Source organism: Muntiacus reevesi, chromosome 5 (genome assembly GCF_963930625.1).
Source record: "Muntiacus reevesi chromosome 5, mMunRee1.1, whole genome shotgun sequence".
Lineage (NCBI taxonomy): Eukaryota > Metazoa > Chordata > Mammalia > Artiodactyla > Cervidae > Muntiacus > Muntiacus reevesi.
In genome coordinates, this window is record NC_089253.1 from 53,742,034 (window position 1) to 53,886,212 (window position 144,179).

A 144,179-nucleotide genomic window follows, 5' to 3' on the forward strand; every position below is an offset into this window, starting at 1 on the left:
AATATAATGTTAGTATTTTTCTGCCTCCACAGACTCTGCTTTCTCCAAGTTACTTTTTTCCCATTTGTTTTCACTTTTGTGTTTCTTTTTAAAGAATATCTTCAGATGTCTGATGATTCTTGACTATCCAAGAAATAGATTCTCATAAAATTTAAGAACCTCGCAAAAACTGACTAAATTTTGTGGTGCAGAGAGGGCTGGTTTACTGTGAAGTTTACTATACAGTGACCATGGAGGGCCATCTAATCAGAAAATCTTTGGTGTCAATACCACTAGTCTTTTTTGTTGGTGTGGTTCCTCAGAGAAGAGTTTTCCAAAATCATGCCTGAAGGGGATAATTCTAGCAGCTAGCATTCTTGGAGCCTAGTGGCAGAAGGTTGTTGGTCTCAACATTTAGATATAATAACACTGCATCATCCTCTTCATTTTAGTACAGAGACCCCGAGGGCTTCCCTGGTGGCTCAGACTGTAAAGAGTCTGCCTGCAGTGCAGACTTCCCTGGGTGGGGAAGATCCCCTGGAGGAGGGCATGGCAACCCACTCCATTATTCTTGCCTGGAAAATGCCATGGATACCATGGGGTTGCAAAGAGTCAGATACGACAGAACAACTTTGCGTTACCCCATCATCAGAGGGGATATAGCAAGCTCTTAGTCGCTCAGAGTGAAAGAGACCTGAAAGGTCTATTTTTTAACCAGATTCTCCATTTTCACGATTTCCGCCCCCACTCCTATGTCTAGCAGTATTAGCATCACCAGTTTTTGAACTGGCCGGGGGGAGGGAGCTCTATGGGAAAAATGAGGTTGCTGTCTTAATATGCAATTTTAAAAAATCTGCTACGTCAGTTTTGCTCAAAGAATGCTCAAACTACTGGACAATTGCACTCATTTCCCATGCTAGTAAGGGTGTGCTCAAAATCCTTCAAGCTAGGCTTTAACAGTACTTAAGCAGAGAACTTCCAGATGTACAAGCTAGGTTTAGAAAAGGCAGAGGAACCAGAGATCAAATTGCCAACATTCGTTGGATCATAGAGAATGCAAAGGAATTCCAGAAAAACATCTATTTCTGCTTCATTGGCTCTGCAAAAGTCTTTGACTATGTGGATCACAATGAACTGTGGAAAATTTTTAAAGAGATGGGAATGCCAGACCATCTTACCTGTCTCCTGAGAAACCTGTATACGGATCAGTCAAGAAGCTACAGTTAAAACCGAACATGGAACAACTGACTGGTTCAAAGTTGGGAAAAGAGTACAACAAGGCTGTATATTGTCACCCTGTTTATTTAACTTATGTGCAGAGTACATCATGAGAAACGCCAGGCTGGATGAGTCACATGCTGAAATCGAGATTTCTGGGAGAAGCATTGACAAGCTCAGGTGTGCAGATGATACCATTCTAATGGCAGAAAGCAAAGAGGAACTAAAGAGCCTCTTGATGAGAGTGAAAGAGGAGAGTGGAGAAGCGGTTTAAAACTTAACCTTCAAAGACTAAGATCATGTCATCCGGTCCCATCACTTCATGACAAATAGAAGGGGAAAAAGTGGAAGTGGTGACAGATTTTCTCTTCTTGGGCACCAAAATCACTGTAGATGGTGACTGCAGCCATGAAATCAGAAGACATTTGCTTCTTGACAAACCTCGATAGCATATGAAAAAGGTCCATCTACTCAAAGCTATGGTCTTTCCAGTAGTCATATACAGATGTAAAGTTGGACCATAAAGAAGGCTGAGTGCTGAAGAAATTGATGCTTTTGAACTGTGGTGCTGGAGAAGATTCTTGAGAGCCCCTTGGTCAGCAAGGAGATCAAGCCAGTTCATCCTAAAGGAAACCAACCCTGAACACTCATTGGAAGGACTGATGCTGAAGCTGAAGCTCCAATACTTTGGCCACTTGATGCAAACAGCTGACTCACTGGATAAGACCCTGATGCTGGGGAAGACTGAAGGCAAAAGGAGAAGGGGGCAGCGGAGGATGAGATGGTTGGATGGCATCACCGACTCAATGGATGTGAACTTGGGCAAACTTCAGGAGAGTGAGGGACAGGGAGGCCTGGTGTGCCGCAGTCCATGGGGTCATGGACAGTTGGACACAACTTCATGACTGAACAGCAACAGGTCAGTTATCACTTATCCAACCTCTGGCTAGTTTCCATAATTTTATTGCTAATATTTACTTCAGCATCTCTTTGTCCTTGAGAGTTTATGCCTTTTAAAACCCCATAATTATCATTTAATGCTGTTTTGTCTTCTTTGATTTCTTTCAAAAGCATCTTATAGTTTTCAGAGTACAGGTGTATTGTCTCCTTAGATAGGTTTATTCCTAGGTATTTTATTCTTTTTGATGCAATGGTTAATGGAATTGCTTATTGAATTTCTTTCTGATATTTCATTGTTAGCATGTAGAAATGCAACAGACTTCTGTGTATTAATTTTGTAACCTGCAACTTTACCAAATTCATTGATGAGTTCTAGTTTTCTGATAGCATCTTTAGAATCATTTATGTATAGTATCATGTCATCTGTAAACAGCTGATATTTTAATTTCTTTTCCAATTTGGATTCTCTTTGCTTCTTTTTCTTCTCTGATTGCTATAGTTATTACTTCCAAAACTATGTTGAATAAAAGTGGTGAGAGTAGACACCCTTGTCTTGTTCTTGATTCTAAAGGGAATGTTTTCAGCTTTTCGCCATTATGATGCTAGCTGTAGGTTTGTCATATACAGACTTTATTATATTGAGGTATATTCCCTCTATGCCCACTCTCTGGAGGGTTTTTTTAAATCATAAATGGGTGCTGATTTTGTCAAAAGCCTTTTCTGTATCTACTGAGATGATCATATGGTTTACATTCTTCAGTTTGTTGATATGGTGTATCACATTGATTGATTTGTGAATATTGAAAAATACTCCCTTATTCTCTTCATAGCACCATTCCTTTATAGCATTATGTTTCCCCTACCCCCACCTCATGTATTACCATCATCTAATGCATTTCCTAGAACAACATTAACATTAAAAAATGTTTATTGAATGAATGACTATCTTTGTAGTCCTAATATGAGTCAAAGTCACTCAGTTGTGTCTGACTCTTGTGACCCATGGATTGTAGCCCTCCAGGCTCCTCTGTCCATGGAACTTTCCAGGCAAGAATACTGGAGTGGGTTGCCATTAGGTAGTCAATATCATATCATACAAGATGTAGAGAAAATTGCTTAGCAATTTACTTTAGCTGTTTCTTGCCAAATTTAAGATCATTTTCTCAGTCTTCATTGTTTAAGAGTAAAAAAAAAAAATTGGCTGAATGTTAAAGGAATGGTCCACATTCCTTTAACATGGACCATTTTTAAAGTCTTTATTGACTTAGTTACTATATGGCTTAAAGGAATGTTAACATTCCTTTAACATCTCCTGCAATGCAGGAGATCTGGGTTCGATTCCTGAGTCAGGAAGACTCCTTGGAAAAGGGAATGGCAACCCACTCCAGTATGCTTGCCTGGAGAATCCCATGGACAGAGAAGCCTATCCCCTCTCCTCCATTGTTGATGTTAAAATTGTTATCAAATCATTTGCCTCATACATGGTATTTTCATTTCCAACATTATGTCTTTTTTTTTTTAAACAAATTTTATGGTATTTGTTTTTTGATTATTATAAAAAGATGTTGTTGAGGACCTCCATTTCCAGTGATGTTGGACTAGGGAATTCACACAAAGCCTTCTTGCTGAAGCAGTGTGAGCCAGAGATATGGTGAAGAATTTGAAGAACTGCCAGGCCTGTATCAGGATGAGGATAGAAGTCAGGTGTGATGCAATCAACACCTGGGACCACTTTTCTTCTGGAGACATTCCTCTATTCGAGAATGGGTGGTTGAGATGCTGAGGGACGCTTCTGTTCCACAGAAGCAAGGGATCAGAGACTGGAGTCGGGTTCACTAATGGTTGGGGCCAAGTGAGCCACACTCACTGCACGTTGGGACCTCAAAGTTGTATCCTGGAAGTGGGCATGAATTCTCCCAACACTGGGATGAGGACTAGCTGTGTTGAACTTACTAAGTCATGGTTATGTCTATATACTCTACGAGCCAGTTAAGAGGTTATCAGGAATAATTTTTCCTATGTCTTGTATTTAATCTCAGCATTGATTTTGAACTTGACTCCTGAGTAAGCTTCAACTTCAAATTAACAGCTTTCAGCCTACTGTAATTATTCCACAGGTTTGTTAGGGTTTTAGACCTGGCCAAGTCACTATGACACCTACTGTAATGATTAACAAGATTAAGTAATGAAGCCCTTCAATTAAATACAGAGAAATGCCATGACAGTAAGATCAGAAAACTCTTCTTGGTGTACAGAAGAAATTTTAGGAGGATAGAATGGCAGAGAAGCAGTTATAAGGGAGACAGTTACTAAAGCAAAGATAAAAGACTATTCTCAAAGCTGGTTCCTCACGGATTCTTGATTTTTTTTAAGCTCACACATATGGAAATCATGCAAGTTTCAGTGAGCTTAGGAAAAGATATTCATGATACCTTGGCACTTGATTCATCTGATAAATATCATCAAAATCTATAAACACAATGGAGACAAAGACAATCCAAGTCAGAACAAATTTTAGTGAAAAGCATTTGAGAGGCTTGCTTTTTCATTCTTGAGTCTCTCATTTTATATTTAGAGATATAATAAGCACAGTATATACGACTCCCAATTATGGAAGCCCTACTTTGTAGCCTGCATCTTATTACTGAACAAGAGCGAGAACCACTCCTTTCCAAACACTAATGGGATGGTAAAGGGAGAAAAAGAAAACACGAATGTTTTCTAGGGAAGAAGCTATTTTGCAATTCATTTCATAACTGGCATTTTCAAGATGTCATAATTTTTCAAGGAACAGAATTTTCAGGATGTCAGGGGCCTAATGACATTTTTCACTATGCAGGCGATTGCATCCCAATTCTTGACCTTAATATCGAAGCATTCCTTTCTACTTGTGTTGGGTGTTTTTTCAATTTTTTCTTTTTTTGACGTGGACCATTTTTAAAGTCTTTATTGACTTAGTTACTATATGGCTTCTGTTTTATTTTTATTTTTTGCCACGGGGCATGTGGGATCTTTGCTCCCCAACCAGGGATTGAACCCACACACCCTGCATTGGAAGGCAAAGTCTTAGCCACTGGACCACCAGGGAAGTCCCTTTGAATTAGGTTTTTAAGGTAAATTTTACATTGTCATATTCACCCCTTCCTGGTCTGAGTCAGAAAATAAGTGTACTTCATTGTTAACACAGTGCTTTCTCAGATTTGACGTTAGCCATCACATCAACCTGAGACACCTTTTCTCTTAAACAGGCAATCGTCTACAGTTCTTTCAGTTATCACAAGACAGTTGTCAAACCTTGGATTTTCATGTTTTAAAGGTAAAAGCCCTCATCAAAACTAATGCAATATGACTAAAGCAGGACACATTAATACTATTGCTTCTTTTCTAGATCTTTTAACTATTAAAATGCAACTATTTTTGCAACCAAAATCATATCACCCTGTTGGTATCAGAACAATAGTTAAGTACTATTGCTGATTTTTCATCAACTATGCCAGGTTTTACTCATGCCGGACTCACATAATGGGGTGTATTAGAACTCAAGGGCTGGACTTCCCATTTAGAGTATCCAACCTTAAGATTTTTCGGCCTGTTGAGATTTTTGAATGGTCATCTATTGCACCATTTTGCTCTCTGGATTTGTATTATTTGTAACTTTATTTGTTGCAACTGTATTAGTTGCAACTTCATCCACTGTCTTTAGTGGATGAAGATGGTCTGCATGAAGCCAAGGATGTAGGACAGGGAAGCCTGGCATGCTGCAGTCCACGGAGTTGCAGAGTCAAACATGGCTGGATGACTGAACAAAAGGACGTGATTGACAGTCATCAGAGGTCTCTGGGAGTTGACATTGATACATTATATAACCATGGTCATAGCTGTGGTTCTCAAATTTTTATCCTCATCAAAATCACTTGGAGGGCTTGTTGAAACAGACTACTCGTCTCATTTATTTCTGACTTCTGAGAATTTGCACTTCTAAAAAGCTCTCAGGCAATGTGATGAACACACTTTGAGAAACACTGCTTTATGGGTGCAGTTGTTTAACAAGCTACCACCACGTATCCTGGGAGACTTCTCACAAACCTTTTAATATGATGCTGGGCTTGTGTTATTTTAATGTTGGATTTATGCTGGCCACCAAAGATATTTTGTCCTGGTGCACAAATTGGTAAAACTGCATTATGGTTCCACTGCCATAGTTTTTATACTTTCAATAAAAAGTATAAAAATGCAAAGGATACAGAGTCCAATTTAGAGAGATGAAACTGGCCAGTTCTATTTCAAGTAAATGTTTACCTGCTGACATTATCAAAGATTAAATAAGTTCTCCCCAAGAAATGCTGCAGTTTCCACACGGATCTAAGTTCACAGAGACCTCAGTCTATTATAAATGAAAAGGAACATTCAGCCTTTCCTCTTGGACAATTTGTCAGCAACAGACATTAAATTACAACTTTGAGGAGCTGATTTATTAAGACTCCACCCACAGAATGAGATTTGGCAGATATTGGTACAGGAAGTCAAAGCAGTGATGACAAATACATAACTTGAGTGTAGCAGCTGTTCACTAGCCCTCTTTCCTCCCCCAAACATGCTCAGACAACAATATTTTCACTTCATTTATTCCTTCAAAACAAGTCATTTCATACGGCATTTAGGTATTTAAAATCATACACCTCACAAATAAAATCAATGCATCTTAATGACAATGGTAAAATCACATAAGTTACATAAAACAAAATTAGGCATCTCTCAGGTAGTAGCAATAGTGCATTAACTTGAAAAAATGCTGGCAAATGGACAAAATGTTTTTAAACCAAGGAAGCACTGTCCATCTTCATTAAGAAAAAATATTTTATGCCAAGAGAAACAGAACTTTGTTCTATTTGTCCTTCTCTATTACTTTTCAAGTCATATTTTAAAGCTCTAAATTTGACAGTTTTGTAGTTTCCTCATTGCTTCAGGAATTTCAACCTGTTGCATTAACACAGGAAATATAGGATTACTGCCATTCTCTATTCCTTTTGACAAATTATATTTATTCTTTAAACTTAATACTCTTTTAAAGGAAAAATGTTACTTTTTGCTAAGGAAATTATATTTCCTGTAAACAGTTTATGTGATAAATGGCACGGAGGTGAACTGGAAAACAGACAAGATCAAGAGCCCTGGCCCTTTAAGTAACTTATGGGCAACACCTAACTACATCTCCTATTCCAGGCAGGCTCATGGAATCCGAGAGGAAACTGTAAACCTCTCCTAGGTTAACCTGTTTGCCCACAATGTAACTAAATCATAATTTCACTATCCCCAAACTCTTTAGATGTAGGTGTGCATTTTAAAAAACAAGTATAAAAAGACATCATAGCAAAATGCTTATAGTCATGTTTCAATGCTTTACTGACAAGCCTTTCTTTCTGTTATGGCCTTGCTATAGTCTATGCCAAGAAACGTGAACGGGTTAAGATGACACAAAGGCATTGCCTGAAACATTTTCTGAAAAGCATAATTCAAGAGTAGGAATGCATTCATTTGAGAAGCTCTTCTGTTTATGTGGCACTTTATCTTCCTGCCCCTTTCTTCCTTTATTCTAAAGCAGCATGGGAGGGTTATTAATCTCCTCTAAATTCTACCAACCAAGACTTAAACCAGCACTCCACAATTCAGTATCAATGTGATTTTTTCAAATATTCAAAGCACTGTAAACAAAACGCAAGCTAAGTTTTGGAGATGGAAAATTAAAGAAACTTTTTTCTACAATCAGGGAAGTTTTATAATCTTTTTAAGTTGGGTGAAAGGTGCTAAATGCTAAATATCATAACTCCTAGTAAGAAAACATCCTTAGTTAATAAACTAGCTTATTCAAATCAAGTGTTTCACTTTAGACTTAATGATGTTGCTTATATATTACTTTTAAGGCCTCTGACTCAAAAATCAGCTCAAAATCATAAGTCTGCTTAGAAACAAATGAAGGGTTTTAAGAATCTAACATTTTCAAAGTTGCAGTAGTCATCTTTGAGCTACAAGGACAAATTTGAATACTGCATTGTACAATGAATAAAGAACAATCACATTATAGAAATAAGTAACATTTTGAATGCTAGGGCACAGAGCATGCTCCTAATAGTTACTGAAAGGAGTTTTACTGTTAGAATTACCAGAATGTTGTACCACTGGATACACTATTCACTGATGGTAACTTTTAATTAAGAAGAGCTGATTGTTGGCAGCTCAAGAACTATATTTTAATGTCTGACAAGATCATCAGAGAGGGCTAACACGTAAACTTTTATTTCATATTTTTAAAGTGCTGCAAATAATAACAGATTTGTGTTCTCAATACATGAAAAAACATGAAAATCCTAATATATGAAAGGCCACCTGACACATAAAAGAAAAAAAAATCACTGTGCTGCTAATCTTGTATATTCCCCATTCAATTTTTTCCACAAAAGACAGAAAAGTATGTCCAGCTAGAGGGGAACTTACAACTTTCCTGTTTTAATGCCTATACAAGATAGAAAGAGTAAGCTTAACATGCAAATTAGGCACGGGCATTTACAGGAATGTATAAATATATTAATTCATTCCTGATTAAGATTTCACTGGGACTTGAACTTCATGGAATAATCAAGTGGTATGTCAATATTTGTTTTTGCCAACAGGGTCAAGCTGACCAGCCCCCAAACTTGCAAGGGTATCACTTGACTGTGCCCATGATCGATTCATGAGAAACAAGAAAGCAACCATGAACTACTAATAGTAGCTGTACCACATTGATATCTTCACATGGCTATCACATCACAAAATTCCGGAGACATTAATTTTAATTTCTGAAATCACTCTATTCAGAAGTGCATTCATAGCCCTACATCTAATCTTTAAATCCAAAGAAGAGTAAGGGCAAGAAGAGTCAGGAAAGGAGGAGTAGGGGACAGGAAAGCACAACCTTGGTTCATTCTGCTACTAATATCAACTAACCTCACTTTAATAAAAAAAAATTCTTGCAAGGCAGTCAAAACCTGAATGAATAGGAAGAAAGGTTTCACTCTGCTCAAGTGCAAATGTAAGAAAAAGTTTCTTTTCATCTTGGTGCAATGTGTTAAATTTCTCAAGACTAGAATTTACGTACATTAACTAACTTCAAGTGTATAGTGTTGGGCGCTCAGTCATGTCCGACTCTGCGACCCCATGGGAGCCTGCCAGGCTCCCCTTTCCATGGGATTCTCTAGGCAAGAATACTGAAATGGGTTGCCATTCCCTTCTCCATTCAAGAGTATAAGTGCAATTTAAAAAATCTTATAGCTTCTGTGAGGCTTACAAGCTTGAATTCTGAGTAAGTACAAGTTTAGGTTTTAATCCTCCACAATTAAATTAAAAAGGTCTGCAAACAGTGCTTCATCTTGAATATCCCACGATCAGAACATTACTTAAAAAAGTCCTATTGCTAAAATTCAGCAGCTGATTAAATAAGTCGTTACTGAGAGTGACCTTTCAGTGTCCAACTGAGGAATGCACAAACTAGTTAACAGGTATAATAAAATAGAATAAGATCCCCCAAATAAATAGTTGACACTTGTTATAAGAGCATAAGCTTAAATATGCAAACAAAAACATTTAAAATAAGCTTAATTTTATAAAATATCCAGTTCTATATCTCTCCACTTGTTAAAATTAAAATCAAATGTAGATAAAAGTATACTCAACTTTAAAGCAACAAAATTTATGTTTGCAAACATCAATATACGCCTGGTATATAATAAATTACTCAATAAATATTTGTTGGATGAATAAACTTCTCTAAAATTCCAGTAAGCAAGTATCAAGTTTGGCCCTTGAAATACTTAGGAAAGGAAGGCAAGGTTTATGAATAATAATGCATAAAGCTCAACTGGATTGGTGTTACCCAGCGGTATACTCTTAACTTACAGCTTTAAATTTGTCTGGGGGAATTAAGAGATACAAAATCCTTTTAGACCAGGTGACATACAGGTACAAAGAGATTTTCAATCATATTCATTTGTACACATTATGACTGCCAAACATCGAATTTCACAAGCTCATAAGTGCTATTTTAAGGCTCAGTAAAATAGAAAATTAAACACTTTTGAGTTAAACTGGCGATAATAACTTATCGCTATTATCCTAAAAGTCCTATTCACACAAAACGTACTCAAGAAATGTCATCTAACGATTTAAAGCATATTTTGTGAATTGCTCCTTAAAGATACTTTTCTCCTAAATTGTTTACATACTCCTTAATTTTATACGATCACTTCTACCAAGTGAAAGCGCTTAAGAGGAAATCTTAATTCTGAAACATCTGCCAAGAAGACATGCTAAAAGAGATATAAGTGCTTTAAGGTATACCATTGGGTTTTTTTTTGGTCACTCCATGAAGCTTGTGGGACTTAGTTCCCCAACAAGGGACTGAACTGTGACCTTGGCAATGAAAGGGTAGAGTTCTTACCACTGGACTGCAGGGAATTTCCATACCATTGGTTTTCTAAGTAAGATAATAAAAAACGAGACCAAGATAACAAAACTTCACAACATTAAGCCTCTTTACATTATGTAAGATAATGCATAACAAGTTATAATTTAGCATCCCTGATCTTCAGAAGAATTAAGAGGTAGAACACTTATCTGGAAGATCTCATAGTGAAGCTAAGTTTTAGAGGGTATGCCTCGTGGATTAGCCCACCAAGCAAATGGCTACACATCTAATACTAGTAAGAAGCAGAATTCTGAGAAGGTTGAATAAGGCAAAGATTTAAAAACTGGCATATTTTGTAAGTGAAACAAATTCATTCAATGTTATTATCCCAGTTACTTTAAAACTCTGCAAAAGTCAACGTAAAAGATGGTGGATAAACAGTATCAAATTTCAGAAACATGAAATCATTTAAAAGAGTGGTTTGACATGGCTAGCATGAAAACAAATACTGTTTAGGTAAGCAAAAGATCTCTCAAAAACCAAATGAAAGCATGCTGTTATTATTCTAGATGAAAAGTTATTTTAGGACTTGGAGGAAGTGCTCTTAACAAAAAGCTGAGGAAATTAAATCCCTCCAAACAAATCTTAAGTTAAAAAGGCAAAAATTGAGCACTCAAGTTTCAAGGAAGTTCAATTAAAACAAAAAATCCTGCTTAATTTTAACGTTTTATCCAACGTGACAGATGAATAAATGAGTTGCATTAAAACATGAGGCCCATGGTCTTTTAAAGCTTCGGTAAGCTGCTCAGGCACCTCTTCCCTTGTACATTCTCTTTTAAATACTAGAAATTCTTAACTGGGCACTATAAGTTCTTGATTTTAGGTAATATTCTCAAGGAGTAGACTCATCTCTGTAAAAATTGCATGTTATCTACTTATAACAACTGGTGAAGTACACATTTATAAAGTCTACCAAATTGCAATATGAAATCAGTTTTAACAATTCTGAGTATCTTCATTTGAGGAATCAATTCATAACATAGAAACTATTAACCCACTCAGAGTTTTTAAAAAGACCCAATTACCGGAGACACTGTGGTTTATGTCCAGTGGCCTCACCTGAAGCCTTCTGCATTACCCCAAATAGGAAGTTGTTTTCTTCTACAAGTTAATGCTGCTGGGTGCTAGTTTATAATACTAAAACTCAATCTTCAGGTCAGTGTCAGTAGGGAGCAAGGACTACCTATGCTGTCACCCAAGCAGGAGGAGGGCTGTATCACCGCTGTAGACACACATCTGTAAACTTGCACACTAATTTTAATCTTAACAAGGAATTCAGTGTCTTAGTGGTTTAAGGTTAAAAGGATGGTTCAAGCATTGTGTTCTTTTGTTCTTAAGGGTAACAAATAGCTTATTGGAAAACCCAGAGCCTTCTGGATCTGTGAGGTAGTAGGCTTCAATCCTCATCATGCATGGATCACACTTCTCCGAAGTTGGTATGGCCTGTCTCCTTAGCATGGTCCCTTGCTTCTGCTTGTCCAGTTAATCCCTTCTGACATACCATGCATCTCAGGGTGAAGCGGTTTACATCAGTAAACTGTCTCTTCTTTCTAGCTTCATCTGCTAATTCCAGTGCTTGCACAAGAACAATATCATCATAAGAGGAGAAAATAGTCAGAGGAGGGGTGTCTGGGTCAGGGAAGACACGCTGAAGTGGATCATAGTGGATGCCATCATAAATGAGAAGGACCCTTTTGGTATATCCTGCATCTTCCCCAAAACGGTCAATTCGTACAGTCTGTGTATCCACTACACATATTTCACATTGGTAAAATTTAGACAAAATGGATATCTCAATGGCTCCGCCCCAAGTATCATCCCTTTTGATCCAGTCACAGTACTCTTCATTTGTTTTTCCCAGTATTGCCTCACTATAGAAGTCTGGATCACTTGCTACAATTTGTGCTATGAGGCGTCTCATCTCAGGGGCACAAGCTGGATTCAAGACTCCTCCTTCAACAACATAGTACACACTGGTAAAGAGACAAGAGTTGTCTGCTGGGACCGCCATCCTGGTAAGTACAGGCAAAGTTTCCCTGACGTAACTAGGAGCACCATATTTTGTAAATGTAGGCGACGTTTTGGGCCTACTTTGGTCTTCTTCAACGATCAGCATGTCACCTGTCAAAAACAATGCAAATTTAGAACTGCAGAGAAAGTATAGATGAAATTGCTACTGCTACTGCTAAGTCGCGTCAGTCATGTCTGACTCTGTGCAACCCCATAGACAGCAGCCCACCAGCCTCCCCGGTCCCTGGGATTCTCTAGGCAAGAACACTGGAGTGGGTTGCCATTTCCTTCTCCAATGCATACAAGTGAAAATTGGGTGTTCACTACACCAAGTCTGTAAATTACAAACAGGGGGAGTTAAAGTATAAACTGGGGTTACTAGAGAGAATACAACTTTGCAAACATGTGATCAGCAATAGTTCTTGTTCCCTGAATCCTCATAAAGATGAAAACGGAACAAAGAGAAAGACACTGTATCTCATTTAGTAAAGAGGCCTGAGTTATACACTTTTATACTTACCTAAAAAGATACATTTCAAGAACAAAATTTTCTTATCTTTGCTCTCTGCAGTTTAAAAGCACTTCCAAAAGGTGTTTACGAAGGACTCGGCCACTAGGGGGTGCTCTCGATCTGAAATATCATATCTACCCTGTTCAAGTGTTTACAGGATCCTTGAGGCTACAGAGGAAAGTTTTTAAATACCAATATTGCTGTTCAAGTTTTAATATTGGACAGAAATAACTGCTTTCGTCTACAACTTGAAAGCGCCTTCAGTGGATGTGTCAAAGCAAACTCTAAAATGAGTACAACGGTCAGAGAAAGTACCAATGAAGGTGACTGTAAAAATGAACCAGGAAAGCAAAAAAAAGTATCTTACATTCTTCAGACATACTGTCTTCTTTCACTGATACAGGGAAAAAGAACAATCAGGACAGAGAAAACATCGTTTTAAAAATACTTCTGTGGACGCAGACGAAAACAAAATGAATGAGATGTTTTCAAGGCAGACCAGAAAGCAGCCAGGAAAGAGGACTCCACGGTTTTTGAGCTTCTCATAGAGATCAGGCCCTCCCTGTCTCTTTCAAACTATATGTGAAGTCAGGGAGTTGCTGGACACTAGTCCTAGCCTCCGTCAGAATTCTCGGTTCTTTAATTTCTCCTATTCTCATGCCCCAAGCCGACACCTAGGGACCTGGCCCTGACAGCGTCCGTTCTTTCTGCCCCTCTAGGTCCTCCCAGGACCTTGCCTGGCCCAGCCTCGATTCCCGTACCTGACTGGATGGGCAAATCCGCCAGTATGGTATCCCCGTTGCTGAGATCCAGGCACTCGGGCGGGTATCCAACGAGGATTCGCTGACAGCCGGGCGAGATCCCGGTGATGGCGGCAATCTGGCCCTGGAGTTCCCGCACCCGAGTCCGGCTGGACAACCCCTGCAAAACATGGGTGCCCTCCTTGGCCTTGCAGCGGAGCCGCCACATCGCGTTGGTGCGGCCGCCCACAGGGCAGACACCGGTGGGGCCAGCTTTGGTCCCGGCAGCAGGCTGGCAGACGCCGCCGGGGCAACCAGGCGCCGGGTGGACTCCAAAATGGCCACCCTTTGCCGGTCTAAACATCGCGAGAAGTCGCTGGTTGTACGGTTCTCGCGATACTCTTAGGCTTCTGTTCTAGCACGCTCTTAAAGAGACAACTAACTCCTGCTACTTCCTCGTCAGGAGGCAGAGGATGAAGGTTTATCCGTATTCCCAAAGTACGACTGGTCTTGCCACCTGTAGGGCTAGTGAGGTACCCTCCGCGTCGGAAGCATATATGCTCAAGGGAAGAGGGCGGGGGAAGGAGTTTCTGATCGAAGCCATTGGAATGTAACCTTGCACTTAGTTCGGAAATTATTAAATTGGGGCTTCCAAACTATGCCGGGAGAAACAAGAATCATAGTTCGGAATGCAGACGAATGCCAAGAATGGCCTGTGAGTCAAATAACCAGTTAAAGACAAATAAGTACTCGTGACTATAGACTCGGCTGCAGCAAACATTGACTCATTGAGGTTAAGGGGCCTTTCCACCTCCAAGAGACTGTAACTTGAAAACGTCCATTGGCCACATCAGAAAGCGCAGTATGAGGTCAGCATCTGGGCAGAGGGCAATTGGTACCTTCAGGAGGTGGTGGCGGTATAAGGAGGAGGAATGAAGACCAACGTGTGTCATTCAGATTCCAGTTCAGGCCCTAGACACACACATACCAAAAGGACTCCATTCCTGCCTTCAAAATAGTAAAGTACTCACGTAATCAGGAGAGAGGGTGGGGTGTAAAGGACACATAACCACGGAATTTCATAGCAACGTGATAATGCTAGATTATGTGACCTTTTCCAAACCTATATCCCGAGAACAAAGGACGGTGCCTCGCAAATACCATAAGCTCAGTAAATACTTGCTGAATGGATGAAAGGGAGCTGTATAGGCACAGAAGGGGCAGCTGGGAGTTGTAAAAAGTTTCAGAGGAGATACTATTTGAGCTGTTTTGAAGGATGGATTTAATCCCCAGGTGAAAGAGGAATAAAAACATCTCTGAATTCACCTCTCTTCCAAGAAATACGTACGCATTGTTCTTTTCCCGTCCTGGACGCAAAGCGGCAAAGCCTACACTGCGTAGAGGGGATTTATAACTACAGCCAAGCATCGAATGGGCCCTGGGGGCAACCGTGCACTTGAAATGTGCAAACTCACTAACACTGTGAAAGTTTCTGCCTCTGAATAAATTATATGGAAACAAAGCATCTTTTCAAACCTTTCAGGACCCAATTTTCTCCTGGAGCAATTTTCCTCTTTGGTTCTTCAAGATGATTATTAACAACCGGTACAGCGTGGGTGGTAAACGGAAGAGTAAATAAGATGGTAAGTCCGCTGGAGTACGAGCACGGGTTCAGGGAAGACCCTGGTTCGGCGAGGAGAGTAGTTGATTTTCTTAGTTTACAGTGTTTGACCGAAGGGACTATGCAAACATCCTAAAATGGGATCCGCTTAAGTCCTTTGGTAGTTTAGCGCGTGTTAATCGCTCAGTCGAGTCCGACTCTCTGTGACCTGAAGCAAAGCACTTTCTAAGGTGTATGCTCCAGTGCTTGGATTTAACGAGATCCCGTCGGGATTCAGGAAGAAGAGCGTTAATCTTCACAGCAATTTTTTTCCCGTCAGCAAAAGCCACACCCCCTCAAGACGTCCACTAGTGCACTCTCGCGATAGTACGAAAAATAGTCCGGCTTTTTATTAACCCCGCCCCCAGCCGTGCTAGTTGCCAAGCAACGGTGTAGCCAACCTCCACGGCGCCGGGAGACTCGCGAGCTCGCGCTAGTTCACCTTCACAGGTCCCTCCTCCTGACCCAGCGAGCGATCGCGAGCCCCGCCCCCCGGAGCCCGCGGGCGCTCGATTGGCCGAGGAACCTCTCCAGGTGAGGGCTGAGCCGGGGTGGGCGGGACCAGGCTTGGTGGGCGGGGCCTGGCCGGGCACGTGACCCGCCGGCTGCTGGTGCCCCGGACCCCGGCCCCAGAATCGGCTCACGCCTGTTAGCCTCAACGGGTAGGTACCGGGGCCGCAGGCGGGAGGGGTCTTAGGGTGGACGGAGGCTGTGCAGCACCTTGAAGGAACTTGGCAGGCGACAGGAGGGTGGCTGCCTGGACCTTGATGAGGTGCGGGAAGATGAAGCCTCGCTGTTTGGGGCAAATCCGGGTTCCCCCCGCCCCCACCCCAGGCATTACCTGGAGTGTGTACGTTTAGGGACCTAGAGCCGCAGCTAGTGGGTGAGTTCAGAGGATGTGCGTGGTCAGTGAAAGAACTGCAGGGTCCCTGAAGCATTGGGGGTCTTTCTCACGAATCCCTTGTCTGGTATTGCGGAGTGGACTCGGGGCTCTCCCACTCCAGTTAAGAGTCAGGACTTACCTCTTATGCTGCAAGTGACCTTGGGAAAGTTATTTACCACATCTAGTTACCCGGTGATTCTTCCATCGACTGCCTCCCAGGAGATGTATGGGGAGGGGGTGCGGACCCGGGGGTTGAGAGTAAGAACACCATAAGAGAAAGTGGTGACGTCCGGGGGCTGTCCCGGGTCCAGCTGCGGTTTTTCCTTTAGGGGACATGTTTGAGATGTTCCCGATTCTCTCCTCCCCCCGCCCCCCCCAGAACTGAATCCTAGCATTGGACTGCAGTTGCTTTATGATAATGAACTTGATCTATTCACAATCCACCCCACTCCCACCTGATGCCACTACTCTCCCCAGATTCTTAACCTGGAATCTGAGGTTAGGAAGGGACTTGGATAAGCCATTTAATTTGATTAACCTCAGCTTTTCGGTCTAAAATGGGGGAGAAGTAGCAATGGTAGCAAAATCTGTTTTATTACATGATTATTGGAAGGATTGAAGGAGATAATTTATGTGAATGTAAACTCCTAAGTCAGCATTATAAATGCAAGGATCTGGTGCAACTGTTCATAGATAAGGAAACAGAGGGCTGGAGATATTCATGACTTATCCTAAGGGCATGTAGCTATTAACTGGGAGAAGGAGGGCTGGCTTTGACACTAGATCCAGGGTTCTTTCACTTGTACCTCAGTGGTCCTCTTTTGCGTGTTCTGAGGGTTCTTTTCTTCCTTCCCTTCTTTACATTCCTTTTATCCCTTCCAGACATCTCCTGAAGAGTTGCCATGTCTGGAAATCCTGCCTCTTCCTCAGAACAGAACAACAATAGCTATGAAACCAAAGCAAGTCTACGAATGTCAGAGAAGAAATGTTGTGAGTGTTGGGAAAGAGGAGGGGCTGCTCTGTCCCATGATTTTATTTTGGGAATATTGTTGTAATTCTAGACTTTGCTGCTGAGTGGGAGTGAGAAATAATTCTTTGACACGGGAATTTAAAACAAAGTATAGCAGGGAAATTTCTTTTCTGAAACAAGTAGACTCAGTGAAATGTCTGTCCTTGGCTAGACTGCTGGTGTAGCCCAGCATTTTCTTCCTGCTTTCTTTAACTGAATCTTTATCTCCTCCATCCTGGGAGTATTTGCCCAGTCAATTGATGCCAAAAGTTAGAGTAAGTATTGTACACGCAGTGAGTAAGGCAGAGTGGCAGGGTGCAGGAATTCCTTGGGGCTGATACTGTTAAGAGTTTCCCTTAATCTCTTGGGCTAAGTTTTGTGAGAGTGCTGCTCGCAGCAGAAATTGCAGGTAGGAACCAGCTGCTCATTTCTACAGGCCTAAGGGAAATTGACCATGACATTTCACTTTTTGCCATGTCTGGGACACTTTACTGCCTCACAAGTTTAGTCTTTATATTTTGCAAACTATTTTCCTCTGGGGATGGGTTTCACAGGAGCATTTCCATGCTCATCTTTTAGACAGAGGCAACAGGTGGGTTTGCAGAGAGATGAAGTGGTGTTTCCTGTCCCCGTGATCTGCATGCCTAAGCATCCTTCAGACTGCGAGACTGTATCACCCAGGTCAAAAGATCCTGGGCAGTTGGTCCCCAGATGTTTTGGGGAAACTCAAGGAAAGCTCACTCTGTCCCTGCTTCCAAGTTCCCTTGGAACCCTACCAGGCAGTCCTTCTCACTTCAGTGGTTATATTTATCAGCAGGTGGAAATAGTCAACCAGCATGAGACTTGAGATCATCTCATGTTCCAAACTTTCCCCAGAGTCTCAACCTTGATGTCACGCCCTTGTCAGTCTCATGATTAATGATGATCATCTTTTTTCACCTATCACTGATGAGGCTTGTTGGGGTTTGGCTGCAGCAGAGGCGGCTTGTTTGGGTGTGATCCTGGGGTCGGTGCACCTGTATGATTAGGGTCTTCTTTTTCTGCCAGGGCAGGAAGCCAGGTACCGAGGGCAAGAACCCTGTGGAAGAAACCTACTGTATCACGATGTTTGGGTGTAGCCTCTGGAGTCAGACTGCCTGGGTCCAAATCTTCTTGCTACTACTTCCTAGCTAGGTGCTTTTACCTAAGTTGCTTGTCTGCCCCATGCCTCAGTTTACTTTTTGATAAAATGGGGATACTAATAGTATCTCTCTGAGTGATATGAGAATTGAATGCGTATATATAGGAGAGCACTTAGAAGAATGTTAGGCATGTGGCTAAAATGTGTTATTTTTCACCGGTGACAATTTGCATGTTGTGTCTGTTCCTGAAGCATTATATATAGATTGAATTATGCAGTAAATGCTGTGCTGGAATCTCACTGTTTAAAAGAGCCCTGTGAAGAATGATATTTTCAGTAAAAAGTGTTTTCTCCTCTCGTTTGACAATATGGTAGCCCAGATTTGGGGGTATGGAATGCATATCTTAAAGAGAGGTGCCCTCATGTTGCTGGGACACTTGAGTCCAGAAAGAGCGGAGAACAGGTGGTGGTTGGGGGTGGGGAGTTGATAACTGGGGGTCACGGGCCCTGCCCAGTGCCCAGCGCCAGCCCTTCTAGCTCTGCCTTTTCTCCAAAGGACTCTCCTACCTGCCTTCCTCACTTTTTTGCAGTTTTTTTGCCTTGAGGTCTTTTGATTAGTCAAGGAAACAATAATCCCAGGTATCTTTCCATCCTCTAGACTCTAGTTCTTGATCTCTCCTTTCCAAATTCTACCCCTGTCTTCCTCGGCAGAGGCATCTGGGTTCTCCTGAAGCTGCTGCCATTCATTTACCCCACTTTGTTCTCCTTTTGTGTTTGGACTCTGAGATTTTGAAAGCCACAGTCCAAGGAGAAATACAGTTGTGAGAGTATGTGTTTATTTCCCTTTTCTCGGTTACTTGCCTGTATCTTGCAGCAGGCTTCCCAGGCTGCTGAGTGTTCATACACAGGAGTTGCTTTATTAATAGCTCGTACATTATCCCGTTACTGCTAATTACACCTGTTTGTTGGCTGACTTCGACTCTGGGAAGTGCCTGAACTGGAGGGCTGTAGAATGTCCTTAGAGAGCCAAAGCCTCCAAAAGAGCATTACTGAAATTTCAGCTGCTCCCGGGATGGGGGAGAAGGGGGGTGGTGCTGGCTGAGGTGCCCTTAAGGTGCTGAGACAGCTGGTTTCAGGGCTCAGTGAAAGCAGGAATTAGGGGTAGCCGGGGAGATCCACCTGGTTTTCTTTCTTTGTTTCTTTTATTTTTTGATATTTTGAGCAGGTCTGGAACAGACAGCTTCTCATATGGAATCTTCCCTTAATTACAACACAGAAAGAAAGTGAAAAGCAAGAAGTTTCTCACCATTTCTCCTGTCCCTGTTAAGTTTTATTCTTTCTAAAATCTTATTCTGGTGTATCCTGTTAGTGAAAATAGATTCACAGTGTACATTTTTTGTTCTGCCGCCATCTCTCCGCTGCTCCTTTTTAAAACTATATTCTGGACATTTTTTGTGTCCAGTAACCGAGAAAAGGGAAATAAACACATACTCTCACAACTTGTCAACACAAGTTCAAATTTGCTTCATTCTTCAATCAGCCTTGTGTGAATATTGCCTCTCCCTGATGGACATTTCCATTGTTTCCAGTTTTCCACCATCACCAACAACAGTGTAAGAAGCATCCTTGCATGTTTGTGCCAGCAGCTTTCCTGTATAAATACTCAGAGGAAAGGCAGACACTTTGAGACACTCATCAGCATTCCTCAAAAGCTCTGTGTTGTTAGTAGTTTTTAATATTCCAAAGTACTTGATAGAAATTGGGCATTAAACTATAGCTGCACTGGTTAACTAAAACATTAACTTTCTTAGTGTTTGGCTGCAGAACTTGGATATATTAGGCTTATCAGTAAAACGGCAGGACATAATTGGCAGTTTTATGACTTTTGATGAACACAGAGAAGGTATTACTAATGAATCACATAGGGCAATATATATTCAAAATATTTTGTTGAGAACAAAAAGTGGAAGGTGACGTTGGTCCTGAGAGAGCCAGGGACTGTGGGCCTTCTAGACTACCTTTCAGTTTAGGTTAGAGATCAGGGTTGTGCTGGCCGCTTGGTTCCCTCTGTCGGGTGCTGCCAAGAGCTAGTGACTGGGACTAATTGGACGGTCATGAAACTGGGAGTCTGGTCAGGGCCCTGACCTTGACTTTCTACTGCAGGACTGTGGGCCAAGCTCTTCCCTTTTCTGGGCCGCAGGTTTTCTGTCTACAGGAGGGAAGTTTTCACACCCTCATTTCCTCTAAGTGTGTTTGTGAAGGAAAAGAAGTCTAAGATTGAGAAAGTGAGTTCGACCTTGCGTACAGAAGGCAGAAGAGAATTTCAGCTTTGAAACAGTTTTCCAAACTTTGTCAAGGGATATGTTATAATATGGGCTTCCCTGGTAGCTGAGCTGGTAAAGAATCCACCTGTAATGCAGGCGACCCCAATTTGATTCCTGGGTCAGGAAGTTCCCCTGGAGAGGTGATAGGCTACCCAGTCCAGTATTCATGGGCTTCCCTGGTGGCTCAGATGGTAAAAAATCCACCTGCAATGCTGGAGACCTGGGTTTGATCCCTGGGTTGGGAAGATCCCCTTGAGGAGGGTATGGTAACCTACTGCAGTATTCTTGCCTGGAGAGTCCCCATGGACAGAGGGGCCTGGTGAGCTACAGTCTGTGGGGTTGAAAAGAGTTGGACATGACTCAGTGACTAAGCACAGCACGTGTTATAATATATTGTGTCTGAAATTAATCAGCATGAAGTGTCTACTATTTAGGTTAAGGTGGTGATAGTTTTGTTTTTTAACAGGCAAGACAGAGTGTTCCCAGTACTGCCGATGGGGCAATTTGAGATAGACAGTATGGTTTAGTTTTGTCCTCGGGTAAATGAGCAGCCCTGTTGCAGCAGGTATGTTTGGGCGTGTCGCGGGCCGATAGGGACCTGCGCTGGGGGCCGCCAAGTGGAGTCCTTAATGCCCCGTGCTTCCTTTTGTTCTTAGCACTCTCTGTCCTGTTTGGTAAACATGGAGCAGCTGGCTCCCTGGCTGGCTTCAGAGCATCTCCCAGGGATCATCAGTTCATTTTCAGCTTCAGGGAGGGTAAGAGGACGTTTGGGGGAAGTGCGTAATGGGCTGGAAGGTGCGGGCCGGGCAGCACTGGAGGTGCGGGTAATGAGCCAAGCCACGGGGATTGGAAAGGGAGCTGCGCTGAGCTGGAGAAAGTGAAGACTCGGGAGGATTTCACTTCTGAAACCTGAGGCAACCAATCTGCCTGTTGGCGGTCAAAAGGTCAGGGATTAACATCAGCCGAGGCTGCAGCACAGGCATTTGCTTGCCCTTGTGCTCCCCATTGGGACAGAGATGAAAATTGCTTCTGTTGCTCATCCCCTACCTTGGAGGGGCTCCTGCTCAGGCCTGGGAGTTTTCCATGTCCCCAGTGGGTGAAGGGCTAAAAGTCAACCCCTCTGACCCCAAGTCTGGGCATCCAACTCTCGCTCACTGCCAGCGCCCTGTTTGGCTACCGGGTACTTCTTGCCAAACACTCCTAGGAAACTCTCTTCCTTCCAAGGTCCGTTCTCTACCCGCGCCCCTCTGCCCACTTCTCCACTGAGACCTTTTTACCTTCCCTTCTCTAATAATGAAAGATGACATTCCCATCCAGGTACCACCAGTTTGCTGAATTGTTTATTAGCCTTCCAGGGTCGCCTTGTCCCAGGGAAGTGAAGCAGCAGCTACCTGCTGGATGCCTCTGGAAGATGAAGGTGCACGTGACTATCTCCCGTGGGGTCTGTGCACAGGGCCCCCCTCGTGGGCGACGCAGAGCCTGAGTCCCTCCTGATGACCTGTGTTTGGGTCTTGGCCCCAGGGCTGTGACTGGCAGCGGGCAGGGCCCTCTCCCACCACTCCTTGGCAGGGTGGGCAGGGAGGGGCCGTGAGTAAGCCGATCCTCATCATAGGCTCTTTTTATGGGGAAAAGCTGATTCTGTGACTCAGTGTCTATCCTCAGGCGAGTCACCTGGCCTCTGAGCATCTGGTTTGCCCCTGCCTGCCCAGTGGGAGCTGTCTGTGTAAATGAGCATTCTTGAAATCCGTTTTCTAAGGAAGGGCAGACCAGTGGCTCTTCTGCTTCAAAATTGTCTTGCTTTTGTCTGGGCCTTTCAGGCAGCCTGGCCGTAATGCCCTTGTTGGCCAGCTTTACCACAATGTTTCCTGAGGTCTGGTCAGATCCTGGGTTACACAGGCTTTGTGCTGTGCGTGCCGAGTCGCTTCAGTCATGTTTCTTTGTGACCCTGTGGACCATAGCCTGCCAGGCTTCTCTGTCCATGGGATTCTGCAGGCAGAAACACTGGAGTGGGTTGCCATTGTCTTCTCCAAAGGATCTTCCTGACCCAGGGATTGAATCTGGGACTCCTGTGTCCGCAGGCAGATTCTTTACCATCTGAGCCACCCAGGTAGGCTTTGACGCCATCTAAATATTTAGAAGTTCTGACTTAAACTCGTGGCCTGAGCACAAAGGCCCAAACAGGTTGAGGGCAGGATCTTCTTTCATTGCTCAAGGTTAAGTCTTGCCTGTGGCTCTGAAGGGGTAGATGGGACCCTCAGGACAGACAGTTTGTTGGATGAGTTCCTGGAGCCAGCTCAGCGCTGCACTGGTAGAATCTCCAGGCCCAAGGCCTTCCTTCATGGCGCCGTCACTTCCGAGTTACTGAATATTCTCAGTGCTGAGGAACGTGCTGTGGCTACTGTCTTTCTAGTCCTGGCCACTTTTTCTTTCTCTTTCACCTTGTGTACCTCTGTGAAGACCTTGGACATGTGGGAAAGGCACATCTTAGCTTGGGTACTTTGTCTTTTAGGAGGTTCACCTCGGTTTGCCTTTCCAGTCCTCTTGGACCCTGGCCTCACTGAGGTGAATGAGAATCAAACCAGGTTCTGATCATGAAGGCTTAGCCCCCTGCACACTCTTTACTTGGCCTCTCTTATATTTACTTCTGTTCCGTTCCATTTCCCTTTAGCATGGGCATCTTACATGACAAACTCTCCAACCCTCATCGTTATGATTGGCTTACCAGCCCGTGGCAAAACTTACGTGTCCAAGAAGCTTACACGCTACCTCAACTGGATTGGTGTGCCCACCAAAGGTAGGTGCGGCTGTGCGTTCTCTGGGAAAGGAAGTGATCAGCTCTGGGCCTCCCAGGCCTCTGGGAGACTTTGTGTCCCTGGCATCAAGGGTACAGGGTGCTCCTGGCAGCAGCTGTGGTTTTTCCTGGTTTACCAGCTTTATTCTCTAGCTATATACTTGTTCCACCTGGCCTTGTCTGTTTTGGCCTAATTTGGGAGGAATACCTTTGATAGGAGTATTAAGAATTAAATGAGTATAGGGCTTTACATTTCCAGAGCCCTTACGTCTGCGTTATTTAGCAGTATCCCTGTGGAACAGCCAAAGTGGCTGAGAAAATTGAAAGTCAGATAATTTAAGACTTGTCCAGAGTCTGTTAAGTCAGAGCTTGAACTTAACCTGATTCTTAGTCTTGTGTTGTTGCCAGCATACCATGGTGCTGTTTTCAGTCCCCTTGGCCACTCTGACATTAGATCAAGAAGTCTGCTTTGGGGCATTGTATTGTTTCACTGCTAAAGGTTGTGGGTGTCTTCTGCAGTGTTTAATCTTGGGGTGTATCGGCGGCAAGCAGTCAAGTCCTATAAGTCCTATGACTTCTTCCGGCATGACAACGAGGAGGCCATGAAGATTCGCAAGTGAGTCTTCTAGGCCTGACCACCAGGCCATCCCTTCCTTGGCCATTGTGAGACTGGATGTCACGGGGCTTGGTTTCCTTCTTAGTAAACACCTGGTGGGAATTTTAGGTGGAAGGTATCCACTGGGCGGATCACTGTGGACTTGGGTGGGTAGAAGAACAGGACTCAGAAAGTTGTGAGTGTTGTTGTAGGCTAAGCCTCCAGAGGGTGAGACATGTATATGGGCAGGGGAACATGGAAGATCCAGGAAGGTAGAAGAGTAACGGGGAAGTTGAAAGGTCAGATTGGAGAAAATTTTTGATCCATGGGGAAGCTGAACAGAAGGGACGCGACCCCTGCGGCTCCCCAGTGGTTCCCATCTCTGACTGTGCCTGAGCTTGGCCTTGGCTCCGTCCTCTGGCTGATTTCCTCCACTGTCTTGGCAGACAGTGTGCCCTGGTGGCGCTGGAAGATGTGAAGGCGTACCTCACAGAGGAGAGCGGGCAGATTGCAGTAAGCCTTACCTGCCTCTTCCCCATCTCTCCCCGAAGCAGCCTTGCTGCGCCGCTCCACCCTGGGCCCAGCTCGGGGGGACTGTATTTCCCGGTCCCCATTCCTCTGCCCCATGGGCTCTCTTCCTAGGTGTTTGATGCCACCAATACCACTCGGGAGAGGAGGGACTTGATTTTGAACTTTGCCGAGGAGAATTCCTTCAAGGTAGGGTCTGCCTCCAAGCTGGAGGAGGAGGAGGGTCGGTGGAGGTGGGGAGTTAGGTGGCAGTGTGGACCAGCTTGACTCTGGTGGGTAAGGTCAGGACCGGATGCCCTTCTCTCTCTCGTCTTGCTGCCTTACCCCCAAACTTGAGTGTTTTCTTTCAGGTCATTTCTCAGATCCTTAGCATGTATGTATGAGGCCCTGGGGATGTGGTAAGAGATATTTTTAAATGAAGAGCGATCGAAGGCCACTTTCATGAAGGAAAATCTCTGGGGGATGTGGTGGCTGGGGTGGGGCAAGTGTGAACGTGTGCTGTTAATGGACAGCCTGGCCATTTCTGACTCATTGATCACTGCCTTCTCCCCTGGGCAGGTGTTCTTTGTGGAGTCCGTCTGCGATGATCCTGACGTCATTGCTGCCAACATCCTGGTAGGTGAGCCCCCTGCACACACCTGTCTATGCCTTGCGTGTGTGTGTGGTGGTAGGGGTGGGTAGAGGGTCAGCTTGGTAATGAAAGCAAGAGAGACATGTTTAGCAGCACAGGGTGAGCTCTTAGATCTGCCCGGACCGCATTTTATACTTCTAGCCTCTTTCCTTGGGAGAAGAAGCAGGCTTTGAGGAATAAAGTAAGAATTAGCTGTTGAATATAGAGGCTCGTCTTAAACTGTAGGAGTCCTGGCTGTGTATGCTGGGTGTTAGCTAAGTGCTGAAGCCTAGGTATGTTCTTGGAATGGATCAGACTCTTCATGATCTGTCTGGGGCACCTTCCAGGAAGGTCGTCTGCCCAGCAGTTGTCCAACGTCCAGGTCAGCGGTCTGGGGCCCGCGCGGTGTGGTCACAGCTCACGCCTGTGCCCATTCGATGGCTGTGCCGTGCCGTGCTGGTGGACGCCCATGCATCGTGTCGTGGTGGAGGTCTCCCAGCAGTGTGGGGACTTGCCCAAGAGGTGTCTGGCCCGAGTCAGCCAGGCGTCAGATCATGCAGCTTATTCTAAGTGCCCGTGGAAGAAATTGAACCCATTCTGTTTTCCCAGGAAGGTACATGAAGGGACCGGAGCCCGAGAGCTGCTTCGGCTGTGTGGCTGCCTCTGTCCTGCAGCCAAGGGCAGGCGCCTGACTCCCGGTTGTCTGTCCCTTCTTGGCTGCCAGGCTCCCAGGACGGGGGGGCGGGCGCTGCTCAGTGAATGGGATCGCCAGCACCCGTGAAAGGCCTCTCCTCCGGCCTCCTTTGCTTTATTTAGCAGGGGCTGTTTGCAGGAGTGCTGTTGAGGGCAGACCTGTGAGCGGGCCCTGCTCTTCTGTGATTCCAGGAGGTGAAGGTGTCGAGTCCTGACTACCCTGAAAGGAACAGGGAGAATGTGATGGATGACTTCCTGAAGAGGATCGAGTGCTACAAAGTCACCTATCAGCCCCTCGACCCAGACAGCCATGACAAGTAAGGTTTGAGGCCAAGGTCTGAGGGCTGCGGCAGAGAGGAGCCTTTCTCACCCTGTCTGTAGACTTCTCTCTGACCATCCGGACCTGTGTTTACATCATTCCAGGGAGAAAAGATAAGGCTCTGTGGCCTCTGAACGGATTGAGTCTTATACTTGAACACTGCAGTGTTTTTTTTTATCATAAGTTCTTCAGTTGTGTGCTCTAGACTGTGATTTCTCAATCTCAGCATGATGGACATTTTGAACTGGATAATTTCTGCCGCGGGGAGCTGTCTTGGGCACTGTAGGAGCTTTTGCAGTATCCCCACCCTCTGCCGCTAGATACCCATAGCTGTTCCAAGCTGTGACAATCACAAAGACTCAGACACGACTGAGCAACTAAGCACTCCCCCGCCCCCCCCCCACATATGCATGTTGTTGTTGTCTAGTTGCTCAATTGTTTCCGACCCTTTGTGACCCCATGGGCTGAAGCCCGCCAGACTCCTCTCCATAGAAGTTCTCCAGGCAAGAATACTGGAGTGGGTTGCCATGCCCTCCTGCAGGGGATCTCCCCGACCCAGGGATGGAACACAGGTCTCCTGCATTGCGGGTGGTTTCTTTACCATCGCAACCACCAGGGAAGCCCAAGAACACTGGAGTGGGCAGCCTTTCCCTTCTCCAGGGGATCCTCCCGACCCGGAGTCAAAGCGGGGTCTCCTGCATTGCAGGCAGATTCTTCACCAGCTGAGCCACCAGGGAGGCTATACATATATATATATGGCTTTTATATATTACTCAGCATGGCAGTACCTATCGGCAGTGTGGCCTGGAATGCAGGTTAAGTTGATGTGTGAGAGCGATAAGACTTGTAGCAAAATGCCAAGTCCATGTTGAAGAATGATATGTGCACAGGGAGACCCATGAGAAGGTGGTCTTCATAAAAGCGTGTAGTCAGAGCAGCTCTATTCAGATGAGAATACAGCTCTGCAGCCCAGCAAATGGTGAGTGTGCATAGCCCATTGTTAAATTGCTTCAGCGGTCTGCCTCATGTTTTTAGTCTTTCAGTTCCTTCCAGTGTGTTGCCCACAATGTTACTGTTTGGAGATGTTACTTAATACAGAAATTGAAAACTACTGCTCTAGATATGGCATAATAGTATATTCTTTAGTTAGCCCAAAGTCCTACATTGAACAATATTCAAGGAGAATATGTGTGTGTGTTTATAGATGTTACCTCTGGTGGTAGGGTTATGGGTGATTTTTATTTGCATCTTTCTTTAAAAAAAATTTTTTTTGGAATAAGCAGCTACTATTTTTTAGGTAGTTTTATTTATTTTCAGCTGTGCTGGGTCTTCATTGCAGTGCATGCTTTTTTCGGGCTGTGGTGAGCGGCGGCTACTCTAGTTTCGGTGTGTGGGCTTCTCACTGTGGCGGCTTCTCTTGTTGCTGAACGCGGGCTCTGGGGGGCGCAGGCTTCAGTGGTTGTGTGAGGGCTCAGCAGCTGTGGGCTTTAAACCACGGACTCAGTGGTTGGGGCACACGGATTTAGCTGCTCTGAGGCTTGAGAGGTCTTCCCAGACCAGGGATCAAACCTGTGTCTCCTGGCCTGGCAGGTGGGTTCTTTAGCGCTGAGCCACAAGGGAAGCCCCACACTTGTTGTTTCTGTCGTGAGGAAAACTCCATGATGTGGCCCCAAAGAGGGCTATGTGAGTGCCTTTGAGAGAAGCTTGACTGACAGGTGGGCGGAGGGAGTGCGCCTGTGTGGTTTTGCTCCCTCCTCCCTGCCCCTCCCCTCAGGGGGATGCTGTACTGTGACTCTGTCTTGACCACCTGAGTTGGACGCTGTGCTTCTCAGCAAACTTCAGGGTTGCCAAAATCACCAGGTCATCTAGTCTAGCCCCAGAGGGGAGGCCTGAGTTCTGCTCAGCACACGTAGCCACAGTGCCTGGCTCTGCCCAATGAGAAGCTCAGGACATTTTGCTGCACCTTGGTTCTGAGGAGTGAGCGACCCATCTCTTTCCACTTGGCTCCTTCCACGTGGGTGGGGGTATCACGGGAGAGACAGAAGAGCCTCTGGGGCCTCACGTCACTCTGCAGTTGCCCTCCTGTTATCCTCAGATTTTCATACCCAGGGGATTTTTTTTCCCCTGCTTTGTCCCAGGGATCTTTCTTTCATCAAGGTGATAAACGTGGGCCAGCGATTTCTTGTGAACAAAGTCCAGGACTACATCCAGAGCAAGATCGTCTACTACCTCATGAATATCCACGTCCACCCTCGCACCATCTACCTCTGCCGGCACGGCGAGAGCGAGTTCAACCTCGTGGGGAAGATTGGGGGCGACTCAGGCCTCTCGGCGCGAGGGAAACAGGTGAGTAGGCAGCCTGCGGGCTGGGTGTCCCAGGCTCAGGGTGAGCGGGACGTGCTGGAGGTCATCTCTTTGATCCCCTTAACTTCTTACTGAATCCTATTAGGCTTAAGTTGCGATTTCAGTGAGGAGACGTGTTCTTGTTCATGGATTCTAGCTCAGCACTGGAGGGTGCATAACTTGGAACCATTTCTGCTGTGATCATTCAGCCATTGGACATTTATTGGGCTCAGCTTGTATGCCCTGCACAGTACAGGGTGCTCTGGTTGAAGTTCATTTCCTCCTGGGTCTATTATAACTATGAAGCACCTTTCAGAGTTTGATTGGGGTCATGCACATTGTCCTTTGTAGGCTGAATTAGCAGTCCAGTGTGTGTGTGTTTTCATTTCGACTTCACCATGGCTGGCATGCAGGATCTTAATTCCTCAACCAGGGATCAGACCTGTGCCCTGTGCAGTGGAAGCGTGGAGTCCTAACCATTGAGCCCCAGGGAAGTCCGCTTCTGTGTTTTCTTTTACATCTTTTGTTTCATGCCCCAGTTTGCCCAGGCTCTAAGGAAGTTCCTGGAGGAACAGGAGATAGCAGACCTCAAAGTGTGGACAAGCCAGTTGAAGAGGACGATCCAGACCGCTGAATCTCTGGGGGTGACCTACGAGCAGTGGAAGATTCTGAACGAGATTGATGCTGTGAGTAGGAAGCTCTGATGGCTAAAACGCCAGTTAAGGGCTCCTGTTCAAGCTGGAACTCTCAGAAGTCACCACGTGGGCTGTGTTATCTAGAAACTAGAATTGCCAAGTAGAGACGTTGAGGAAGCTGAATCTGTGGCTGGTCTGAGGAGGAAGTGAGAACAGCTGTGTCCCCAGTCGTGGCTTCCTGCCTGCCTGATGTACCTGTGCTAACACCCAAACCAATTTTTGACATGGCCTCTGGCACCTGGGAGCGTGAAGCTCCAGTTGGTTCCTTCATATATTTTCCTCCTAGGGAAAGGAAATAACTGACAACTCACATCTTGTCTGATTTCTGCTTAGGTAACTTGGTCAGCTCTTCTAGAAAAGTCCTTTCCAAATTTGTTTTTGAGTTTCTCTGTCCTTGAGGTCAGAAGTAGACACTTCCTTTTCTTTCGGTCCTCTGTATCCTTTTATGCCTCCTGTAGGAATTCCGCAGGGCCTGGAGTTTCCCTCCGTCCCCGTCTCCCCTCCTTCTTCCTGCTGACTTTTCTTGACCCCTCAGTCCCCAGCCGCAGGAGAAAGCTGCAGCTCGAGCTTGAGCCCTCGCTCTGCGCGTTGTTCAGTTACAGTGTGTGAGGGGGAGCCGGCCCCATGCCTGGCGCTGACGACTGACACTCCTCAGGGTCACCTCTTCCTCTGGGGGGCTGTGTGTCCGATCGCCTCTCCGAGCTGTGTGGTTCCTGCAGGGCGTGTGCGAGGAGATGACTTACGCAGAGATTCAGGAGCGGTACCCAGACGAGTTTGCGCTTCGAGATGAAGAGAAATATCTGTACCGATATCCTGGAGGGGAGGTGAGATCCGCTTCCCGTGGGCTGACTGTTCCATCCTTTGCTTGGGGTTTAGCTTTAATTTGGGGGAAGGATTGAATGTGAGTTTGGGGACCTTCCAGGGGTGCTTAAGGTATCACTTAGTTTTTCTTCCTATTTTTGGGTCCTACTGTGTTTAATTCAGTGCAGGCAGTTCAATTTGTTAAGATCCCCAGGTAAGGGATAACAAGATAGCCTCTGTTGTTGAGTACATTTTAGAATCAGCAGAATCTTTTTTAACTTTTTTTAAAAAAATACTTCTTTTTTATTTATTTGACGGTGTTTGGTCTCAGTCGCAGTACATGGGATCTCACAGTGCGGCAAGCGTTGTTTGCACAGCCTTCTCTCTAGTTGTGGCCGTGAGTGTAAGCTTCCCGTGGCATGTGTGATCTTATTTCACTTCAATGACCAGCGATCAAACATGCGTCCCCTACATTGCAAGGTTAATTCTTAACCATTGGACCACCAGGGAAGTCCCCATCACTTCTTTTTTATTATTCCATCCCCACCCAAGCAGGTATAGGCACCAAGTAAATATATGGCGTATGAAGGATTTTCCTGTCATCTGCGGTGTTTACAACAGCTTGCTGGTCTAAGTGGCTTCATAAGTCTAGGGATGTGTGAGGCAAAGGGAAACAAAATAAATTTACAGGGTCTAGGAAATCCCTAGGAGCCTCTGTTGCCTTATACTCTGCCTACTCTGTAGGGGGAAAAAACATTCAAAACACACTTGGCGTTCAGATTTTCCTTTCTTGAAATACAGTTTTCTTGGTCTGCATATAGCTATTGAAGGGTCTGAAGATTCTCAGGAGATACCGGGGATGGGGGTGGTTAGCAGGTGACACGAAGCTGCTGAACCTCCAGGAGGAAAGCCATCTGGGGAGAAAGAAGCGGCCTCTGAACTGTGGACATGGCCACTGACTTGGCTGCCAGCTCGCGCCTGGCCTCCGACCAGCCCGCCCTGTTTCCCCCGCAGTCGTACCAGGACCTGGTGCAGCGGTTGGAGCCGGTCATCATGGAGCTGGAGCGCCAGGGCAATGTCCTCGTCATCTCCCACCAGGCTGTCATGCGCTGCCTCCTGGCCTACTTCTTGGACAAGGGCGCAGGTGCCATGGGGGGGGTGGGGAGGCTGGACTTGGGGTGGCACTGGGATACGTGGCAACCAGACGCCCCCCCTTGCAGTCAGACTGGAGTGCATTCTTCAGTCGGCAGTGCGGGGCTCCCAGCAGCCTGGGGCCAACTCTTCCGCTGGTGCAAAAGCCCCCAGTGGAGAGGGGCTGCTGCTGGGGCTCTTGGTCCTGCTTGGCTGGAGGGGCAGCATTGAGCTCACACGCCTGGCAGCAGTAGAAAAGTGGTTGGACATTCCCGGCGTGTTACTTGAGCTCCAGGGAGGGTGGTGTCTTAGAAGAATCTTTATCCTTGGGATTCGGGGTAGACAGGTTTCTGGGGTAGCAATAAGGAAGTGCTCCTCTATCTTCTTTGGTACGCCCCTTCCTTCCCTTCCTGATCTTCCTTCACTGCTGAGAAGCCTGCACACTGGCTTCTGGTGTACCCGCCTGAGCCCCAGTCTTCCCTTCGTGGGTCCCTTGGACACAGCACTTATCCTGTTTTGCCTGCAAGGAAGGATCTGCAGTGGACTTATTTCGTTTCTGAGACACCCAGTAGTCTGGGTGGCTTTCTTGGCGGCCATGTTGATAATTCTCGGGTTTAGAGGAGGAGTTGTCCAGCTCCAGGTCAGGGTAAAGAAAACTCATGAGCCCCTTAGATGCTATCTTCTGCTAACTTGACCTTGTTTCATAACGCTGAGATTTCCTCCACCTGGACTTTCCACTTTCAGATGAGCTGCCGTACCTGAGGTGTCCTCTGCACACCATCTTCAGACTTACTCCCGTGGCCTACGGTAACCATGAGCCTAGGAACGGGCAGGAGGTGGGGCTTGGGGAAGGCCAGGATTTTAAATTTTCTGTAAGTTCGCCTAGAAGTTCTCCTCATCGCTCCTGTATGCTGGGGAGGTTCCCTCAGTCCTTCGGTTTTTGAAAGGATGTTTGTATGTATTTGGGTATATCTATGTTCTTTAATTACCAAACTGAAACATAAGGGCTTTTTCTTGAAGCTTTTTTTTTCCTGAAGTTCTCTCTGTTTTCTCAGGGTGCAAAGTGGAAACAATTAAACTCAACGTGGAGGCTGTGAACACTCACCGTGACAAGCCAACTGTAAGTATTTTTCCATGGATGACATGCAAGTTCCCTGCCACCTTGAGTCTTGAAACTTTGACATCGAGAGACGGGGGTTTCTTTTATGTCCAGAAGGAAAAACAGATCCAGAACTCATGTCCCATGTAGTCTGCTTACTTCCCAAAGGAAGAGATGTTGGAATCACTATTTTTGAAAATTAGTATCTCTTTCATGAGTCTTAACCTTGACAGTTGGCTCTTGGAAATCCAATGAAATACGGAAAGTGTTTGGCAGAAGTGAAACGCAAATATCGCCTCTTCTCCCCCAGAAAGCGCTCCTTTTGGAAAGTAGGTTCCTGGAAGGTGGGGTCAGGAAGTGTAGCTTAGTTCCTAGGTCTGCCCAGGTAATCTGAGTGATCTTAAATAAGTCCATTCCTTTCTTTGAGCCTCTCTCTTGCTTCAAAGTGTGATGCTCAAGGAACTTCTCCCCCCTGCAACCCTTTAGCTTCCCGGGGCTGGGGGATTAGGCCATGGCCCAGGTCTTACGAGAGAGCCTGTCTGCGGAGGAGCAGGAGTGGAGGAGGCTGTTTGGTTACAAGCGTTGTTTAACCTTGATGGGTGAGCTTTTGGCTTGGCTTTCATTTGTGTGGTGTCCCTCGTTTCCAATCAGAACAACTTTCCCAAGAGCCAAACCCCTGTAAGGATGAGAAGGAACAGCTTTACGCCTCTGTCCAGTTCGAATACAATCAGGCGTCCAAGAAATTACAGTGTTGGGAGCCGGCCCCTCCAGCCCCTCAGCCCGCTCCGTGCCCTGGACACGCAAGAAGGGGCCGACCAGCCGAAGACCCAAGTCAGCATTCCGGTGGTGTAACCGTGTGTCTCCCTCCCATCCTGGCCCCCTGCCCTTGTCACTAATCCCCGAGGAGTCGTGTCACCTCCAGCCCCCATACCCCCTCCCGGCCCCACACCGTGAATCTCAGCCAAGAACGCGAGGTCACGTGTTTCCAGACCAACCTTAGCTAGTCCACGGTGTGAGCCGTCTCCCTGCCCTGGGGCAAGCTGGCGAGCTGGGTTTCTCAGGACAGGTTGGGGCGGTTTGGAGGAGGAGGAGGAGGGCTCCCCTCTCCTGGGGTGACTGGCACAGCTGGGGCTGAGGCTGAGCATGCCATGCTCCTGTCCGTCCACGGTGTCTGTAAACTCAGTCACGTCCTTGTGCTGGTGGAGTTGGAGCGGGGTGGAGGGGACCCAGAAGCCCCTGTCCCCTCCGCCTTTGTCTCTCCGAGGTGTGCCCCCTCCCCGTCTGTGCCCGCCTGCTCTCTCCCCCCTCTCACGTCCCCTTTGGGCTGTCCGGTGTGGTGCGTTCCTCGTGTGTGTCTGCTGAGGACGGGAGGGGCAGTGGGTGCGAGGGGAGTTCGGCCCCTGTTGCGTTCTCTGCAGTGGGCCTCGGTGGATCTGGCCTGGGGGAGCCTTCCTTTTCCCTTCTCCCTTCCGCTGAAGTCAGGTCCGGCAGGGGTCAGCCCAGGCCTGACAGAACATCCACAGATGCTCTGAAACCTGCAGGGAGACACAGGATGAGAATTCTTGTCCCCTTTCATGGGAAACAGTCCTGAAGGCTCCAGTGCCCTGAGGGAGGCTGGCTCTCAGTCTGTGAGAAATGCCTTGGTTTGTTCTTTTCAGACGTAAGTCTCTAGGCTGCAGCGGGGTGAGGTGTGGGCGAGTAGGCTGGTCTCTAGCTCTTGTAGGGCCCTTGGAGGGCAGGCATCTCTTTTCTCCAGTGGCTCCCAGCTTCTTTGCCAACCACAGGAACGTCCCTGCCAAAGCCAGTGACCTCTGTCTGGGACTGTTCAGAAGGACAGAGTTAGATTCAGGAGTCATTGCTGAGGTTTGAATTGCTCAAGGGAAAGGCAGAGAAGGGTTCATGCTGTTTCCTAGTAACATTCAACACTATTCATTTATTTAACTTAAAAAGGAATATTCAATATTGAATATTGGTTTTTAAGTTAAAAATTTTTATATGAACAAATTTTTCCCCAAATGTTGTGAAAACCTAGTGTTAAATTTAATCTCCCTCACTAAAGGTACTGTTCTATTTCATCTTGATGTCCAGAGGATTCTTGGAATCCAGTGGGATCTAGCTCTTAACTATTTACTTGTATCATTTTATCTTCTCTGCAGAGTTAACCTGGAAATGCTTAGAGTAGTGATTCTTAGCTCCTTGGTGGCCCTCGATGGCATACCCCCCCACCAATTTTGAACACAAAATATGTGAGTACATGTATCTGCATTTTTCTGAGAGGCAAGTCTAGGTTTCTCATGAGATTTTTAAGAGAGAGAGGGCTCCCCACCTCAGAGTTATGAATCTGTCTCTTAGAGGTAAGTAGTTAGAAGAGTTAGAAGAGTTAGAAGTAGTTAGCTAGTGGTTAGTTAGTACCTAACTAACCAAATAGTTAGCCATTTGCCAGGGATGTTTTTATTTGGTAATAGGAAACCTTTGATAGCATCACCAACTCAATGGACATGAATTTGCACAAACTCCAGGACATGGTGAAGGACAGGGAAACCTATTGTGCTGAGGTCCCCGGGTTCGCAGTCGGACATGCCTGAGCGAGTGGACAGCAAGAGACCTTTTGTTGTGCTTCTCATCTCGGAGTATTTGTGAGAGTCCCTTACAGAACCCGTGAGACGCACTCCCGCCTAGATCCACTCTAGGCTTAATTCTGACTCTGTCTCAAGGTCTAGGGTCTTTAAATAGCTTCCCTGATGATTCTGAATCACACTCCAAGTCAGAACTCCATTTTATGATGTTGGTTGGAGAAACACTGGGGCCATAGTTCCTTGGACAAAGCGTCAGCCGAGGAATTCTGAATTTCTCATAGTTCTGAAAGAACAGTTCCCTGGAGTTAGCTGTGTGAGCTGATCACAGTGATAAATGAAGTCACCCCTTGATTGTTACTTCAGGCAGCAGCCTGTTCAGCTTTTACCCTTTACATCGCAGGGCGATGTGGAACAGATCTCTGCATCATATAGATGACCTGTGATAGCAGCTGAGAGCTTTAAGCACACTGGAGAGAAGCACTGAGGTGAAGCATGTGGGATGATAAGGCTTATCATCACAGGCAGCTGGCTTGTGACCTTGAGTCCTTTATTCCTACATCCTAAGTAGGTCGGACATCACAGCCAGTTTTCAAAGGTCACTTGCCTAGATTCTGCTCGAAATTGCCTTCCAGATGTAAGGTAACCTGCTCTTCCTGTTGAGGCATTATATAATGTGTGGTTGGTGTCCGTGTTTGTGGAGCTTTGGGCTGGGTGGCTGGTGGTGGAGGAAGGAGCAAACAGGAGAAAAGGTCCTTGCCCTGAAGAGGGTTGTTTTAGAGAAGGGGCATGTGATTTATAATAAACGAACAGTGGTGAAAGAGCAACACACTGCGTCTATGAACATGGGTGTCGAAGTGGAGCAAAGAGTTCCTTCTGCCTTTTCTCTTGTCCTCCGCTTGTGAGACAGAGGGTTGGGAGGTGGGACTGTCCCCCAGGATGATGTGGTCTGGGAGATGCATGTGGCACTTTTGCAAGGCTGCCTTGTCTAGCTTTGCTTGGCTGGTGGCATCTTTAGCCCAAATGGGCATTCGGCCTTGTCTGTTGCTGTGAGGTGAGAGTGATTCAGAACTAATGCGTGAGAAAGAGCATTTTGATCCCCAGCTGGCTTTGGGCTGTTTGTACTCTTAGTGAGAAGAGAACTCTCTAACTAACCAGCATCGTGTTACCCTGTTACAAACCCCTGCGTTAGACGCAGGGCACTGGGGCGTTCACTGGGGCCCTCGACCTGCTGATATTTCGCCACTCCCCCCATGTGCCAGTTTGCTTCCCCAAGAAGAGAAGCCAAAGGTGGGCTCAATCTCATAATGGACACCAGAAATTAGAACGTGACAATGGCAAGGATTTCAGCATCCTTTGTTTTTAGAGCAAGATCCCTCCAGAGAAGCTTCAGCAGGAAGTCAGGAGGGCCTAGAATGGAATAGAGCTTTTACTCCACATATTAAGAGGAACTCTGTTACCTATCTGTTCTCTCTTGTCCTCTCCCTGTCTTATCTGAGTGTGTGCTGTGCTGGGCTTAGTCGCTCAGTTGTGTCCGACTCTTTGCGACCCCATGGACTGTAGCCTCCCAGGCTGCTCTGTCCATGGGGATTCTTCAGGCAAGAATACTGCCATGCCTTCCTCCAGGAGATCTTTCCATCCCAGGGGTCGAACCCAGATCGCCCACATTGCAGGCAGATTCTTTACTGCCTGAGCCAGCAGGGAAGCCCATGTGCGCGTGTATCGGTAATATATACACGTTACTATGATTGTGTCTCCATCACAAACCCTAATAAAGGACAAACTCCAGAGCACCTTTTGTTGAGGCTTTCAGTTATACTGGGCTTCCCTTGTGGCTCCACTGGTAAAGAAGCCGCCTGCAATGCGGGAGACCTGGGGTTCAGTCCCTGGGTTGGGAAGATCCCCTGGAGAAGGGAAAGGCTCCCCACTCCAGTATTCTGGCCTGGAGAATTCCGTGGACTGTATAGTCCATGGGGTCACAAAGAGTTGGACACGACTGAGTGACTTTCACTTCAGCTATGTTACGGGAGAAATAGGTGAAGTCTTTAACATTTAATCTATTGTTAGAAAATGGGGAAAGGAAAAATCACTGTCTATTCAATTATCTTTTTTCTGCTTTAAAACTGAATGAGGGATTCTGTGACAGATTTGAAGAGGAAACTAAAACAGATTAGAGAGCTTTTTTTTTTCCCCTGTATCTTAATCCTTAAATGGAATTTAGCTCTTATTTATTATTTGTATTGTCTTTGCTTTGGTTTTGATAAGGAGATTGTTTTGCATTCAATTAGAAAGTGCAGTAAGAAAATCTTTTAAAGATACATTGTGCTAGGTGTCTGCTCAGTATCCATGTCTCTGGTTTTTGTTTTTTGTGTGTTTTTTTGTCCTCCCTCCCCGGTCGGGAAGACCCCCTGGAGAAGGAAGTGGCAACCCACTCCGGTACTCTTGCCTGGGAAATCCCAAGAACGGAGGAGCGTGGTAGGCTACAGTCCATGCGGTCGCAAAGAGTTGGATATGACTGAGCGACTCCACTTTCACTTTACATGAACCCTCAAGAAGTTAGGGTTAGGAGAACAAAATATTTGTACCCTACCTAAATGGTTGAGTGTTTCCTGTGAGGTTCTGGGTGTTCCTCATTACAACCCACATTTGATCTTCAAAGCCACTGGCAGTTTGAAGAAACAGGATGTAGCTGTTTGGAAATAAATCCACCTTGCGATGTCTCTGCGGGTAGGAGCTCTGCATACCAGAGAAACTCACTGATGCTCGGCATGGCCCAGGGACAGGGGAGCCCGTGTCTAATCACTGAGGGAGCTCTGTCTGGGTTGTGTGGTCTTGTGCACGTTCCATCATCTTTGCTAAGCCCAGAAGCCATGTTGTGTTTGTTTTCCAGAAATTTCATAACTTTACATGGGTTTTCAGTATACATTTTAAAATGTTTCAGTTTGAATTAGGTGTTTTAATTTTCTTGGAATTAAGTATTTTAGTTTTAATTTGATTTACAGTTGATTCAGATTGCAGCATTGGCAGGGTTGAGCTCTGACTTGCGATCGAGGTGACACAAATATCAGAAGTATGTCCAGGGGTTTAATTTAGACTCATCATATTCAGAACACTGTATCTAGAAGTATTTATATGCTGACTGCCTGACAGACTGTGGTAGGGTCGCTAGCTGACTGACTGGCTCTGCTAAGATCTGTAATATGACAGTCTGACTGTTTTCTAATTGTACTGGTTGACACTGTATGCATGTTACTGTAATTCTCTATTGCACATGTCCTACAAAGAAAGGAAGTTTCTTCAGGGGGAAGTTCTGTACACTATGATTTTCGGTAGACATTTTCTTTTAGAGTAGCAGCCAAACTCTAATCATTTTATAGAAAGTGAATGTTGAACATCACTTGTAAGATATTTCTTAAACTGAGCTAAGGAGGTGTGAGCTCAAAGCCTGATATCACTGCCTTTGCTGAAGTCATCCTATCCATCCCCCCATTTCTAGGCAGGATCTCACTTTCTGAAGTGTCCTCAGCCTCCTTGTGATGGGCTGTAGCATTCCATTGGATAATGCTGCTGTTTTTAGTCTGCCATCCACTTGGCTCTAAATCACAATCTAATTAATAAAAATTTAAAGGAAATTTTGGCAAAAGTATTTTTTTCAGTAAGCCTTTCACTGGGGATCCATGACTCATTGATCTTTGTACATGAATTATTTGTGTATATATGTATTTTTCTTGTGTAACAAGAAGTAACAGATCAATTCATTCTGATATGGTGGTAGTTTTCCTGTGGCAAAAGCAAAGGCGTGGTCACCAGCTGCGCCCTCTGGAGGGGCTGGGAATGGGCTGAGCACGCCTGGGTTACGATGCTCACTGGGTTATCGGCCGGGAACGGACTGAATTGGGAACCTCACCCAGTAGAGCTGCCCTCCGGGTTTCCCAGGCAGAGCTCTGTTGAAAGAAGGAATGTAAATCCTTGGCAGCATTCTAATTTAATCTGGTGACATTGATGTCAAAATATGGCACTCAGATCCTCAGGTATATAAATGTATTTGAAATGTGTTTTTTTGTGTGTGTGTGTGTGTGTGTAGAATGGGTAAATAAAATTGTTGAGTAACTTGAATCTCTCAGAAGCCTTCTGGGTTTTTTGTTTTATATTTTGGGTTGTGTTCTCCACCCACTCCCGGACCCCCAAAACTTTGCCTCAGACTGCTTGATGATTGAGCCTCAGACAAGCCAAAGCCAGGCCACAGTGACTGGAGTGCTTGGCGGAGGCGTGGCTCTCCTGCACCCCCTGCTGGCGAATATAAGAAGGACGTTATAGAAGGCACCTGGGCGTTGTGTGTACTTTTTGGCGCCTCCACCTGAATTAAGGAAAAATTACCTTTGGTTTTTTTCAAATCATAAAAGGACTCTGTGCTGTGACTCACACTAGCAACATGGAACTCATTGTTGGGGGAAAAAAAAACAAACTTTGGAGGTCACTTAGAATTTAGTGGACGGTTCCTTCTAAAATGTGAGCTTCCTGTTTAAAAGAGATTAAGATTTCTTTAAAAGAGATTACAGCCAGTGGAATTAAATGACATTTAACCACTTCTGGGATAGGAAAAACAGATGGCAGTGTGCCACTATCTCATGCTTGATTCCTTGTTATGTTAACAAGGAAATAGGGGCTCATTAGCCCTGTAGGCTCTTGGATCCCACCCCAGGCCTGTTGAATCAGAATCTTCCTGGATGACCAGGCAATTCAGATGCACATTTAACACTTGGGAAACACTGTTCTAGGAGGAGGAATTTCTCACCAGGTTGAATATTGGATCTCAGTTTATGGGAGAAACTTGGTTTCTGCTCTGATGACCGATTTCAGGATGGACCCTCCTCAGAAGCCAAGGAGCCCCTGCCTGCCGCAACATCACTGTTTTTGGCCTGGGCTTTTGGCCGCTGTAGCTCTGCGTACTTTAACCACGGGGCCCTGACCGCTTTCACCTCCTGCCTTGGGTCTGGAAGGAGTGCCTGGTCCAGCGTGGTCCCAAGGGTCAGCTTCCTCAGGGAAAGAAGCCTGGGGCGAGTCCTTGCGAGTCTGCCTGATTCCCAAGAGGAGAGAGATGTGTGCAGCCCCGTCAGCGTGTCCAGCGTGTGTGTGGGCGTGGGGGGGGTGTGAGCGCCGGGGGCACCAGCAGGGCAAGGGAGGGGTTCTGCTCGACTTCCTCGTGCCTGGGCGGTGGTGTAACGCCTGTGTCTCTCTTCCTCTCCGGCTCCTAGGCAGAGACCTCGCGGGCCGCGCACAGGCTCCCATCTCCGGCGCCCCCTGCGTCGCCCTCCTGATGGTGTGGAGGCTGAGGCCAGACGGCTCCCGGAGACTGGGGTCTGCTGAAGACCTGGGCGTGTCAGCTCCACTGGGGCTGGAGCAGGAAGCTCCGTGGGGCTTGGACATTCGGGGCCGCCCGAGTGAGCCTGGAAAAGCTGCCCCGCATTTCTTCCCTCATGCCTAATGGAAACGTCAGCCACCCTGAAAGGCTCGGCTTCCCTATGCCTGCAAACATTTCACAGCCTGAGCTGATGCGTTTTGATCATCTCTCTGCTGGGTTTGGCCCATGTTGGCCAATCCTGTTCTGTTTCAGCAATTTAACATCTGACCAGTGACTGACTGGATATTCTTTGCCTAACGTAGAGATGCAGCCCTTCAGATTTAGTTGTTTCCACGAGAGAGGGCTGACCCGCACACCTTTTCTGTGCTGTAAGAGCTGGGCTCTGCATCCACTCCAGGTACACAGGCTAGAGTGTAATAGGTCGCTTATTCTGTCACATTGGAAGCAAGAGGCAAATTCACCAGGTGGATGGAGGGTATCTGAGAAATCTAATCCCTGAAAGGTCTCTTCTGTGACGATGGAAGAGCAGCATCAGGAGCCACCTTTTCATCTAGAGAAATTGTTCTCGTTCCAGGCCCCTTGAGGGCAGGATCTGACTGCAAGACTCCCCGAAATGGGTGCCCTTCTTCTGAGTTCTGTTCTGGAGCAGCTGTGCTCTGATACTGTGTGCCTCTCGAAGTTTAAGAGGGCTGAAGTCATCTCTTTGGTGGTTGGGAATGAGGGATGGAGAGAAAAGTAGGGTGCCATTTGGATCACCTGAAGAAGAAAATGAAGTTTCCTTGGGCATCACCTCTCCCAGGGAGTTGTTTTGGTGTCGAGACAGGTACAGGGAGACCTGCCCTTTAGTGAGGTCTGCTGCCGTGATACAGTATCTAAGAAAGCTGTGGCTGTGACTTCAAGAGCATCTGGCCTTCTAATCCCTTCCTCTTGGCTAGTTGTCACCATTGTAGTCTACTGGTCTCTCATGTAGAACCTTGGTTGCCCACTTCCCCACCTCAGTGCATTAATCGTGTGGTTTCCCTTGAAGATCAACCAAGTAATTATTCCCTAGATCAGTGATTGTCAGATGTACAAATATGTCTCTGTAGATGAGATTTTAATCTGCCACTGTTCCTGAAAGAGGATACGGAAGTTCCCAAGGATACTATATCATACAAGCAAAATATATATATTTATTTTTGGTAAGAATAGTAGGTTTCTAGCTTTTAAAACTTTTCCCCCCTTTTCATTCAGATGGCCCACTTGCTGCGCAAGAGGGTGAGTAGCAAGAAAAGTAATGCAATGCAGCTTTTCCCAAATGGTTCTTTAATACTGTGGATGATACAGGGCTCTGTTATCTAAGGTGTGATGCGCTGGACTGCTGGCAGTTCAGCAACCAGCAAATAGGACCTTATTTTAATGCACAAGGCTGCCTTCAGAAAGGTCTCCTGACTCTGCTCTGTAGCAGGTAATTTTTATCTGTCTGCTCATAGCATGTTGTACTGTAATGATTTTGTTCTGTGATGCAGATTTCTTTCTGCATCTAAATATATTGTCTTTTGATGATATGATAATGTTATTTAGTTATTTATTCATCCACATAAGGTATTTTAAATCCCTATATTAATGTCTGCTTGTATGTACCGTTATTGTGTTCAGTTTTTTTTTTTGGTAGAAATTTAGGTAGTTTGAGTATTTAAGTTTAATGTCCATAGTATTACCTTAAATTAAAATTTCAGGATGTAGTATCTGTCTTCTGGAAAAGGATAATAAATATGTTAAGGCACAGTGGGTTTCTTTTGAATACTTTTTTTTCATTGATTTTTTATTATAAGTATAAACCAAGAGATGCATTTCTCTGGAGAGAAGTTTATCTCCTGGATAAATAAAATCATGCTAAAATTTTTGAGTAATATGTATTGCTTTTGTAATACGAAATATAATTTATAATGAAAAAATACAGCTAAGTTTTAAAATCACACACAGAGCAGGATAATATAGGGTACATAATACATACACAAAATAGTAACATCATGCAAAATGTATTTGAAGCTAGCTTCTTTAAAACTATTCTCAAATTATTAGACTGTGTATATATTTCCAATTGGTTTTAATTGGCAACTCATTTGTCAAGTTCCGTTAGCATTTCAAAATGATAGTAGGATGATTACTGCCATGCATTATCAACATTCTAGAGCTTTATTTATTAACTTTATATAACGATTACCTTTGAATTGCCATGCTATGTGTAAAACAAAGTCTCTGTCCTCTTTCTAGAGTTTATTATTGGAAAGGAAACAATTAACAGCAGGTCTGTAATCCATACCTTCTTGCTGGAAATGCCTTCCCCCTTATTAATGACCTTGACCAAGGCTATTTTTACATAACAGTTATATTTATGATAGCAAATATTAATGATAAAGGAACTTGGAACACTCTCTAGGGCCGTTAGCAATGATATAAATCGAAATGTTCATAATAACAGTAAAATTATAAATTCTATACACCCAAGAGCTCTGATAGCATTAAAATTGCTTACAAATTCTCCTAGTTTGAAATTGAGAGAAAGTGCTAAATATATATAGCTTTAGCAGTCTATCTGGAGGAGAAACAATGACAAGAGTGTCAAGGGTGTACTTTCCTTGGGAAACTCTCCAAGTCCTCTTGTGCTAGTGTTGGTCGCTCAGTTGTGTCCGACGCTTTGCGACCCCATGGACTGTAGCCTGCCAGTCTCCTCTGTCCACGGGATTTCCCAGGCAAGGATGCTGGAGTGGGTTGCCATTTCCTTCTCCAGCGGATCTTCCAGACCCAGGGATCGAACCCGCATCTCCTGCATTGCAGGTGGATTCTTTGAGCCAGGGAAGCTCTTTTGTAAGTGTCTCTTACTCAGCAATCAAGTCCTTGTAGAGGGCTGGCAGTGTCCGTGATCATTCTTGTTTTACAAACAGGTGAATGAACTCCCTTACTGAGTGACTCACCTCAATATTGGTGGAGTTTTTGTCAAATTACAAGATTTGTGATGGTGAGGGCCCAATAAACACATAACATACTACTCTTTAAAATAGGTAGAAATGTCAGAGATTATCAGGATAAGAAAATGACTGATTGTAGAGTACTCCAGGTGTTGGGTAATGGTCATTGTTTGCTTTATTTCTGCAGCTGTAATGATTACATGTTTTGAATCTCTCCAGGTCTTCACTGGGGACTCACCATGAGGAGGGGCAGCGTTTGGTTCACTAGCTTGTCCTTGTTGGTGACGACCCTACTGGCGCAACAACCTACAGTCGTTGTCTAGATCATTTGACAACTTGATGAAAGCTAAGGAGTCTCTCCCCAGAAAAAGGTTCACACACATAAGTTGTGCATACTGTTTGGGGGTGGTCATGACCTCCCAAAACCTATTCTTGGACCTCAGAGTAGGAAACTAGGAAGTAGATGATAATTTCCACACATACTCATAACCCCATTTTCCTTTCTTTAACATAAAAAAAAGAGACATCTATTTGATATTAACTCATTTAAGCAGAGAACGGGAATATATGAAATTCTGAAATGCTAACTTTTTAAAAAAACTGACCTTTGTGGAATTTGAATAGATTGTAATAAGATAACATTGCTGTTCATGGAAAGTAATATTTTCTTTTTCTTAAAAACTTCAAGAAACAAAGTCTTCTTTTATTTTCATTAAGCCAGTTGCATTATGGGCAGAATAACTCCCTTCAGAACTCCCTTCTGAGTTCCCAAAGACACTTAAGTACCCTGTTTGGTTGTCTCTGTGATACCTCACATTTGGAAACTAGTTTATATTCTATAGGTGAGTTTCTCCTTGCAATTAAGTGAAATAATTTCAGAAGCATAGGTACCCTTGGAAAGAGCATTCCAGATCTAATGGGCCTTGCCTCAAAAAGCCCTTCACCAAGCACCTAACCCGCTTTCAGGGAATAGCTTGTTTATCCATTTGGGTTTTCTTCATTAGTAATCCACTTATTTTGTTTTTCTTTTCTTTCTCCTTAATAGATATACTTTTATTGAAGTATAGTTGACTTACAATGTTTCAGGTGGACAGCAAGGTATTCAGCTGTACATGTATGTACACATGTATTATTTTTCAGATTATTTTCCATGATAGGTTATTACAAAATATTGACGGTAGTTCCCTGTGCTACACAGTAAATCTTTGTTGTTTGTTGTGTACTATTTTTTTTTTTAATTAGAAATCTGGCATTCTATTCATCCTAAGTCGAACAAGTAGAATCAAAATGTCATAAATTTTTTAGCTAGGCAACAATTCAAATGTTTTCTAAAATATATATATTACACATACTATTTATATAAATGTGTACAAATGTTTTTCTATTATGCTTGATAAAGGCTTGAGAAAGAAGAGATGGAGAAATTGGAAAACAAACTAAATTAAATGGGAACACTGAATATGAAAGAGAAAAAATGAAACAAACTAGGTAAAAGATCATCATATAGTCCAGTTTTTAAACATGGCTGCTCATTAGAAACACATCTGAAGCTTTGGAGAAAAAAAGCAATACCTGGGCATTTGTAGTTTTCAAAAAATTCCAACATAATTCTGATATGCATCTGGATTTTAAGAAGTGATTATAGGTTTTTCTATTAAATGATTCATTGATGATAGAATTTTATTATTTTCTGTTGCAACCATGATACAATCGTATTAAATGAATAATAATTACATAATCACAATAGTAAAAGATGTTTATCAGTTTTCACAATCAACAGCCAAACCAAAAAAAAAAAAAAAAAAAGATAATTGTAAGCCACAATGGAAACATGATTAACAATGTAAAATAATTACTTACAGTTTGGGGAGTTGAGCAGAGTGGTGTGGTAAGTGAAAGTGCACATATGTGCATGTTTTCATCCACCCCGTCAGTCTGTGTCCTGTGGTCGGTACACTTAATCCATACACATTTAAGGTAATTATTGTTACATATAGTCCTAATACTATTTTCTTAGTTGTTTTGAGTTTATTTTGTGCAGGTCTTTTCCTTCTTTTGTGCTTTCTGCCTAGAGAAGTTTCTTTAGCATTTGTTGTAAAGCTGGTTTGATGGTGCTGAAATCACCATTTTCAGCTATATCTCTTGAAATATGTTCTCGAGTCCTCTCTTTCTTCTCCTTCTGGGACACTTATAATGCAAATGGTGGTGTGTTTAATGTTATCCCAGAGGTCTCCTAGGTTGTTTTCATTATTTTCCATTCTTTTTTCCATATTCTGTTCTGCAGCTGTGATTTCCACCATTCTGTCCTCCGGGTCACTTATCTGTTCTTTTGCCTCAGTTATTCTGCTATTGATTCCTTCTAGTGTATTATTCATCTCTGTTTGTTCTTTAGTTCTTCTAGGTCTTTGGCAAACACTTCTTGCACCTTTCCATTCTGTTTCTGAGCTCCTGGGTCATCTTCAATATCATTATTCTGAATTTTTTTTGTAGAAGGTTGCATATCTGCTGTTGATTTAGTTGTTTTTCTGGGGCTTTATCTTGTGCCATCATCTAAGGGCATAACTCTCTGCTTTTTCATCCTGATTAATTTTCTGTAATGTGGTTTTTATTCCAGCCACTGTGGGATTATGGTTCTTCTTCTTTTGTCTGCTTTCTGGTGGATGAGGCTAAGAGGCTTGTGTACCTTCCTGATGGGAGAGACTGTGAGAAAAACTGGGTCTTGTTTTGGTGGGCAGGGCCTTGCTCAGTAAAGCTTTAATCCAATTACCTGCTAATGGGTGGGGTTGGGCTCCCTCCCTGTTAGTTGTTTGGCCTGGGGCGACCCAGCCCTGGGGTCTCCTGGGCCATGTGGTAGGGCTAATGGTGACCTCCAAGAGGATTTACACCAAGGGTCATCTTCCAGGACTGCTGCCGCCAGTGGCCACGTCCCTGAGGTGAGATCCCGCTTGACCCTCGGCTCCACAGGAGACCCTCCAACACTACCAGGTAGATCTTGTTCAGTCTCCTGGGTGCGGGGGGTGGTGGTGGTGGTGGTCACTGCTCCTGTCCCCTGGGTCTTAGTGTGTGCAAGATTTTGTTTGTGCCCTCCAAGAGTAAAGTCTCTGTTTCTCCCAGTCCTATGGAAGCCCTATAATCAAATCCTGCTGGCCTTCAAGGTCAGATTCCCTGGGGATTCCCAGTCCCTTTGCTGGAGCCCCAGGCTGAAAGCCTGATGTGGGGCTTAGAACCTTCACAACAGTGGGACAACTTCTTTGGTATTATTGTTCTCCAGTTTGTGGGTTGCCCACCAGTGGGTATGGGATTTGATTTTATCATGATTGCACCCCTTCTAATGATTTTTTGCGGTTTCTTCTTTGAGTTTGAGTGTGGGGTGTCTTTCTTTGGTGGGTTCTAGCATCTTCCTGTCAATGGTTGTTTAACAGCTAGTTGCAACTTTTGTTCTCTCGCAGGAGAAGATGAGCACACATCCTTCTACCCCACCATCTTGAACTGGAAGCCACTTACCTTATTGTTTACAATCAGTTTTCACTTCCTAGGTTTTTTCTTTCACCCATTGCCTTTTTAGAATTTATGCATGGGATGGAAAACAGTCCATTGTTGCCATGCATGGGAACAATTTGGTGGTAGTGATTTAGTCACTAAGTTGTGTCCAACTCTGGCAAACCCTTAGAGCCTGCCAGGCTTCTCTGTCCATGAGGTTTCCCAGGCAAGAATACTAGAGTGGATTGCCATTCCCTTCTGCAGAGGATCTTCCCAACCCAGGGATAGAACCCACATCTTTTAGCAACTCAGCTACCAGGGAAACCCTGGGCACAATTTAGTAAAGTTTATTATAGTGTTTTTTTTTTTTCCTCCAAATTTAAATTCTAGGTCATTTCACTCAAACACCAGTTGACCCTTATTTTCTTGTATTCATCAGTATTTCAGATGAATATTTCAGTTGGTTTTAACTGAAGGTGTCACCAAATCCAAAATAATAGCACCTTACATATGCAGAAGGTTACTCTCACCTCCAGTGTCCTGGATTCTATTTCATAGTACAGTATAGGTACTCAAGCTGCCAGAATCATGTCTACATTCAGATTAACAAAAAGGGAGCATAACTCCCTCTCATAGCTCATGGCTATATGTGATTGCAACTAGAGTGAACTGCATTTTTTTAAAATTTCATGTGGCCTTATGTCAGCTATAATTGGGGTCTAATTACTAAAGAAGAAAGATGGAATAGATTTTAGGAATGAATAACAATCTGCTTTGGGCTTCCTTGGTGGCTCAGTCAGTAAAGAATCTGCCTGCAATGAGGGAGACGTGGGTTCTGTGTCTGGGTTGTGAAGATCCCCTGGAAGAAGGCATGGCAACCCACTCCAGTATTCTTGCCTGGAGGATCCCCAAGGACAGAGGAGCCTGTGGTCCATGAGGTTGCAAAGAGTCGGACATGACTGAGCGACTAAGCACAGCAATCTGCTTCAGTAGGTAAGAAGGACTTTGTAGCACGCCTGAAGGGACAAAACAAGGTGAACACTAGTCTTTGAAGACTTATACTGCCATCAGTAAAGGCATGCTATTTGTCATTCATCGAGTTTGAGCCTGCCATAGTGCATATCTGTCATGGCTCACAAGCAAAGCTTTTTCAACAGTGTTTCATGAACTGTTTGATTTTTAAAAATTTATGTATTTTATTCTCATATCATTTGCATAAAGGATGCTTTACTGACCCAGGTTTTTCTTGGAGAGGCATTCAAGAAGTATCAGCTCAAACAAACAAACAAACAAAAATCCAGCTAAAACAAAAATTAATTTGAAGCAATTTAGGCATTTTCTGAATTGTCTTGACAAAGACCAAAGGGAATCCATTTATAACATAGTGTAGAAAAAAATCTTTTCCCAGTTCTATTATAATCTCTCTCACTCACGCACACCCATAGGGTGTGTTCCTCTTGTTTAGCTTCCCACAACTCTTCCCACAGCCTAGGCACTGAGGACTTTTGTTTTTCTACACCTCGACCCATACCTCCTGATCTCTTCCATTAATTATTGGCCACCGTCCCTTTGTAAAGTAATCAAACCAGTATGAGTACAACTTCTGCACCTGATTTATTACTCCAGTTCTCCAGAAAACAATCTGGATTAGATCAAATTGTTCAACAGTCTAGAAGAGTCTGTTAATGCTCATTTATTAGTTTATTCAAACTTGGACTCTCATCATAAAACATGTAATCCTTTATATGGAATTACAATATTCAATATGCTTTGACAAGTTTTTTTTTTTTAACTTATTTATCATAAAACCTTACCTGAACTTTGTGAGGATATTTATAGTCTCTACGTATCCTATTTAGTATAAATATTTTTACATTTCATGGAGGAATATTAGGAAGACAATATTATAAGCAATATAGTACCTTTCTAAAGTCTTAATCATTCTGAATCTGAAATAAGTCATTGAGATGAAGATTTATTTGCAATTATTTCCTTAATAATACTCTATATTATACCCATGCTTTTGTAGCAAAACTTCTACACTTCTGAAACTCTTTCAAAAAATTGCAGAGGAAGGAACACTTCCAAATTCATTCTACGAGGACATCATCACCCTGATACCAAAACCAGACAAAGACAACACAAAAAAGAAAACTACAGGTCAATATCACTAATGAACATAGATGCAAAAAAATCCTCAACAAAATTTTAGCAAACATAATTCAGCAACATATCAAAAAGCTCATACACCTTGATGAAGTTGGGTTTATTCCAGGGATGCAAGGATTCTTCAATATACAAAAGTCAATTGATGTGATATACCATATTAACAAATTGAAAGATAAAAACTATATGATCATCTCAATAGATGCAGATAAAGCTTTTGACAAAATTCAGTACCCATTTATGATTAAAACTCCTCAAAAAATGGGCATAGAAGGAACCTACCTCAACATAGTAAAGGCCATATATGATAAGCCTACAGCAAACATTATTCTCGATGGTGAAAAACTGAAAGCATTCCCCTAAGTCAGGAACAAGACAGGGGTGTCCACTTTCACCATTATTATTCAACAGAATTCTGGAAGTCCTAGCTACAGCAATCAGAGAAGAAAAAGAAATAAAATGAATCCAGATCAGAAAAGAAGTAAAGCTCTCACTGTTTGCAGATGACATGATACTGTACATAGAAAACCCTAAAGATAGTATCAGAAAATTACTAGAGCTAATCAGTGAATTTAGCAAAGTTGCAGGATATAAAATCAACACACAGAAATCACTTGCATTTCTGTATACTAACAATGAAAAATCAGAAAGAGCAATTAAGGAATCAATCCCATTCACCATTGCAACCAAAAGAATTAAATATCTAGGAATAAACTTACCTAAGGAGATGAAAGAAATGTACACAGAAAATTATAAGACACTAATAAAAGAAATCAAATATGACATAAACAGATATTCCATGTTCCTGGGTAGGAAGAATCAATATGGTCAAAATGACTATACTACCAAATGCAATCTACAGATTCAATGTAATCCCCCTCAAATTACCAATGGCATTTTTCACAGAACTAGGACAAAAAGATTTCACAATTCATATGGAAATACAAAAGGCCCCTATTAGCCAAAGCAGTCTTGAGAAAGAAGAATAGAACTGGAGGAATCAACCTTCCTGACTTCAGATTATACTACAAAGCTACAGAAATCAAGATGGTATGGTACTGTCACAAAAACAGAAGCAAAGACCAATGGAACAAGACAGAAAGCCCAGAAATAAACCCATACACCTATGGGTAATTTATTTTTAACAAAGGAGGCAAGAATATACAATGGGGCCAAGACAGCCTCTTCAATAAATGGTGCTGGGAAAACTGGGCAACTACATGTAAAAGAATGAAATTAGAACACTGCCTAACACCATACACAAAGATGAACTCAAAATGGATTAAAGACATAAATGTAGGACCAGAAACTATAAAACTCTTAGAGGAAAACATAGGCAGAACACTCGATGACATAAATCAAAGCAAGATCCTCTATGACCCACCTCCTAGAGTAATGGAAATAAAAACAAAAATAAACAAGTGGGACCTGATTAAACTTAAAAGCTTTTACACAGCAAAGGAAACTATAAGCAAGGTGAAGAGACAACCCTCCGAATGGGAGAAAATAATAGCAAATGAAGCAACTGACAAAGGATTAAGTTCCAAAATACAGAAGCAGCTCATACAACTCAATACCAGAAAAACAAACAACCCAATCAAAAAGTGGGAAAAAGACCTAAACAGACATTTCTCCAAAGAAGACACAAAGATGGCTAACAAACACATGAAAAGATGCTCAACACTGCTCATTATTAGAGAAATGCAAATCAAAACTACAGTGAGATATTTCACCTCACACCGGTCAGAATGGCCATCATCAAAAAGTCTACAAACCATAAATGCTTGAGAGGGTGTGGAGAAAAGGGAACACTCTTGCACTGTTGGTGGGAATGTAAATTGATACAGCCACTACGGAAGATGGTATGGAGATCCCTTAAGAAACTAGGAATAAAACCACCATATGACCCAGCAATCCCACTCCTAGGCATATGCCCTGAGGAAACCAATATTGAAAGACACGTGTATCCCATTGTTCATTTCAGCACTATTTACAATAGCTAGAACATGGAAGCAACCTAGATGAATCGACAGATGAATGGATAAATAAGTTGTAGTACATGTACACAATGGAATATTACTCAGCCATAAAAAGAAACACATTTGAGTCGTTCTAACACACTTTGAGCAGTTTCAAAAGAAACACATTTGAGTCAGGTGGATGAACCTAGAACCTATTATACAGAGTGAAGTTTGTAAGAAAGAGAAAGATAAATTCTAACACATATATACGGAATATAGAAAAATGGTACTGAAGAATTTATTTGCAGGGCAGCAATGGAGAAACAGACATAGAGGATAGACTTATGGACATGGGGAGAGGGGAGGAGAGGGTGAGATGTATGGAGAGAGTAACATGGAAACTTACATTACCATATGTACAACAGATAGCCAATGGGAATTTGCTGTATGTCTCAGGAAACTCAAACAGGGGTTCTGTGTCAACCTAGAGGGGTAAGATGGGGAGGGAGATGGGAGGGAGTTTCAAAAGGGAGGGGATATATGTATACCTATGGCTGATTTATGTTGAGGTTTCACAAAATAGCAAAATTCTGTAAAGCAATTATCCTTCAATAAAAAATTAATTAAAAAAATTACTGAAAACTTGGAACTAGGGAAAAAGAAATCAGTGGAGACATTTTCTAATGGCTTACTGAGTATTCTCTAGCAGACACTCTCTAGCAATTATTGATTCCATAGTGTGTGTAATTTTGATTGCCTTTAAAAAAAATTATGCTTTTTTACAACTCTCTATAATAGAGTAGAGTTAATTTGTAGAAAATGGATGGGAGTGAAAATGATTCAGAGAACTATACAAGTGATTCCTGATCACAGAAAACAAATGAATTTTGTCCAATAGAGATTCAGCTAATTGCCATCAGTTAGAAAAGCTGATTTCAAATATTACAATTTGCTGCTCAGCATATTAACCAGTTTTACCTCTAGTAGAAAAGTCATTTTGGAATGCCTTTGACTGACTGACTATATATTTCATATCTCTGTTCCTCAAATTCTTTAAATTAGTTGTAGTATCTTAATAATTCCTTCATTAATTAATGAATCAAATAAAATCTTTGACACATGTTCATTTTATAATTACATGAATGCCATGTATTAATTTTTTGAAAATTATACTTTAAAAGATGCTTGCACTATAAGATCTCAATATATTAGTTGACCAAAGATATGGAAACACCATACGAGCTGATTATCATATAATCAATGATAAGCTGTCAGTGTGGATTCAAGGAGCTGTGGTAGAGTTTCTGGGTGACTCTTCTTTTTATTTACCCTGCGTTGCTTTTACTTCATTTAGCTGCTGATTCTACTTTGCATTAAGCAATGCAGAGGAAGGGATTGCAAACACAGATGAGGCACAACTCCTGTTCTAGAATTGTTGACAGTTGTTAAAGAGAGAAACACAGGTCCCAAATGGTGTCATCTCTGCTAATGTCGTGATGCCAAACCTAGATTTAATACTTGACCTAATTGCAATTTTGACTTTCCCCAGGAATATAATCATAATTGGACCACTCTGGAATTTTCTGGTCAGTACAATTGAGATAAACTGCAAGATTACATTCTCATCATTGCCCCCAAAAGAAGGTGACCAACCCTGAAACAATTCTTCCTTTTCTTTTGTTAATAACTTCCTTGCCCCACTCTCCTGTAATAAAACCCTGCATTTTGTACAGCTCCTCAGAGGGCCCTTCTGTTTACTAGATGGTGTGTTGCCTAATTCATGGTTTGCTGGATAAAACCAACTAGGTTTTGAAATTTACTCAGGTGAATTTTGTTTTTTAACAGTCTAGTGGGGGAGAAAAGCATTAATAAGTCATTAACAAAGTATGATAAAGGGTGGGGATGAGAATCACATTTGAGACTTTACTGTATCTTTATGCTTTATATTTATTATGATGTTTTATATTATTTTATTTAAACCTAAAATTTTGAGTAATTTTATCCCAGTTTTATAATTGGTGCACAGACAACCAGTTAATGGCTGTAATCATCATGAACAAGAAACCATGGGAAACCAAAAGCAAATTTACATGCTTTCATTCCTAAGACCAAAGCGTTCCCCTCATCTCTCAGCTCATTTGGTTGACTCTGGACTCAGGTCAAATCCTGCTCTGAAGAGCATGGAATGGGAAACCGGGGGCAGACCTGGCAAACGAGGACTCTGTCGTTGCTGCAGGACTCTGGAGCCCTCCTCAACCTTGGAATCCACCAGGACACGCTCCTTTCTGGGAAGCAATACGGTCTGGAGGCTGTCAGAGACAGGCAAGGTTAGTTGACTTCCTTGAGCTTTCGGGCTTCAGTGTTGCTTGAAGCCTTAGGATACCTGGTATTTGAGGAGGGAGGGTGGGCGGTAGCACCCAGAGTTAGGTTGTACTTGGGAAATCACCAGGAATGCACTTCTCCTCTCACTTTCCCACCTCCACCCACTATGCTGGAGAGAGCTGCACAAGGCGGACTGCAAACACTGGCAAATATTGACAGAAGTGAAGGTCACAGTAAGACCGTTTAGCCTGAATCTGTTGAGGAATGATTGGCTTGCAGTTCAAAGGGACTGGTCAACTGGATTTGCATAAACAACACAGGCCATTTCTGAAACTGAGTTTTAAAACTAGCAATTCTTTTTATCACCTCCTTGTGTCTTTGGAAAATCTCTCCTTGTACCAACTTCCTTACAGCTATTCTTATTTCCTATCATAGAATTTTTTTTTTTTTTTCCTTCCAGGATAGAAAAAATCAATACAACCCTGTCTCTAGGAAGGAGTGAACAATCTGATCTCAAGTGGTGTGAGAAGACCTATTTTGATCCAAACCAGGGTCTTAGGCTGGGTTATTTCCAACCCTGGTCCAACAATTGATCATAAGATGTTTTTTTGGCTTATGTGCTATCTTGTGGATGTGTGGCTGATTTCTGCCTCAGATGGTATGTATGCTTTTCTTAAGTTCAGACTGTAAGGCGCTTTATATCAGCATGTGGATTATGAGGCATTCTGTCTAAGATTTTAATGAAATTGAAATTTATAAAACATATTTCCTTTATTGAATAATCTCAAGTTACTTGGTATTATGCTCTGTACTCAAGAGTAAATTTCTAATGACCTGGCTCTAAGAAGTGAGTCATTTTTTGCTACTTCCCCTTTCTGTTTTGGAAATGAAAAATGTACCAATTTCAAAATCTTGAGAGGTCTTCCTTATGATGAACTCCGGTACTTCTATTTGGAAAGGGGGATTGTATTTTTAGGAGTGGATAACTAATGGCTGAATTTGAGTAAAATTCTTGTTTTTCTTTTGAAAACAAAACTTTGGCAATCCTTGGGGAGGGAAGGATGTGGATGTTCATGGACATGGGAGAATACAAGGAGTCAGAATTAATAGTCAAGCAACAAGACACTTGGATGGGGACTCCAGTAAGTGCTTCCTCAAGGCACGTGACATGTCAAGTGAATTGGTTTTTTTTTTTCCTTTTTTTCCCTTCCAACAAAGAGCTATCCAAAACTTACCCCAGTGAACAACAGCATATTCATTGCAATTGAGGGAAAAGGACAAATTCTGGGGACTTAACTTATGTAATGATTTTTAATGCCTCTAAGGGATGGAATGCCCTCACTCCTGAGTGCTGCTTTAAGTTTTATCTTCTGCTTCTTTGTTCATCTTGTCATCCCCTTGTATTCAACATCATGCCTCCAGTAGGCCATGGTAAGACTTTATAAGAAAAAAAATTCTCAACTTTTAGGAATCCATTTAACTCTAGTGGCAGCCTTTCCTTTGAAGGTATGTAGTAGCTCTGGTGTGTGTGTGCGCTCAGTCACGCCCAACTCTTTGCGATCCCATGGACTGTATCTCGCCAGACTTCTCTGTTCATAGGATTTCCCAGGCAAGAATACTGGAGTGCGTTGCCATTTCCTTCTACAGGAGACCTTCCAGAACCAGGGATCGAACCTGAGTTTCCTTCATTGGCAGGTGGATTCTTTAATGCTGCAACACCTGGGAAGCCCATTCAGCTCTTGAATGTAAAGTAGAAGTGTAAGTCGCTCCAGTCTTGCCCTACTGTTTGTGATCTCATGGACTGTAGCCCGCCAGACTCCTTTGTCCATGGAATTCTCCAGGCAAGAATACTGGAATGGGTTGCCATTCCCTTCTCCAGAGGATCTTCCTGACCCAGGGATCAAACCTGGGTCTCCTGCATTGCAGGCAGATTCTTTACTGTATAAACCATCAGCTTGTACTCAGAATTAACGTAGCTGAATTAGTAGACCCAGTCACCCCTACAAGAAGGAAAGGATTTCTATGTACTTTTTTGGGGGAACTTTAATTTATTTAATATCACACTGCTTTAAAATTTTTATATGACGAAAAAATTTAAACACATACAAAAGACGTAAGTATAAAAGGAACTCATTTGTGGGACTTTTGAGGTCATCCAGTGTCTAAGACTCCATGCTTCCAATGCAAGGGGCCTGGATTTGATCGCTGGTGAGGGAGCTAGATCCCCCAGGCTACAACTAAGATCCAGTGCAGCCAAATAATTAATTAAATATTAGAAAAATGAACTCATATGTATTATCAACACATGACTTTTTTCATCTACAATTCTGCTTTGCATTATTATTTTGTAGTAAATATATCATACTATTTTATTTTATCCATCATTTAATTTTTGAGTTGGAAAAATTTATGTTCTCAATTTACAAATGTGACACCTGAAATCTAAGTGATTTGTTTAGGTTCATAAAGCTCACTTGGGATGTCTATGATAATGGAGAATAACTAGTCCATATTCTCTTCATTAATACTGTTTTTAGGAATGGCTAGATTAGTTTTGCTTTATACCTGGAGTGTAAAGTTCTCCTTTATACCTAGAGTAAAGCACACCTGTATATTTATCCTTTAGTCACATTACCAAATTCACATCCCTCTGTATTCTCCTGTTTTTTCCACCTGGGGAGAACAACAACAACAACAACAAAAAGTAAAAAAATGATGACTAATGTGTGTATGTGACAGGATGAAAGGGAAGGAAACACTTGCCTTAAACGTGGTCTCAAGAATTTTGAGCAATGCTTAACACAAGAGAATGATGAATGTGCTATTGGTAATTTCGACTTACATTCTAAATTTCAGTAAGTTCTAATGTCGGTTGTAACTCTTATGCACAATCAAGATGTATCCTCACTTAGGGCAACCCAATTTTTTCTCATCCTGCATTAATACGGTTTGGTTCCTGGTACCAGTCCATAATGGGCTTCCCCGGTGGCACTAGTGATAAAGGACCCGCCTGCCAATGCAGGAGATGTAAGAAACGTGAGTTTGATACTTGGGTAGGGAAGATCCCCTGGAGAAGGAAATGGCAACCCACTCCCGTATTCTTGCCTGGAGAATGTAATGGACAGAGGAGCCTGGGGGCTATAGTCCATGGGGTTGCAAAGAGTCAGACACGACTGAAGTGATTTAGCAGCAGCAGTAGCAGCAACCAGTCCATAATAAAAGCTGCAGTTTTGAGAATTCCCTGGTAGTCCAGTGGTTAGAATTCTGCACTCTCACTGCTGAGGGCCTGGGTTCAATCCCTGGTTGGGGAACTAAGATCCCACAAGCTGTGCTATGTAGAAAATAAATAAATAAACAAAATACGCAGTTTTACTTCTCGTTTTCACTCTTATTGGTGAAGCCTGAGGAGGTCTACCCATTGCTGTGGTGGGTTTCAGCTTCGCCCTTTCAGCTCTCTGCCTGTTTTCTTGTTCAGTGGGCCACTGTCCTGACCCCTTGCTGGTGACTGATGAGTTCAGTTCCTTGGAGCCTGTCAATGTGAATGACACTATCATGTTTAAAGGCAATGAGCATTGCATCCTCAAGGGCAGCAGTTGGAGCCAGTGCCGAGAAAACCACACCTGGGTGACTCACTTTCCTGTCTGCAAAAGCAGTAAGTATAAGAGAAAAGAGTGAAAATCCCAAAGACCCTGATCAGCAGTGAAAATCTAGACATTTGCCACAAATCCACAGCACTATTCTCTTTCTTGTATCTGGGGGGAGGGTTTTAGGATCCAGCAGGCAATCAAGAAAAGAGCCAAGCCTCAACTCAAGCAATGCGTTCTAATGAAATGATTAGCACCCAACAATAATCCCCCGAAGTAGGATTCCTGTGCTAGTAGGCCTAAAACAGGGTAGTTTGGGACATCTGACTATGTTTTTGTAAAATTTCAAGATTAAACAATAGCTTTTCTTGAAAGATACACAAAACAGGGAAAAAACCATACTTCATTGCAAAATTACATAAAATAAATTTGAGCATATTTTCTTTGTCAGTACAAGTCATAGCTCTTAGAGATAATTGGTTGGATGTGTTTAATGACTTTTTCTTCTGTTTACACAGATAGTTAAATAAATGCACACACATATGAACAGACATTTGTTGCTGTTCAGTCTCTTAGTTGTGTCTGACTCTTTGAGACCCCATGGACTGCAGAACACCAGCCTTCCCTGCCCTTCACCATCTCCCGGAGCTTGCTCAAACTCATGTCCATTGAGTCAGTGATGCCATCCAACCATCTTGTCCTCTGTCATTCCCGTCTCTTCCTGCCTTCAATCTTTCCCCACATCAAGGTCTTTTCAAATGAGTCAGCTCTTCCTATCAGGTGGCCAAAGTATTGGAGTTTCAGCTTCAGCATCAGTCCTTCCAATGAATATTCAGGACTGATTTCTTTTAGGATGGACTGGTTGGATTTCCTTGCAGTCCAAGGGACTCTCAAGAGTCTTCTCCAACACCACAGTTCAATAGCATCAATTCTTCAGTGCTCAACCTTCTTTGTGGCCCAACTCTCATGTCCATACTTGACTATTGGAAAAACCATAGCTTTGATTAGATGGACCTTTGTCTGCAGAGTAACGTCTTTGCTTTTGAACATGCTGTGTCAAGGAGCAAGCGTCTTTTAATTTCATGGCTGCAGTTACCATCTGAAGTGATTTTGGAGCCTAAGAAAATTAAGTCTGTCACTGTTTCCATTGTTTCCCCATCTATTTGCCATGAAGTGGTGGAACTGGATGCCATGATCTTTGTTTCTTGAATGTTGAGTTTTAAGCCAGCTTTTTCACTCTCCTCTTTCACTTTCATCAAGAGGCTCTTCAGTTCTTCTTCTCTTTCTGTCATAAAGGTGGTGTCATCTGCATATCTGAGGTTATTGATATTTCTCCCAGCAATCTTAATAGCCAGCTTGTGCTTCATCCAGCCCGGCATTTCTCATGATGTACTCTGCATATAAGTTAAATAAGCAGGGTGGCAGCCTTGACATACTCCTTTCCCAATTTGGAACCAGTCTGTTGTTCCATGTCTGGTTCCAACTGTTGCTTCTTGACCTACGTTGTACAGGTTTCTCAGGAGGTTGGTAAGGTGGCTTGGTATTCCCATCTGTTTAAGAATTTTCCAGTTTGTTGTGATCCACATAGTCAAAGGCTTTAGCATAGTCAATGAAGAAGAAGTAGGTGTTTTTCTGGAACTCTCTTGCTTGGAATCTATGCAATCTTGCATGGAATCTATGATTCTATGGGTGTTGACAATTTGATTCTGGTTTCTCTACCTGTTCAAAATCCAGATTGAACATTTGGAAGTTCTCTATTCATGTATTGTTGAAGCCTAGCTTGAATAATTTTGAGCATTACCTTGCTGGCATGTGAAATGAGTGCAATTGTGTGGCAGTTTGAACATTCTTTGGCATTGCCCTTCTTTGGGCTTGAAATGAAAACTGACCTTTTCCAGTCTTGTGACCACTGCTGAGTTTTCCAAATTTGCTGGCATATTGAGTGCAGCACTTTCACAGTGTCATCTTTTAGGATTTGAAATAGCTCAACTGGAATTCTTTCAACTCCGTTAGTTTTGTTCATAGTGATGCTTTCTAAGGCCCACCTGACTTCACATTCCAGGATGTCTGGATCTAGGTGATCACACCATTATGATTGTCTGAGTCATGAAGATATAGTTCATGAAGATATAGTTTTTGTATAGTTCTTCTTTGTTTTCTTGCCACCTTTTCTTAATATCTTTTGCTTCTTTTAGGTCCATACCATTTCTGTTCTTTATTTTGCTCATCTTTGCATGAAGTGTTCCCTTGGTATCTCTAATTTTCTTGAAGAGATCTCTAGTCTTTCCCATTCTGTTGTTTTCCTCTATTTCTTTGCATTGATCACTGAGGAAGGCTTTCTTATCTCTCCTTGCTGTTCTTTGGAACTCTGCATTCAGATGGGTGTGTCTTTCCTTTTTTCCTTTGCCTTTCACTTCTCTTCTTTTCTCAGCTGTTTTTGTAAGGCCTCCTCAGACAACCATTTTACCTTCTTGGATTTCTTTTTCTTGGGGATGGTTTTTATCACTGCATCTTGTACAGTGTTACAAACTACATATTTACCTACAACGATGGTATTTGGCTATATGTATTTTTGAAATAACTATTTTTTCATATAACAGTGTATGTGGGAACTTTTTCAGATCAGTATGTAAAGCTCTGTCTCCTACTTTTTAACAGTATGTTGTTATACCATTTCTCATAGTGATGAACATTTATTTTATTTCTATAGTTTTGCTTTACAGTGATGAAATGAATGTGTATATATATGTGTGTGTGTGTGTGTGTGTGTATGTGTGAGTATGTATACACGTACAACTTTATGCTATTATTTCTACAGGATAGACTCCTAGAGTGATTGGTGAGTCACATGATATCATCATTTGCTAAATATATGTAAAAAATCCAAGTAATTCTATTATTTACTAAAAACTTTATTCTTTGTTACAAAATAAACATTGAAAAATCAACAGTTTCACTTTCTGGTAATAATTATTAGATAAATATTGAAATATTTCATTATATTTAGAATAATTTAATAAATTATTCCATGTAAAAATAATTCCATTCATGAGACCTATATGAAAATTTACCAAAGAGCAGAAAAGAAGGTGTGAATGAAAGAAAAGACCCCAGACACAGAGACTCAGTATTACAATGCAATCCTAACCAGAATTTTCAATTTAAAAATAAGAAGCAAATATTAATTTAAAAATCTCATTTGGAATGGTACATATCCGACACTGCAAAATTTAATTCTTTATTTCAACACTTCATGTTTTAGAGCGGTTTTAGGTTTCTAATAAAGTTGAGAGGAAGATCCAGAGATTTCCCCTGCTGCTCCCGCACCCACACATGCACAGCTTCCCACCCATTATCAACATCACTCACAGAGTGGTGCATGTGTGGTAACTGACACATCATTGTCACTCAAAGTCCATAGTTTACCTGACAGAGTTCACTGTCGGTATTATACATTCAATGGATTTGGACCAATGTATAATAACACATGTACATCATTATAACCTCATGTGGAGTAGTCTCACCACCCTAAAAATCTGTGCTCTGCTTATTTATCACTTTACTCCCCCACCCTTCTCAACCACTGATCTTTTTGTTGTTTCTGCATTTTTGCCTTTTTCAGAATGTCCTATAGTTAGAATCATACATTTGTAGCCTTTTCAGATTGACTTCTTTCACTTAGTAACATCCATAAATTTTCCTCCATGTTTTTCATGGCTGATATCTCATTTCTTTTTAGTGCTGAGTAATATTTCTGGATGTAACACTGTTTGCTTATCCATTCACTTTCTGAAGGACATCTTGGTTTCTTCCAAGTTTGGGCAATTATGAATAAAGCTGCTAAAAATATCCATGTGAAGGTTTTTGTATGGATGTAAATTTTCACCTCCTTTGGGAGTTGGATTGTTTGATTGATCAGCATACATTTAGTTTTCTGAGAAACTGTTATAGCCACGCTTTCCAGGAACCAAACTCACTCAGAAGGACAATGCAGATAGTGGAGTGCAGTTTATTACACCAGCGGGCCCAAGGCAGAGTCTCCTCTTAGCCAAGGACCCCGACCAGCATTTGTGAAAATCTTTTATACCCCATGTGTATGAGGTGTACATGTCCAAACCCACTACCCCAATTCCCTTGAGACTTACATAAACAAAGGAAGGATAAATACAACTACAATAACCCCATCATTCACGTGTTATGTGTTCAAACAGTCAATAATCAATAAGCCCGCAGTTACATTCCAAATAGTTAATAACTGATAAGCCTGTGCTTACATTCTGATAGATAGTGTCCGGAGGCAGGGGTGATTAGTGTCTGTTTTCTCTTAGGTGATGAGTAACCTGGATATGATCTTCAAGGTTCCTCTGTCCAGAGGGGGTCTTATCCTTCCATTGTCGTTCCCACAGGCACTAAGCAGAGAGTTCAGAGTCCACTGGAGAGGTGGCAGAGCACGATCAGCACAGACAGGCCTGAGATGGAGTCCAGGCCCTATGAATTCCTTCTTCAAAACCACCAAAATATCTTCCAAAGTGACTCTACCATTTTGCATCCCTATCAGCAATGTATGAAAGATACTGTTGCTCCAAATCATTCCTAGCGTTCGGTGTTGTCAATGCTCCAGAATCTGACCATTCTAATAGATGTGCAATGGTGTCTTGTTTTAATTTCTATTTCCCTGACATATGATGTAGAGCATCTTTTCATATGCCATCTGTACATCTTTGGTGAGGTGTCCATTCAGAATACTGTAGTTCCTCAGTAAACTCATTGCAATTCTTCTTTCTTTCTTCCACATAACTTTAAAATCAGGTTTTGATCTTTTGAAAATTATGTATTAATAGCTCAAGCAGTACACCTCTGTTGTAGAAAAATATAGAAGATAAATGAAGAAAATATTTAATTACCTACAGACCTACCACTCTAGAATAACAGAGTACTTTGATATATAATTTTCAGACTTTGTTTTCTATTCATATATGTTGGTGTATTTTTTACAAAAATAGTATTATATTACACATACTGTTTTATGCTTTGGTGTTTTAGTTATCTTTATGTTTCAAAGACCTTTATTTTTCAATAAATATACCTACATAATTACTATTAACTTAGCCATTAATTTTGATCAATATGTTTAGACTCATGTAACCTCAGAAATGAAAGGGACCTTAGTGATAATATTATTTAGCCTGCTCACCTTATAGATTAAGGAGGAAGCTGAGGAAGATGAAAAGGCTTGTTTCATGCCATGTGGTTAGTGGAAGGGCCAAAAACAAAGCTCATGACATCTAGTACCTTGCCCACCTCTCTCTCCACAATTTTATAGACTCACCCGCTTTCCTCCCAGTTCTCTTCTCCTTTTTTTCTGAAGCTCTCATATGGTACAACTGTCACACAGGGGCAGTCAGTCTCCATCTGAGCTCACTGTATTTATCTACTGTTTCAAGAGTTCTTCCATCTCTACCTATAGTCTAATTTTTCTCTTCTTGTCCGCTGACAGCATCTCTACAACTTAACTTTTCTTTCCTCAAATCCTGCTAGTCAGAAAGTACTTTCAGATCGCTAATGACCCAGAGAATGAGTCAGGGTGGGGAGTCTTTCCCATGGGCAAGTATAATTTCGACCAGAACGAAATAAATGGAGAACATGTCTGAGGTCCCACATGGGCTGCTCTGAAGATGGCGGGTGCTGGCCTAGACCATTGCACTGTAGTGGCTGGTGGTGTCCTCTGAGCATTATTCCAGGAATGCTTCACAACTGTCATCCTTATAATCCTGTCTATCAGGAGACTGTGGCCCTCCTGAGACTCCAACTCATGGCTATTTTGAAGGAAGAGATTTCAAGTCAGGATCTACCATCACTTATTACTGTGAAGCAAGGTACGTGTACTGCAGAATTTTAAACATAAGACTTTGCCCATTGACTGGTAGCCTTGCTTCAGAAATGCCCCAGTCTGTCTCAACCTTGTCTGCTGATTACCAAGCACATTCTGATTTTGAGAGCTGCTTTACCCACTGCCAGGTCTCCCCAAGTTCTAGAAGACAGCCTAACTCTCCTATTTATCCTAATTTATGTATCACTTTCTTTTCTCTTAGCTAAGACAAAATGAAATGTTTAAAATGTATGTTTTTCTAAAGAATAGCAGAACAAAAAACTAAACACCCCCCCCCCCCAGAATATATGAAAGTATAGAAATAGAATTATTTAGATCCTTGCTGTTAGTGTTTAATCTCTAAGTCATGTCCAACACTTCATGACCCCATGGACTGTAGGCCACCAGGCTCCTTTCTCCACGGGACTTCCCAGGCAGGAATATTGGAGTGGGTTGCCATTTCCTGCTCCAGGGGATCTTCCTGGACCAAGGATTGAACTCATGTCTCCTGCATTGACAGGTGGATTCTTTACCGCTGAACTACCAGAGAAGCTCATAGGTCCTTAGGACATCATAATTAAAGTCTAACCTTAACTTAGACTGCCTAGCCGCGCCCTTAATGATCTCCTAGGCTTTTCTTTTTCTGGCCTCAGTCTTAACCCAGAGTCATGAGGCCTCACAGGCATTTCTATCTCCAGTGGATTTTGCCATCAACTCTCCTGTTTTTCTGGTTGAAAGCTGAGTCTCCTTTTAAGCCAGTTCACCAAGAATTTTTTGAAAGCTGTCTCTAGCTTTCTACTGCTTTTTGGAGTATAGATGACAGTTGATTTTAAAAATTACTGAATGATGAAGTTTCTTCCCTTACCCTCCCCACCCCAAACTGTGTGCTTAAAAACACGTATTTAGAATTTTTCATTTCTCCATATCTTACACGCAGATATATCTCTTGGGTCCTCTCCATCCCCAGGACAGTGGTTTTACTTTACGATTGCTGTGTAATACTGAGATAGCTTAAGAATGCATTACAGCTCTGGGGCAGGAAAGTAGATTTTAGTATTTCTATTTCACAGTGTGAAATACTATTACATAAAACCAACTTTAGTTGCCCAATTCAAGAAATGGAAGGGTAAAAGCTGTTTCCATTTCACCTTGTGTCCAGGTACCGCCTGGTGGGCACACAGCACCAACAGTGTATTGATGGGGAGTGGACCAGTACCCCTCCCATCTGTGAGTTGATCCAAGAAGCTCCCAAACCAGCCGAGTTAGAGTTGGAGAAGGCATTTGTAAGTAGTGGGCTCTTTTCTGTCTTATTCACATTGGTGCCTCCAGGGTTCATTTGCAATGCCTTTGAATGGGCTGATCTTGGCCTGTTTGTAGAGTGGGACTCATAAACTATTAACTCATGATTTTGTGTATGAGTTCCCATTCTCCACCATCACCATGAATGTCTCATGAAGCTCTGTTGGTAAGAGTTGTTGTCTCATGTGCTTTAAAGAGCAAGATACATAATTTCATATCCTAGGCTTAGAAGTATTGCTATGAAAAGTCTCTAAAATTTTTCCAGACTTTAAGAAAAATCACAAAAACACTGAAAGATCTGTTTCAATTGAGACTCCTCTCTTTCTGTTGTTGTTGGTTAGTTGCCAAGTCACATCCAACTCTTTGAGACCCCACGGACTATGTAGCCCACGGAGGTCCTCAGTCCATGGGATTTCCCAGACAGTAATACTGGAGTTGGTTGCCATTTCCTTCTCCAGGGGACCTTTTCAACCCAGGGATCAAACCAACATCTCTCATGTTTCCCATTGGCAGGTGAATTCTTTACCACTGAGCCACCAGGGAAGCCCATCTCTCTTAGTCTATATTTATTACTGGGATGATGAGTAAACTTAAATCTCTAAATTTTATTTTCTGAAAATAAAAAATGACCCTAAGGGCAGACAGTGGTACCTTCCCCCAAGGCGCACCTAATTGCAAGGTTAAGTGACACTTGGCAGCATCCTGGAAGGGGCTTAGGCAGTCCACAGCCATCCTGAAAATTTAGATGATTCAGCATATTGAAGACCCAGATTCCCACTGAAGCCTTCATTTGGGACCTAAACACCAGTCATTAGCTTCTGAGGGTAGCACTGGGTCTCAGTTCTTAAACTGTAACTTAAAAAGGTGTTTTTTTCTTCAGCTTGCCTTTCAGGAGAGTAAGGAACTTTGCAAAGCCATAGAGAAATTTACACAAAGATTAAAGAAAAGTGATTTAACAATGGAGAAAGTAAAATATTTTCTGGAAAGAAAGAAGGCCAAGTTGAAGGCAAAAATGTTGCCCTGACATTGTAGCTGAGCAGACTGGGTAATAGAAATACTCCCATGAATAAAATTTTCTCTTGGTTCTGAAATTGGTTTCAGATTTTTCTCTCTTTGGACCGAAATGCAAATTCATAATAACCAGCTGCAGTTGTATAATACACTGTGTGTGTGTATGTGTGTGTGCGCGCGCGCGCATGTATGTGTATGGAAAGTAGAATGACCAAGTGTGGTGATTGTTTAAGACCAGAATTAGCAATGTACTAATGGGATGTAAAGCCACAAGGCTTCCCTGGTGGCTCATATGGTGAAGAATCTGCCTGCAATGCAGGAGACCTGGGTTTGATCCCTGGGTCGGGAAGATCCCTTGGAGAAGGGAATGGCTACCCACTCCAGTATTTTTGCCTGGAGAATTCCATGGACAGAGAATACCATGGGCAGAGGAGCCTGGCAGGCTCAGTCCTTGGGATTGCTGAGTTGGACACGACTGAGTGACTGACACTTTCACTTCAAAGAAGAGGGAAGGGTTTAATTTTCTGTTTAAAAGAGGATGGGAAGCTTAGATCACAGCTAAGGTATAAGGTATTTATTTTTTTGGCTGCACTGCATGACTTGTGGGATCTTAGTTCCTTGAATAAGAGTTGAACCCTGGCCCTCCACAATGAAAGCGTGAAGTCCTAACTGCTGGACTGCTAGGGAATTCCCACCTCATGTTTCAATATGAAAGGCAAATGATGAGGCAAAAATTAACCTCAAATTAACCAAAACTTATGAGGCAAAAATTAAAGTCTTATTTTAGGCAAATAGATTCAGCATGGTTATATCTTATCAAAACAAAAGAATTAGAACCCAAACTCTTGCCTGGGTCTCCCCAACATCCTGTTTATAAAACCAGGCTTCCAAATCTTCTGCAGTAACATTGCTTACTGCCTTTTGGATGAAACTTAGATATATATGGTCAATTTGAGATGCTGCAAAGCATATGAAAATATTATTCTTTTTTCAGAGGGTGGAAGAAATAGGAATCCTAAGGTTTTCTTGCCAACATTTTATACTGATCTGATATGACTAGCTTTTTCCATCTCTCACTCTGATCTCTGTAGGAAACATGTAGGAACTCTGGGTAGGATACAAACAAAATACAGAAAAGAGTTGGTAACCACTAGTTTGTTCTCTATAACTGTGAATTTATTTCTGTTTTATTGTCTTCATTCATTTGTTTTAGTTTTTAGATTCCATATACAAGTAATAAGACAGAGCATTTGTCTTTCTCTGCCTGACTAATTTCACTAAAGCATAATACCCTATAGGTCCATCCACATTGTTGCAAATAAAAGTAATAAACTTTTTAACCAAGTAAATCCACAACTAGGATTAATATAACTTGACCAAAATTATTTTAAATTTTAAGTTGTTCATTATATTATTGCCTATATTGTCTATGTAGCAGCTAGTAAGACCTTGTGACCTTTAGAAATGTCCAATCTAAGGAAAATTTTTAGTGAATTAGGATACATCAAATGTAATGCAGTCTTTTGCAGTGATAATTATGGACAGAAAATTTTTAAAATATAATCTTATAAAATAAAATAAAAATAAAATACAGAAGAGCAAGTACTTATAATTGCATTTATATAAAACCTTTATTCTTACAGAAAAGGACCAAGCAATAATAAGTGCAGATGAAAACAGTTGTCTTAGAATGGTGAAATTCTCTTCAAGTTCTTTAATGTTTTATATTTAATTTTAATATTAATTTTTAAAAAAGGTGGTGCAATGAGGCAAGAAGGGTGGAGCATGTAAGGGTAATCTCCATAGCCTCGATAAAGTGTGAGAGGTAATGAGAGAGAGGGAAAGACACATTAAAGCCAGTTTATGGAGAATTTTAAAGGTCAAGTTAGAAAATTTGAACTTTATTTTGTAGATAGTGAGTAGAGATGGAAAACTGTCAAGTGCTAAGGACAGAACATAGATTTCTCTCCCAACAGTATGTTGTGGAGGTACAGCAGGAAAAGGATTGAGACAGAGAAGCCAAAGAAAAGGCCACAGCAGTAGTCCACCGAAGAGGCAGTGAAAACCCAAGCCAGTTTTGGCATTAGAAATAGAAAAGAAACAGCAGATTTGAGAGACATTGTGAAATCAAAACAACTTGTCAACTCATGAACATTGGAGGATGAGGGGAGGAAGGGTTTAAAGGTGAGTCTGAAATTCCATTCCGGGAAGCCTGAATTAATCTTGTGGTCAGAAGGTGAAGTTTCTGGGCAGGAAATGAGAAGTTCTTCCTTGTTGAGTATAAAGGTGCTTATAAGATTTCAAATGGGCAATAAAAAATATCAGTTTGAGTTTCAAAGAGAAATGAAAGATAAAGGTGTATTTTGCGATAGTCCCTACAGGGAACAGTTAAAGCCATGAGAACAGGAAAGATAAAAAGATGTAAAGAGTCCAAAAGTCTGTTCCATACATCTATGTCTAAAGAGAAACATTTTTAAAAAGAAGAACTTGGGATGTATCTGCATTTGAGGGTGAAAAGTAGGAAGAGGAGGTAATAACAAACAGGAAAGGACAGTTAATAAGATAGGGAAATCAGGAAAGTTTAGGGTAATGGCAGGCGAAGGAGAAGGTTCAGAGGTGATCCACAGTGTTAGAGGCTGCTGAGAAGCCAAAGTGGATGAGTTAAAGAAATTTTGGATTTGGAGACAAGGGCACATGTCACAGAGGTGTGTCGGTAGAGTGGGTGGAAGGAAGCCATATTGGAGACCACAATGGGGGGGATGAAAGGGGATTGTAGAGAAAAAGTGGGCTTGAAAATAGGAGATTCTTTTGAGAAGTTCAATATCTCACAACAGAAAAAAACTTGAATTTGACGCTTGGTAAGACTGAGGGAACATTTCAGGATGACACACAGTGAAAATAAGGAAGGAAAGAAAATAAATCTCTTCTGACACAAGAGTAAATAGGGAAGACAATTTGAGGAAGAGAGAAGCTAACATGCAATGATTTCTTAGTAAAGTAGGAGGCAAGATTATCTGCTGAGGGTTAGACAATTTGGTGAACTGGAGAGAAAAATTTGAAACAGTCATAGTGGAAAGTAAAGAAAAGGACTCAGATTGAGAAATGGAATTTGATGACCCAGTTTTAAAGGTTATATTTTCTCTAACTTCATTGTCAAGACTGCATAATTTTGGATCCTTTTTTCATTTGTTTTTATTAGTTGGAGGGTAATTACTTTATAATATTGTAGTGGTTTTTGTCATACATTGACATGAATCAGCCATGGATTTACATGTATTCCCCATCCTGATCCCCCCATCCTGATCCCCCCTCCCACCTCCCTCCCCACCCCATCCCTCTGGGTCTTCCTAGTGTACCACTTTTATTCTCAGTTCAGATCAGTCGCTCAGTTGGGTCTGACTCTTTGCGATCCCATGGACTACAGTACACCAGGCTCATTTTTGTTAAATCAGCAAATCAGCTTCACTTTTGTGACTTGGCCCGTGTTCTCTCTCTCTCTTTCTCTTTTTGGCCCCACCAGGATGGCTTGCGGGATCTTAGTTCTCTGACCAAGGATTGAACCTGGGCCCTGGCAGTCAAAGTGCTGAGTCCTAACCTCTGGTTGCTGTTATTCAGTCACCCAGTTGTGTCTGACTCTTTGCAACCCCGTGGACTGCAACCTCCCTACCCCTCAGGCCTCCCTGTCCCTCTCTGGGAGTTTGCCCAAGTTCACGTTCATTGCATCGGTGATGCTGCCCAGCCATTTCATCCTCTGATGCCCTCTTTTCCTTCTGCCCTCAATCTTTCCCAGCATCACAGACTTTTCCAATGAGTCATCTATTCACATCCAATGACCAAAATACTGGGGCTTCAGCTTCAGCATTAGTCTTTCCAGTGAATATTCAGGGTTGATCTTCCATAACATTGACTGATTCAATTTCCTTGCTGTCCAGGAGACTTTCAGAAATCTTCTCCAGCACCATAGTTCAAAGGCATCAATTCTTTGGCACTCTACCTTCTTTATGGTCCAACTCTCACAACCATACATGACCACTGGAAAGACCATAGCCTTGACTACATGGACCTTTGTCAGCAATGTCTCTGCTTTTCAACACACTGTCTAGGTTTATCATCATTTTCCTTCCAAGAAGCGTTTATCTTCTGATTTCATGGCTGCAGTCACCATCCACAGTGATTTTGGAGACCAGGAAGAGGAAATCTGTGACTACTTCCAACTTTCCCCTTCTATATGCCATGCAGTAATGGGGCTGGATGCTATGATCTTAGGTTTTTTTTTTTTTTTTAAATATTTAGTCTTAAGCCAGCTCTTTCACTCTCCTTCTTCACCCTCATCAGGAGGTTCTTTGGTTCCTCTTTGCTTTCTGCTGTTACAGTGATAACATCTGCATATCTGAGGTTATTTATGATTCTCCCGCCTATCTTAATTCTGGCTTGTAACTCACCCAGTGCGAATTTCTCCTGATGTGCTCAGTGTATAAATTAAACAAACAGGGTGACAGCAGACAGCCCTGTCATACTCCTTTCTTGATCTTAAATCAATCAGTTGTTCCATACTAACTGTTGCTTCTTGGACCACAAACAGGTTTCTCAGGAGACAGGTAAGATGGTCTGGTATTCCCATCTCTCTAAGAGCTTTCCGCAGTTTGTCATGATCCACACAGTCAAAGGATTTGGCATAGTTGACGAAACAGAGATAGATGTTTTTCTGAAATTTCCTTGTTTTCTCTATAATCCAGCAAATGTTGGCAATTTGGTCTCTGGTTCCTCTTCCTTTTCTAAACCCAGCTTGGACATCTGGAAGTTCTTGATTCACATAATGCTGAGCCTAGCATGCAAGATTTTAAGCATGACCCTATTAGCATGGGAGATGAGTGCAACTGTCCGATGGCTAGCACATTCTTTAGTACTTCCCTTCTTGGGAACTGGGATGAGGATTGACCTTTTCCAGTCCTGCTGCCACTGCTGCTAAGCTCTGGACCACCGGGGAATTCCTCATTTATGTTCTCTTTACTTCTAGTATCTTTCTTATTTTCATCTAATAATTTCCACTTTTCATTCAATGCCTTGCTCAGATTTCCTATATTTTGCCAAAACCTCTTCTGTGGTTCAACTCCTTTTCTGAAAATTTTATGAGATTTTGGGCACTAGTGGTAAAGAACCTGCCTGCCAATGCAGGAGGCCTAAGAGACCCAGGTTCAGATCCCTGTGTTTGGAAGCTCCCCTGGAGGAGAAAACGGCAACTCACTCCAGTATTGTTGCCTGGTGAATCCCACGGACAGAAGAGCACGGTGGGCTATAGTCCACAGGGTTGCAAAGAGTCATAACTGAAGTGGCTTAGCATGCATGCATGCACAGAAAAAGTGAAATGGTCACGAGAAATTTCCCTTAAGTAGCAGTCCCCTGAGCACACAAACCTTAATCCTGAGGATTAAGGCTTAACTGGATAAGGTCGGAGTGCATTCTTAGGACCACACGTGATAACAAACATGGCTGACCCTTCATTGCATCCTTCTGAGCAGTGCTCAATGGTAGACCAACTTCTGGAGGTTATGCAATTTTGAAGTACTAATTAGGTTCCAAGCAACTCTGCACATTGCCGGGAACTCAGTAAGTGCGTTAAGCGCCTCACCTTCTGTACTTTTCTTGGAGTGGGTTGGAGACCATTACAGGGGAAGGCCAGCCATCCTATGAACCCCAGCCATCCTATGAACCCCAGCCATCCTATGAACCCCAGGGCCTGCTGGACCTAGAATCTTGGAAAGTGTATTATTTTTGTGGACCTAGTCTGAACCCTGCACTACCCAAAGTTTCCAGGATAACTAGTTTGCATATTGTATAACCCTCTTTTGTTTATGGGAAAAAAAAAAGAATTCTGGCATCAAATTTATATTACCCTTCTACTTAGGGGAAATGGTTGGCAGAGAAGAAAATAAACAATTGCAACATATTATCAAGAAAGGGCTAGTGAAGAAGAAGGAGATTAGATAAACACTACTGCTTTAGTTATGCTGTTAATCATTCACTGGGTCACTAGAGATTGTCTGCCCATCCATTTCTATCTAGCCATCCCTGAACAGTCAACCACATGGCTGGAAGTGAGGGAATTTTTGGTGGGGCCAACTCCAGGGTGTTCTTGTAAACTCTTATCTGGGGAGGAACTAATGCTTTTTCAGATCAAAGCAGTCTTCTGCCTTAAGAAACTACCCAAGGAACAATGATAGAGTCTTCTTCCTCGGCTGTCTGCAGGTCAGTGGATTATTTGGGGTACCTTGGGGAAAGGCTGGTGGTTTGGCCCTTTAAAGAGAGCATGATTATATGACACAAAGACAAAATTTGGAGTGTTTTCAACAGAAATGTTTTTAGGGATACTGCATTAGGAGACAATGTGACTTGAGAAGTACTTGTAATCCCTACTGAACTTTGATTTTCTATTATAAGTGGGGGAATAATAATGCATACTAATAAACTGAAGCAAGAAAGAAGTAAAAAGTTATTCTTATTATTGCACCTAAAAGTTGAGAGTGTTGGTTGATAAATCCTTTACCACCTCTCCACATTGGGGTGTTGAGACAGGAGATAAGTCAGATGTCCCAAAGAGAGACACAGGAGACTGGTTTCCAAAGTCTACATTCTGAAAATTGGTGCAATTTCCTTTAAAGATTTTATGAACCTCTTATCTCCTCCACCGCTGACAGCAAAGACCTTTAGATTTACTCAGAAGGAGGATATTGGTCAGCGTCTAGTTAGTATCTGAAGCTAGAGGTCTGAATTGTCCCGATTTCTTTTCTCTCCCTCAGTTCTTGAATCTGGTTGTTGATTAGCTTTCCTTCTTGAAATTCCCTTCTCTTTTCACTGGGCAAGACATAGTACTCCTCTGGTTTGAGTTTTAATTCTTCAACCACCCTTCTCTTTGCTGACTCTTGTTCTGTCCCTAAATGTAGTAGTAAAGGAGAATACAAAGTAGAGTGCCCAAAAGGGAAAGAAACATCGAAGAAGTTTTATGTTAAGTTTAGAGATATGTTATAATATAGTGCAGAAGGAAGGAGCTGATGAGATTTAAAGAAATTATAGGAAAGAAGAGAAAATTGTGGAAGCAAGTTCTTTCTGGAGTCTGCAAGGAATGTGATTGAGAGTGCAGGTGTGAGCCAGGAGACACTCACTTGAGACTGGAGAAAAAAAGTTTTCTTTTTCCAGAGGTATCTGAATTTTTAAAAAGGGAATTTTAAATAACTAAATTTTAATATTTAATAATTAAATAAATTAATAATTAATACTTAAATAAATAAGCTAATTTTAAAAAGTCATCTCTAATGAGAGGGGAAATTTGGAGGCTGAGGATTTTCCCGGAGCCTCTCAAATTGTACTGCCTTGGCAAATGCCAATGGTGTTTTTCACAAGAGACCCTCCACGGTGACTATAGTTCTTGAGTTGGTTTCATTTCTATAGGAATTTAAAAGGTGATAGTGAAGTATCAGGGCATTTGTTAAGGAAGTCTTAGCTTTTCAGTGGGCAATTGCATAATTCTAGGGTTTGTAGGGAATAGAAGGATAATCTAATGTCATCATTTTAAGGATGAGAAACTGAGATTGGGGAGCTGATATAGCTTCTTCAAGATCCCAGAAATTGACTGGCATTGCTGGGAGTCAAATCAGGTCTCCTCAGCTCGTAAGTCCGCGCCTCCACCTCCAGACTCTGTGGTTTGCTGAGTCCTGAGCAGGCTCTGCTGAGGGTCCACAGTGAGTCATGGTGATGAACTGGGGATGCTCCACCCGGCCCAATGAGCCACCACACACCCTGGGAACCAGTAAGGGGAGATGAATCTCAGAATCATCTCTTCAAAATTTGCAAAGCACTTCCCACAGATTGTTTCACTTGGTCCTCAGTAGGTGACTAGTCATTCTCACTCTGAGGATAAAACTAATCTGCACTTCATTTGTTTCACATTTATTGGATAACTATTATTATGCCAGTTAATATTAGGTTAGAAACTGGAAGGTTGAATAAACACCTTCTTTGCCTTCAAGGGTCCTACAATCTATCACAAGGGGCAAAAGCGAATAGATAGTTACAATACAATGTGGTGTTACAATTAAGATGTCAGTCAGGTAATTAGGGAAGCATAGCAAAGATTGATATTTCTTGGGTGTAGGGGTTGGGTAATTCTTCACCGATGAGGTGGCATTTGATCTGGGTAAGTGCATCATGCAGAGGCTGGGAGTTAAGAACGTTCATACACTAGAGACATCACAGGAAAATGCTTGCAGGTGTTTAGAAAGTTCTAGGATGCATTTTGGGAAAGATAAGCACATGCGTGTGGCTGAAGCACAGTGTTTTTTTTTTTTTAAATATTATTTTATTAGTTGGAGGCCAATCACTTCACAACATTTCAGTGGGTTTTGTCATACATTGACATGAATCAGCCATAGAGTTACACGTATTCCCCATCCCGATCCCCCCTCCCACCTCCCTCTCCACCCGACTCCTCTGGGTCCTCCCAGTGCACCAGGCCCGAGCACTTGACTCATGCATCCCACCTGGGCTGGTGGTCCGTTTCACCATAGATAATATACATGCTGTTCTTTCAAAACATCCCACCCTCACGTTCTCCCCCAGAGTTCAAAAGCCTGTTCTGTACTTCTGTGTTTCTTTTTCTGTTTTGCATATAGGGTTATCGCTACCATCTATCTAAATTCCATATGTATGTGTTAGTATACTGTAATGTTCTTTATCTTTCTGCTGAAGCACAGTGTTTTAAGTGAGCAGTAGAGGGAGAGTTGGGAGACTTATGGGACCCTAGAGAACCGGGGACTGTGGGTGTTTTTAAATTGCTAACAGTTTAGCAATTTCTAAATTGATTTTTAGAAATATAACAGCAGCAATGTGAAAGCTGGCTTGCAGTTGTTTGGAGGCTTTAGCTGTGGTGTAGTGTGGGTGGTGTAAGGCTTCCCAGGTGGCGCTAGTGGTAAAGAATCTGCCTGCCAATGCAGGAGACCTGAGAGACTTGGGTTTGATCCCTGGGTCAGGAAGATCCCCTGGAGGATGGCCTGGCACCCCACTCCAGTATTCTTGCCTAGAGAATCCCATGGACAGAGGAGCATGGAGGGCTACCGTCCATAGAGTCGCAAAGCATCAGACACGACTGAAGCAACTTAGCACTCACACAGGGTAGAGTGAAGGAAACGCTGAGAACATAAACCCTGACCACGGAAGTGGGTAGAAGAGAGAATGACAGATTCTTAGTGTTTCTGCAGCCAGCGTGACAAGACTTGGTGACTTTGCATATGGAAAGGTGACAAGAGAGAGGAAGCTAGGCTTCCCAGGTTTCTAGTCTGGAAGACTGAGTGGTGATTATTGCCTTAGTTGAGACAGAAAGCAAAGGTCAAGCAGTGTTGGGAGGAAGATGCTATGTTTAGTTTTGGATATGTTAGACTCAAGGTATCTGGTAGACACGAATAAAGCAGCAGGAAATACTGAGCTGAACCTTGAGATTTATTACAACAAATTGTAAAAGCATTTTTGTTCTCAAGTAAGAAATCTAAGAAGTGGTTGCCAGGGGCTGGGGGATGGGAGAAACAAGGAGAGGTTGGTAAAAGGGTATAAATTTTCAGCTATAAGATGAATATTTAAGGGTTTAATGTAAAACGGGGTGATAATACTATAATGTACAATTGAAACTTGCCAAGACAATATAGAACTTAAATGTCATTTCCAAAAAGAAAAGGTATACTTCTATGTGGAATCTAAAACAAAACAAAAAACCAAACCCCTCCAAAACAAATTTATAGAAAAGGAGATTAGACTTGTGGTTACCAGAGGTGGAGGGCATGAGTTGGGTTGGGGGAAGTTGGAAGAATGTGGTTAAAAGGTACGAACTTCTATTTATGAGATAAATAAGTGCTAGGCATGTAATGTACAGCACAATGACCATGACTAACTGCTTCATGATATATTGGAAAGTTTTTGAGGATTCATCATGAGTTCTCACCATTAGGAAAAATTTTGTCTTTTTTTCTTTGTTTTCTATTTATCGTATCTATATGAGAAGAATGAATGCTGCCTGGATCTATTATGGTAATTATTTCACAATTTATGTAAATCAAATCATCATACTATATACCTTAAACTTATGTAATGATGTATGTCAATTATTTTTTAATTACACTGTGGGGAAAAGTCAAATATGTGATATAATGGATATGTTAATTAATTAGAAGGGGGGCAGGGAGAAATCCTTTCATAATGTATACCTTTGTCAAATCACTATGATGTACACTTTAAGTATCTAACAATTTAATCACCTATGCCTCAATAAAGCTGAAATTTAAAGAAAAGAAATCCAACAGTCAAAAGTTTTAATTTATGTTCAGGATTGCAAGTGAAGAAAGTGTAACAATTTATTTTTGGACTTGCTAAGAAGTTCACAAGTATTTATAACTTTCAAAAGCAGAATGATTAATTTAAATATTATCTAAGACAAAAAATAATTTTCTAAGATAACCAGTTAGAATTATAGACTTTTCAAAGGTTAAAAGTTATGTTCAAGTGTTGGAAACAATCCCTTTGTTACATATAACATTTGCAGGTCAATTTATGATGTAGGTATCTGCTATTCTGTAATTTCAAGGGAAGAGAAAATAATTCCTCCTTATTTTGCAGAGATTTCTTTCACAGACTTTTATAAAAATTCATTCATAAGGCTCAACACAGGAATTTTCTAGTTAGCAACAAGAGTAAAGGTGCCTGACCTGAAAGGCTCAGAATTGACATGTGGTAAGTAATAGTGCAGAGTAAGATTTTTTTAAATTAATAATTGAATTTATGGCACATATAAATGTTTGTACCCATAGGAGAATATTGGGCCCAGAGGTCTGTGAGTGATTCATAGGTGATGGTCATAGAATGAATGAGTTCCTTCCAAGAGACAGTTAAGATGAGGGAAGCAGAAGTCCAGGAGGGACCCCTGGGGGTGCCATTGATATTGCTCTGGGTGTGGTCCTGGGTCTCATTTCCCAGGTGGCTCTAGTGGTAAAGAACCCGCTGGCCAGTGCAGGAAATGTAAGAGACAAAAGTTCGATTCCTGGGTGGAAAGATTCCCTGGAGAAGGAAATGCCAACCCACTCCAGTATTCTTGCCTGGAGAATCCCATGGACAGAGAAGCCTGGTGGGCTATGGTCCACAGCATTGCAGAGTCGGGCAGGACTGAAGCGACTTAACATGTAGCATGTAGCATGCACTGGGCCTCACTATTACCATGGGCCACAGCGAAAACCTGTCCAAGACTTCTGACCCAAGTCCAGAGTCTTTTCCTCTTTATCAGGGCTTAGCCAAAGTCTCCTGGAATTGTAGCCATTATGATTTTATGTCATTATCGTGATGATGTTTTGACTCTAGGAGTTCTGGTTCTGTTAGAATCACATTCCAACACCAATGCTGTTATGCTCTCCCTTAACATTTCTCATGAATATTTAGTATGTGCTGTCCAGGCACCAAACCAAACCCTCTCAGCAATTTTGGGAGACATGTATAGTTATTCTCAGTTTATAAGTACGGAGATTGAGAGCTTAGAGAGCTGGCTCTCCTGTGCACGGGCACCCAGTTCCCACGTGGGGGAGCCAGGACTGCATCCCCATGGCCTAGGCCTGTCTTCAGCGCTCATGCCCCAGGGTCTGGTCACATGCTGTGCCGCTGTGCCCCCAGCACTGTGTCTGTGGCCACGATGTTAATCTCTTACCACAGCACGGGGTCTGTACGTGTGTGTGTGTGGCTGTCTTTTAGCTCCTGTCATGGACTGTGGTATTTGTTTATTCTTTCCTTTACCACTATCCTATGTTTTATGGTTGATGGTATGGTATCTTTGGGTTAAGGATGGGGAACAGCCTAGAGTAAAATCACTAGGATCTGTTCTCATTAAGATAGCAGATGTGCCTTGTTTTAAAATCAGCTAAAATCTGACCTTGACAAAGCAAGCAGTTTAAGAGTAGACATGGAATGGTATTATTGTTCTTGAAAACATGCTTTTAGCATTTTAGCACTAGGTACTTTTGAATGTAAATTCAACCAACATTTCTTGAGCACACTGAGTGAGGCACAGTGCTAGGTATCTTGGAGGGCAAAGATGACTAACAGGCCACCTTCTGACTTCAAGGAACTTGTGGTCCAAAGGGGAAGGCAGACCTCAGCTGTCAGTTAAGCCAAGTCAGAATCAGAATTTTAAACACTCAGTTCTAATTGGAAATTGGAGACTGGTCTGGAGGATAGGAGGGGACTCTGGAGAAGGGACTGCTGGAATGAGTAGGAGCTAAGGATGAAATGGTGAGAGGGAAGATGATATGGGCAGGGGTAGAAGGTAAGAACATGTTTAGAAATGTCAGGGATCTGGGTTGTCCAGATCAGCTGGATTATGACTAAAAAGTTAGTCATCAGAAACCAGTTTGATGAATGCCCATTCCTGAAGGATCAATTCACTGAAATCAATTTGCTGCACTTCTCACATTATCAGTTTAGTTAATATCATTCTAAGAAGTATTCATTTTGAATGTATTCAATGGTTATAAATATTCTTTTTGAATGTAACTAATGAATATTATCTTTGAAATAGTATTTTAAGTATTGTTCAATTTCCTGAAACTAAGGATTCAATCTATGGCTGTATCTTTATAAATATACTCACAAATATTTTTCTCATTATGTCCTATGTATACAATTTTCTTGTGAATATTGTAACAACTGCAGAAATTCATGGGGAAAAGTTTTACTCTATACTGTTATCCTCTTGATTACAGTCAAATTCCATTTTGCCAACACACTGATATTTTTAAATCTTTTTAATTTCACTGAAATTCAATAAACATGACACATTTACTGACATCAAAAATGAAAGAAACTGATTCTTATGGTTTTTATAGCTTATAACAGCTTTAATTGGGTGGGAGATATTTGTTATATTTTGTAAATTTTGTAGATGATTTAGCAGACTGGTTTTCATCATGTGGACCCTGCTGTACCCGCAACTGTCTCCGGTCTCATCAGATTGCTAGGAGTAGAGACTAGAGATCAGGAGGGAGGTATTGAGAAAACAGAAGGGAAAACAAGAAAAAAAGGGGCTCAGAACTCTGGTCCTGACCCTTTTCAATTTTTCCAGTACAAATTCTGCAAGCACATTGTAAATAACTAAAGATATTTGATAAATTCTTCAACAGATTTTTTTTTTTTTTTTTGCAGAATTTTCCTAGTGGCCAAGTCTGGAGCTCATGGGGTGGGGGTGGAGTTACCCACAGCTGACAGCAGGTCTGACAGAGGCCTGAGTGTCAGAACTTAGTTTTGCAAAGATAAGATTAGATGAGTCTTTGCTCAGTGAAGAAGTTGAAGCCCTCTGGGTTGCGAGAAGGGCCACTATGAACCTTTTCCCCCTAAATGTGGGACAGAAACATCTTTGAGGCAAATATTGAGGGGACCCCCTTTATCTAAATGGATATTCAATTAATATGAATTATGGACACATGGGAAGAGTTAGAATCATGTGGATCTAACAGACATATCAGAATAAAAGGTGAAATTCAGTATTTCATTGGGGCTTAACTTCGTGTGTTCCTTTGAAGACAAAGACTAATTCTAACATAAATTTAAGATACACTGTTTCCCCCCCCCCCCCCAATGGGAACAGGAGCATGGTGAAGAGAAAATGTTCTTCACGATTTAGCTTTAAATAAGTCTTTAAATAGTCTTATTAAATAATGAAAGTACATTTGTCACATGTATTTTTATTTATATACCTATATACATATATCTACATTTATCTGTGGTGTTATCGTTTAGTTGCTAAGTCATGTCCAACTCTTTGCGACGCCATGGACTGTAGCCTGCCAGGCTTCTCTACTCATGCGATCTCCTAGGCACGAGTCCTGGAGTGGGTTACGAGTTCCTTCTCCAGGCGATCTTCCCGACCCAGAGACAGAACTGTGTTTCCTGCTTGGCATGTGGATTCTTTATCGCTGAGCCACCTGAAATCCCCTACACGTATCTATAGATAGAACCATCTTTCCCCCCAAAACTGCAAATTGCTTGGTTTATTGTTTCAGCTGATAGTTGTCATGAGGAACTGCCAATGTTTTACGTGATGATCCAACTCTTTTTTCCCCCCATCTTATAATTTTCCTGCTTTTTGTTTTATTTTAAATTTATTTCATTTTGTCTAACACCTTTGCCATTTCCTTGGTCTAATCATCTCTGTGGCTCACCTGGTCACCTTCAATAGTCTTCTTAATCAATCTCCCTGTTTCTCCTCTGTTCATTTCAATCTGTCATGTATATTTAATACATCCACTCTAGTGATATTAAGGTACAATAATGTATCACTCTAAAGGATGTATTAAAAACAAACACACCAAAAACAAAACCAAATCAGAACAAAACCGAAAGACAATGGCTCTTTACTCTCTAAAGAGTAACATCTGTAAATTCCTAACCTTGGCTCTTAGGTTCCATTCAGACACACCTGAGAGCTGCCTCCTGCTTGACAACCATCTGCAACACCTTACTTTCCAGCCGCACTGTAGTCCTATGTTCTGTTCCCCAATATGCCCTGCCTCCCTTTTCTAACTTTTACAGAATACCTAACTCAGATTAAGCTACCTCCCATCTCTCCACTTGGAATGAATCTCTTTCATGAGCAGAGTGCTTCTTCAGAGGCTAACACCTACTGTTTCATGATGCAACATTTGTGCACCTGTCTTTTCTTCCAACTCTAGGCTGTAATTTCTTCAAGACATGGATCCCATAGCATGATCCTAGTGCTGTATGACAAGTAGGAATTCAATGATTCTTTTTTAAATTGAGTTCTTTTCAGCAGAAAGGTGTCAATGAAGCATCATAGAGTTCCAGTTGTGATCCTTCATAGCAAGGGGACAATGGCATCCTGGCCCTTCTCTAGGCTGTGGAGTATCTCTGACCCAATTCTGTTCCAAGTGACCTTGGTTGCTACTCTGTTGGCCACTGTTCTTGGTGAGTAATAGGGAGAGAAGTTCAAATTGTCAGCAAAGTTTCAAGATCATTTGCTTCTTCACTTTCAAGACTAACAAAGAGCTGATTAAGCTTTTAACAGAAATTCAGCTTTAGCAACAAAGGGTTTATTTGACGGAGTTTGGAATTTATGCAGAATTTGGAACTTAAGGGGATTTGGTATAATTTGGAATGTAGGGGTCATTTGCTATACACATAGTCAGTTTTGTAGACATTTCCTCCTAGAATTTCTTCAGGGATTTCCAAAACTATCCCCAACCATGACTTGAAACAAATCTGTCTTATCTATTAGCCTGACTAAACAATCTTCACTTCCTGTGGGTTTATCCAGAATGGACAGGAATAGTATAAACTTCTAGTGTGGCTCCTAAAAGGTAAATCAGCCTTATATTTTGTTCTTGCAAGTAAAGCAGGATTAAGACTGTTATGCTTCCAGGGCTCCATGTTTCTTCCTTCAGACCACACTAAACACAGGATGCAAAAAGGACAGATTAGAAATGCTATAGTCATCCTTCTCCTAGCCACCAAGTTTCTGTTCTCTGGAACAACCAATGCTATGTAATGTTACTATTAATTAAATGGTAAGTTTCTGTTATTATTAATGAAATGATATACTTCTGTTGAAGAAACTTTTGGACTTCTGGATTTGCATGGATGCATATGAGTCAGCAGATATGGGCAATCTGATAGGCTGATGAAATCTTGTCTGCCATCCTTTTAAGATAAATCATTTATAGGAGAAAAGAAATGAAAAATTTATGCCTTTTATCTTTTTCATTGTCGTTAATCAACAAGCATGTATTACTAATTACTCTCTGGATTCATCAAACAGTGGGGATAATAGGAGTTATTATTTTTCTTGATTAGAGGAGAAAAGAATGGTTCCTGCCCTAAAGTAATGCCACTGAAACTTTAGGATGCTGTGTCTCAAGCTCTAACTTGAGTGTTTTCTCATTTTGGTATTCAGGCAGTTGTGGTATTCCACCCTATTTAGACTTTGCTTATCCAATAAATGAGTTGAATGAGACAACGTTTGAAACTGGAACTACTCTGAGATACAACTGTCGTCTTGGCTACAGGATAAGTTCAAAAAGTTACTCTCTTACCTGTGAAGCAACAGGCAATTGGAAATACAGGGAGTTTTGTGTCAGTAAGTATGAACATTCATTTCTCTTATTTGTGCTTTGTCTTTCTTCTCAAAGTTGCCTCAGGAACTAAGCTTTATAAATGCAAATGAGTATCTCTGATCACTAAGGAACAATCCAGTTTGTCAGTTACTGATTTCAATGTACACATGTGTGCCATTTTTTGAAAAAAATAGCAAATGAATAAAACAAAAAAAATTAGGAGACACCTAGTTGCAGTGAAAAATAAATCTATCACTTACAATCTTCATTTTAATACACTGAAAACTAGATTCACTGTATAAAATTATGAAAATTATGTGTCTGGAAAATGACAATACAGTTTTCAAAGAAACCTCATCCCAAATACTGTTTTTGGAAGATGCTGTTATTCACTCTTAATTGAGAATAAATTCTGTGATGCTTTTCTAGTAGTATGGGTATACACATGCAATCTATACTTTTTTTTTGTACCTTTTGTGATCAAGGACATGTATTTTGAGCGGCTTAAGTTCAAAGTACACACTGGCGATGTAGAATGGAGCTTAGCTCCCTGGTCAGTATGTTAAATTCCAGACCATAGACTTCGTTACCACAGTGATCCATCAGTTCTCTTTTCTAATGCCATATCCTTGAGTACATGGAATCACTAATCATCATTTTAATTTTTCTCACAGAAAAACGATGTGGAAACCCAGGAGAATTACTTAATGGGCAAGTGATAGTTAAGACAGATTACTCTTTTGGATCAGAAATAGAATTCAGCTGTTCAGAAGGGTGAGTGTGAGGCAATCTAGAGATACTTTTCTTTTAAATTAAAATTTTAAGATAGTTAATGTATAATATATATTTCAAAACTAAATATGATATAAAAGGTATCCACTGAGAATTCTCACTTTCATTCTATTGTCATCACCACATTCCTTTCTATCTTTAAACAGGGATACACTTATATTGGTTTCTCATGTATTTTTCTAGTGTTTACTTTTACAAATACAAGTTAAGAAATTAGTATGTACTCTTATTTGACAACTTTCCAATAGGAAAATTAGTCTTAAATCTTTTAAATCTTGCTTTATATTTTATTTATCAATATAAACAGAAGGTGTCTCTATGTTTGTGCATAGAGAGGTTTCTCATTAATTCCCTTTTATGCCTGCCCAGGATTTTATTGTGTGATGTATTGTGGACTGATAATCTCTTTGATGGATCCATGGATTTTCCTTCCAATCTTTTTCTGTTCTTGTATATATAGATTATATCTGTAGGGTAAATTTCCATGGTAGGAATCCTGGGTCAAAGAGTACATATATTTGAAAATTTTTAAATTATTTCCAAATTGCTCTCTATAGGAGTTACATGGTTTTGCAGACTATACAAATGTCTATCTCACCATAAACTTTTCAACTAAGTTTGCTGTCAAACCTTCAATGCTTGTAAAAATTTTGAAAATTTTCCAATTTAAGAGGTAAAAATGAAACCTTACTATAGTTTAACTGTATATTTCTCTTATTCTGAGTAAAATTCAGCATGTTTTAATAAGAAGTGTTTGTGTTTTTTCAATATTTGTGAGTTATTTGGCATATCCTTTGCCTATTTTTGCTATTGACTAGTTGGGCATTTTCTTCTTAATTTTTAAGGTATATGGATACACATATTCACATGGATTTGTGTCTATTAGGGTTCACACCTTGTTTCTGATGTGAGCTGCAACTTTGTCTGCAAAGTTTTTCTTTTGACTTGGCTTTGGTGCATGCATGCATGCGTGCTAAGTTGCTTCAATCTTGTCTGACTCTTTTTGACCCTCTGGACTGTAGCTTGCCAGGTTCTTCTGTCCATGAGATTCTCCAGGCAAGAATACTGACTGGATCTCCTCTTCCAGGGGATCTTCCCGCATGTCTTGTGTCTCCTGCATTGCAGTCAAATTCTTTACCCACTGAACCAACTGGGAAGCCCTTGGCTTTGGTATATGTTGTCAAATTTATCAGTCTTCCTTTTAAAATGGCTTCTGAATTTTAAGTCTTAATTTGAAAGGCCTTCCCAAATACAAGGTTTTGAACTATTTACCTAGCTTTCTTCTACACTTTTATGTTTTCATATTTTTTAGTGTTAAAAGCTTTGATCCATTTGGAGTCAATATATACTATACAGTATGAGGTACATATCCCAGTCTATATTTTCCCATATGACTTTCCTGTTATCACATCATTTATTAAAAAGTCCATCTTCAACTTACTGATTTGAGATTGTTTTTGGTACTATATGAAATTCTCATATATATCTGGGTCTATTTCTAGACTTTCTATTCAATCATTGTTTTGTCTATATATTTATATACACATTGGACAATCATCTAATTATTGATGTTTTATAATATGTTTTAATAGTAATATGGGTGGTTCTATGTAATTAGTTTTCTTTTCTAGAATTTTCCTAACAAAACTTGTTTATCTTTCTATATGAACTTTAAAGTTAGGCATATTTTAAAATCATGTTGAATTAGCTTTTAACTTTATTTTAGGAGAATGGATTTTAAAAAAAATTCCGAGTCTCTCTAGACAAGAATATGTTACTGTAGGGAAGGCAAAACTTTACCTTTACCCTCTTAGGGTCTCTGACTGGGCTTGAAAATTAAGTTGACATAACACAGATTAATAGGAGAAAAGTATACCAATCTAATTTTTACATGTACATGGGAACCTGCACAGGAAAATAAAGACCTCCAAAATGATTAGGCCTATGTGCTTATATGTTAATTTTTTTTTTTTTTACTGGAATATAATTGCTTTCCTATGGCTTCCCTGGTGGCTTAGATGATAAAGAATCTACTTGCAATGCAGGAGACCCAAGTTTGATCCCTGGGTGGGGAAGATCCTCTGGAGAAGGAAATGGCAACCCACTCCAGTATTCTTGCCTGGAGAATCCCATGGAAAAAGGAGCCTGGTAAGCTAATATCCATGGGGTCGCAAAGAGTCAGATGTGACTGAGCAACTAACACATGTGTTAGTTTCTGCTGTACAAAAAGTGAATCAGTTATATGTATACACATATCGCCTCCTTTTTAGATCTCTCCCTACCATCCCACCCATCTAGGTTATCACAGAGTATTGAGCTGAGCCCCCTGTGCTTTACTATAGGCTCCCACTAGCTATCTATCTTACACATGGCAGTGTATATATGTCAACCTAATCTCTTAACCATTCCACTCTCCTTTTCCCGCTGTGTCATATGCCCATTCTGTATGTCTGTGTCTCTATTTCTGCCCTGAAACTAGGTTCATCTGTACCATTTTTCTAGATTCCACATTCATGCATTAATATACCATGCTCGTTTTTTTCTGTCTGACTTACTTCACTCTGTATGACAGATGATAGGTCCATCCACATGGACCAATTTTGTTCCCTTTTATGGTGAAAAATATTCCATTGTATATATGTACCACATCTTCTTTATCTATTTGTCTGTTGATGGACACAGGTTGTTTCCATGTCCTGGCCATTGTAAATAGTGCTGCAATGAACACGTGATACCTGTGTCTTTTTGAATCACAGTTTTCTCAGGATGTATGCCCAGCAGTGGGATTGCTGGGTCATAAGGTAGTTCTATGTTTACTTTTTCAAGGAACCTCCACACAGTTCACCATAGTGGCTCTATCAGTTTACATTCCCAGCAACAGTGCAAGAGGGTTCCCATTTCCCCACACCCTCTCCAGCATTTATTGCTTGTAGATTTTTGATGATGACCACTATCATCAGAGTGAGGTGATACCTCACTGTAATTTTGATTCACATTTATTTAATAATTAGTGATGTTGAGTATATTTTCATGTGCCTTTTGGTCATCTGTATGTCTTCTTTGAAGAAATGTCTATTTAGATCTTATGCCCATTTTCTGTTGGGTTTTTTCTTTGATATTGAGCTCTGTGGGCTGTTTATACAATTTGGAGATTAATCTTTTGTCTGTTGCTTTGTTTGCAAATATTTTTTCTCATTCTGAGGGTTGTTTTTTTTTTTTTTGTCTTATTTATGGTTTCCTTTGCTATGAAAAAGTTTTTTAAGTTTAATTAAATTCCAGTTGTTTATTTTTGTTTTTATTTTCATTACTCTAGGAGGTGTGTCCAAAAATATCTTGCTGTGATTTCTGTTGGAAAAAAGTGTCTTTCCTATGTTTTCCTCTAAGAATAAATGTCCAGTCTTGCAGTAGGTCTTTAATCCATTTTGAGTTCATTTTTGTGTATGGAGTTAGGTAGTGTTCTAATTTCATTCTTTAACACATATCAATAGCTGTCCAGTTCTCCCAGCACCACTTATTGAAGTGACTGTTTTTTCTCCTGTGTATGCTCTTGCCTCCTTTACCATAGATTTGGTGACTATAGATGCTTGGGTTTATCTCTGAGCTTTCTATCCTGTTCTGTTGATCTATATTTCTGTTTTTGTGCCTATACTATACTATCTTGATTACTGTAGCTTTGTAATATAGTCAGGGAACCTGATTCTTCCAGCTCTCTTTTTCAAGATTGCTTTGACTATTCAGGATAGTTTGTATTTTCATACAAATTATAAAATTTTTTGTTCTAATTGTGTGAAAAATGCCATCGTTAATTTGATAGGGATTGCATTGAATCTGTAGATTGCTTTGGGTAGCATATTCATTTTCATGATATTGATTCTTCCCATCCAAGAACATGTTATATCTCTTCAACTATTTGTGTCATCTTTGACTCCTTTCATCAGTGTTTTATAGTTTGCTGAGTACACGTCTTTTGTCTCCTTCAGTTCAGTTCAATTCAGTTCAATCGCTCAGTCGTGTCCAACTCTTTGCAGCCCCATGAATTGCAGCACACCAGGCCTCCGTCTCTACCACCAACACCTGGAGTCTACTCAAACCCATGCCCATCAAGTTGGTGATACCATCCAGCCACCTCATCCTCGTCGTCCCCTTCTCCTCCTGCCCCCAATCCCTCCCAGCATCAGGGTCTTTTCCAATGAGTCAACACTTCGCATGAGTTGGCCAAAGTACTGGAGTTTCAGCTTCAGCATCAGTCCTTCCAATGAACACCCAGGACTGATCTCCTTTAGGATGGACTGATTGGATCTCCTTGCAGTTCAAGGGACTCTCAAGAGTCTTCTCCAACACCACAGTTCAAAAGCATCAACTTTTCAGGTCTCAGCTTTCTTCACAGTCCAACTCTCACATCCATACATGACCACTGGAAAAACCATAGCCTTGACTAGACGGACCTTTGTTGGCAAAGTAATGTCTTTTCTTTTTAATATGCTATCTAGGTTGGTCATAACTTTCCTTCCAAGGAGTAAGCGTCTTTTAATTTCATGGCTGCAGTCACCATCTGCAGTGATTTTGGAGCCCAAAAAATAAGTCAGCCACTGTTTCCACTGTCTCCCCATTTATTTCCCATGAAGTGATGGGACCAGATGCCATAATCTTAGTTTTCTGAATGTTAAGCTTTAAGCCAACTTTTTCACTCTCCTCTTTCACTTTCAAGAGGCTTTTTAGTTGTCTCCTTAGGTAGGTTTATTCCTAGGTATTTTATTCTTTTTGCTGTAAATGGGATTGTTTCCTTAATTTCTCTTTCTAATCTTTTGCTGTTAGTGTATAGGAATGCAAGAGAGTTCTTTGCATTAATATTGTATCCTGAAACTTTATCAAGTTCATTGATTAACTCTAGTATTTTCCTGGCGGCATCTTTAGGATTTTCTATGTATAGTATCATGTCATCTTCAAACAATGATAACCTGGATTCCTTTTTTTTTTTTTTTTTCATTTTTCTTCTCTGGGTTCTTTTTCCAATCTGGATTCCACTTTTTTTTTTTTTTTTCTTTTCTTTTTCTTCTCTGATTGCCATGACTAGGACTTCCAAACTGGTTGAATAATAGTGGTGAGAGTAGACATCTTTGTCTTGGTCCTGATTAGAGGAAATGTTTCCAGTTTTTTTGCCACTGAGAATGATGTTTGCTGTGGGTTTGTCATATATGGCCTTTGTTATGTTGAGGTAGATTCCCTCTATGTTCACTTTCAGGAGAATTTTTTTTTTCCTTCACAAATGGGTGTTGAATTTTGTCAAAAACTTTTTCTACATCTATTGAGATGATCATACTGTTTACATTCTTCATTTTGTTAATGTAGTGTGTAATACACTATATATAAACTTATGTAAACTATATGTAAACTATATATAAACTTATGTAATATAAGTTGATTTGCATGTATAGAAGAATCCTTGTATCCTTGAGATAAATCTCACTTGACCATGGTTTATGAGCCTTTTTGCATATTATTGGATTCTATTTGCTAATACTTTGTTAAGGATTTTTGAGTCTATTTTTATCAGTGATATTGGTGTATAATCCTTTTTGTGATATCTTAGTCTGGTTTTGATATCAGGGTGATGGTAGCCTCATAGAACAAGTCTGGGAGTGTTCCTCCTTCTGCATTTTTTTTGGGGAAGTTTGAGGATAGGCATTAGATGCTTTCTAAATATTTGATAAAATTTGCCATGAAACCATCTGGTCTTGGAAGATTTTTAATTATAGTTTCCATTTGGTTACTTGTGATTGGTCTGTTTATATTTTCTAATTCCTCCTGGTTCAGTCTTGGGAAGTTGTCCTTTTCATCCACGTTGTCTAATTTGTTGGCATATAGTTGTTTCTAGCAGTCTCTTGTGGTCCTTTGATTTTCTATGGTATCAATTATCATTTCTCCTTTTTCATTTCTAATTTTATTGATTTGAGTCCTCTCCCTTTTTTTCTTGATGATTCTGGGTAAGGGTTTATATGTTTTATTTATCTTCTCCAAGAACCAACTTTTAGTTATATAGATTTTTGTTACTGTTTTATTCATTTCTATTTCATTTATTTCTGCTCTGACCTCTTCTTTCCTTCTACTAACTTTGGTTTGTTGTTGTTGTTCTTTCTTTAGTTTCTTTAGATGTAAGATTAGATTGCTTATTTGAGACTATTCTTGTTTCTTGAGTTGAGGTTGAATTGCTATAACTTCCCTTTAGAATTACTTTTGCTGCACCCCACTGGTTTTTGATTGTCCTGTTTTTGTTGTCATTCATTTCTGCGTATAAAATATTTTTCCCCTTTGATTTCTTCAATGATCTCTTGCTTATTAAGAAGGGCACTGTTCAACCTCCATATGTTTATGTTTTAGTTTTTTTCCTTGTAATTAATTTCTAATCTCATACTGCTGTGTTCAGAAAAGATCCCTGATACAATTTCAATTTTCTTAAATGTCCCAAGGCTTGGTTTGTGACCAAAGATGTGATCTATCCTGGAGAATATTCCATATGCACATGAGAAGAAATTGTATTTTGCAACTTTCAAGTGAATGTCCTATAAATATACATCAAATCTATCTAGTCTATCATGTCATTTAAAGCTGTATTTCTTTATTTATTTTCTGTCTGGATGATCTGGCTATTGGTGTAAGTGAGGTGTTAATGTCCCCCACTATTATTGTGTTACTATCAATTTGCCCTTTTATGGTGGTTAGCATTTGCCTTACATATTGAGGTGCTCCTATGCTGGCTGCATAAATACTTAAAATTGTTACATTTTCTCCTTGGATTGATTCCATGATCAATATGTAGTGTCCTCCCTTATCTCTTGTAGCTCTATTTACTTTAAAGTCTATCTTGTCTGATATGAGAATTGTTGCTGCCACTTTCTTTTTATTTCAATTTGCATGGAATATCTTTTTCCATCCTCTCACTTTATGTCTGTATATGTCCCTAAGTCTGAAGTGGGTTTCTTATAGGCAGCATATATATGGGTCTTGTTTTTGTATTCATTCAGCCAGTCTGTGCCTTTTGATTGGAACACTTAATCCATTTACTTTCAAGGTGATTATTGATATGTATGTTCCTATTACCATTTTCTTGGCTCCCTCATGGCTCAGACGGTAAAGTGTCTGCCCACAATGTGGGAGACCCGGGTTCAATCCCTGGGTTGGGAAGATCCCCTGGAGAAGGGAACGGCAACCCACTCCAGTACTCTTGCCTAGAAAACTCCATGGGTGGAGGAGCCTTGTGGGCTACAGTTCATGGCGTCGCAAAGAGTCGGACACGACTGAGTGACTTCACTTCACTATTACCATTTTCTTAATTGTTTTTGCTTGTTTTTGTTGTTATTTCTTTTCTCTTGTACTTCATACCTAGAGAATTTGTTGTAAAGCTAGTTTGGTAGTGCTGAATTCTTTTAGTTTTGCTTTTCTCCACCAAATCTGAATGAGATCCTTGCTGGGTAAATCTTGGTTGTAGGTTTTTCCCTTTCATCACTTATATCCTGCCATTCCCTTCTGGGTTGAAGAGTTTCTGCTGAAAAATCAGCTGACAACTTTATGGGGATTCCCTTGTATGTTATTTGTTACTTTTCCCTTTCTGCTTTTAACATCTTTTCTTTGAATTTACTTTTTGTTCATTTGATTGGTACATGCTTTTTTCTTGGGTTTATCCTATATGAGACTCTCTGTGCTTCCTGGACATGGGTGGATATTTACTTTCCCATGTTAGGGAAGTTTTCAACTAGAATTTCTTCTAATGTTTTCTCAAATCCTTTGTCCTTCTCTTCTCCTGGGACTCCTACAATTTGAATTGTTGGTTCATTTAATGTTGTCCCAGAGGTCTCTGAGACTGTCCTCAATTTCTTTCATTCTTTTTTGTTTATTCTTTTCCTTGGCAGTTATTTTCACTCCTCTATTTTCTAGCTCACAAATTGATTCTTCTTGTTCTGTTATTGTTATTGATTCCTTCTAATGGATTTTTCATTTCATTTATTGTATTGTTCACCACTGTTTGTTTAGTCCTTTAGGTCTTCTAGGTCCTTGTTAAATATTTGTTGTATTTTCTGGATCTATGCCTCTATTCTTTTTCCAAGGTTTTGGATCATTTCTACTATCATTACTCTGAACTCTTTTTTCAGGTAGGTTGCCTATTTCCTCTTCATTTATTTGGTCTTGTAGGTTTTTAACTTTGTAACATATGTTTTTGTGGTCTCATTTTTTTTTTTTTAATGGGTGGGACTGTATCCCTGTCTTACTTGTTGTTTGGCCTGAGGTTTCCAGCACTGGAGTTAGCAGGCAGTTGGGCAGAGTCAGGTTTTGGTGCTGAGATGAGGCCCTCCAGGATGACTCACTCTGAATTAATATTCCCTTTGGTCTGAGGTTCTCTGTCAGTCTAGTGGTTTGGATGCAACTCTCCCACTATATGGAGCTCACTCCTAACCCCAGGGCAAAGAAAAAAAAAGAAAGAAGGAAAAAGAAAAATATGAAAATAACAAAGAATAAAAGGTAAAATTAGAAAATTAAAAATAGAAAAATAAAAACATAAATGAAACAAAAATACAGCAAAACGGAAGGACAACAGCAAAAAATGAAAAAAGAAGGAAAAGGGTTCTGGAGAAGGCCTTGGCTGTAGGTGGGCAGGTCTTAGGAGAGAATGGGGCTTAGGCAGGTGTGGGGCGTAGGCTCAGGACCAGTCTTGAGAAGTGACGGAGGCAGGACTTAGGGCTCAGCAGAGCTGGAGGGTACCTCAGTGGTCCAAGGTTCAGGCAACAGGACCCCAACAGGCTCTCCAGGGTCCAAATTGGAGGGGGAAACAGTGGCCCCATTCCCTTCCAATCCAATCCCTGGAATGTTTCTCTTCATCTCTGCTGAACTCCTCACTGGATGGTCCTCACTTGAGTGTGAAAACCCTTCCCCTCCCCCAGCTGCATCTCAGGAGCACTAGGTCTGCTGGCGTCTATTTTCCTCCCTCCTTCCCTCTCTCACTCTCTTGCCCCCAGGAACCCTGCAGCTAGAGGGGGCCTCAGAGGGTGAAGGTTCAGGTCTGAGATCCCAGCAGGCCTCCTAGGGTTTGAGTGGGCAGGGGAAATGCTGGCTGTATTGCCTTTTGACCCTGTGATTCCCCCAAGGTCTTTCCACATCCCCATTGTTGGCGGCCCACTCCCAGCTTGTGAATCCCCTGTCTGCCCCCAACTGAGCCTCAGGGTGCCAGTTCCTCCCGCTTCCCTTCCCCCTGCGTCCTACCTGGTCACACAGGGGTTCCTCCCAGCCTTAGGTGTCTGAGGTCCCCCACCAGTGCCTGACAGATGCCCTAGCTATGAGGAGATGTGAACTCCATGTCCTCCTACTTTGCCACATTTACCCCACCCTTTATATATTAGACTGAGCAAAGAAGAGTATTTGTGGATCACCTGTAGAAGGAAATGGTAACCCGCTCCAGTATTCCTGCCTGGAAAATCCCATGGACAGAGGAGTCTGGTGGGCTACAGTCCATGGGGTCATAAAAGAGTTGGACACAACTTAGCGACTAAACAACAATGACAGCAATGAAAATATATATGGTGGCTAAAGAGAGATAAGCATTATTTTTAACATGATCTTACAGATTTCTCTTGGCCTCAATACTCTTATTTCAAGTGATAAAAATGTTCTTTCCTCCTGGTATAGAAAAGTCATCTTTCACATGGGAATTTGGTCTGCTTTGAGGAAGAAAACGGGAGGTCAGAAGTTTCTTGCATCTGCTAATTTTCAGGTACCTTTAGCTGAAAATAATATTGATGCCAAAGTGGCCTGTTTTGGAGTGCTATACCCTATTCATTTTAGTGTTTTTCTCTTGTTTCTTCAGAAGTGTTTCAGTATTTTTTTCCTGCACTTCTTGAAGTGATTAAACCTAGGTATTTTAGTTTTGCTATTTTATTTATTTATGTTTAATTTTTTACTTATTTTATTTAATTTTTCGCTGTGGTGGGTCTTTGTTACTGCAAGGGCTTTACTCTAGTTGTGGCGAGTAGGGCTACTCTCTAATTGTGGTGCTCGCTGGCTTCTCATTGTGGTGGCTCCTCTTGTTGCAGAGCACAGGATGTGTGGGCTTTGGTAATTGTTGTGGCCCCTGGGCTCAGAGTAAAGGCTCAATTGTTGTGGTGTACAGGCTTAGTTGCTCTTCAATATGTGGGATCTTCCTGGATCAGGGATCAAACTCATATCTCCTGCATTAGCAGGTGGATTCTTTACCCCTGAGCCACCAAGGAAGCCCTTATTTTTGCTACTTTAAATGGATCATTTCTTCCATTAAATACTGTAACATTATATGTGTATTTGTATTTAAATATGCTTGATTTCTGTATGTAAACTTGATATCTAAGCTAACTTTCTAAATTCTTTTATTATTTATATTAGTTTTTCAGTTTAATTCTCTTGGGATTACCCAGTTTGTAATCATATCCTCTGCAAAGAGTGATTATTATACCTCTTAATTTCCATTTTCATACTTTTTTTTATTGCAGTTTATTTTATTTATTTATTTATTTTTGGTCTAATCAGTTATATCAGTTGGGACTAACTCAGGTGTATATATATGGATTTGCTATAGGAATCTGACTTGATAACAGTCTGGCAGCTGGCGAAAGTGTACAGTAGGCTGTTTCTTCTACATTTGCTACTGTGACCTGAGGTCAGCAGGGCAGGCAGTCAAAAAGGGAAGGTGAATTTGAAGTGGGAGATGCAAAACCAAAAAAGGAACCACATGGCTGAGTGGAGTATAGACTGGAAGTCATAGTATGCACTAGAGTATACCCATGAGTATAGACTGGGGCTCATATTGTTCCTTCATCACCTCTCAGCCTTTGACTTCAAAGATGAGAATATTTTGTAGAAGTTGTTGCCCTTCCCTACGGTGCTGATGTACTTAGATCAGAAGTTGGACGATGTGAAGGAGGACATCCTCCAGGATCTGGGTTTGCTGTAATCCTGGCTGTGTGCTATGGCACCCAGGTGATGGAGCAGAGAAGCAACAATATGTGTTCTGTAAGCACATCTTGGGCTGTGATCTGACCTTTTAAACATATACAGAACTTGGCTATTAATTCACTTATAGACCACAATAACTTGACATTATGCATGAAAGAAAATTCTGGAAAAATTTCTCTTTAGGTTAAGTTGATGCAATTCAAACCTACCAGGGTCCACCCACCCCTTGTCAAATATGGCATTTATATGCACTTGTTTTAACCATATTTAGTTTAACTTACAGATCAAGGCAATAGCAAAATTGTGTTTCCAACTTACATAACACAACTATCTCTCATACAACTGAAAACATGCTAACTTTCTCTCCCAAAGACAATCTTCTTTAAGCAAAGTCATACCTCTCCTTTGATATCCTGTAATTTAAATACTGAGCTATATAAGATAAACTACCATATCTTGTTTAGATGGTAGAGGGATGAAAAAAGAAAAGAGAAACATTTAATTTAGACCAAATCTATTCATATGTAAAGAAGAAAGAAATATTTATAACTACTAGGATTCTTATTTCTACAACGATCATGTGGTTGTAGTTGGTGTTTGTAACTACTTGCTTCTATTACCCTTTCCATATCCTCTTTGTCCTCAGCAAACACTTCATCTGATCCTGAATCCTTGCCTAGGGGGATCACCTGAACATTTATCCTTGTATTTTAAAATTAAATTTATTTATTTTTAGTTGAAGGATAATTGCTTTACAATATTGTATTGTTTTCTGCCAAACATCAACATGAATCAGTCATAGGTATACTATATCCCTTCCCTCCTGAAACTCCCTCCCACCTCCCTCTGCATCCCACCTCACTAGATTGTTAATAGAGCCCCACTTTGAGTCCCCTGAGTCATAGAGCAAATTTCTACTGGGTATATATTTTACATATGGTAGTGTGTATGTTTCCATGTTACTCTCTCTGTACATCCCACCCTCTTCTTCCTCCCCCACCATGTTATAAGTCTGTTCTCTATGCCTGCGTCTCCCGTGCTGCCCTGCAAATAGGTCAATCAGTACTGTCTTTCCAGATTCCATATATATATTCATTAATATATGATACTTGTTTTTCTGTTTCTGATTTACTTCACTCTGTTTAATAGGCTCTACATTCATTCACTTCATCAGAACTGACTCAAACACATTCCTTTTTTATGACTGAATAATATTCCGTTGTATATACATAACATAGCTTCTTTATCCATTCATCTGCCAATGGACATTTAGGTTGCTTCCATGTCCTGGCTATTGTAAATAGTGTTGCAATGAACATGTAACTATCTCAATTTTGGTTTCCTCAGGGTATATGCCTAGGAGTGGGATTGCTGGGTTATATGGTGGTTTTAGTCCTAGTTTCTTTTTGTATTAGTTAATTTATTTTAATTGGAACATAATTACTTTATAACATCATGGTGGTTTTGGCCATACATCGACATGAATCAGCCATGGGTGCATATGTGTCCCTGGCATACTGAAACCCCCTCCCAGTTCCTTCCCAACCCCATCCCTCTGGGTTGTCCCAGAGCACTGGTTTTGAGTGCCCTGCTTCACACATCAAACTTGCACTGGTCATCTGTTTTATATATGGTAATATACATGTTTCAATGCTATTCTCTCAGATCATCCCACCTCGCCTTCTCCCACATGTTCCAAAAGTCTGTTCTTTATGTCTGTGTCTCTTTTGCTGCCTTGCATATAGGATTGCCATTACCATCTTTTTAAATTCCATATATATGTAATAATATACTGTATTGGTGCTTCTCTTTCTGACTTCACTCTGTATAATAGGCTTCAGTTTCATCTACCTCATTAGGACTGACTCAGATGTGTTCTTTTTCATAGCTGAGTAACATTCCATTGTGTATATGTACCACAACTCTTCATGTGCTTATTAGGCATCTGTATGCCTTCTTTGGAAGAATGCCTGTTTAGGTGTTTTGCCCACTTTTTTGATTGGATTGTTTGCTTTTCTGGTATTGAGTGTATGAGCTGCTTGTATATTTTTGAGATTAATCCTTTGTCAGTTGTTTCATTTACTATTATTTTCTCCCATTCTGAGGGTTGTCTTTTCACTATGTTTACAGTTTCCTTTGCTGTGCAAAAGTCCTTAAGTTTATTAGGTCCCACTTGTTTATTTTTCTTTTTCATTACTCTAGGAGCTCTAGGAGGTGGGTCATAGAGGATCTTGCTATGATTTATGTCATACAGTGTTCTGCCTATGTTTCCTCTATGAGTTTTTTAGTTTCTGGCCCTAAATTTAAATCTTTAATCCATTTTGAGTTTATCTTTGTGTATGGTGTTAGGATGTGTTCTAATTTCATTCTTTGTCCAGTTTTCCCAGCACCACTTATTGAAGAGACTATCTTTGCCCCATTGTATATTCTTGCCTCCTTTGTCAAACGTAAGTTGCCAATAGGTGTGTGGGTTTATCTCTGGCTTTCTGTTTTGTTCCATTGGTCTATATTTCTATTTTTTGTGCCAATACCATACTGTCTTGATGACTGCAATTTTGTAGTGTAGTCTGAAGTCAGGGTGGGTGATTCCTCCAGCTCCATTCTTCTTTCTCAAGATTGTTGTGGCACTTCTTGGCTTTTTGTGTTTCCATATGAATCATGAGGTTTTTTGTTCTAGTTCTGTGAAAAATGCCATTGTTCATTTGATAGGGATCACGTTGAATCTGTAGATTGCATTTGGTAGTATAGTCGTTTTCACAATATTGATTCTTCCAACCTAAGAACATGGAAAATCTCTCCATTTGATTATGTTGTCTTTGATTTCTTTCATCATTGCTTTATAGTTTTCTGTATACACTTATTATCTCCTTAGGTAGGTTTATTTCTAGGTATTTTATTCTTTGTTTTACAATGGTAAATGGAATTTATTCCTTAATTTCTCTTTCTGATTTTTCTTTGCTTTAGTGTATAGGAATGTAAGTGATTTCTGTATATTGATTTTGTGTCCTGTAACTTTACTAAATTCAACTGATTAGCTCTAGTAATTTTCTGATAGTATCCTTAGGGTTTTCTGTATATAGTATCATGTTGTCTGCAGACAGTGAGACTTTTATTTCTGCTTTGCTAATCTGTATTCCTTTTATTTCTTTTTATTCTCTGCCATAGCTAGGACTTAGAAAACTATGTCAAATAACAGTGGTGTGAATGGGCACCCTTGTCTTGTTCCTGATCTTAGAGGGAATGATTTCAGTTTTTCACCACTGAGAATGTTTGCTGTGGGTTTATCATATATGCCCTTTATTATGTTGAGGTAGATTCCTTCTATGCCCATTTTTTTGGAAGAGTATTTATCATAAATGGGTGCTGAATTTTGTCAAAAGCTTTTCCTGCATCTATTGAGATTATCATATCATTTTTATCTTTCAATTTATTAATATGGTGTATCACATTGATTGATTTGTGTATATTGAAGAATCCTTGCATCCCTGAAATAAACATGACTTGATCATGGTGTATGATCTTCTTAATGCATTGTTGAATTCTGTTAGAATTTTCTTGAGGAGTTTTACATCTATATTCACCAATGATATTAGCCTGCAATTTTCCTTTTTGTGTTTTGTCTTTGTCTGGTTTTGCTATCAGGGTGATTGTGCCCCTGTAGCATGAGTTTGGGATTGTTCCTTCAACTTCAGTGTTTTGAAAGAGTTTTAGAAGTGTAGGCATTAATTCTTCTAATGTTTGATAGAATTCACCTGTGAAGCCATCTGGCCCTGGGTTTCTGCTTTTTGGGAGTTTTCCTTTTTTTTAAATCACAGTTTTAAATTTCACTGCTTGTAATTGGCTTGTTCATATATTCTATTTCTTCCTGTTCACTCTTGGAAGTTTGAACTTTTCTAAAAATGTGCCCATTTCTTCTGGGTTGTCCATTTTATTTACATATAGTTGCTTATAATAGTCTCTTAAAATCCTTTGTGTTTTTGCATTGTCTTTTGTAACTTATCCTTTTTCATTCCTAATTTTGTTGATTTGATTCTTCTCCCTTTTTTCTTGATGAGTCTGACTAATGGTTTGTTAATATTATTTATCTTCTCAAAGAACCATCTTTTAGTTGTATTAATCTTTATTATTGTTCCATTTATTTCTTTTTCATTTATTTCTGCTCTGATCTTCATGATATCTTTGCTTTTAGTGACTTTGGGGTCTTTTTGTTCTTCTTTTTGTTATTTTAGTTGTAAAGTCAAGTTTTCTATTTGATTTTTTCTTGTTTCTTGTGGTAGGATTGTATTGCTATAAACTTCCCTTTTAGAACTGCTTTTGATGTATCCCATAGGTTTTGGGTTGTTGTGTTTTCATCATCATTTGTTTCTAAAGATTTTTTCATTTCCTTTTTTATTTCTTCAACAACCTGTTCATTACTTAGAATGTATTATTTAATCTCCATGTGTTTATATGTATATATTTTTTAGAGTTTTTTCCCCCCATAACTGATATCTAGTCTCATAGTATTGTGGGTAGAAAAGATGCTTGATATGATTTCAATTTTCTTAAGTTTACTGAGACTTGATTTCTGACCCAAGATGTGTGAACCTTTATTATTTTATGACGATTAGCAGTCCTGCATGTATTGGGTTGTTATAGTTTTCTTTGACTTTAATTAGAGGCCATGGAAGTAGTACAAGGTGATGTTCAGGAAATCTTCCTACTCTTCAGATATAAACATCATCACCACTGTTGCTTTTAAGCAATCCAATTTCCCATGGCTAATCAAGATTAATCACTTCACTCAGGAAAGTAACATTCTTCTTTGTCTGTTTATTCATTTACTTGTGCACCCAGATTTGATGAGACCAAGTTTCAAGTTTAATTTGCCAGGACAGTAATAGATTATAGAATAAAAGAACAAATTAACAGATACACATCTAATTGCAGTGATACAATTTTACAAAATGGAGTTCTCAGTGGAAAGTGTTATCTGATAAAATATTATTTCTTCATTTTTAATATAGAATAATAAGTCTATTTATTCAGACTCCTTTATTCAACTTAATTTATACTAGAAATAATTCCATTGAAATCTTCAATCCTGTCTTATTCAGGTATATCTTAATTGGCTCAGCCAATAGTTATTGTGAGATCCAAGATAAAGGAGTTGGCTGGAGTGATCCTCTCCCACAATGTATAAGTAAGCAAAGACTCTTTTTGACTTGATTATAAACTTAAACTTTATTACAAGTTAGGTAATAATAAAACTCATGTCCCTCATTGTTGCTTCTTATACACTTCATTAGAATTTGCATTATGAATGTTAGATTTGTAAGTATGCCTTCCCTCATTATTTCTTCCTCTTCACTCATCTCAGTTGCCAAGTGTGAACCTCCTCCAACCATTAGTAATGGGAGACACAATGGTGGAGATGAAGACTTCTACACATATGGCTCTTCTGTCACCTACAGCTGTGACCCTGACTTCTCAATGTTAGGCCAAGCCTCCATTTCTTGCAGAGTGGAAAATAAGACAATAGGTGTCTGGAGTCCAAGTCCTCCTTCTTGTAAAAGTAAGTCATAATGATGAATTTTGGTTTGAATTATTACTTTAAAAGAAAAAGGAACATAAAGGTATTGGGGGAGGTGAAATTTTTCAAAGAAAAACTAATTATTTCAATGATGCAGTCATTAATTTGGTAAACTGATACTTATGCTGTACCAGCCTATGGTAACAAATAGCACTGATATGATGGAATCTCATTTTACTGAAGCTTTTAAAAGTTGAAATTTGTCTTTTCTTGTGTATTTTTAGAAGTCATTTGTGTTCAACCAGTGGTTAAAGATGGAAAAATAACCTCTGGGTTTGGACCCACCTATACTTATCAACAGTCTATTGTATATGCCTGTGATAAAGGTTTTCGGCTTGAAGGCAACAGTTTAATCCGTTGTGAAGCTGATAATAGCTGGAATCCTCCTCCTCCCACTTGTGAACTCAGTAAGTACGGACCATGAAAGAGTTTCAATGTTTGGCATCTAAAAATATCCAGAAATATTATTGGGAGCATACTTACATGCCTAAGCCCATTTGAATCACACTAGAAGTTTAAATTTAAATCAATCTTTTTTTTCTTGTTGAAAAAAAGAATTACAGTATATTGTGCAAGGTCATATAACATCACAAAAAGCTGTCACACACAGTTGTAAAGGTTGTGTATACTCCACCCCTAAAGATAGAGGTTAGCATTGTAGAGGTTGCTCTACAGTAAACTGTTTATTGTATGTTTATTTCAACAATTTTCTTGCATTTGATAGAAAATTGCTTTGTTCTAACAAAGATCATATGATAAATGTTTTAAAGATAAACAGTAAAGAGTCCTGAGGGAAAAAGATCTTTTTCTAACTTATACAAAATTTTATATGGATTAACTATCAATATAATTCTCATACTCTGAAGTTATAAACTCATATGGATCCCTGAAAATTATCTTAATAGTAATAATAATAACTTGATGCTAGTATAGGTTTATAGCAAGAATTAATTCAATGAATTCTGTCCAGAATTGTGGGCACTAGTATTATCCTCATTTTACAAATCAGACATCCATTATTTGAAATGTCCAGGTTAGGCAAATCCATAGAGAGAGAAAGTCTTTTAGTGGTCTCTAGGAACTGAGAGAAGACAAGACTGGCGGGTAACTGCTAACAAGTACTGAGTTTATTTTTGGTTAGTAAAAATATACAAAAATTGGCTAGTGGTGATGGTTGGAGAACTCTGTGAATATACTGAAAACCACTGGATTGTGTACTTTAAATGGATGAATTTTATGTTACATGACTTGTCTCTCAAGAAAACTGTTTAAAAAGACCCTTACCCTTGAAGATGAAAATATAATAAATGTCCAAATTGACATGTTTGTATTATATTTCCATATTGTGAACCTGTATTATCAGGAAAGAGTGAAGATGACAAGACACATATTTAGGCTCAAAAGTCACTTGGTATTTGATTTGTTCTTGACAAATCCTTCAATGATAATATTCCTGATGTCATCTGGATAAGATGAATGGCTCTTGTTTGTTTTCTTCTATCAGTCAGGAAACAAGAAATTTCGATGTATTTGCCTGGAACATTTCTCCAGCCATACCTACCTAGCAAGCCCAATGCTTCAATTCAGAGACTAAAGTTTGTGATGTAAAATGAAGATGAAAAAGAATTCACATTTTAAAAAGTTGGCACAACACACAGAAATCACTTGTCAGTGCCCCTAGTAAGAACCTCTCCGATGCCTTGCACATTTGGATGCCTGTCCTTGTGTGTTTTCTGGTGAGGCTGACTCATCAGCCATGGTACGCTGGTTCCTGGCTGAACGAGGACTTGCCACCCTTTTATATGATAGACTCGTTGATCACTATTTCATCCCTAGTGAGAGTGAGTGTACTTTCCCCTTGTTCTTTCTTTATGAGCAGATGGTTGTGTTGGCTTACCACACATCCCTCATGCTTCGTGGGGAAGATATGGCTACCGGATACAAACAAAGCAGGAAGTGCATGATATTGGGACTGTATTGAACTACAACTGCAATTTGGGCTATAAGCCAAAGGCAGGTGGACCTACAACTGTGACTTGTCAGAGTGACTTGAAGTGGAGCCCATACATAGAATGTGAGGGTGAGTTTCTTTTTTTGTAAATCTTTTTGTATATTAAATATTCAGTATGAGCTTGATTTTTCATCTTAAATGGATGTAATTTTTTCCTCAAGATAAATTTAAAATTATATTAATTGAACTGTATATTGAACTATTATTGCCAGAAGGGACCATACATTTCTTGGAGTTTGAGCTGAGACATTATAATCTTATCCTGATTCAGAATCAAATGAGGTACAAACACAGAAGTCAAATATTGTACAGATTAAGTATTAGCTCCAGTATTGGTAAAGGTAGAATGTAGAATACAACTCAACCATTGCTTGAGTCAGACCTCCATCACAGCCCTTTCCTCCCCAGTGTAGACTCTGGGGTGCTTGGCAGAGGAAAGTCTATGAAGCAGTCATGAACTCAACCAACTGCAAAGTGACTTGTGTCTCCTGTCTCTTGAATGGTGGGACTGTGGGCTGAATGACCTGCCTCTAAAAGATAGACTCTGATCCCTGACTCAGTGTTTTTGCCTCAATAGGATAGGAAGGAGACTGTCTCTTGTCTCACTTGAGAGTAAGTGAGGGGCTGAGAGACATGGATGCAATTTTATGGGACTCTGCAATTGACAACATTCATTTTTATACCCATCTATGATGTCTATGGGGTCGCACAGAGTCGGACACGACTGAAGTGACTTAGCTTAGCTTAGCTTATGAGACTCTTGCCATTTTAGAGGTGAAGACACTGAGGTGCAGAATACAGGGAACTTTATTCTGTAGACTGGAATTGGAAAAATATGTGAAATGCACAAATAATGATAGCTCAGTTGGTAAAGAAGTCACCTGCAATGCAGGAGACCCCAGTTCGATTCCTGGGCTGGGAAGATCCGCTGGAGAAGGGATAGACTACTCACTCCAGTATTCTTGGGCTTCCCTTGTGGCTCAGTTGGTAAAGAATCTGCCTGCAATGCAGGAGGCCTGGGTTCGATCCCTGAGTTGGGGATGACCCCCTGGAGAAGGGAAAGGCTACCCGCTCCAGTATTCTGGCTTAGAGAATTCCATGGACTATATAGTCCACGGGATCGCAAAGAGTCGGACATGACTAAGTGACTTTCACTTTCATGAATAATGAAAAATGGTAGTTCACTTACTGAAAGATTATTTGTTTCACATTAGGAGTTAAAGTTTAATTGCAGTCATTCAGACTCATTTTGTGGAAATGAAATGAAAAGACCTTAATATCACTGGATTAAAATATCGTTAATAAAATCTTTTACCACCACTTAAATAAAGTATTGGAAACAAATGAGCTGGAGTGCTTTAGCAAATCAGGGGCTGGGAGAACAGATTTGGCATCCCTGTTATCCCCATCTCTCTTCAGTGATGAGACCTTCTTAGGGGGAAATGAGATTTAGCCATAGGAACCTCCTCATAGTGATTTTACTATTAGTCTTCTTTTATATTTTTTTAGAGGTATGTTGCCCAGTACCAAACCTGAATAACAATGGCAGAATCACTCTACTTGGAAGACATAGCGATAGAACTCACTGTACCTATTTCAGTGGAGATGAGATTTCATATAAATGTCATAATAAATATACGTCTTATGCTACATGCACAAAACATGGCACTTGGAGTCCTAGAACACCAGAATGCAGCCCAGGTAAGACCTTATGGAAACACATTTTTTAAAAGAAATTTTTCATATCAAATTGATGGAGATTATAATTTTTTTGCATTTTATTTACCAACTTTTTAGTGAATATATTTAAGTTTTGCTATCTATAGTAAAATTCAAATTTTGTTTTTTTGTTTTTTTTTAAAACTTTTATTTTGTTAACTGTGTAACCAATTAACAATGTGGTGATAGTTTCAGGTGAACAGCAAAGGGACTCATGTATATATATCCATGCTCCCCAAACATACTTCCCATCCAGGCTGCCACATAACATTAAGCAGAGTTCCATGTGCTATACAGTAGGTCCTTGCTGGTTATCCATTATGAATGTAGTAGTGTGTCCATGTCCATTCCAAACTCCTTAACTGTCCCTTCCCCCATGATTCCCCCTGGCAACCACAAGATCATTCTCTAAGTCTCTTGGTCTGTTTCTGCTTTGTAAGTTCGTTTGTATCATTTCCTTTTAGATTCCACATGTAGGTGATATTATGTGATATTTCTCTTTCTCTGTGTGACTTACTCCACTCAGCATGACAATCTCTAGGTTCATCCATGTTGCTGCAAATGACCTTATTTCATTCTTTATAATGGCTGAGTATTATTTCATTGTATATATGTACCACATCTTCTTTATCCATTCCTAAGTCAATAGACATTTAGATTGTTTCCATTTCTTGGCTATTGTAAACAGTGCTACAATGAACATTGGGGTGCATGTATCCTTTCAGTCCATGTATTCTCCAGATATATGCACAGGAATGGGGTAGCAGGGTCATATAGTAGTTCTATTCTTAGTTTTTTAAGGAACCTCCATACTGTTCTTCATAGTGGCTGTACTAATTTACATTCCCACGACAGTGTGGGAAAGTTCCCTTCTCTCCACATCCTCTATAGCACTCACTGTGGAGTTTTTGAAAATGGCCATTTTGATTCTGTAAGGTGATATCTTATTGTAGTTTTGATGTGCATTTCTTTAATAATTAGTGAGTCTGAGCATCTTTTCATTTGCCTTTTGTCCATCTGTATGTCTTCTTTGGAGAAATGTCAACATTTGGGACTTCTGCCCATTTTTGGTTAGGCTGTTTGTTTTGATACTGTTAAGCATCATGGGCTTTTCATAAATTTTGGAGACTAATCCCTTGTCAGTCACATAAATAGCAAATATTTTCTCCCAAGCTGTGGATTGTCTTTTTTTTATTGTTATTTTTCATTTACTTATTGTTTCTTTTGCTGTGCAAAAGCTTTTGAGTTTAAGTAGAGCTCATTTGTTTATTTTTGTTTTTCTTTCCATTATTCTGGGAGATGAATTGAAAAAGATATTGGTGCAATTTATGTCAGAGAGTGTTCTGCCTATGTTTTCCTCTTGAACTTTATAGATTCTGGTCTCACATTTAGGTCTTTAATCCATTTTGAGCTTATTTTTTGTCTATGGTGTTAAAGAAGGATCTAATTTTACTTTTTAATATGTAGCTCTATATGATTTTTCTCAGCATCATTTGAAGAGATTGTCTTTCCAACTTTGTGTAGTCTTGCTTCCTTTGTGCCTAGGTTTTATCTGGGTTTTTTATCTTGTTCCATTGATCTATATTTCTACTTTTGTATGAATATCATACTTTCTTGATGACTGTAGCTTTGCAGTGTAGTCTGAGGTCAGGGAGGCTAATTCCTCCAGCTTTGTTTTTTTTTCCTTAAGATTACTTTGGCTAATCAGGATCTTGGTGTCTCCATGACAAATTTTGAGACTTTTTGCTTAAGTTCTGTGAAAAATTCCATTGGTAGTTTGATAGGGATTGCATTGAATCTGCCTTGAGTAGTATAGCCATTTTAGCCATATTGATTCTTTTAATCTACAAACATGGTATTTTTTCATCTGTTTGTGTCTTCTTTGATTTCTGTCATCAGCATCTTATGGTTTTGGGGGTGCAGGTCTTTTGTCTCATTGTTGTTTAGTTGCTCAGTCATGTCTGGTTCTTTGCAACCCCATGGACTGCAGCATACAAGACTTCCCCGTCCTTCACTATCTCTCAGAGTTTGATCAAACTCATGTCAGTGATGCCAAGCAACCATCTCATCTTCTGTTTCCCCCTTCTCCCCCTGACCTCAATCTTTCCCAGCATCAGGGTCTTTTCCACTGAATCAACTCTTTGAATCATGTGTCCAGAGTATTGGAGTTTCACCTTCAGCATCAATCCTTCCAATGAATATTCAGGGTTGATTTCCTTTAGGTTTGACTTGTTTGATCTCCTTGCTGTCCAAAGGGCTCTCAAAAGTCTTCTCTAGCACCATAGTTTGAAAGCATCAGTTCTTCAGAACTCAGCCTTCTTCAAGGTCCAAATCTCACAGCTGTACATGACTACTGGAAAAACCATAATTTTGACTAGACAGACCTTTGTCAGCAAAGTAATGTCTCTGCTTTTTAATATGTTGTTTAGGTTGGTCATAGCTTTCCTTCCAAGGAACAAGCATCTTTTAATTTCATGGCTGCAGTCACCATCTGCAGTGATTTTGGAGCCCCCCCAAATAAAGTCTCTCACTGTTTCCATTGTTTCTCCATCTACTTGCCATGAAGGGAGGGAACCGGATGCGATGATATTCATTTTTTGAATGCAGAATTTTAAGCCAGCTTTTTCAGTCTTTTCTTTAATTTGTCAAGAGGTTCTTTAGTTCCTCTTCACTTTCTGCCATTATGGTGGTGTCATCTGTACATCTGAGGTTATTGATATATCTCCCTGCAATCTTGTTTACAGCTTGTGAGTCATCCAGCTCAGCATTTCACATGAAGCAGTCTGCATAAAAGTTAAATAATCAGGGTGACATATAAATATACAGCTTTGACATACTCCTTTCCCAATTTGGAAGCAGTCCGCTGTTCCATGTCCAGTTCTAGCTGTTGCTTCTTGACCTCCATATAGGTTTCTCAGGAGATAGGTAAGGTGGTCTGGTATTCTCATCTGTTTAAGAATTTTCCACTTTGTTGTGATCCACAGAATCAAAAGCTTTAGTGTAGCGAGTGAAGCAGAGTATAAGTTTTTCTGGAATTCCCTTCTTTTTCTATATCCAATGGATATTGGCAATTGGACCCCTGGTTCCTCTGCCTTTTCTAAATCCAGCTTGAACATCTGGAAGTTCTCAGTTCATGTACTGTTGAATCCCAGCTTGAAGGATTTTGAGCACTACCTTGCTGCCATGTGAGATGAGTGCAATTGTGCAGTAGCTTGAACATTCTTTGGCATTTCCCCTCTTTGGGATTGAAATGAAAATTGACCTTTTCCAGCCCTGTGGTCAGTGTTGAATTTTTCAAATTTGCTGACATATTGAGTCCAGCACTTTCGCCATATCATCTTTTAGGATTTGAAATAGCTCTGCTGGGATTCCATCACCTCCACTAGCTTTGTTTTATAGTAATGCTCCCTAAGCCCACTTGATTTTACACTCCAGGATGTCTTCTTAGGTAGGTTTATTCCTATATATTTTATCCTTTTTAATGCAGTGGTAATGAATTGTTACTTGAATTTCTCTTTCTGTTCTTTTGTTGTTAATGTATAGTGAAAACAGAGTGTTTGTCTTTCTCTGTTTGCCTTATTTGAGTCAGCTTACTACTCTCCAGGTTCATCCAGGTTGTTTCAAATGGCAAAACATTTTTTTTTATGGTTGAATTATATATATATATATATATATATGAAATAGTGATTATATATGTATCTATATTCTTTTTCCATTCATCCGTTGATTGACTGCTTGCTTCTGTATCTTGGCTATTGTAAATAAGACTTCCATGAACATCGAAAATGATGGTGATTATTAAGGGAAGGTTTCAAACTAGGTAAAAAGCCTTGGACTGGTTGGCCTTGAGCATATGGTAAGCCCTCACCTGGAGTCCTGGAGAAACTGGTTGCTAGGGGAATCAGCCCAGGATCGTTTCTTGTGTCAAGCAATGGGGATTCTGAGATGGTGGAGTCTGTGAGGGTCAAATATAGCTGTCTTGAGCCAAGGTCATATTCAAGGTAGAGCTAAGAGTTTTCATTCTTTTAGCCTTTCTACAGAATGGGGAAACACACACACACACAAAAACCAAAAATCCTCAGTAAATTTGCCTCTAGCCTTGGGAACAGAATGACAATTTGGGTGTGAAACCACTGTTCTAGTTCAACTTCAAGAAGATTGTTGACACACAAGTTGGAATGGTTCCAATAGCTTACGTTGCAAAAAAAAAAAAAAAAAAAAAAAAACTTCAGATTTATAGTTTCCTTTGTAAAAACAAGGGAGGTATTGGAGTTTACCTCAAGACCAATTAGGCTTTGGCAAGACACACAGGAGGCACACTGGAGCATTACCTTTAGAGGCAGGGAGAGGAGTGTAAGCCTGTGAATGCTTAGAAATGTGCAGAGATGTTTCTGATGCCCGCAAGAGGCAGAGAGCCTCTACATTACTTTGTTTAATATACATCCTCTTAGAATTCCACTGTGGCTTGTGTTCTATCCTTGACCATTTACCATCTTTTTATCTTCAGATGCAACTTTAGAGATGACAGCATGATACCTAGAGTAGAGAGAACCACAGAGAATGAAAGACCTCATTCAAGAATTTTAAGATGTATGAGTGCTTTTATTGATAGCTTAATAATCATTAAAAATGCCATACCCAGTTAGCCCAGCAGTTTCTTCAGCTCAGAGTTTTGAGCACTGATGAATGGATTGTGGAAGAACTCTGTGATTTCAATCTAACTCTCCTGAGTTTATGTAAAGATTTGCTGTTTCTATTCCAACCCACTGTGTATCAGCCATTTGTGAATTCAAGCAGAAAAATTGCCTGTTTTCTTGTACTTTTTCCCATTTTGTTATTTTGTACAGACTTTCACAAAGTAGTATTCTCAGATAATAATCAAAGTCATAGTTTCATGTTAAAAACACAAATTATTATATGTCTTATTGGTTAAAATTTTGTGGAGGTTTTATTAATTGGTAATGCAAAAAGACCAGAAGTGGCTTTTTATAGACCACTTTTAGGCTTCATGAAACCATTATGTGATAGAAATAGGACTATGGTTAAATTTTGAATGAAAATAGGACAGTTTCCCTTTTTGCTATTTGTATTTCATATCTCCACCACTCCAGATAAAGGATTTAAAACTCTGCATGATGCCAAAAGCTCAGGCTCTGTGTACTGGTGCAAATTGGATCTTGGAGATAGAGTGTTGGGTGAAGCAGAAAAGAAAAATTTCATTGCTTTGCCAGGTAAAGGGGGACACAGCAGGTTTGTGCCTCTCAAAATTGTGTGTCCCAACCTGAAAGGATTTGAGGAGGAATTTTATAACAATGGTTCAAGGGTGTGCTTGCTGATAAGATTAGAGTGAATTCAGGGCCTCTACTCCCTCATTTGGTCTTAGGTGATCCTTTTTTACTAACTTTTTATTTTATTTGTAGGTTTGGCCAATTGACAATGTTGTGATAATTTCAGGTGAAAAGCAAAGGGACTCAGCCATATATATACATGTTTGCATTCTCCCCCAAACTCCCTTCCCATCCAGGCTGCCACATAATATTGAGCAGATTTCCATGTGCTATACAGTCAGTCCTTATAGGTTATCCATTTTGAATATAGCAGTGTATACATGTCCATCCCAAACCTCCTATCTTCCCATCCCTAGTTTGATGAGCTTCTTTGGTTCCTTTAATGTAGCCTCTGGTGGTCTTTCTCTGGTAAGAAGAATGCTATCATCTTGTTCTTGTTGTTCAATAATTAAATCATGTCCAATTTTTCCTGACCCCATGGACTGCAGCATGCCAGACTTCTTCCCTGTCCTTCGGCATCTGCTGGAGTTTGGCCAAGTTTGTATCTGTTGAATTGGTGATGCCATTCAGCCATCTGTTGCCCTCTTCTCCTTCTGCCTTCAGTCTTTCCCAGCATCAGGGTCTTTTCCAATGAGTCAGCTCTTTGCATCAAATGTCCAGAGCATTGGAGTTTCAGCTTCAGTCTCTACAAAGAGTATTGAGGATTGATTTCATTTAAGATTGACTGATTTGATTTCCTTGCTGTCCAAAGGACTCTCTAGAGTCTTCTCCAGGACCACAGTGCAAAACCATCAATTCTTTAGTACTCTGTCTTCTTTACTGTCCAGCTATCACATCCATACATGACTACTGTAAAGACCATAGCCTTGACTATATGGGCCTTTCTTGGCAAAGTGATGCCTTTGCTTTTTAACACACTGTCTAGGTTTGTCATAGATTTCCTGCCAAGAAGCAATCATCTTCTAATGTCATGGCTGCAGTCCCCATCCACAGTGATTTTAGGGCCTGAGAAGGGAAATCTGTCATTGCTTCCTTATTTTCCCCTTCTATTTGCCATGAGATGATGGAACCAGGTGTCATGATCTTAGTTTTTAAATACTGAGTTTTAAGCTGACTTTTTCACTCTCCTCCTTCACCCTTATTGAAAGATTCTTTAGTTTCTCTTCTCTTTCTTCCTTTAGGGTGGTTCTTGCACATATTTGAGGTTGTTGATATTTCTCCTGGTAATCTTGATTCCAGCTTATAACTCATCCAGTCTGGCATTTCACCGGATGTGTTCTGAGTATAAGTTAATAAAGATGGTGACAGTAAACCACCTCATCATACTCCTTTCTCAATTCTGAACCAATCAGTTGTTCCATATGGAGTTCTAACTGTTGCTTCTTGACCTGCATACAGGTTTCTCAGGAGACAGATAACATGGTCTGGTATCCCATCTCTTTTAAGAGTTTTCCACAGTTTGTTATGATCCACATGGTCAAGGGTTTAGTGTAGTCAGTGAACTAGAGGTAGATATTTGCTGAAATTTCCCATGCTTTCTTTATGATCCAGCAAATGAGGGCAATTTGATCTCTGGTTCCTCTGCCTTTTCTAAACCCAACTTGAAATCTAGAAGTTCTCTGTTCACAAATGCTGAAGCCTAGCATGGAGGATTTTGAGCAAAACCTTATTAGCATGGGAGATGAGTGCAATTGTCCGGTGGTTTGAACATTCTTTAGTACTGCCCTTCTTGGGAAGTGGGATGATATTGACCTTTTCTAGTCCTGTGGCCACTGCTGGGTTTTCCAAATTTGCTGACATATTGAGTACAGTACTTTAATAGTGTCATCTTTTAAGATTTTAAATATCTGCTGGAATTCCATCACCTCTGCTAGCTTTATTGGCAGCAATGCTTCCTAAGACCCACTAGACTTCACATTCCAGGATGTCTGGTTCTAGGTGAGTGATCACACCATTGTGGTTATCTGGGTCATGAAGATCTTTTTGTATAGTTCTTCTATGTATTCTTGCCACCTCTTCTTAATATCTTCTGCTTCTATTAGATGTCAGTGGGAAGCTGACATCTTAAATAGTTTAAAGACATTGTTATGTATCCTTGAGGCAGACCAAGATTGCCTCAAGGCTCTACTGTTTCCTGGTTGCCCCTCCCTTGTCTTTTCATCTCTTCCTTTCCCAGATTAATACTTGTTAGAATCTGCCCTTTGGAGCTAGGGGAATGTCATGGAGGTTGGAGGTGTGTTCCTTACAAGAAACCAGGGACAGAAGAGCTTCTGTGCCCAGGAGCCCCACAGGATCCTGATCAATTTCATGTAGAAGAAAAAAATGCTTATAACTGTGCAATCATATGGTCAGATCTGAATCCACACTTTAAAAAAGAAAATGTTAAAAAAAAAATGTTGAATAAAGCTGGCACAAATTCTATAGCTCCTGACTTACTCTCACTAAAGCCAACTGCTGACTTCTTAAAGACAGGGAGGGGTGCAAAGCTCAGCACCCAGTAGCTTTCAGTCTCTATCTGCTAAAATGAAAGGATAGAAAATCAGATCTTGAGATAAGGGTCATTCTTCCCCTCCTTACATTTTTGCAGTTTAAGTGCTGGAACTAAAGTGTTACTAAAGAAGAACAATCTAGAGGCAGATGAAATTATTAAATTTAACTTTGATTTCTCCTCTTGGAAATCTACTTAGTTCTTCTGAAGTGTGTGTGAACTGAGAAAAGTTTCCAATACCAGAAATTTCTCTTATTCTTTGGCACTTTTATTTTATTTATTTATTTATTTATTTATTTATTTATTTAATTTATTTATTTATTTTTTTTCAGTGGGTTTTGTCATACATTGACATGAATCAGCCATATAGTTACACGTATTCCCCATCCCGATCCCCCCTCCCACCTCCCTCTCCACCCGACTCCTCAGGGTCCTCCCAATGCACCAGGCCCGAGCACTTGACTCATGCATCCCACCTGGGCTGGTGGTCTGTTTCACCATAGATAATATACATGCTGTTCTTTCAAAACATCCCACCCTCACGTTCTCCCCCAGAGTTCAAAAGTCTGTTCTGTACTTCTGTGTCTCTTTTTCTGTTTTGCATGTAGGGTTATCGCTACCATCTATCTAAATTCTGTATATATGTGTTAGTATACTGTAATGTTCTTTATCTTTCTGGCATACTTCACTCTGTATAATGGGCTCCAGTTTCATCCATCTCATTAGAACTGATTCAAATGAATTCTTTTTAATGGCTGAATAATATTCCATGGTGTATATGTACCACAGCTTCCTTATCCATTCATCTGCTGATGGGCATCTGGGTTGCTTCCATGTCCTGGCTATTATAAACAGTGCTGCGATGAACATTGGGGTGCACGTGTCTCTTTCAGATCTGGATTCCTCTTTGGCACTTTTAAACCTAGAAGTTCCCATACCCTGCTCAGTTGTGAGTATGTTGGTCTCAGGACCCCCTGGTTGAAACATGTGGGCCCCCTCCCAGGACACCTGGTACTAGGGAAATGACCTTATTATTGTGCTGTGTGTGGATCAGTCACTGGATCAGAGAACAAGCTTGACTTTTGTCCCAGTATCAAGGATGCTTCTAATATCATAGCATAATAGGGCTTTGGATATCCTCAAGGACAGATTTCCTCCTTGGATAATGGAAATTAGAACAATGAACTTCACAGGGGGATAAATATTGGTAACTGTTGTGACTTCCATCAAGAAAGAGGAAATATACCATTGTTCTTTCCCTACCATGCATGTCTTTTTCATAATTTGCTTTTACAATGTAAGTTTAGAATTTAAGAAATGTGTAATGGTGGTGATTTGTCTGATCTGATGTTTTTATGTGTTGTATTTTTTTTTTTTTACCTGCTTCATTTGTACAATTTGAACACAGGAAGCGAACTTGCAGTGAAAATCCTTTCCTGCAGCATCATTCAGTTGGAAAAATGAAAAAAAGCACACACACCCCAACAAAAAACACACTAGGTTAAAAGCTTGTATACACTGAATGTTTTTTAAGTGGATAAGTTTGTTAAAAAATACTGCTCCTTAGTCCAACTTTCTCTTTATCTCCCATTATTTAATCCCATTCTTTGACTTTGCTGGTTTCCCTCCCTTTTCTGAATCAATGAAAATGGGTCACATCTAATAGATAAGCTAGGCATTTCAATTATTACCTTTTGTTTCTTGGTATTTATCCCTTGGACTGCAAGGAGATCCAACCAGTTCATCCTAAAGGAGATCAGTCCTGGGTGTTCATTGGAAGGTCTGATGTTGAAGCTGAAACTCCAATACTTTGGCCACCTCATGTGAAGAGTTGACTCACTGGAAAAGACCCTGATGCTGGGAGGGATTGGGGGCAGGAGGAGAAGGGGATGACAGAGGATGAGATGGCTGGATGGCATCACTGACTTGATGGACATGAGTTTGAGTAAACTCTGGGAGTTGGTGATGGACAGGGAGGCCTGGCGTGCTGCGGTTCATGGGGTCGCAAAGAGTCAGACATGACTGAGAGACTGAACTGAACTGATTTATTCTTTTTTCTTCCTTTCTTTCTGGTCCATGTGCCTTCACCTACTACAGTATAAACCCGCTCAAATCTATTTGAACCTGCCTTTCAGAGTTTACTTCTTTTCTTCCTTCTCTACCTTCTATACTCTGGAACATCATCATGCCATCTAGTCTTGCTTATTCAGTAGAATTAACATGATGCCACTGATGTCCTGTATCAAAGTGCTATTCTATGGATGTCTGCATGGTCATGATATCTTCAGAGTCTATTATGACAGGGACAGAAGTGTTATCACAGCCAAGGACTAAAAATGCAGATGGATGATCTTGACCTTTCCATAAGTATGCAAACTGCTTGTGATGTTCTTTTCTGACAGGGCTGGAAAAGGAGGCCAGTGCTGAATCAGTGGCATCACTTATCAGAAGACATGTTAATCTGCTCTAGCAAAGATACTACGTGTGGTACAGAGGCTGCAATGCTGTTGCATTTTTAGTAGTCTACTGTAATTCTCCAGAATCCTAAGTTTTCATAGTAGACAGACTTATGAAGTACATGGGGATATGATGACCACTCTTGCAACTTTAATTATTTAAGAGTGACAGATATTTCTCCATTTTCTCTACACATTGGTAAATGATATTTAAAAGAACTTATCTTCTTTGCCTCTAAGGGAAGGGTATAGGTCATATCAATGACTTCTATTTGGTTTTCTTGGATAGGACAGTCTTACACCATAAGCCAAGGACCACTATGGGGATTAACGTAATCACGTGGTGGAGTTTCCTGTATGTGTGTGGCACATCTACTCCAGCTTACTCACTCTTCTGAATCACTTAATCACTCTCTCTACCACTTGCCACAGCAACTCCAGCATTTGAACCTCATTGTTGGCATCACATTTTCCATGCCTCAAGGAGGCATCTTAGGATAGTACTATAGATACTATCATCCATCAGTTTATATTTTACTGACATTTCCAAAAGTGTCAAGTGTTGCTCAGTCATGACTGACTCTCTGTGACCCCACCAGGCAGCCCACCAGCCTTCTTTATCCATGGAATTCTCCAGGCAAGAATGCTGGGGTGTGTTGCCATTCCACTCCCCAGAGAATCTTCCCGATCCAGGGATCAAACCTGGGTCTCCCTCACTGCAGGCAGATTCTTTACCATCTGAACCACCAGGGAAGGTGTTTCCAATGACCTGTTCTATCTAAACTTCTCATGCAGTGTGTGTGGGTCCTGACAGTGTTCCCTTTCACACAGGCACCCAGCACCGTGCAATGTCTATTGTTCCAGCATGGAAGCCATCATTTGTATTCTTTCTATAAGCTCTTTCTGAACTATTTTAGAGGACAGTGAGTATATTCTTGGGAGGATGGATGGACTGGTTTTATTGGGAGCAATGAGTCAGAGACTGTGGATTTATCTTTCATCTTTAGTTTCTCCCATATACACCTCTCTGCATTTAGCATGAAAGCAGTGGAGTGTGACACCAGTACAGTGTGACTTTGACTGAATTCTGTCTTCCTGCCAAAATGGCTCCTAAATAGCGTCAAGTTTAGTGAATTTTTGAAAAAAGGAAGCAAATCCTAAGTGCTTGTCAGTCCATTGTAACTTTCTATGGTTTCCCAGCCTCAGGCCTTCAAGAAGGCAGCTCGAGTCTTGAGTTTGGCTGAGTGATTGGATGGGCCGAGAAGACAGAAGGACAGACGGAAGCCTCCTTTGCCACACAGGTTCTAGGAAGTGTTATTATATGCATTCTGCATGCCGACCTCTTTTCACTTTTGTGTCTCACCTCAAGATTGTGAATCCCCTCCTGGCATTGCCCATGGACAGCGTAACATAGTCTCTACATACTTTGAAAATGAAGCTGAATATAAATGTGATGAAGGGTACATCCTGGTTGGAGCGAACAGACTCTCCTGCACTTATTCAGGCTGGTCACCTGCAACCCCTCAGTGTAAAGGTAACTCTGGCTCCCTCTTCATTTTAGGGGCGGGGATGGGGCTATCATCAAAGGATTGAGAGCACAGTTTTTTTCCCTGTGAGAGGCAGCAAAAAAAAAAAACAAACCCCATTTGATTTGACTTATTTAAAATAATCACTATAGTCTGATGGTATCCAAAGCAAAAAGCTCAGAGGGCACACAGAATATTAATCTCCCCTTCTTTCTCCCAGGTACAAAATTCAGCCTTTGTGAGGCAGCCCCATTTCCCAGTTTCTTGTATATTTCCAGAAATAGTCTGCAGACGCTACATTCTATCTGAGCGTAGCTGTGGCCTGCAACAAAACTTTCATGAAAAATTGGTCTAGAATGTAAGCTCCAGTGGGCTGATGCCAAGCATTGTGAAATCACAAGCATTTCCGTCAGAGCCAGTGCAGGGCACCAGGTGCTCACCATGTAGCTGTGTGGTGAGGGACTCCTGATTTTCCAGCTGTTATGGGGACAAGAGGTCAAAATCAGGTCTGATTATTGCAGGCACACAGGTTTAATATCACTTCATCATCAACAACTTCAGGGATGATTTGCCACCGTTGTCTCCTTTACACACAGGAGAATAATAAGCAAGAGGAAAAATTTTTTATCTATTGTCTTACAGGAATCAAGATATAAGATACAAGCTGATTTGATAGTTGAAGATTTGGGGTCACATACCCTTTTTATATTCTGTCATGCTATTTAAAATTGTCATATCCTTTAGCAAGTCACTTAACCTCTCTTTATCTCACTTTCTCTTAGATAAAATAGTGAGATTTTAATAAGATAATCACATAAAGATCTACCCCAAAGTCTGATAAAGTACTAACCCAATGCTCAATAAATATGCTAATGAATATTATTTTTCTCCTCAAGATTAAAAAATAGGTAAAACAATTAGCAACACTTAAATACAGTTCATTCTTAGTACCCTAGGCTTGTATGTTTTTTCTTAGGTCTGTAGCTTGCTTAAAATTATGATTCCATTGCAGCATTGTGTCTGAAACCAACGATAGAATATGGAAGGTTATCTGTGGAGAAGGTTAGATATATTGAACCTGAAAGAATTACTATCCAGTGTGAGTCTGGCTATCGTTTGGTTGGTTCAGAAAATATCACTTGCTCAGAGGACAGAACCTGGTCCCCAGCGGCGCCCAAGTGTGAGTGGGTAAGTCACACAATTTGAGGTAGTGTTTGTGTTATTAAACCCCGAAGCACTGTCCTGCCAGCAAAGGAGATATCTGACTTGTCAAGATTCAGTCATTCAAAGGAACTCTCAGTTTTGCTTTGAAGCCTTCTGGTCAGATAGGAGATGCAGTTTTCCTGCTCTCACTTGTGATCAGGGAAAACTGAGCCCCTTTGGAGTGGAGGTCTCAGACCTGGTAGTACTGACTCCAGACTTTTCTAGAGGATTTGATATACTCTTGTCCCATTTCCGGATGGTCACAAGTAGTGTCTGATCCCCCAGAAGCTTTCTGGGAGGCTGCCTCAGAGCAGAGTTATATTTCTCTCAGGAAGATGATGGTGGGAAACAAGGTGTATCTGGTTTTCCTGCCCACCCACCAGTCCTGGGGTGTGTCTTGGTCCTGAATCTGTAACCCTGCCTGTTTCTACGTGAACTATACCCCCTACAATCGGGAGAGAAGTGTTTCAAGCATACTCATCATGTGTTTCTCCTTTAGGAGTATCCTGAAGGCTGTGAGCAAGTAGTCGCAGGCAGGAAACTCTTCCAGTGCCTCTCAAGGCCAGAGGAGGTGAAAATGGCCCTGGAAGTGTACAAGCTGTCCCTGGAGATTGCACTCCTGGAGCTTCAGATAGATAAGCCAAAGGATGCCTCTCTGGAAGTATCAGAGAGGGAGAAAAATGTGCCTGCTGCCTTTAATCCAATATAGATCACTTCAGTTAATCACCTTTACCATCTGTTTATGCCATCAATTGTGGTAATAGTTAGCTAGAAAGAATAATTTGTTAACATTTAGTTCTTTGAGATTGTAGAATTATTCACCATTTTCTGACTCATTGTTTTTGCTTTTCTGGCTACATTGTACATATTTTTTTTTTTCCCATTAAAAATTAACATATCCAACCGCATTTTGTCTTCAGGGTCATTAGGACTCTGTGAAATGAGGTCTGAGAATAAACTGATGCATAAAGTTGATACATTTATTTTACTGTAGAGACCCTGGACATAGGGACTTGGGTTTATACCAATACATTTTTCTGCATTGCCTTTACACACAGTTCTGCATATATAGGTCACTCAGGTGCTCAGTATTTAAACATCAACACACCCCAAATGCTTTGTTCATTTTTGCCCTTTTGAAGCAGGCATGCCTTTTTCTAAGCTCCATGCACTTGGCCTCTGCCCCAGTAATGCATGGGGCATTGCCTTACGAGAAGGACATTCTTGTCTGTGTCGGTCTCCTGATTCCATCCTCAGCAACAAACTCTGAAAGTTTGACGAGTGGAAGCCAACCCGGCAGTCACCTTTGTGCTCCTAAGTCCTTGATCTGGCTTGGTCCTTATTTTCCTAAATAGAAAGAAAAATGGCTTGAGCAATTGTTTCCCATCTGAGGAGAAACCTTATATCAATCACTTTTATGTCTCAGGGTGTTTGGAGACTTTTATTCTTTGCACTAACCACTTCCTCCAACTCTTGCATCCTCTGAAATCTCTCTCTTACTCATATCTTGGCTCTTTTGGTTATTCCAGCTGCTTTGTACACAGAACTCTATGTGGGAACAGTGGCTTCTTTAACTCCCCTCAACATACTCCAATGAGACAATGTTGTGTAACAGGCTTTCACTAAACCTTCAATAAGTTTGAATTGCTATAGTTACCTACTTAACACAGAAGGTATCTATTCATGGTCTTAAAAGCCATTTGTCTGATCCTTTTTACTCAGAATTTCTTTTGGTTGATATTTGTTTTGGTTTTCTCCTGAGACAAGTGAGGGACTACTCTTCATGGGAGGTGCCCCAGAAAGTGCTGTGATTGAGTGGGAAGAATGGGAAAGGGAGGATCGCCTCAAGAGGTCATTGCTGCTGCAAGCAGAAGCTCGGTTGTGCTAACTGCTTTCTGGGAGCATGTGGAACACAAGTTGTCTTTCCAAGGAGGAGGACCCGGGGTATTTATTGCCAGTTCTCTCCTTTCAGTGGTAAAGACTCGCTCTGGTAGCACTGACACTCAGTCACATCTGACCTGCACTGTGGGCCAGTGGAGGCAGCAATGAGACATCAAGGCAGAGAGACACAGGTAGCCGATGGTTCCGTGGGGCTGCTCGTGGTAACCTCCAGAGCAGGTATGTGGGCAGAGCACAAGTCATGTCTTCTCCAGTTGCTTTTTCTCTGTTGAAGTGCTGTTCCAGCCTATCCATTTTTTCCCCACTCAAATCTCTTGTGCTTGTGCTCAGCCATTTCAGTTGTGTCTGACTCTACGATCCTATGGGCTGTAACCTGCTAGGCTCCTCTGTTCATGGGATTCTCCAGGTAAGAGGACTGCAGTGGGTTGCCATTTCCTTCTCCAGGGGATCTTCCTGACCCAGGGATCCAACCTGTGTCTCTTGTGTCTCCCGCATTGGCAGGTGGATTCTTTTACCACTGGGCCACATGGGGAGCCCCGCACACACTGTGTACAAAGCAGTTATAATTCATACATATGCTGTAACAAATATTGATTCCTCCTCTTTTGGTTTGGGACATGAGGATGGAGCATAAGCCTCAGTGGTCCTTTAGACACTGTGTGAATAGGATTTCACCATCATCTTCTATAATTGTCCAAATTTCTCATGTATTATAACTATCTTCACATTCATTATCAAAAATATGATCTAAGAAAGTAGGTATATACATGAGCTGAGAAAGCTTAGGAAAGCTTTATTAGAAGAATTTGCAAGAGATTAATTTGTTCAACTTGGTCCTTCTTGAGGGTTTGAGTGAGAGGGAGAAAAGGGACCTGGATATTTTATATCAAAAATTTAAAGTTTAGAGCAGAAGAAGATCATGGAGCAGTAAGATGGGGAGATCACCTGCCTCCCCAGAAACATAAAAAACTCATCAAGATATGAAACAATTACAAAGCAACCTCTAAATGACAGCTGAAGACCCAAGATCTCCAAAGTGGCAAGCTAAGGTCCCTGGAATGAGGTAGGATGAAAGATAAAGACATTAAAAGAGAAAGAGAGAGAGAGAGAAAGAGAACTTCTGATCAGGAGCTTGTGCCCCAAGGGAGGGAGGGGGTCATGAAGCAGGAAAAGTTTCGTTACACTGGGGAATTCCCTCACAGGTGGGACCAAGAGGGAGCGGGGGAACCTCAGAAAGCCATGCAAAAGTGGGAGCCCAGAGGCAAAATACAGAGAGAGTTGCACTTCTCAGCCCATAAGCAGCTCACAAGTCTTAGCCCTGACCAGAGGGTGGAGGCAGGGAGCCAAGAGAAGTGGCTAACAAGCCCCAGACCTGCCCAGAAGGAGGGGGCAAGAAGCCTAGAAAAGCACGATGTGAGCCTCCCCCAAGCAGGCTCCACCTGCAACACTGGGTAGGACCTGGGTCGGAAACTCTGGCAAAGGTCCCAGGGAGAGGTAGCGTGCTGATGGCAGTGAGGATGTGCTGAGATACTTCAGTGTGGCTGCGGAAATAGACTTGTCTATTACTGCCAAAGTCAGGAGGGGTGCCAGAGACAGTGGACAAAACACCACCGATTGGGTCCTGATTCCAGAGGTTGCAGCTACCACGAGGCAGTGAGCAGGCACAGGTTACTGCTCGCACTTTGCTGGGAGCTTAAAGAGCTGAGCTCTTTCTAGGAACCCTTTCCCCCAGGAGAACTCGAGACCTACCTCAGATTGTATCAACATTCAATAGGTCACTACTGCACAGGCACTCCCCAGGACAACCCATGTGTGGTGGCCATATCCTCCCCTCTCCCCAGCCCAAGAGAGCAAGAGAACCCCAATGAGACTTGGCCTTTGCCCCCTCATGTCCAGGGCAGGAACAGACAGTGGACCCAACGGGCAACTCCACACACTGGAAGCTGCCACAAGCTGGGATAAGGCCAGATCTGACACTGAAGTCACCCTACACTGCCCACAACAGGTCCAGAGGCCTTCCTGGCAATATTAGAGGTCTTTGGTGTAAGCCTCGCTGGGTGTTCTGGGCTGCTGAGTGTTGCCTTCACCAGGAGTGTTGGTAATCTGTCTGTTGTGCTGTGTGGCTTGTGAGGTTTGGAACTTCCATAGGCATCAAGCCTGAACCCCTGAGGTGAGAGACTCAAGTCCAGGACTTTGAACCACCGGAGCACTCCTGACCCCAGGGAACATTAATAGATGAGAGCCTTCCCAAAGGCCTTTGTCTCAACACCAAAACCATGCCCACCCAAAAGCCAGCAAGCACCAGTGCCCAGATACCCACACCAATTCTCCAATGAGACAGGAACACAGTGCTGCACATTAGCAGACAGGCTGCCCAAAGCCATACTGAACCCATAGACACCCCAAAACCTGCTACTGGACATGGTGCTGCCTTCAGAGAGAGAAGATATAACTCCAGACCAGAACACAGGCATAAGCCCCCCCAGCCAGGAGACCATCCCAGGACACCCGTCCAAACACAGCCACAGGGAGCAGAGTCCACAACTAGGAAGAACTGTGACCTTGAGAACTTTTTTGTTTTTCTTCTTTTAAATTACACTTTTTTTATTCTCCCTACATACTTCTACTTCTATACTGGCCTTTTGCAATCCTGTGGATTTTTCCTTTTTAAAATCCTTTTTAAAAGATTGTTTCTCCCTCTATTGGGACTTTTTGTTGTTGTTCTGTTTGACTGTTTTTCTTATTGTTTTTCCTGCTGTAGCTATTCCTTAATAAATATAAATCTTTTTCATATATATCTATTTATCTTGGCTTTTCTATTTTTCTTCTTTTATCTTTTCTTCTGCCCCCTCCTTTTCTCTTTTATTTCCCTTCTTCTCTTTTTTCCTTCACTCTTTCTTTTTACACCAGGTATGTTAATTTATGTTTTCTTTGCTATATTCCCCAGTTGACACTCTGCTCTGGCTCAGTTTTCCAGTCTCAGTATCACTTTTGGTTTCCTTTGCTCACCAAGTCAACCTCTTGTACCTTCTTTTCTTTGGAATACAGTGGTTATATTTGTGTGTGTGTAAGGGTGTGTATATGTCCCATCGCTTTTGTAATTATCTGCCTGACATTGTGTTTACAATTTATGTAGGTTCATCTTTTATTTCTTGTTATATTTTGCTTTTTGTCTTGGTATATTCGTTTTAATCCCCTTTAATCCCCAAAAAAATGACTTATGGAGTCTCCCATCCAGGGATTTGGGCTGAACCATTGAAGTGGGAGCCCTCAGCCCAGGAACCCAGACTGCCAGAGAACTCCTAACCCCAGGGGATATTAATTATTGAGAACTTCCATGAGGTCCTACACCTGTACACAAAGTCTGGTATCACCCAGCTGCCAAGGCACCCAGTTTAGGACACCTCACTCAAAGAACAAGCAAGACAAAAGCACAAAAATAATCATCGCTGACAAGATTCCCACAGACACTCCAAAATATACCACCTCACACAGTCCTGCCTATCAGAAGGAAAAAAGAGATAAACAACAACAACAAAAACCTCCCAACTCACCTCCTTCCACTAGAATGCAGGCACAAGTCACCCCTAACAAGAAGTCAACACAGACAACTGAACCAACCTTAACCACTGAGGGCAAAAACCAAAAGGAGGAAGGAATACGACCCTAAAGCCTGGGAAAAGGAGATCTCAAATGGAATAAGTTGGGGAGAAAAAAATGAAAAGACAGAAATACAGCACAAAGGAATAAGCAAAGTCGAAACTCACAAGATCAAATAAACAAAGAGGAAACAGGAAAACTACCTGAAAAAAAATTCAGAATAATGATAGTGAAGATGTTCCAAAGCCTCTAAAATAAACGGAGTAAATATAAGAAGCAATTAATACAATTAACAATGACATAAGAGAAGTAAAGAATAAACAGAGATGAATAACACAATTACTGAAATTAAAAATACCCTAGAAGGAACCAAAAGTACAATAACTGGAGCAGAAGAATGGATAGGTGAGCTGGAAGATAGAATGGTGAATTCTGCTGAAGAGCAGAGTAAAGGATAAAGAATGAAAAGTATTGAGGATAGTCTCAGAGACCTCTGGGACAATATTAAATGCACCAACATTAGAGTTATAGGAGTCCTAGAGGGAAAAGAGAAAAAGAAAGGCACTGAGAAAATTTTTGAAGAGATTATAGTCGGAAATTTCCCCAATATGGGAAAGGAAATAGTCAATCAAGTCCAAGAAGTGCAGTCCCATGCAGGAGAAACCAAGGAGAAACTTGTCGAAACACATACTAATCAAGCTAACAGAGATTAAATACAAAGGAAGAGAGCAGCAAGGGAAACAGCGATACAGTGTACTGAGGTATACATATGGAATTTGGAAAGACGGTAACGATGATCCTACATGCAAGGCAGCAAAAGAGGCACAGATGTAAAGAACAGACTTTTGGACTATGTGAGAGAAGATGAGGGTGGGATGATTTGAGAGAATAGCATTGCAACATATATGTTGCCATATGTAAAATAGATGACCAGTGCAAATTCAATGCATGAAGTAGGGCACTCAAAACCGGTGATCTGGGACAACCCAGAGGGATGGGGTGGAGAGGAAGGTGGGAATGGGGGTCAGGATGAGGGGAAACATGTGCACCCATGGCTGATTCATGTCGATGCATGGTGGAATCCACCACAATATTGTAAAAACTTCCAATTACAAAAAAACAACAAAGAAAGCAGCAAAGGAAAAGCAACAAGTAACATACAAGGAAAAACCCATACGATTAATGCTAATCTTTTGGCAGAAACTCTGCAGGCCAGAGGGACCGGCAGGATATATTTAAAGTACTGAAAGCAAAAAATCTACAACCATGCTTACTCTACCCAGCAAGGATCACATTAAAAATTGATGGAGAAATCAAAAGCTTTACAGATAAGCAAAAGTTAAGGGAATTGAGCACCACCAAACCAGCTTTACAACAAATATTAAAGGAACTTATATAGGTAGTAAACACAAGAGAAAGGAAAGACCAGAAAAACAAACCCCAAACAATTAAGAAAATGCCAATAGGAACATATATATAAACAATTATTTTAAATGTAAATGGATTAAATACTCCAACCAAAAGACACAGACTGGCTGAATCGATACACACACACACACGAAAAACCCATATATATGCTGTCTATAAGAGACCTCATTCACCTATGGTGGATGCAAGTCAATGTATGGCAAAACCAATACAATATTGTAAAGTAAAATAAATAAATAAATAATTAAAAAATAAATATACATTGATTTTTAATAAATCATAAAAAAAGAGACCTACTTCAGATCTAGAAACATAAACGGAATGAATGTAAAAGGGTGGAAAATGATACTGCATGCAAATGGAAATCAAAAGAAAGCTGGAGTGGCAACTCTCATTTCAGACAAAATACACTAAAAATAAAAAAAATTGCAAAATATAAAGAAGGACACTACATAATAATCAAGGGATCAATCCAAGAAGACATAATGTTTGTAAATATTTAGGCACCCAACACAGGATCATCTCAGTACATAAGCAAACATTAACAGACATAAAAGAGGAAATTGACAGTAACAAATAATAGTAGGAGATTTTAATACTCCACTTACAGCAATGGACAGATCATCACAACAGAAAATCAATAAGGAAACACAAACGTTAAATGAAATATTAGACCATTAGGATTTTCTGTCCAAACGCAGAAGAATACACTTTCTCTTCAAGTGCACATGGAACATTCTCTAGGATAGACCACATCTTGGGTCACAAATAAAGCTTCAGTAAATTTAAGAAAATTGAAACTGTATAAAGCATTTTTTCTGACTACAACACTATAAGGCTAGATATCGGTTATAGGAAAATAATACTGTAAAAACACCCACAATCACATGAAGATTAAAGAATACATTTCTAAGTAACAAACAGGTTACTGAAGAAATAAGAAGGAAAAAAAAAAGATTTCTAAAAACAAATGACAGTGAAAACACAATGACCCAAAACCTGTGGGATGCAGCAAAAGCAATTCTAAGAAGGAAGTTTGTAGCAATACAATCCTACCTCCAGAAACAAGAAAAGCATTGAGTAGACAACCTAACTCTACATCTAAACAGCTGGAAAAAGAAGAACAGAAATGACCTCAAAGTTAGAGGTCATAAAGATCAGAAAGAAAGAAGTCATAAAGATCAGAGCAGAAATAACTGAAAAAGAAATGAAGGAAGTAATAGTGAAGATTAATAAAACTAAAAGTCAGTTCTTTGAAAAGATAAGCAAAATTGACAAACCATTAGCCAGAGTCATCCAAAACAAAAACAAAAACAAAAACAAAACAAAAAAGGAGGGGGTTAGGGGAAAAAAATTAAATAAAAAATTAAGAATGTAAAAGGAGAGGTTACAACAGACAACGTAAAAATACAAAGGATCTTGAAAAACTATTAAAAGCAACTATATGCTAATAAAATAGATTACATAGAGGAAATGGACAGATTCTAAAAAGGTTTAGCCTTCTAAAACTGAGCAAGGAAGAAATAGAAATTATGAACAAGCCAACTGCCAACACTGAAATCGAAACTGTGATAAACAAAAATCTCCCCCAAAACAAAAGTCCAGTGTCAGATGGCTTCACAGGTAAATTCTATCAAACATTCGGAGAAGAGCTAATGCATATCCTGAGACTCTTCCAAGAAATTGCAGAGGAAAGAATATTTCCACGCTTATTCTATGAGGCCACAATCACCCTGATACCAAAGCCAGAGAAAGACAAGACCAAAAAGAAAATTATAGGCCAGTATCACTGATGAACATAGATTAAAAATCCTCAACAAAATTCTAGCAAACAGAATTCAACAACACATTAAAAAGATCATACACCACGATCAAGTTGAGTTTATGCCAGTGACACAAAGATTCTTCTATATACACAAATCAATCAATGTGATACATCATATTATCAAGTTGAAAGATTAAAAGCCATATAATAATCTCAGTAGATGCATAAAAAGTTTTTGACAAAATTCAGCACCCATATATGATAAAGGCTCTTTAAAAATGGGCATAGAAGGAACATACCCTAACATAATAAAGGGCATACACAACAAGCCCACAGCAAATATTGTTCTCAATGGTGAGGAACTGAAAGCATTCTCTCTAAGATCAGGAACAAGACAAGGGTGCCCACTCTTGCTATTATTATTAAACAGAGTTTTGGAAATCCTAGTATGGCAATAAGAGAAGAAAAAGGAATAAAAGGAATCTAGATTTGAAAGGAAGAAGTAAAATTCTCACTATTTGCAGATGACATGATACTGTACATAGTATCATGTACTTTCATGTACCTAAAGATACTATCAGAATATCACTAGAGCTAATCAGTGAATTTAGTAAAGTCACAGTTTACAAAATCAATATGTAGAAATCTCTTGCATTCCTATATACTAACAAAGAAATACCATAAAGAGAAATTAAGCAATCAATCCCATTTACCATTCCAACAAAAAGACTAAATACCTAGGAATAAACCTAACTAGGAAGACAAAAGAACTGTATACAGAAAACTATAAGACACTGATGAAAGAAATCAAAGAGGACATAAACAGATGGAGGGATATCCCATGTTCCTGGGATGGAAGAATCAATATTGTAAAAATGACTATACTACCAAATGCAATCTACACATTCAATGCAATCCCTATCAAATTACCCATGGCAGTATTCACAGAACTAGAACAAAAATTTTACAATTCATATGGAAACACAAAGGACCCCAAATATTCAAAGCAATCTTGAAAAAGAAGAATGGAGCTAGAGGAATAAACTTACCTGATTTCAGGCTGTACTACAAAGCTACAGTCATCAAGACAGTATGGTACTGGCACAAAAAGAGACATATAGACCAATGGAATAGAATAGAAAGCCCAGAGATAAACCCTGGGATTTATAAACCCAGAGATAAACTCGCACACCTATGGGCACCTTATCTTTGGCAGAGGAGTCAAGAATATACAGTGGGATAAAGATAGTCTTTTCAATAGGTGGTGCTGGGAGAACCAGACAACTCTGTGTAAAAGCATGAAATTGGATCACTTCCTAACACCACACTGTGCTGTGCTGTGCTTAGTCGCTCAGTCATGCCTCTTTGTGACCCCATGGACTGTAACCTGCCAGGCTCCTCTGTCCATGGGGATTCTCCAGGCAAGAATACTGGAATGGGTTCCCAGGCCCTGGATCTTCCCAACCCAGGGATCAAACTTAGGTATCCCAGAATGCAGGTGGATTATTTACTGTCTGAACCACCAAGGAAGCCCTTCTAACACCATACATCAAGATAAACTTCAAATGGATTAAAGACCTAAATGTAAGACCAGAAACGATAAAACTCTTAGAAGGAAATATAGGCACATCACCCTATGACATAAATCATAGCAAGGTCCTCTATGACCCACCTCCTAGAATAATGGAAATAAAAACAAAAATAAACAAGTGGGAACTTAATCAAACTTAAGAGCTTTTGCACAGCAAAGGAAACTATAAACAAGGTGAAAAGGAAACCCTCAGAATGGGACAAAATAGTAGTAAATGAAGCAACTGACAAAGGATTGATCTCTAAAATATACAAGCAGATCATGCACTCAATACCAGAAAAGTAAACAATTCAAACAGCAGGCAAAAGACCTAAACAGAACTTCTTCCAAAGAAGACAAATGGATGGCTAGTAATCACATGAAGAAAGCTCAACATTGTTCACTATCAGAGAAATGCAAATCAAAACTACATTGATATATCACCTCAGAGTGATTAGAATGGCCATCATCAAAAAATCCACAAACAATAAATGCTGGAAAGTTGTGGAGAAAAGGGAACAATTTTGCAAAGCTGGTGTGAATGTAAATTGATATAACCACTACGGAATACAGTGTGGAGATTCCTTTAAAAACTAGGAATAAAACCACCATACAACCCAGCAATACCACTTCTAGGCATATACCCTGAGGAAACCAAAACTGAAAAAGACACGTTTATCCCATTGTTCATTGCAGTACTATTTACAATAGCTAGGACATGAATGAAGCAGCCTAGATGTCCATCAACAAATGAATGGGTAAAGAAACTGGTACATATATACAATGGAATACTACTCAGCCATAAAAAGGAACACATTTGAGTCAGTTCTAATGAGGTGAATGAACCTAGAACCTATTACACAGAGTGAAGTAAGTCAGAAGTGAAAATCACTCAGTCATGTCTGACTCTTTGCAACCCCACGGACTATACAGTCCATGGAATTCTCCAGGCCAGAATACTGGAGTGGGTAGCCTTTCCCTTCTCCAGTGGATCCTCCCAACCCAGGGATCGAACCCAGGTCTCCCACACTGCAGGCAGAGACTTTACCAGCTGAGCCACCAGGGAAGCTCCATACATACTAATGCATGTATATGGAATCTAGAAAGATGGTACTGATGAACCTATTTTCAGGGCAGCAGTGGAGGCACAGACATTAGAAAACAGACTTACGGACAAGGTGGGGGAGAGAAGGAGAGAGTGAGATGAATGGAGATGGTAGCATGGAAGCATATACACTAATGTGTGTAAAAGAAAAGATAGCCAGTGGAAATTTGCTACATGACTCAGGGAGCTCAGACTGGGGCTCTGTAATAGCCTAGATGGGTAGGAAAGGGTGGGAGGTGGAAGGGAGTATCAAGAGGGAGGTGACATATGTATACTTATGGTTAATTCTTGTTGATCTGTGGCAAATCAATCATTGATCAATTAAAAATAAATAAACATAATTATAAAAAGTTTTAAGCTTAGAAGATATGGAAAACAATTGCTATTTCCTTATGACGAGAGGGTAGGAAAGACATATCATTTTTAAAAATGAAATTGCCAGTATAGTCTTGTGTTAGCAGGAACTGTATAATTTGTAAGCAAAGGAAACCCAAACAGATGTTCATTATGTTTGTGTGTGTCTTCCTGCAGTGATTCTCTTTACTTGCTATATCAGTGAGGACTGGAGGAGAAGATGCTGACAATTCCTTGTGATTAGATGTGAATAAATATCTGGCAATTGTTGTTTCACTCACTGACTTTCACTACTTCTCACTCATCTTCTCCCACAAGCAGGAGTGATTATATTCTCCCGTGTTTCTCCTTTGCCAACAAACCTCCCTCAGGAAAGTCTTCATTCATTAAGTACTGTAATAATTTGAAAACCAAGTCTTTATTTTACTTCATTACATAATGGTGGAATTAACTTATTTCATTATAAATTATATCATTTATTATTTCTATCACATTTTTTTTTACTATAGCACATGTTTTCTCTACAATAGAATAAAAACATAGTTTCTATTTCATACTATATAGTTTCATTGAATATTGCTTGCAATTATACTCATGAATGAGTTCACTGATTATTAGATAAATAGATAGTTGATGTCTTTCTAAATGCATCATATACATAGAAATCCTGTTAGATTTTTGTAGCTGTGTTTAAGAATGAATGCTTTACTGATACAGAGAAACTAAGTGGGATACTGGGATGGGTTAGGAAAGAATCATTTTTCTTATTTTCATCAATGATAGTAAGATTTCTACTATCTGATTCCTACTTCCACATCATTTTATTAGTGGATTAGAACTGAATAGCTAAGTATGCTTATGGTTTTATTTATGTGTTTAGATAATGAAGTATCTTACTCAAGCTTCATTCTTTTAGCTGTACAGAGGAATAGTTGAGGCTTTTAAATGCCAATCCTTCATGTTACCTTCCATACAACTCTATGAGTATGAAGGAGTAGTACAGAGACGATAATTCACACTGATATGAGTTACTTCTCCATTCTTTTTTCTTTTATTTAACTGACTCTAAAATATCTAAAATAAATGCATGTGCACATAAACAAACACTGAAGCAGTAAAGATGGGTGTAAACAACTCAAATCTGTTAACATTTTTTGTTTATCATTTCATTTTAAATTTAAATTTCACATTTAAATTGTTAATTTTTATAAAATTATAATTACATATTTAAGTTATAAATTATATAAAAGTATACATTGAGTTTGAGTGAGCTCCAGGAGATAGTAAAGGACAGGAAGCCTGGTGTGCTGCAGTTCGTCGGGTGGTAAAGAGTTGGACATGACTTAGTGACTGAACAACAAATAAATTATATAACATAAAATTATAAATAGTAAACCACATGACATGTGAAACTATTTCTTGACTTATCACTTATCTTTAAAATTAATTTAAAATAGAAGAACATTTAACATATGATGTGTTAACTGGATTCACACAATTCCTTTTCCCTGGTCTCAGAGAAACATTGTCATCTCTTGCAGCATTTTTTCCCCTGGTACTTATCACCATATTTTAAGTAACTTTTTTTTCCTACTTTTTAATGAATTGTCTATTTGTCTGCTGAATACAGACAAAGATTCAGTCATCTTCTAACTTAATCATCTACATTTCCTCCTTTTCCCAAGGTAGTTATTGCACAATTTCAGTTAAATCAATAATAACTTTTATTTATTTATTTAATAATAACTTTTAAATGCCATGACTGAAATAAATCAAGTAGTGTTCTGTAAGCATGTTCCTCTTGTTACAACTTTCTTCTGTTTTATTCTGGTGTTGTTAGTGCCCTCTCTAGTGATGTTGTTTGCTTGCTAGCTTAGTTTTTTAATATTTCTATTTCCAATTCCTCTCAGATGCTCCAAGAGCTTTTTCAGTCTACCAGCATTGTTCCAATGTTCAGAGATATCAGATGCTTATCCACTCCCTTCCAGTCCATATAGACCTTCCTCTCAGGGCCCTCCATCCTCCTTCATGGTCTTAATTCGGGTTCCACTAGAGGCAGACCCTGAGAGAGGAATGAAAGGATAAGTAGTTTATTGGGAAGGTTCAGGAAACACCCTATTCGGGAGATGAGTAGGGCAGTGAGACAGGGAAGGAAAGACAGCCAATAAGGGATGTGTTATGAAGCCACTTAGGATGCCAGGAGCCTAATGCCAGCGGAAACTGGTAAATATGTTGAACTCACACCTCAGGAGAATCACCCAAAGGTGAGGGAGCTGGGGTAGTGATGTTCACTTCCATCAGTTGTTAACTGAGAGCTGCTTCTGGGAGGTGTTCCTTACCTCCGTTTTTCCTGCTAAGTGAAAATCAGAGTGACTTTAAACAGTTCTGGAAAAGCCTGGGCTTAAGGAAGCTGAACTGACAGGTAGAAGTTGTCCAGGCTGAGCTAAAGTGGTAAGGCCCTGGTGATAGGCCAAGATAGATACTTTTTGGTCTGCCACACACTTCAGCCCATGGTGGATGCTCTCACATCTGCTTTTGTTACTTTCTCTGGTTCTTGATCCATGTTTTCCTCTCTCTTGAATTTTCATTTTACAAAAGTCTATCCTTTGGGAACAGCCTGAGAAATGATGCATTGAAAGTAAAATTTTGGATCTTTGCATGTTTGAAACAGTCTTCACTGGCACACGTGATTTAGTTTGACTGTGTGTAGAAGGTTGAGCTAAAAATAATTTTTCCTCTCATTTTAAAGGAATTTCTCCTGTTACTTGCAGTGTAGCTATTGAGAAGTCAGAGAACCTCCTGACTTCTGACCTGATTTTCTACACCCTCCACTGGACTTTTTTTAGGATACACTCTTGTCACCCATGATGTTCTAAAATATGTTGATGCACCTTGTTATATTTTGTCTCTTCCTTTGCTTTTCCAGTATTTGATGAATATATTCAGTCTATAAACTCATGTTCTTCTGGTCTGAGAAATTTTCTTATATGATTTGTTCTATAATATTTCTTCACTTTTATCTCTTACTGGAAGTCCAATTTGTCTGATAATTGAATTTCCTTGTTGATTGGTTGATGGTTTACCTTTCCTATGTTTTCTATCTTCATTCTTACACACACTTCTTAGGAGGTTTCCTTGGCTTTATATTCCAAACCTTTTGTTGATTTTCAGTTTCTTTTAAGAGCATTTAATAACATTTTCCAAAAGATTTCTATTCTTCTCTCTTAAAAAAAGTACTGCCTGTTTTTTCCTACCTAGATTCATTCTGTCTTCATGCAGCTATTTGTAATAGAGGAGTGTTATCTTTCTCCCTGCAAACTTTTATTAATGAACATGGTCACTGAAGATTGAGGCCTGAATAATCTCATTTAAAGTTCCATGTATATGAACAAATTTTGCTGACTGTAGTCTTGCTTGTAGTCTGATGGTACAGGTGAGGTATTTACAATTAAATTGTTGTCATAACACAGATTGCTAAGTGTTTTTCTATATTAAGACCCCTCCCTTTGATTTTAAGAAACAGAGCCACTCCCGGTTCATCATTTTAAATATCAGCTGAACACATCACTTTTCACTAGAACCTATCTTGGGGCAACTTTCTAATGAATACAACTTCCTGATCACTTAGAAAAGAAGCTGCTTGACAAAGTCAGAGATACAGAGAATGAATAGGTGGTTACCAGAGGGGAGAGGGGTAGGGGAAGGAAATAAACAGATGAGGGGGATTAAAAGGAACAAGGGCTTCCCTGGTGTCTCAGCTGGTAAAGAATCCCCCTGTAGTGTGGGAGACCTGGGTTCGATTCCTGTGGCGGGAAGATCCCCTGGAGATGGGAACGGCTACTCACTCCAGTATTCTGGCCTGGAAAATTCCCTGGACAGTATAGTTCATGGAGTCGCAAAGAGTCGGACACGACTGAGCAGCTTTCACCTTCACAAGGTACAAACTTCCCAATGTAGAATAAATTAGCCATCTGTATGAAATGCATAATATGGGGAATATAGTCAGTAACTATGTTAAATTCTTGTATAATGACATTTTCTAACTATTCTTACCATGGTGATCATTTTGAAATGTTTAGAAATATTAAGTCATCATGTTGTGTAACAGGAACTACCATCAGTTCAGTTCAGTTGCTCAGTCGTGTCTGACTCTTTGCGACCCCATGAATCACAGCACCCCAGGCCTCCCTGTCCATCACCAACTCCTGGAGTTTACTCAAACTCATGTCCAACGAGTCAGTGATGCCATCCAGCCACCTCATCCTCATCGTCCCCTTCTCCTCCTGCCCCCAATCCCTCCCAGCATCAGGGTCTTTTCCAATGAGTCAACTCTTCACATGAGGTGGCCAAAGTATTAGAGTTTCAGCTTCAATATCAGTCCTTCCAATGAACACCCAGGACTGATCTCCTTTAGGATGGACTGGTTGGATCTTCTTGCAGTCCAAGGAACTCTCAAGAGTCTTCTTCAATACCACAGTTCAAAAAGCATCAATTCTTTGGCTCTCAGCTTTCTTCACAGTCCAACTCTCACATCCATACATGACCACTGGAAAAACCATAGCCTTGACTAGACGGACCTTTGTTGGCAAAGTAATGTCTCTGCTTTTTAATATGCTATCTAGGTTGGTCATAACTTTCCTTCCAAGGAGTAAGTGTCTTTTACTTCATGGCTGCAATCACCATCTGCAGTACTTTTGGAGCCCCAAAAAATAAAGTCTGACACTGTTTCCACTGTCTCCCCATCTATTTCCCATGAAGTGATGGGACCAGATGCCATGATCTTAGTTTTCTGAATGTTGAGCTTTAAGCCAACTTTTTCACTCTTCTCTTTCACTTTCATCAAGAGGCTTTTTAGTTCCTCTTCACTTTCTGCCATAAGGGTGGTGTCATCTGCATATCTGAGGTTATTGATATTTCTCCCGGCAGTCTTGATTCCAGCTTGTGCTTCTTCCAGCCCAGCGTTTCTCATGATGTACTCTGCATATAAGTTAAATAAGCAGGGTGACAATACACAACCTTGACGTACTCCTTTTCCTATTTGGAACCAGTCTGTTTTTCCATGTCCAGTTTTAACTGTTGCTTCCTGACCTGCATGCAGGTTTCTCAAGAGGCAGGTCAGGTGGTCTGGTATTCCCATCTCTTTCAGAATTTTCCACAGTTTATTGTCCATAGTGTTATTGTAAATCAATATACTTCAGAAACTAACAAAGAAAAAGAGATCAGATTGAGATGGTAGAGGGAATTGGATGAAAGCAGTCAAGAGGTACACACTTCCAGTAATAAGATAAATCTGCACTAGGGATGTGATGTGAGCTTGCAAGATGGCTCAGTTGTGAAGAATCTGCAGGAGACTCAGGAGCTGCAAGTTCAATCACTGGGTCAGGAGGAGGAAATGGCAACCTGCACCAGTATTCTTGCCAGGAAAATTCCATGGTCAGAGGAGCCTGGCAGGCTATAGTCCATGGGGTCACAAGGAGTCAGACACCATTGAGTACATTCACACACAGGGATGTAATGTATTACATAATAAATATAAATAACACTGCTGTATGTTACATATGAAAGTGTTACCAGAGTAAACCTTAAGGGTTTTTAATCACAAGAAATTTTTTTTCTATTTTTAAAATTTTGTATCTATATGAGATGATGGATATTCACTAAACTTACTGTGATAATAGTTTGGTGATGTATATAAATCAAATCATTATGCTGTACACTTTAAACCTAGGCAGTAGTATATGTCAATTATACCTTGGTAAACCTGGGAGGGGGTGGGGAGTAAGAAGCTAGCTGCTAGCGCTTTGCTTCCTTTATCCCCAGAGTAAGGGCTGAAATGCAGATATATTGCTGGTGAGCCAGTTTCCGCCGTGCTTTGGGGGACAGCATCCTGTGGGATGCTGAAGCAACAAGGCAGAAGGAATCTGGGCTTTGGTTGAGCTGCTCCTCATCCTGTTCACAGTGCCAGCTGTCTTGCTGCTCACACCGTCTGCACTGGGCAAGGTGCGAGCTGGGAGGGTGAAAGAAGATGCCAGAGCCTCAGGGACTGCAGACGTGTTCATTCTCTTCCGGCTGGCGCCGCAGCTGCAGCAGCAGACATAACATAACACAGCTGCTCTCTTGGCTGACACAACAGCCATAACAGTGGGCTCTCCCGGCTGATGCAGCAGCCGTTGGCAGTATTCACACTATGTTCTCTCTGCTCGTGGCTGACCCAAAGGTCACAGCCATGACGCAGCAGAAATTCACGCCACTTCAGGGGTGGAGTTCACGCATCTGCGCAGCAAAAGGTAGTCATGCGCGGGGCTACAACTGAGGTCAGCTGTTACATAGCCATTATGTCCAAAATGTGGGGCGAGAGGGCCTGAACATGCCATCTTGGCTAACTTCTCCACAGTCCATCATGTGGTCAGAACAGCTGACCATCCTAAATGCCTTTATGCCTCCTCTTTCATGAAAGACAAATAAATTTCTACTTTGAGCCACTGAGCTTTCGGATGTCCTATTTCCTGACAAGTACAGGGTCACAGTGGAAGTTGCTCGGTTGTGTCCGACTCTTTGCCGCCCCATGGTCTATACAGTCCGTAGAATTCTTCAGGCCAGAATACTGGAGTGGGTAGCCTTTCCCTTCTCCAGGGGATATTCCCAATCCAGGGATGGAACCCAGGTCTCCCGCATTGCAGGCGGCTTCTTTACCAGCGGAGCCACCAGGGCAACCCAAATACAGGTAGGGAATCCCCCAATATTAGTGTTTATCGGTGCCTTCTCTGCTGCTGTCCCATGTCTCCAGAGAAGCGGCTTCTGGCCTTCTGTCTGCCTGTTCATTTGAATTCCATCATGCAAGATGAAAAGATTACTGCTTCTATATTCTCTTTGAATTCTGTTTTCTCCCTCCATCTCCTCAGCTTATTTCCATCACATTACTTTTGCACTCTCAACAGTGAGAGAACTTTCATTCTTTGCTTAGATAATTGCTCCCTTTCTTGGAATGAAGATGTTTTGCATTTGTCTCTTTAACAGCATTTTCCCTTCGACTATGATTAGTTTATCTTTGTTATTTCACTCAGAGGTTTGCTTATAGTAGTGCCAAATAATTATATTGTGAGTAAAAAGTGTATACAGTTATGTGAAATGTTAATTTAGTGCTAAAGTTTAGTTCAGCCTAAGAGAAGTCAACTACAAAGCCAAAATATTCTCTAACCACAGGAAAATGAATTACAACAAAGTGAATTATTTCTATTTTAGATTTGATAACCTTAGGGAGAAGCAAATTGATAAACCAGAGTTTCTGTCAAGAAAAATTTTAGCTAAAGTTAGACTATATTGATTGTACTGCCATTTTGTATTTATGGGAACCAAAAGAGGGGCATGTTATTTTCTAAAATTCATCTGAATTCAGGAATTAATCTTCTTGGTCTTTTCTTTCAGTGATTTAAGGCAAATAATCAATTTTCTGGTATGATAATGAGCCTATTGCAGAAATCAATTTTCTGGTATGATAATGAGCCTATTTGCAGATTTAGAAATTTGATGAGTTCTCCTTCCTATGTTCAAAATATATTGAAATATGCTACATGAATTTACATAATTAAAAATTTTTATTTCCAAAAATATTTGTTTTTCTTAAAGCCTTTAGGTGTCATCTAGCTCACCTGACAGAAGCTTGGGTATTATAAGTTTTAAATTATATCCATTTTTAATGTATACCAAAATGTACATGTATCCACCTGGGTCTAATCTGGAAAGAAAAAAACGACACAGTGATTTAAATGGGGAAAGTTTAATATAAAGAATGGTTAAATTTTGATAAAAGAGAAACTTAAGGCTATAAGAAAACTCTACATGGTTCCCGAAGACTGCAGGAATGTTCTCAAGCAGGACAAACTTCAAAGGGGGACCTTTTCTGATGCTTGGGTTTAGATCTTGTTGGAAAAGGCATAATTGTAACCTACTAGATGCCAGAGAAGTTCAGTAAGTTGCCTGAATTGGAGCTGGTCTGCAGAAGCCAGCCCTTGGGAGTGCAGGCAGGGCATAGCTGAGCTGCAGCTGGTATGCTTGTGGGCCTGCAGCTGGCTGGGGCACTAGAGCATTCTCTGTGCAGTGGCTGCCCGTGGCGGCCAGGAGCACAGGTGTGCAGAGTGACAGGGAGCCCAGGTGCAAGCCCAGAGGACAGACGGGTGCAGGCACGTGGCAACTGGCAGCCAGGTGTGCGGACATGCAGACAGTGCTGGTGTGGCAAAAGGACGGGTGTAGCATCCCTGGCAGGAGAACCTACAGGAAGCTGGTGGCCAGGCCAACTCAGGGCTGCAAAATTACCATGACATTCTGCATTCTGGGAAAGGACTGGGGCTGACTGCTGCTAGATAACCTCACACTCACAATGCTAACCCACTGTGAAGCAGCAGGAAACAGCAGGAGATACCTTCTTCCTACATTGTTCCTTTAGCACCCTCTACTGAGAAAGCTTAGCATCATGCTCGCTTCGAAAGGGAAATGTTCATTATCACAGTTGTCTGTAATTGGAGCCAAAGAGCAGTACGGTGATAACTGGCAGAGTATTTATACCTTAAAGTTGCTAAAACAGAAATGTGAAGTCAAGACACTCCATGATTGCTTCAGAGTTAAATCTATAAAGAAGGAAATGCTGGAAGAGAAGCAGAAAATTTACTAAAATTTAGGTTTATTTACTTATTTTAATTTTTGACTGCACCACAGGGCATGTGGGATTGTAGTTCCCCAACCAGGGACTGAACCCATGCCCCCAGCAGTGGAAGTGAGGAGTCTTAACCACTGGACTGCCAGGGAAGTCCCAAAACTGAGATTCATAATCTTAACTTTCCAGCAAGGAAAAAATGAGAAATACAGTGGTTATATATTTCATGTTGGTTGATAAAACTAAACATATTTCTGACAGAGGACCTTATTTGCTCTTACTAAAACAGGTAATATTAAATAGAAAATTAAAATTGATCTCAGGTTACTTTATAAGAAACTGAATAACATCATGGACAACACCAACTGCAAAGCTCTTCTTTCAATAGCCAAATGTATAGCCTTTTATAAGAACTGAGTTGGTTGATCTATTAAAGAATAAGGTGAGATTGATGCATTTGCAAGGAGGTAAGCTACTGAAGGATGAGATGGATGGATGGCATCACCGACTCGATGGACATGAGTGTGAGTAAACTCCGGGAGTTGGTGATGGACAGGGAGGTCTGGTGTGCTGCGATTTATGGGGTAGCAAAGAGTCAGACACGACTGAGTGACTGAACTGAACTGAACTGAAGCTACTGATATTCAGATAAATAGCTACTAAAGCTCTATTTTGAAACAAAGATAGACCATGGAATACATAGAGAAATGAACAAATAGCATCTCCGTTAGATTTGTGGTTCCCCAACTTGTTGCATATGACAATCACTAGGGCCATTTCAGGAATATTTCAGATCCTCAAAGCCTTTCCAGATGTATTTCTTTAGGGGATAGAGCCTGAGAATCTGTATTTTTAAACACCATACAGCATTTTGGGGGAACTACCTCACCTAAATTTTCAATCTCTCCTTGAGGGCATCAGATAATCATTCACAGGTCGATACAGTGTTTCAAAGGCTCAGCTCCCTTGACCTTGATCTTCCGTCTTTCGAGTGCTGAGGGGACCTGCTGTAACTGCTGATGCCATTGCTTCCCAGGTCAGCTTTTCCCTCCACCCTATCATGTCCCCGGCATGCCTTTAAGGCATTGTTCCTGAAAGGACTCCTGAATGACCCACCTGCGTGCAGCCTCCATGTTTGAGTCTATTTCCCAGGGAACTGAATGTATGAACTATTCATTGGTTAACCCAACCTGTGAAATATCTTCTTTTTTGATTGACTTGTTCCTTGTTCACACTTTTATGTGCCAGTTCTATTTTTGGAATGATTTGTGAAGAAGTCTTTTTCTCTTTATAGCCTTAAATCTTAACTTGTTATATATGTTTCAATTATTATCTTTTCTACTGTTTGAGGTGTGAGTGGTATAAAATTTATATTTGAGTTAAGCATTTCCCCCCTTTGTTTTCGCCTTTGATATTGTGCTTAAAAGCTTTATACCCCCAAATATGTGATTCTTCATGGACATTTGGAATGCTCCCAAGGGAGTTACTGAAAACACAAAAAAAGCATAGATAAAAGCAATCTTCAAGGATTGCCTATGTGGAAGAGGACATATCAGAAGAGTGAATAGCGAACAAAATGACCAAGGGGCAGAGTGAGAATCAGAAGGAGCAGACTGGGGATTCTAACCCTTACTTCTGAAGTTTTGCTATAAAGGAGACAATATGAAAGATCTCATTGGCAAAGGCATAAGCGCCCTCACACTAAAATTACAAAGCCCTCAGATGACCTGACTCATGCAAGAGGGTACTTACAGTCAGAGCCTTTGCTATGGGTAATATTTGAGGATACAAATGTTTAGTGATGACATTTGTATCACGCTTTAATCTCCAGCAACAAATTTGGTCTTAGACAACAGTCAGTGTACCTATGTGATGATTTTTATCAAGCCTTCACTTCTGAATCCAAATCTTTCAAGAGTGTTTGGAAACTAAGACAGTATAGCTGCTCATATTCAGCATGTAGGATACTCTGGTTCAATATCATAGTATTTCTTATCTATTCGGTTTCTATCCACCTCTGAAATATATCTCCAACTTATTTCAGAAAGGCTTCAATTCTGTCTGCCACAACTTTGTCTTATGTGATTTCCTCATGCCTCCATCATTGTCCTATCACTTTTTTTTTCAAATATCACCACTCTCTTGATGTGTGGTGGTCACTTCCTTTCTGTTATTTATAGTTTTACAAATAAGTGTGCATCCTTAATTACTACCTTGCGTGCTCAGTCACTTGAGTCATGTCCGACTATTTGCAACCCCGTGGACTGTAGCCTGCCAGGTTCCTCCGTCCATGGAATTTTCCAGGCAAAAATATTGGAGTGAGTTGCCATTTCCTTCTCCAGGGGATCTTCCCAACCTAGGGTTTGAACCTTCATCTCCTACCTTGGCAAGTGGACCTTTAACCACCGAGTCACCCAGGAAGTCCAATTACAAGCTAAGGGTTGATTTATTTCTTTTTATAATCGGGATCATACAATATATATTATGGGCTTCCCAGGTGGCTCAGAGCTAAAAGAATACACCTGGCAATGCAGGAGACACAGGAGACAGACGTTGGATCCCTGGGTCAGGAAGATCCCTAGAGGAATGCATGGCAACCTACTCCAGTATTCTTGCCTGGAAAAACACATGGACAGAGGAGCCTGGCAGGCTACAGTCCATGGGGTCACCAAGAGTCGGACATGACTGAAGTGACTTAGCACACACATTCATGCATTATCTCAATTGCTGCTGGTGAGATGATTTTGATCAGTTCAGCTCAGTCTCTCAGTCATGTCTGACTCTTTTGCAACCCCATGAATCGCAGCATGCCAGGCCTCCCTGTCCATCACCAACTCCCACAGTTGACTCAAACTCATGCCTATTGAGTCAGTGATGCCCTCCAGCCATCTCATCCTCTGTCGTCCCCTTCTCCTGCCCCCAATCCCTCCCAGCATCAGGGTCTTTTCCAATGAGTCAACTGTTCGCATGAGGTGGCCAGAGTATTGGAGTTTCAGCTTCAGCATCAGTCCTTCCAATGAACACCCAGGACTGATCTCCTTTAGGATGGACTGGTTTGACACAACCTTGACGTACTCCTTTTCCTATTTGGAACCAGTCTGTTGTTCCATGTCCAGTTCTAACTGTTGCTTTCTGCCTGCAGTCCAAGGGACTCTCAAGAGTCTTCTCCAATACCACAGTTCAAAAGCATCAATTTCCCGGCACTCAGATTTCCTCACGGTCCAATTCTCACATCCATACATGACCACTGGAAAAACCATAGCCTTGACTAGACGGACCTTTGTTGGCAAAGTAATGTCTCTGTTTTTTAATATTCTATCTAGGTTGGTCATAACTTTCCTTCCAAGGAGTAAGCGTCTTTTACTTCATGGCTGCAATCACCATCTGCAGTATTTTTGGAGCCCCCCAAAGTAAAGTCTGACACTGTTTCCACTGTCTCCCATCTATTTCCCATGAAGTGATGGGACCAGATGTCATGATCTTAGTTTTCTGAATGTTGAGCTTTAAGCCAACTTTTTCACTCTCCTCTTTCACTTTCATCAAGAGGCTTTTTAGTTCCTCTTCACTTTCTGCCATAAGGGTGGTGTCATCTGCATATCTGAGGTTATTGATATTTCTCCCGGCAGTCTTGATTCCAGCTTGTGCTTCTTCCAGCCCAGCGTTTCTCATGATGTACTCTGCATATAAGTTAAATAAGCAGGGTGACAATACACAACCTTGATGTACTCCTTTTCCTATTTGGAACCAGTCTGTTGTTCCATGTCCAGTTCTAACTGTTGCTTTCTGACCTGCATATAGGTTTCTCAAGAGGCAGGTCAGGTGGTCTGGTATTCCCATCTCTTTCAGAATTTCCTACAGTTTATTGTGATTCACACAGTCGAAGGCTTTGGCATAGTCAATAAAGCAGAAATAGATGTTTTTCTGGAACTCTCTTGCTTTTTCTATGATCCAGCAGGTGTTGGCAATTTGATCTCTGGTTCCTCTGCCTTTTCTAAAACCAGCTTGAACATCTGGAAGTTCACAGTTCATGTATTCCTGAAGGCTGGCTTGGAGAATTTTGAGCATTACTTTACTAGCGTGTCAGATGAGTGCAATTGTGCAGTAATTTGAGCATTCTTTGGGATTGCCTTTGTTAGGGATTGGAATGAAAACTGATATTTTCCAGTCCTGTGGCCACTGCTGAATTTTCCAAATTTGGTGGCATATTGGGTGCAGCACTTTCACAGCATCATCTTTCAGGATTTGAAATAACTCAACTGGAATTCCATCACATCCACTAGCTTTGCTCGTAGTGATGCTTTCTAAGGCTCACCTGACTTCACATTCCAAGATGTCTGGCCCTAGGTGAGTGATCACACCATTGTGATTATCTGGGTCATGAAGATCTTTTTTGTATAGTTCTTCTGTGTATTTTTGCCACCTCTTCTTAATATCTTCTGCTTCTGTTAGGTCCATACCATTTCTGTCCTTTATCAAATCCATCTTTGGGTGAAATGTTTCCTTGGTGTCTCTAATTTTCTTGAAGAGATCTCTAGTCTTTCCCATTCTGTTGTTTTCCTCTATTTCTTTGCATTGATTGCTGAGGAAGGCTTTCTTATCTCTCCTGGCTATTCTTTGGAACTCTGCATTCAAATGGGAATATCTTTCCTTTTCTCCTTTGCTTTTTGCTTCTCTTCTTTTCACAGCTATTTGTAAGTCCTCCTCAGGCAACCATCTGGCCTTTTTGCATTTCTTTTCCATGGGGATGGTCTTGATCCCTGTCTCCTGTACAATATCACGAACCTCCGTCCATAGTTCATCAGGCTCTCTATCTATCAGATATAGTCCCTTAAATCTATTTCTCACTTACACTGTAAGGGATTTGATTTAGGTCATACCTGAATGGTCTAGTGGTTTTTCCTACTTTCTTCAATTTATGTCTGAATTTGGCAAGAAGGAGTTCATGATCTGATCCACAGTCAGTTCCCACTCTTGTTTTTGCTGACTGTATACAGCTTCTCCATCTTTGGCTGCAAAAATATAATCAATCTGATTTCACTGTCAACCATCTGGTGATGTCCATGTGTAGAGTCTTCCCTTGTGTTGTTGGAAGAGGGTGTTTGCTATGACCAGTACGTTCTCTTGGCAAAACTCTATTAGCCTTTGCCCTGCTTCATTCCATTCTCCAAGGCCAAATTTGCCTGTTACTCCAGGTGTTTCTTGACTGCCTACTTTTGCATTCCAGTCCCCTATAATTAGAAGGTCATCTTTTTTGGGTGTTAGTTCTGAAAGATCTTGTTGGTCTTCATAGAGCCATTCAACTTCAGCTTCTTCAGCATTACTGGTTGGGGCATAGGCTTGGATTACTGTGATATTGAATGTTTGCCTTGCAAATGGACAGAGATCATTCTGTCATTTTTGAGATTGGATCCAAGTACTGAATTTTGGACTCTTTTGTGGACCATGATGGCTACTCCATTTCTTCTAAGGGATTACTGCCCACAGTAGTAGACATAATGGTCATCTGAGTTAAATCCACCCATTCCAGTCCATTTTCATCTGCTGATTCCTAGAATGTCAACATTCACCCTTTCCATCTCCTGTTTGACCACTTCCAATTTGCCTTGATTCATGAACCTAACACTCCAGGTTCCTATGCAATATTGCTCTTTACAGCATCGGACCTTACTTCAAGATGAGCTTTAAGGTGGATTTTATTTATGCATTGTTTAAACTTAATTATAGGAGCTAGTTCTTCATCTAACACTCTGAGTTAGGAGTAGCAGGTTTTAATGCTTTCATTTCTCAGCAAATAAAATCCAGACCCCAAGACAAGAAGATATCATAAATCCAGGTGTCCTAGCCTCCAGTTCTACATTTTCTTTCCCAGTGAACACTGTTTGTTTTCTGGTTAGGTCATGGGAATCATCCTTCTAATTATCCCTCATGGGTAAGGTAAAAAAGGGAACAATGAACTACTATCACATGTTATCAATTTGAAGACTGGCTAAAGGGAAGGAGGAAATTAAATATCCACTGCTACTGTTTTCTGCAGTTAATCATTTGCAGGGACAATTAACGGTTATTTCTTATCTTTACCACCCGCTCATTTTTACCTGACCAGCCAGGCACCAATCACATTGCTGGAACTCAGAGGATTTTAAGCTGAGCACTTGCTTGAAAGGCAAGGATGTTGTGATAAATTCTGTTGTAGAGAGAGCTAAGAATATCTGAGATCAAAGGTAACTCATTCTGAGAGAAAGAAATCAAGGCAACACTATGGAGTCTGTCTCTCATTCAGAAACCTACAGGTAAGTAATTTACTAAGCACTCAGATTACCTTAAGGAAGAGCCCGATGTTTTTGTCTGAGGAGTGAAGGCTTCAAAGGATAAGGCAGAGAGAAATAATCAAGTGTCTGTTCATCAGAAATCTTTTCAGGATTCCTGTGTTTTGTGGTAGAAAGAAAATGGTTTGTGGGACTTGAAAAGTATTTAAAAATTTTTGAAGTCTTGGGGAGAGAATAATGCCTGCCAATGAAGTAAATTGTAAAGTAAATCAGGAGTGTAAGATGCTATTTTTTTACTGATTCTAAAATATGTGTGTTTGTTAGTTTTCTGCCTATGTCTCACGTCTGGAAGAAGAAGCTGGAAGTAACTCAGGTTTGCTGGAAAGACAATGGGGGGTCCAGTAAGAAAGTAGAACATAGGAGGTCTGGTTTTCAGAGCCTACATTCAGCAAACGTGTTAGGTTTCTCTTTGGCGATTTCATCCACCTGTCATCAGTCTTTGAAAGCAAAGATTTGAAGATAACAAGTGGATACTGGTAACCCTCTATTCAGTCTTTTAAGCAAGAAATCATAGTCTTCCTCACCTCTTTTTTCTCCCTCACCTTCTGTAATTGGCATTATTCTCTTCTGCCTTGGAATTCTCTTCTACCTTGGTTGAGCATGGCATAGTTGCATTTTGGTTGCCAATTCATTCATTCACTCACTCCTTTCCTTGGTTGCATCCTGTTCTGACTTAAACTGGTAGTAAAAGGAGAGCAAAAGTAAAGTAACTAGAATAAGCAGAAGCATTAAAAAAAAAGAAACAAAAACAAAAACTCAGAATGGATCTCAGACAAGCAGAAAAACTAAAACTATGAAACACTTTGAAGAAATCACAGGAGTAAATCTTCATGTTGAGTTAGGCAATGGTCTCTTTGATATATAAACAACAACATTTAAAAATAAATTAAAAAAAACAAATTAAAAATTCATCTAAATTAAAAATATTTGTGCTTCAAAAGATAATATCAAGAATAAATGGAAATCCCACAGAATGACAAGTGACTTGTATCCAGAATATAAAAAGACCTCATACAACTTAGAAACAGAAAGACAATTAACCCAATTAGAAATGAGCAGATGATTTTAATAGAGATTTCTTTAAAGAAGATATCCGTATAATAAGTACATACAAATATTCAATATCAGTAGACATTCAGTTCAGTTCAGTTCAGTCGCTCAGTCGTGTCCGACTCTTTGTGACCCCATGAATCGCAGCACGCCAGGCCTCCCTGTCCATCACCAACTCCCACAGTTGACTCAAACTCATGCCCATCGAGTCGGTGATGCCATCTAGCCATCTCATCCTCTGTTGTCCCCTCCTCCTCCTGACCCCAATCCCTCCCAGCATCAGGGTCTTTTCCAATGAGACAACTCTTCGCATGAGGTGGCCAAAGTACTGGAGTTTCATCTTCAACATCAGTCCTTCCAGTGAACGCCCAGGACTGATTTCCTTTAGGATGGACTGGTTGGATCTCCCTGCAGTCCAAGGGACTCTCAAGAGTCTTCTCTCCAACATCACAGTTCAAAAGCATCAATTCTTTGGCTCTCAGCTTTCCTCACAGTCCAACTCTCACATCCATACATGACCACTGGAAAAACCATAGCCTTGACTAGACGGACCTTTGTTGGCAAAGTAATGTCTCTGCTTTTTAATATACTGTCTAGGTTGGTCATAACTTTCCTTCCAAGGAGTAAGCATCTTTTAATTTCATGGCTGCAATCACCATCTGCAGTGATTTTGGAGCCCAAAAAATTTGGAGCCAAAAAAAATTTGGAGCCAAAAGAAAAATTTGGAGCCAAAAAAAAAAAAAAAAAATTAGAGAAATGTAAATCAAACCCACAATGAGGTAGCACTTCATACATACTAAGGTGGCCAAGTTAAAAAACACAACCAATTACAAGTGTTGAGGGATAATACAGAGAAACTGAAGCCCTCATTCACTGCTACTGGGAATGTAAAATGATGTAGTCACTTTGGAAAATTATTTGGCAGCTCATCAATATATTAAACCTAGAGTCACTGTATGATCCAGCAATTCTAGTCCTAGAAAAAAGGAAATACACCCAAGAATAAAAAGAAAACAAGTGTCTATGCACAAAAAATGTACATGAATGTCCATAGCAGAATTATTTCTAATAGCTCAAAAGTGGAAACAACACAAATGTCCATCGGCTAAAGGATGGATAAACAAAAGATGGAATAGTCATATAGCAGAATATTCTTCAGTCATAAAAAGGAATGAAGCACTAAAGTTATGATAGCGATGAGCCCTAAAACATTATACTAAG

General features: G+C 40.8%; 3 protein-coding genes across 17 annotated transcripts; 2 read left to right on the top strand and 1 right to left on the bottom strand.

Moving 5' to 3' along the window:
* Window positions 1-6,708: 6,708 nt before the first annotated feature.
* Window positions 6,709-15,813, bottom strand: YOD1 (YOD1 deubiquitinase). Of its 2 annotated transcripts, XM_065938303.1 has the most exons (3): window positions 15,334-15,813; window positions 13,880-14,039; window positions 6,709-12,718 (listed from the first exon to the last, which is right to left on the bottom strand). In XM_065938303.1, the coding sequence occupies exons 1-3, from the start codon at window positions 15,382-15,384 to the stop codon at window positions 12,015-12,017; spliced, it is 915 nt and encodes a 304-aa protein (XP_065794375.1). In that variant the 5' UTR covers window positions 15,385-15,813; the 3' UTR covers window positions 6,709-12,014. The 2 variants fall into 2 exon arrangements, with proteins under 2 accessions (XP_065794375.1, XP_065794374.1); XM_065938302.1 differs by lacking the exon at window positions 15,334-15,813 and having other exon boundaries at window positions 13,880-15,238.
* Window positions 15,373-46,295, top strand: PFKFB2 (6-phosphofructo-2-kinase/fructose-2,6-biphosphatase 2). 9 transcript variants are annotated; one of them, XM_065938293.1, is made up of 16 exons: window positions 15,373-15,501; window positions 17,284-17,391; window positions 23,523-23,648; window positions 24,165-24,261; window positions 24,687-24,753; window positions 24,883-24,957; window positions 25,327-25,383; window positions 26,264-26,388; window positions 28,529-28,736; window positions 29,273-29,419; window positions 30,148-30,252; window positions 31,244-31,373; window positions 32,105-32,167; window positions 32,416-32,480; window positions 33,111-33,302; window positions 40,288-41,619. In XM_065938293.1, the coding sequence occupies exons 2-16, from the start codon at window positions 17,304-17,306 to the stop codon at window positions 40,348-40,350; spliced, it is 1,608 nt and encodes a 535-aa protein (XP_065794365.1). In that variant the 5' UTR covers window positions 15,373-15,501; window positions 17,284-17,303; the 3' UTR covers window positions 40,351-41,619. The 9 variants fall into 9 exon arrangements, with proteins under 9 accessions (XP_065794365.1, XP_065794367.1, XP_065794364.1 ...); XM_065938295.1 differs by lacking the exons at window positions 15,373-15,501; window positions 40,288-41,619 and adding exons at window positions 16,102-16,180; window positions 46,248-46,295 and having other exon boundaries at window positions 33,111-33,290; XM_065938292.1 differs by lacking the exon at window positions 15,373-15,501 and adding an exon at window positions 16,102-16,180.
* Window positions 46,296-47,776: 1,481 nt separating this feature from the next.
* LOC136168958 (C4b-binding protein alpha chain-like) lies at window positions 47,777-116,086 on the top strand. 6 transcript variants are annotated; one of them, XM_065936702.1, is made up of 14 exons: window positions 47,777-47,818; window positions 53,111-53,279; window positions 53,735-53,932; window positions 56,750-56,926; window positions 81,023-81,205; window positions 81,857-81,956; window positions 98,045-98,130; window positions 98,308-98,502; window positions 98,745-98,927; window positions 100,400-100,600; window positions 102,041-102,232; window positions 113,852-114,016; window positions 115,021-115,196; window positions 115,711-116,086. In XM_065936702.1, exons 3-14 carry the CDS (start codon window positions 53,875-53,877, stop codon window positions 115,918-115,920), a joined length of 1,926 nt encoding a protein of 641 aa, XP_065792774.1. In that variant the 5' UTR covers window positions 47,777-47,818; window positions 53,111-53,279; window positions 53,735-53,874; the 3' UTR covers window positions 115,921-116,086. The 6 variants fall into 6 exon arrangements, with proteins under 6 accessions (XP_065792774.1, XP_065792773.1, XP_065792775.1 ...); XM_065936701.1 differs by lacking the exon at window positions 47,777-47,818 and adding an exon at window positions 52,267-52,596 and having other exon boundaries at window positions 53,189-53,279; XM_065936703.1 differs by lacking the exon at window positions 47,777-47,818 and having other exon boundaries at window positions 52,267-53,279; window positions 53,740-53,932.
* Window positions 116,087-144,179: the final 28,093 nt, after the last annotated feature.

What these genes read in the sequence shown, in the direction of transcription:
- LOC136168958 (XM_065936702.1), top strand. Translation starts at nt 53,875, where the DNA reads ATGTTTTTTTGGCTTATGTGCTATCTTGTGGATGTGTGGCTGATTTCT. An exon ending in GCTGATTTCTGCCTCAGATG is followed by an intron (nt 53,933 to 56,749) that starts GTATGTATGCTT and finishes TTTCTTGTTCAG; the next exon opens with TGGGCCACTGTCCTGACCCC. An exon ending in CCCATACATAGAATGTGAGG is followed by an intron (nt 100,601 to 102,040) that starts GTGAGTTTCTTT and finishes ATATTTTTTTAG; the next exon opens with AGGTATGTTGCCCAGTACCA.
- PFKFB2 (XM_065938293.1), top strand. Translation starts at nt 17,304, where the DNA reads ATGTCTGGAAATCCTGCCTCTTCCTCAGAACAGAACAACAATAGCTAT. An exon ending in GACCCAGACAGCCATGACAA is followed by an intron (nt 26,389 to 28,528) that starts GTAAGGTTTGAG and finishes GCTTTGTCCCAG; the next exon opens with GGATCTTTCTTTCATCAAGG. An exon ending in CTCACCGTGACAAGCCAACT is followed by an intron (nt 32,481 to 33,110) that starts GTAAGTATTTTT and finishes GTTTCCAATCAG; the next exon opens with AACAACTTTCCCAAGAGCCA.
- YOD1 (XM_065938302.1), bottom strand. Translation starts at nt 14,222, where the DNA reads ATGTTTAGACCGGCAAAGGGTGGCCATTTTGGAGTCCACCCGGCGCCT. An exon ending in GGATTTGCCCATCCAGTCAG is followed by an intron (nt 12,719 to 13,879) that starts GTACGGGAATCG and finishes TGTTTTTGACAG; the next exon opens with GTGACATGCTGATCGTTGAA.